Source organism: Puntigrus tetrazona, chromosome 22, assembly GCF_018831695.1.
Source record: "Puntigrus tetrazona isolate hp1 chromosome 22, ASM1883169v1, whole genome shotgun sequence".
Lineage (NCBI taxonomy): Eukaryota > Metazoa > Chordata > Actinopteri > Cypriniformes > Cyprinidae > Puntigrus > Puntigrus tetrazona.
This window is the reverse complement of record NC_056720.1, coordinates 5,970,996-6,113,742: the sequence shown is the minus strand read 5'-3', so window position 1 is coordinate 6,113,742 and position 142,747 is coordinate 5,970,996. Positions and strand designations below refer to the sequence as shown.

At 43.3% G+C, this 142,747-nt stretch overlaps 8 protein-coding genes and 1 long non-coding RNA gene across 10 annotated transcripts in view; 4 read left to right on the top strand and 5 right to left on the bottom strand.

Annotated features, from left to right (window-relative positions):
• Positions 1-15,216: 15,216 nt before the first annotated feature.
• LOC122327604 lies at positions 15,217-15,871 on the bottom strand. Its single transcript, XR_006247684.1, has 2 exons — positions 15,483-15,871; positions 15,217-15,368 (listed from the first exon to the last, which is right to left on the bottom strand). It is a non-coding gene; the product is annotated as an uncharacterized LOC122327604 (long non-coding RNA).
• Positions 15,872-15,919: 48 nt separating this feature from the next.
• LOC122328173 lies at positions 15,920-17,633 on the top strand. The gene is made up of 2 exons (XM_043223879.1): positions 15,920-16,892; positions 16,981-17,633. The coding sequence occupies exons 1-2, from the start codon at positions 15,920-15,922 to the stop codon at positions 17,631-17,633; spliced, it is 1,626 nt and encodes a 541-aa protein (XP_043079814.1).
• Positions 17,634-43,822: 26,189 nt separating this feature from the next.
• On the bottom strand, positions 43,823-91,737 carry bcor (BCL6 corepressor). Its single transcript, XM_043222542.1, is given in 15 exon segments — positions 43,823-45,181; positions 47,485-47,635; positions 48,621-48,698; positions 51,024-51,169; positions 51,895-52,061; positions 66,886-67,164; positions 68,983-69,284; positions 73,774-74,163; positions 75,255-75,545; positions 77,385-77,592; positions 78,021-78,077; positions 79,309-81,321; positions 81,323-82,315; positions 83,147-83,226; positions 90,800-91,737. Coding segments are annotated over 14 exon segments (5,373 nt in total). The 5' UTR covers positions 83,150-83,226; positions 90,800-91,737; the 3' UTR covers positions 43,823-44,886.
• Positions 91,738-96,933: 5,196 nt separating this feature from the next.
• Positions 96,934-102,308, top strand: atp6ap2 (ATPase H+ transporting accessory protein 2). The gene is made up of 9 exons (XM_043222769.1): positions 96,934-97,085; positions 97,868-97,998; positions 98,074-98,202; positions 98,434-98,529; positions 98,922-99,059; positions 99,665-99,718; positions 99,934-100,083; positions 100,621-100,731; positions 101,052-102,308. Exons 1-9 carry the CDS (start codon positions 97,034-97,036, stop codon positions 101,244-101,246), a joined length of 1,056 nt encoding a protein of 351 aa, XP_043078704.1. The 5' UTR covers positions 96,934-97,033; the 3' UTR covers positions 101,247-102,308.
• LOC122327524 lies at positions 102,187-104,261 on the bottom strand. Its single transcript, XM_043222947.1, has 5 exons — positions 104,167-104,261; positions 103,743-104,072; positions 103,484-103,615; positions 103,299-103,393; positions 102,187-103,047 (listed from the first exon to the last, which is right to left on the bottom strand). Exons 1-5 carry the CDS (start codon positions 104,192-104,194, stop codon positions 102,892-102,894), a joined length of 741 nt encoding a protein of 246 aa, XP_043078882.1. The 5' UTR covers positions 104,195-104,261; the 3' UTR covers positions 102,187-102,891.
• A 1,295-nt stretch (positions 104,262-105,556) lies between these two features.
• Positions 105,557-107,261, bottom strand: LOC122327535. Its single transcript, XM_043222967.1, has 5 exons — positions 107,183-107,261; positions 106,735-107,064; positions 106,481-106,603; positions 106,282-106,376; positions 105,557-106,206 (listed from the first exon to the last, which is right to left on the bottom strand). Exons 1-5 carry the CDS (start codon positions 107,226-107,228, stop codon positions 106,096-106,098), a joined length of 705 nt encoding a protein of 234 aa, XP_043078902.1. The 5' UTR covers positions 107,229-107,261; the 3' UTR covers positions 105,557-106,095.
• A 3,851-nt stretch (positions 107,262-111,112) lies between these two features.
• On the bottom strand, positions 111,113-119,355 carry LOC122327565. 2 transcript variants are annotated; one of them, XM_043223017.1, is made up of 3 exons: positions 119,118-119,355; positions 111,686-112,012; positions 111,113-111,424 (listed from the first exon to the last, which is right to left on the bottom strand). In XM_043223017.1, exons 1-3 carry the CDS (start codon positions 119,143-119,145, stop codon positions 111,396-111,398), a joined length of 384 nt encoding a protein of 127 aa, XP_043078952.1. In that variant the 5' UTR covers positions 119,146-119,355; the 3' UTR covers positions 111,113-111,395. The 2 variants fall into 2 exon arrangements, with proteins under 2 accessions (XP_043078952.1, XP_043078951.1); XM_043223016.1 differs by lacking the exon at positions 119,118-119,355 and adding an exon at positions 112,091-112,486.
• A 1,629-nt stretch (positions 119,356-120,984) lies between these two features.
• On the top strand, positions 120,985-124,246 carry use1 (unconventional SNARE in the ER 1 homolog (S. cerevisiae)). Its single transcript, XM_043223031.1, has 8 exons — positions 120,985-121,136; positions 121,363-121,412; positions 121,572-121,665; positions 121,747-121,884; positions 122,000-122,015; positions 122,102-122,132; positions 122,224-122,386; positions 123,260-124,246. Exons 1-8 carry the CDS (start codon positions 121,035-121,037, stop codon positions 123,440-123,442), a joined length of 777 nt encoding a protein of 258 aa, XP_043078966.1. The 5' UTR covers positions 120,985-121,034; the 3' UTR covers positions 123,443-124,246.
• Positions 124,247-129,299: 5,053 nt separating this feature from the next.
• insrb (insulin receptor b) overlaps positions 129,300-142,747 on the top strand; it is a 56,928-nt gene continuing 43,480 nt past the window's right edge. Inside the window, exon 1 of the mRNA XM_043222557.1 lies at positions 129,300-130,541. Coding sequence (XP_043078492.1) covers positions 130,463-130,541 — 79 coding nt within the window. The 5' untranslated portion in view covers positions 129,300-130,462. The remainder of the gene's footprint in view (positions 130,542-142,747) is intronic.

The following is a 142,747-nucleotide window of genomic DNA, read 5'->3' as shown; positions in this document are numbered from 1 at the left end:
ACCGTCTCATTGCTGTCTTTCTCTTCTTTGGCTTTTTTTTTTTCTTGTTTCATCTCTCTCGTCTTTACATCACATTTCTTAGATTTGCCCTAACTCTGTCTCATGACTTTGTGGTTTTACCGTATCATCTCTTTCTCATCTCCATCGTCTTTGTTTCACGTATTTCCCATCTGTCTTATCCGTTTTTAGTTTTTACCTGGTTCCTCCTTGCAGACTGCTGCCTTTCTTTTTTCCCGTTTTATCATTCTCAGTATCATTCCCGTCTCACATCTTGCTCATGACCACCTCATATATTTCTCACACTTGCTCTTTCTTCCTTCACTTTCTTTTGTTACATCTTGATCTCCTTCCTTTCATGTCTTTCCCAGTTGTATTTCTCCTCTTTGATTTCTGACTGAACTCTTTTTAATTTGCCTCGTGTCCCTTGTTCATCGCTCTCACGTCTCTTTTAACTCTGTCTTCTGTCTCATCCTTTTCTCTTCCCCGTGTCACATCTCTCTCATCACCTCGTGTCTCATTAATTTCTGTATTATGTATTTATTACCTCTTTCTTTGTCACATCTTGATCTTCTTCGCATCTTTCCCATCTGTTTCGTCCTCCTCTGCGCTGTATCTTTCTCATTCCTGTCTCCTCCTGAATCCTGCCTCTCATCTTGTTTTTCTTCAGCCAAACTTTTCTCATTTGCCTTAACTCCGTCTCTTCTTTTCTCATCACACGTCTTTTAACTTTGTCTTCCGTCTCGTTACATTCCCCTCTCAATCTCACATCACTCTCATCATTACCTCATATCTTTATCATTCGTTTCAAGTTTCTAATTTTGTCACTTCAGATTTTTACACTTTCTACACTATTAAAACTAAAGGCACTTAAAGGTTCTTTACAGTGATGCCACAGAAGAACCGTTTTTGGTTCCGCAAAGAACTATTCAGTCAAAGGTTCTTTAAGGAACCATCTCTTTCTTACCTTTTTATAATCTGAAGAACCTTCTTTCGCCACAAAGAACCATTTCATAGAGAACCATTCCATTTCAGAAAGCTTCATCGCATTTTAAAGGTTCTTTATGGAACCATTTTGGCAAAAATAAGAGTTCTTCCATGGCATTGTGAAGCACTTCTATTTTTTGCGCGAGTCAAAAATTTCTCATTTGCCTTAACCGTCTCTTCTCCTCTTTTTTCCATCACGCCTTAAATCTTATCTATTTCTCATCCCCTCCATCACATCTTGATCAATTTTGTTCCATGTTCTTTTGCACACCACCCACCCCTACAGTCTATTTATCTTCTTTGCGCTGTCTTTTTCTCACTCTGGTCTCATCTTTGATCTCTGTTCTCCGTTCTGTTTCATCTGTATTGTCTTGTTTCCCCCCCTCTCTGCTTTGTATATTACTTAATTTACATGTGTGTTTATCAAAATCAAGACAAACAGGACAGAAAGACCAACAAAAAAAAGACAGACAAGGACACGGCAGGCGCAAAAAGTTCAATAGCTTTATAGATCTGTATACAGAGAATGGTGCTTTAAAGGGTTAACCGAGAGAGCGAGAGTGCCTGAAGCTCACAATGGACAAAAAAAGTGTGTGTGTGCGCGTCTGTGTTCCAGGAAACAGGATGTCCTTTTGTGTGCTGCAGCGTTAAAGAGATGTGAAACTCTCCGACGGCTCAGGCCGCTCTCTTTAAAATGCAGGACCACTGCGTGCGTGCACATGTGTCTACGTGAGAGAGAGCGTACACGTGCATCTACCGCCGCTTAGGCATCGCAGTACAGCAGAAACCCTGCGCCGTTCGTGATCTGAAAGAGTCAGAGGACGCAAGAGAAAACACACGAGGGGAGAGACGCAGACATGGCGCTGCTGCCGGAGAATAATTTATGCACGACTCCGATCACACACAGATGTTCCGAGAGAGAGAGCGAGCGAGCGAAAGACTGCGCTGTTGGGAAAATCTGCAGCGATCAGAGGAAGTCAGCCTAGAATAAAATTCCTGGTGCATGTGTTTGCGAGCATGTGCGCTCTCGCAGCAACCATGACCCTGCCCTGACCTCTACTTCTTGCATCAAAGAGGATTATGGGACAGCTAACAGTCTGCCAAGAGTCTGACTGAAGGTCCGTGCTGAAAAAGAAAATAGAAAAGATGGATAAAAAACAGACGACTGGAAGACATGTGTATGAGCGAAATCCATACTATCTGTCAAATTCTTCCAAACAGCATCGCAGATTGCTTGCAAGAGAAGAAAGAGCATATGAAACGTTACCCAAAAAGTTAGGAAATATAGCTGTGAATATAATCGTTAATATTAGGAATAAATGCATTTATTATTGATTTTACCTCAGTTGCGGGATTCCGAAAAATACTACTACTTTCGTATACATATGTGTTCGAAGGATGATGTTCTATGTCCAAAAACAATAAATGACGGTCAGACTTTTGCAAGACATCGGTATCCTGGCTGACCCTTCAATGAACGCTCCAGAAGAAATGTGAGGCTCCTAAAAGCATCTTACGTTACTGAATTATGAAATATTGATTATACGGGAACGAAACGATCCCACGCAAATTGTTAAAGCTGTGGAAAATTACAGGGTGGAGCAGAGCAGAGAGTCGGCCGTGATGCGACAACACAAGAGCACTGCCAATAAAATCAATAAAGCTGTCTACACGGCGAGTGTGTGACGCGATGTGACAAAACTGGAATATTTCCGATACAATCAGTGAATCTGCGTACACTGCAACCAAGCAAAATGCAGCAGCAAGTCGGTTTAATTTCCAAGCGTGAGATGCGTCAAAGCCACAACTTTTGCATTATAGCCAACACATCTGTGTACACTTCAAGTCAGTCATGCAACAAATCTAGAATGCGTGCATTATAATTAATAAAACCTACACTTTAAGTAAAAAACGTAACAGCACGAATGTGATGAAACTGGAATTTTACCATCATTGCAAACAATGCAACAAACTAAAATGCTAGCAAGCGATGTCACACGACAAAAATACTACGGTTCTGTCTAATTAAAATCAGCTGTCTACACTGCAAGCGTGCAATGCAAAACATCGACATAGAAAGCGCTCGTGATAAACAGCCGATTGCAAATGCGCGGTGCTGGAGTGTTTTCCAGTCAACAAAACTACAATGGCGCAATGCGACGCGACCGGAACTTTTCGATTGTAATCAACAAAAGCCCCGACACCAAAATATTGTTCAAATCAAAGACGTGGCCTGCACTGCAAATGCGCGAGGCGGCAAAACCAGAACACGCAAGTAATAGTGCAATTCAGAAACTCTGGTTTCGGGTGTAGTTATCTTCAATTTTTTCATAAAGGGAGCGATCTAGTTTTGTCACATCGCGCAGTGGCAGTGTAGACGTGTTAGGTGTTAGAGCCAGAGCTGAGATCTGCCGTGTGCGTGCGTGTGTGTGTGTGTGTGTGTGTGTGTAGCGTGGCGTAGCTCGGTGGAGTGCGGAGATAAGCAGCAGCGTAGAGCGCCTCGGAGCCTTGGGAAATGTGTGTGCGTGTGTGTGTCTCAAAAGGATTAGCAGGGCTGGGGGCCGGCGCAGGGAGGGGGAACAAAACGCCTCGAGGACTGAAGGGCCCACATGAGACAGTCACACACTCACGCAGAGCAGCGGAGCCTCGCTGGCTGAGCGGAGCGCTGTGTCCTGCTCGCTTTTCCTCTTTTCTGTTCATCACTCGTCTCTCTCTCTCTCTCTCTATCTCTGTTTTCACAACTCACTGCCTCTGTGAAAAATCCGTCGCTCCGCCGAGCAGCGTTTGCCGCGCTTTTGAGGTGTAACGTACTTTAGCCGAAGTGTCAGCGAGGAACCAACTAAAAAGTAGCGGCGCTACTTTTTTCTGCAGCGAGGCATGATGAAACACAAATTCATCATTTAGCAAGTTCGTGCATCATTCTGGATCGAATTGAGAATGCCTCCATTTCAATTCATTCCTGACAGACAGATAGCTCCAGTTAGTCATTTCCCAACACGCTAAACCTTGAAACCACATTCACGCCAGAGTTACACACCTGTCTGGTCTAGTTAGCCAACAAAAGAACAATAAATACAGCTGTAGCTTACAGTATAAACTGTGAGAGAGAGAAATTCTCTCACGCTGAATGGATGCGGTCTTTAGGGAGCGAGAGTTCGTGGGTGAGAGAAACGAGACACAGATTAGAACCGGATAGAGAGAGAAGCTGGGGGGGGGATCAAATGTGGGTGGAGGGTGCCATGCTACTTAGGGAAACACACGCGAACACAAACACACACACACACTCAAATCCCAGTGTGTTTCCGAATGTTGTGTCAGTCAAAGCCAAAGAGCTCAACGGGAGGTCCGTGATTGGAGCCCCTGGCATTTACTACAGAAGAGAGAAAGACATTCGGCTAGATTGTTGTGATCAAGACCAGAGGACATGCTATCCAGCCATCAGGGAAAAGGATGCATGTTTATGTATGCATATAAATTGACAGGGCAACATTGCCTATTATCTTCAGCAGGAGGTTTATTATATCCCATCCATGCTGCAAGCAAGCGGAGCGAGGCGCTAAAACTAGCATGTGCCAGTTGTTATCAATGACGTAGGAACATCTCTGTTTTTCGAGTCACGTGCTTACAGTGTAGACAGCATTGTTGATTATGTGTGTTTTAGTGTGTTTCGCAAATTCCAATGCTAGTAGTACAAACAGCACGCGTTGTGGATACTGGAGCATTTTAGGTTCGGTGGGTTGCATGAAGTCGCATACGAGCAGCATGAACAGTTTTGTAGAATATAATGGTAGCATTTTAGCCTCATTTATTTTGTAAGTTTTGTAAGAAACTGCATTCCGCTACCCTAATCTCACGAGTGTGCGTATAAAACGTTGTGACAAATAAAAACGAAAAACTATGCAAAGTTTTCCAACATTTTGCATCATTTTTATGATTACTGGACTGCATTGGTTCTGATGCAGCATCACATGCTTGCGTTGCAGACGATGTTAAGCAGTATTCGCACTGGTAGTCATTTTGCTAAGTTATTTATATTTTAAAAATATTTGAGATGGAACAGGCAACCTCCAGTAAAGCGATGTAAATTTAATGGTGCAAAATACCAGGGACTACCAATGGGATAAAAGACAGTCCAGTCAGATACCAGTGGATTAAAATCCGGCATACACCAAGCTGACTTCAAAGAACTAGACAACAAAATCTGTCGGCATCGTTGAGCCAAAAAGCTGCACTTGAATACACCACACATACTACAGCCGACTGCAAACCATCACGTGCATTCTATGCCCGCTCGAGAGGAATGAACTGAATATAACAGCAGCTATCAATAGTATACATTCATCATTTAAAATGAGAACGCGAAAAAAGGATCTCACTCCTGTAGACGGCCTTGATGCCGACCGACGAGAACCATACAAACTGTCCCGACAGCCCAAAGTTGCCTGACGGCTGACCATTGGCTTGCTTTCCCCCAGGCTTTAGAATATCTACTAGCAAGCAACAACAAGACAGCATCTTGGCGACCTCCCATGATTTAATTGCTGTCAGTGTGAACACACCTCGACTACATCTCCTTGTTTGTCGCGTCGCTTGCTCGCAGTGTAAGACGTGTTGTCGGTGTGCAAGTGAAAACTGTACCCAGCTGTGGCGCTGCTGCTGTTGGTGGGGTGGCGTCGACATGTCGACACCAGCATGTCAAAAATAGCAACGCTCAGCTATCAATCTCCACACGCAGACCCTCGAATACCAGAGCGGCAGTGGGGAATATCAGAACCACCGCCAACGCTCCAGAGGAATGTCTTTGAGACGGAGAGAGAGAGAGAATCGCTCCTTCTATCTATCTTTATCAGTCTCGATCTCTCCGCAGCTGCGCTGAGACAGGGCCCCTCTAACTCATGAAGTCCCTGTCAGTCATCTCTCTCCGTCTCCCGTTTCTCCGGCAGAGGTCTGTCTGTAGCAGGTGGTATTTTGCAAGCCAGCGGGTGGATTTCCCCCCCAGTTGGCGGCAAAGGTCAGAGAAAGGTGACAAAGACGAATGGAAGAGAGCGAACGTGTACATGCGAGAAAGATCAAATGGCAAAGCCCGCATGCAAGTGTGCGCGCGTTAAAGAGGCCGGCGGAATTAAAGGACAAAATGCGCGCGTACGAAAGTACAAGTGTGCAGTGGCATACAGCTTGGATTTTAGCAGGGTTGCACATGCTGCTAGGATTCACCTGTGACTCAGATGATCTCAATTTAACCGAAGGAGGTAATGAACATTGCTGGTATGCTTCGGTTAACGCTGTACGCCAAAAAAAGACACTTCAAAATTATACGCTATATTAGTTGCTGTATGAAATGACTAGTACCGGCATGCTGATTAAAGCAAACATTCTACACCTATGACTCACAGATTTGCACATTAAAGTTAGTTTCGTACAGCAAGACCTTCAGACAGGTCTGAAATCCATGGTAGCTTTCATTGGCCAAGGCCCCCCCATGAGGCCGTTTGACATGCATGTCGAACAACCAATCACAGTTACGTTCAGTGTCATGTTTTAGGGATGTGGAAATGTCACCACAATAACAGACCAGCATGTAAAACTCTTGGACGTGTTTTAAATATTCTATGCCGCGAACGTTAAAATCCAGCGTTTATGATTTTTTGGGGGAGTTTTATTTACTCAAACTATTCATTCAAAAGCTTGGAGGATTTAAGTATTGGGTTGCTTGCAAATATTTTTGTTGGCAAATCCACTGAAAATATTAGCATAAACCGACATGTACTGTCAGTTTTCGTAAAAGGGTTGTGTCAAAGAAATTAGTAAACTAAATTAGTAGAAGTTATTTAACTGTCGACATGTTAATAGTTAACTACCTCTAGTTTCATTGGCACAGACTTTTCAAAGTAACTATTTATATCGAGTACTGAGGTTTGTTAGCTGCAAAGCGACAGACTTGCGTACTTGCATAGAGTATGTGGCCTTAACCTCTTGACCCTGAGCAAGGCCAGCATCTCTCTCCGACCCCTCGAAACATATATGGCACCGCCGAAACATTGCGAGTGCTAAACTACTGCTCCATCTTTCCGTATCTCTCTCTCTTTCTCTCCCGTGGGTTCATTCATTTTTCATTAGCTGCGCTAACGCAGGCAAAACACTGTCTGTCTCTGGCTGCTCTGACACACACACACACACACACACACACATTCCCCTCCCTCTCAATCTCACTCGCTTGCTTTGTCTCTCTGGCTTGCTTCCTTGCAATCTGTAGCGCGCGCACACACACACACACACACACACACACACACACACACTCAGACACGCTCCCTTTCCCTCTCTCGCAATCTCAGCCTCACACACGTCTCCCCGGCGCTCGTTTTCTCTGCCTCCCTCCTGCTCACAATCTTTTTCACACACACACATGCGCCCTCCCTTTTCTGCGCTCGTTGACACTCGGCTCTCTCTCCAATGCCATGCCGAGGGGAAACGCTTTCTTCTCCTCTAATTGAAGCTGTTCCGTTGCCATGACGCCGCCCAGAGAGAGAGACACGCGGAGGACTGCTGATTGTTCAGCGGCAGGGCTGTTTTTCTCTCACACACACACACATACGAACACGGGCTGTTTTTTTTCAGCGCTATGATTGCGAGTGTATGTGTATATGTCGGGGGAAACAGCCGCGGTGTTAAAATATTACCCCTGGCCATCACAGGCTTTAATGCCAGAAGGAAAAAAACTGCACTGCCTAGTTACCCATGTGACGTGATCAGGCCGCATGATTTTCTAGAGGCTTGACGTCTAAGATAGGCCCAAGGTGCTTCTGAGGCTGAAACCAGATTTCTCTGCCTTTATCCCTTAATATATGTCAAGTTCTAGATCTTTTTGGTTCCACACATTCTGGTTCTTTGGCTTTTCTGAAGGTTTCGTTTTTAAAGCATTGTTCGTCTTTTCTGCTCTCCTGCATCAACGTATTTTAAATTCTAGATCTTTCTGCTTCAGGTTCTAGATTTTTATTTATTCCGTATGTTGATGCTTCTCCAGTTCTGGATATTTGGCCTTTAACCAATCTCAGTTTACAACAATTTTTTGCTCCCTTGAATTAACATATTTCAGATTCCAGATCTACATTCTACGGTACATCTCAAGTTCAAGATTTCTTCAAGTTCAATCATTCTTTCTACATCAACAGATGTCCACTTCTGGACTTCCTACTGCAGGAAATCTCAGATGAAAGATTATTTCTGGTCTCCTGAATCAACATAATCTCAAGCTATAGATCTTTTATGCTTCAGAACAATCTCAACCTTTAGCCTTCTTGTTTTTCTGTGCAGAAGTGCTTCTCAATATCTACCTATTTGTCACTTCCATATCAACATCTTGATTGTTTGGACTTCGTGCTTCAGTAAATCAATTCAAAGATCTTTTTCTGCTCTCCTGCAACAACACCATCTCAAGTTCTAGATTTTTCTATACTTTTGCTTTAACACAATATGTTCGCAATATTTGTTTTCCGGCTTTATGCTTCCAATTTCAAGTTTTATCTTTAGTTCTATCTTAAGTTTTTGGATGCTCTGCATCACTAAACTTCTAGAACTTTTTCTGTCATTCTGCATCAATACATCTCAATTTCATGAATTGTTAGATTTCTTTCCCTTTCTGCTTCAATGTACGTTACGCTCTTCTGGATCGACACATTTCATGCTCTAGACCTTTCTGCATTAATGCAAGCTCAATCAAGCTCAGTACTAGATCAGCAGAATGAATTTATCTTCATTGTTTGTGCTCGAGTAGTCTACGTTCAGGTGGAAAGAAGCTCTAAATGCATTTCCACAGAATTCTCCGCCATATATCCATCGCCTTGTAAACACCTGACACAGAGCGCATTTGCACCTACCAAAGAAACGACCAGTTCATCCGATCTCACTGCCGCTTTCTCTCGCATGTCTATCTGTCTGCCTTCTGTCTTGTTGTCTTGCTGCCGAGCGCTCGACTGCATTTCTAATCTGATCTGTTTGGCAGCGGCGGAGGGTTTGGCTTTCACTCTGCTAACTCTTGAGGTCGAGTTCGGCCACACAGCGCACACACGGCAGTCTGTTTGTAATGAATGCTGCTCGCGGAGCGTAAATTTGTCTCTCCCTGCTCAGCGATCATTCTTTATTTCTGCCGTCTCCAGAGGGAGGCTGTAATCAGGACCGTGTGTGTTTAAAACCGGTGCAAGGAACAACAACAACAACAAAAAAACCCTCAGATATTCCTGCTTTCAAATGTCATTTGAGTGGGCATATGGGTGCAAAATGCTCTGCCTTCATCTGCGCTCTCGCTCTCTCTCTCTCATATACACACAGATATACAAGCACGCAGGCGAGAACCAGAGGAAGCGCTATTGATCTGTTGTTTTCCACGAGTCATAGGGTTTTGTGATTGGGCCATTTAGTGGTTGAGCAGCCGCCAGTGTGTCTGACCAGACACTCATGGAGAAACATCACCTCCCCTCCAACGTGACGGACTCCTGTGCATCTGTGCCGCTCGTCTGCTTAATGGAGGAGAGAGAGATCAGGCTCAGGTCATCGTTCGGATGTGTTCACTCAACTTCAGCGTACCGCTGCCGGACCTGTCCAGGGTGAAATAAATTTGAAAATGACTGTTATTTTGGAAATGACACATCTCACATGCTCTAAGGTTAAAGGTGAAGTGCGTAATTTCTGTGAAGTGCGTAATTTCGGTACACCGGTACAAGAAGCACAAATACCAAAAACAAATTCAGTCAACTGTTTTTCCCAAACATTTCTACGATCCCTTTAACCCTGCCGATGTTCGGTAAAGCCCTGGTGGACATACCCACAATTACAGCTTTCCCTTTTAAAGGAGAAGAAGTTAAAAATGACTCGGTTAACATATTCTTATAGCACGAACAGTAAAGCATGGTACTAACAAAATTAGGGTTATGGGTTCGATTCCCAGTTCAAATAGGAAATTATAAAATGCATACATTGAATGCTACGCTACTTGCTTTGGATAATCTGTAGATGTAGCTCAAAATGCATTGAAACTTAGCTTATTTAGATGTTGTAGTTACAAGTTTAAATCCATGGTGGGTTTGGATCCCATTCCCACCCGACCAATAATTTTCCATAAATGTAAATGTAAGATGCACCGTGTTAGACTGCAACAGGAATGAACTGTATTTCCACCCATTCCCTATAGTTTCTCATCATTCTTCAAAATTTCTGTTAAATTAATTGGATAAACATGCATCGAAAGTTGTAAAAACCGCAGCGTGCTGGTATTCACACTTATACAATTAATGCATATACTTTACCAGCGGCGTCTTGAGTTGCACCTCCGATTGCAACTTCCTTTTTTCACCACATGAGTTTACAGCCTTTGGCCGATGTTTCTGTTTAAGGACGTACCCAAAGCTGCAGCAGAAATGGTCAAACACTGCAGCACATTGTGGCGTAGATATTTCACCACTGGCATTTTTACCAGCCACAAGATATAGACTTTCAAAACCAGAAAAAACGATTTGACCGTTCATAGACACAACAAGAGAAAGTAGAAGAAAAATTGAGGAACTCTAGAATAGGAATACGGGCAAGAAAGAGAGGACGTAATGAGATGTGTGGAGGAGCGGAAAGCTGCTCGCTCCGCTGTCCTTGTCAGGACCCGGAGGTTTCTCTCACCGAAGTCAAGGCCAAGAGCATGTCAGGGCAGCACTGTAAGGGTCCTTTAAATGCCGCCGCCTGAGCTGAGAGGGAGGTACAATAGGAGAGATAGGCTTGAAACGGGCAGTAAGACAAGCTGGAGCGCTTCGAAAGACCACATAGCACACTGCTTTGTTTAGCAAAATCTTAAAATTAAAAAAAAAGAAATACCAGAAATGACTTTTTCCCAGTATGTGAGACACAGCAACTGTTGTGCGGACTCAGAGGCATTCCTTACTGCGCAGAGACGCAAGAGCGATCTTCATCTGAGACGTGCATCCGCGCGTGTGTCTTGAACCGTGGCAGCCTCTGGCTGTCGTCCGATCTCTTCGATCCCTCTTATACCGAAGGCTGACTCACCACAGTCTCTCTCTCTCTCTCTCTTTTCTCTCGCTCTTGACTCACACTTGTGTTCCTCTTACCCGGTTAATGTTTGAACTTCCGCGCATCAGATGCTGTTGCCTTCCCCTTGCGAGCGTTAACGCTAAATGCTACCCAGAAGAATAGATTTGTCACCGCAAATGCGGCTTTTATCATTCATTCTTTTGATTTCTGAGTTGCGTTTCATTTTTTGCCTCAAAGAATCAAAGTTTCTTTGACACAAATGAGACAATTCCTGAAATGAAGCACGAATATGGAGTTAAATTAATGGCATAGATCACGTCTTTGAAAAATTTTACGAGATTCTATTGAGATATTACACTCTTGGTATTTGAGCGCAGGCTGCTCCATAGGAAATGCATTGCAAGGTCATCATCTCAGATGAAAAATCACGACAGCGTCCATCTGATCTCCATTCAGTCTTTTTGATGAGAAACGGCTGAAATATTGAAGAGCTAGCATTTGCGATTTTCTCTCCTACGGGAAACCATTTAAACGCGTTAGCGTGCGTTTGCGTCTCAAGTAGGGAACAGAAATTCTCGCCGGGGCTTCCCTTGTGGGAAAAATCACGTGTGTGTGTGTGTGTGTTTTGGGTTTATTTTACAGATTGCTGGAGACGGGATGTTTGTGCAAGCAACCAGAGTTGTTTAGACGTGCGTTCTCCTTCGGGAAGTCGCATTTCTTGCGTTCTCTAATCATACTTAGTGTCTGGGCGGACAGGGGGATGTGATGGAGGGAAAAAATTAAGGGTCGAAGGGAAAACGATAGTCTTATCTCTGCGCCGTGCAGTCTTAGATTGGCCGTGTTTATTTAGCCGTGTTTACACACCAAGATGCTGAAACGCATCCTTTGAGTGTTACTAGGGAAAAACTGTCACCCATCAATTTAATCGAAATTGATCACACCCTCAGAAACAATTACTGCCTTGACCAGTATAATCACCGCTCTGGTATAAGTGCTGCATATATATAAAGATCAAGTGTGTGCAGTTCTCAAATGAAAACTGCTGCTGTCTCGCACACAGTGTCCAACGTCTCCCTCAAAATGCTTGCTATTGGATGTGAAAATGCAAAAAATCCAATCTGAACCAAAATTTTTCAAGACAGATGATTGTGTGAAAACACGATCGATTTTTTACAAAGTTAAGGACGAGAATTTCAGACTCAACATTTTTATATGGGTTTTTTTCGGATTCGTTATCCTAAAAATTTTGCAAAAGTGTTGCACACTTGGCTCTGAACTGTCAAAATGATTAATACGAATACGACAATTGGACCCGAATTAGTTTTTTGTTACGGACAAAGGATTCGGAGGCAGTGTGCAGCTGCGATTGACAGAGCGTAAGGACATATTCAATATCCGAAAATATCGGACTAAAATCAAGGTCATTGCACACTGAAGGTCACTGCGCATTGAGTCGAAGATTTTCGCATGCGTTTATCCAGTTATTCATCATCCTTCCTAACAAACGCCTAGAAAATTTGACCTGATCCGAATATTTTTAAGTTGGACGAAAGTTTCGGAACCGGCGTGTAAACATGGTTGACATAACACGAGGACGTATTTTTTTAACCATGCAGAAATTTCAAACGAAGGTTTCGCTCAATGGCCTTGTTTCTGAAATTTTCGTCCCAAATTTTCGCATAAATAATAAATAAATACAACATCAAGTGGTGTCAATCACGTTTAAACGCCACCTCAGAAACTTTCTTGCATCATAAAAAAAAGCATCAGGTTCGATTTTCTGCGTTTTCACGCGAAAGAATGACATGCGCACAAAATTTCTGGAATCAGTTTGCAAGGACCCTTAGCATTTTATTTTTATCCTTCCCTATCAAAACACTTGCCACGGATGCAAAAACGCAGCAAACCAAACTTGATCGGAATTTTGTTTACGACAGACGGAAAGTTTCGGCCGTGGCTTTCAGGCCCGAGACCTTTAGCGCGACCGCTCGTGGTCACGGCACCGGAGGGTTGAAGAGTACCGCCACGGAGCGCGTCTTCCCGACAGGACGGCGAGCCAAAAACACTCTCTCGCACGCACGCACGCACGCACGCACCCACACATCCACACACGCTCTCTCTCTCTCTCTCTCTCTCTCTCTCTCTCTCTCTCTCTCTCTCTCTCTCTCTCTCTCTCTCTCTCTCTCCGGCACGAACACACCCAAACGCCCACGCGCTCGCTGCCGTCTGCGGGATTAACTCTTTAAATGCCGGAAGCCGTTGTCGCGAAACAACCACGCGGTCGCGGTTACGGGCCGACGCGGAGGGGTGCCTCCGGGGCCCTGAACCGAACGAGAGCCGTTTCGCGAGCTGTGCTCGGCATTAAAGCGTTCCAGCCCCTGGAGTCTGGCACGCGGGGCGCTGGGATAAAGACCTGGTAGCCAGACATGCTGTCTCTCCCTCTTTCCTTCTCTCCCCGCTGCAGTCTGCAGGTGTGTGGGCCGCTCGCCGCAGACGCACAAAACAAACACAACCAGAAAAACTGCGGCTGCTGGAGAACACACAAATCGACTGACGTGTGTTTGAACGTGACGCTCTCGGGCGGACGGAGAAAACGTGATTCCTAGACACGAGCAAAGAAACGGGTTCGATGTGAACAGTATATATATATATATATATATATATATATATATATATATATATATATATATATATACAATACATTCATCAAAAGTGACAGTAAATACTTACTGGCGTTAACAAATGTTTTGGAGCTCATGTTGAGGATCATGTGACACTGAAGACTGGACTGATGATCATCACAGGAATAAAATTTTTTTTAGAAATATTAAAATAGAATTTTAATGTACTCATTTTTTTACTTGCATAAACGTTTTTGTTTAAAGTTGTCATCTAATAAACATAATTTACAAACACAAAAAAGTGTGCTTAAAACATTTTGACGGTATTTTTGATCAAATAAATACAGCCTTGTTGAGCATAAAAAAAATTAAATAACAATAATATATATATATGTAACCCACTAGAATATAATTCTGGAGTGTTGTGGGTTGACGTTTCTTCATTTAGAGTTTGTTTCATTCAGTCTCATTCAGAACTGAAATATTAATGAGTCTAACATTTGTTTATACTGAGTCACAAAATATGTGTGCTTGTGTCTTTAAGAATGCCAGGTTTGGTATTAACATTGATTGGGGGTGCACAGGTGAAGAAACTTGCTTTTGCCCTACATGTTAGGATGAATTTTATTTTCATTGGGTAGTATGTGTTAAGTCCCGCCCTCTCGGGTAAAATAAGGGATGTGAGTGGTTAATGAGGAGAGAAGAGATGTGCATAAAAGTATAGAACTGATCGGAGAGATTTGAGCTGAAAATACTGGAGGAAATACAGTAAATTAATTGATAAATCATCCAATTAATACGTTTAAGTGTATATAGTGCGTGTGTATACACAAGTTATTTACTTTATTGTGTTGTTTATGTTCGTATGTTCCATGTTCGTTTTTTCCGTTACGGCGGTCACGTCATTCCACTCGTTTTGAGTGCTGAGACAGACGGTGTTTAAAGTGTGTTTTTTGATAATAACTTTCAAACGAGGACAGAAGGACTGAGATTTTGGACGTTTCGTCGTGTAATTGTCCCGAAGGAAACCAGATAGCGCTCCAGATCACCGCGAGGTCTGGGGTTCCTCTGGCTGCGTTGGAGGGTGACCCACATCGGCCACCGGGGACGGCGCAGTACGAGGATCTGCAGGAGGCCTACCAGGGAGTTTCCGCGATCGTATCACAGTTCAAAAAGGAATCCAGGTACACTGGTTTTCATTTGTTTGCTGCTCAGGAGAGTGAAGAGGCCAGTTTTTTCTGTTTCCACGGCCACTACGTACCCAAGCGACGATTCAGGCCTGCTTCGGTGTGGGTTATAAGAGTGTGTGTGTGAGTGTGTGGGCCCACGGTGTTTGTATCCAATTTGAGATCATCTTGATGGTGTGAATACTACTTGATAGTATTATAGTATTACTGCTTAATTCTACTTGAAAGTTAATCTATTTCTAACTCTTTCAATTTACTGGAATTAAATTCTGTTTATTTTCTTCTACTTCAAGTGTTTTATTTATTCTAAAGGGTTTATTCTTGATCAGTCAAACTGTGAGTATATATTTTATTCTGATTAACTGTCTAAAAGAAAAGTATATGGTTCAGTGACGTCAGAGGGGCCTTTTTAATACACCATCTCTTAGGCATTAGTTTATTGAACCTGGTGCTGCTCCTTACTAAGCCATTATAAAAGGAGGTAGGGGGCGCTACATAAATTGGGGGCTCGTCCGGGATCTCCCTCTGGTAAGTCACTGAAGAATTCCTGAAAAGAAAAAGACAGGTCAGACCAGCCAAGCTCAAGCACATCTTGCCACCTCATTTTAAGTAACCGAGAAGTGAATAAACAGTCATCATGGCTCTGAGAAAAGACCCCTACCTGCAAGCAGAGTTAATCAGCTGGTGCAAAGATGTTGGTGTTGATGAGGGTCATGCTTTAATGTTGAGTAATGTACCTGTACACACAGAAGTGGCTAAGATGGAAGAGACTTTGGAAACCATAAAAGCCCTAGGAAGAGTTCGTGTCAGAGACACAAGAGAAGGACCTACCTCACGATTTGTCTTTGCGTTGTGTGAGTGCAGACAAGCCATTGACACCACACACCTACCTCCAGAAGTGTCACCTGGAGAAAATAAAGAGCCATGGACCATCACAGCAGTCCAACCAAGAGAATCCGTACCTGACACTGCCTCTGGAGATTTTACTGAGAAACTTGCTAAGTTCCTGATGAAAGAAGGTAAATCACTCAGTGACGTACAAACTTTGTTTACTCCCGCAGCACAACTGACAGTTCCCCTGAGTCCATCATACGTGCCATGGGTGAGGTTCTGGAAAAGACTGTAAAGCAACCCAGTGATGCCAATGCATACCGACGCCTGCGCACGTTTTCAGCCATAGTTCCTACCCCCCCAGGAGAGGAGAATATGGAAACCTGGATTGAACAAGCAAGGCTTATGATAACGGAGTGTGAGTGCTCTGAAAAGAAAAAACGACGACACTTAATTGTAGAAAGCCTGAAGGGACCTGCTCTGGAGATCATAAGAGCTGTCCGGTTTTCAGATCCTGAGGCGAGTGCCCTGCAGTACTTGGAAGCATTAGAGAGCACATTCGGCACCTCCGAGTCTGGTGAGGACTTGTATTTCAAGTTTCGTCTCATGCGTCAGAACACTGGAGAGACCCTCTCTGAATTCCTGCGAAGGATAGAAAAGATGCTCAACAAAGTTGTAGAACGTGATGGATTAACTCCAGGACTAGTGGATAAAGCACGAATTGAACAGTTAGTTCGAGGGGCCGTGAATTCCGACATGATGTTGCTCCAGCTACGGCTAAGAGAAAGAAAAAATCACCCACCTTCTTTTCTTAGTCTACTGAAGGAGATACGGGAGGCAGAGGAGAGTGAGGCATCTCGCCACAGGATGTCTGTTAAAGCCAAAGCTATACATTTTCATGAAGAAGAGAGAACCAGCACCTCTGTCATCCAAGAACTCAAGGCTGAGATTCAAGAGTTAAGAACACAAATATGTGGAGGTGAGTCCAAAACAGTGTCTACTTCATCCCTTGTAATTAAACCAAAAGAAAAACAGATAAAGAATGAAACAACTGACAATGCTGAAGTCCAAGAGTTAAGAAAACAGATCGAAAATTTGCAGCAGCAGTTGACCATTATGAGTGTTAGCTCTACTCACCTCTCACATCAAGTTCCCGAGAGGCAGCCAAAACCTTCCACTTCGTACATGTCCCTGAAAGGCAAAGTAACAAGAACAAGAGATGATTATTTCTGCTACAGATGTGGGAGGACGGACATATTGCGACAAAATGTCAAGCTCCACCAAATTCTGATCAAGTAATTCAAAAGCTCATTCGCTCTCTCGACAAGCAAAGAGTGAGAAGTATGAGACTAGCGACAACAGCAGAAAAGCCCAGAACCAAGCCTGTTTCTCCAAAAAGAGTCAGACAGACATCAGTGAGTCCAGCAGTCTTCCCAAAGGCCTAGTTGGACCGGCATCTACTGTGGAAGTGAAGCTTAATGGACATGTATGTCAAGCCCTGTTAGATACCGGATCACAGGTGACGATCGTGTTTGACAGCTGGTTTTCCAGGAATCTCGCTGATGTGCCCATTCACCCCCTGACTGGATTGTCAATATGGGGCCTCAGCTCATCCAATTACCCATACAAGGGGTATATAGTTGTCGATGTCACTTTCCCTGTTTCTGTAACTGGAGTGGAAGAGTCACTGTCCATTCTGGCCCTCGTATGCCCTGATCCTCAAGGTCCTCCCCAAGTGCCAGTTATAATTGGTACTAATGCCAGTTTCTTCAAACGTCTCACAGCTTTCAGTCATGATACTGAAGGATCTAGTGCTGCACATGTTTTGAGAATCCAAAGCAAACACCCTGCAATCCATCTGACTCGGAAGCAAGAGACGAAAACTCCTCTTGACAAGCCCGAAGGAAAGGTTTGTTGGACAGGACCTGGTAACTGTGTAGTTCCATCACGGGAGAAGTATGTGCTCTCTGTAAAATGGTGACTGAAAAGCCTCTGGGAAAAGAGATCTTTGTGGTAGATTCCCTGAGGAAGACAGTCTTCCAGCTGGAACATTCATAACTCCTTTAGTACTTCCATCTTCAGCAGTAGATGGTAAAAATATCCAGGTCCTGATTCATAATGAAACATCTAAGGATATTTCTATCCCTGCAGGAACTGTAGTCGCCCATGTGTATCCCACTGACACGCTCACAGTGCCTTCCGAATGCCACAACAGCTCCAAACAAATAGACCCAATGTTGTTTGATTTCGGGCAGTCATCTATTCCTGAGGCCTGGGAACATAGACTGCGTCAGAAGTTGTCTGAAAGAGGGGATGTGTTCTCCACCAGTGAGTGGGGCGTTGGGTTAGCCTGCGGTGTCGAGCATCACATCAGACTGCGAGACAACAAACCATTCAGAGAGCGCTCTAGGCGCATTGCACCTGCGGACATTGAGGATGTCCGCCGCCACATTAAAGAACTGTTAGCAGCAGGAATCATCAAGGAGTCCAGGAGTCCTTATGCATCGCCCATAGTAGTTGCACGCAAGAAGAGTGGGGCAATCAGGATGTGCATTGACTACCGCACTCTAAACACTCGTACAGTCCCTGATCAGTACACTCGCCGCGTATTGATGATGCCCTGGACTGTTTGGCGGGTAGTAAGTGGTTCTCCGTGCTGGACCTCCGCAGCGGATATTATCAAATAGCCATGGCGGACGAAGATAAAGAGAAGACAGCATTTATATGCCCTCTTGGTTTCTTTCAGTTTGAACGGATGCCGCAAGGGATTACTGGAGCTCCAGCCACATTCCAGCGGCTAATGGAGAAAGCCGTTGGTGACATGCACCTCCTCCAGGTAATAGTCTACCTCGATGACATCATCGTATTCGGACGCACACTTGAAGAGCACGAAGAGAGGCTATTAAAAGTCCTGGACCGTCTGCAGGAGTGTGGCCTGAAAGTCTCGATTGACAAGTGTCAGTTTTGCCAGTCACAAGTTCGTTATGTGGGCCACATTGTGTCAGATGCTGGAGTATCACCAGACCCAGCCAAGATTGAAGCCATAACATGCTGGAAAATGCCCACTGACCTAAAGTCACTGAGATCTTTCCTGGGGTTTTGTGGGTTTTATCGGCGCTTCATAAAGGGTTATTCAGCCATTGTGAGGCCATTGACTGAACTCACCAAAGGGTATCCACCAACATCTGGTCACAAGAAGAAGGAAAAGGATGGAACGGTACTTCAAGGAATCCAACCCTTTGGAAAGCGCTGGGATGACACGTGTACCACAGCTTTTTAACAAAATCATCCACTGCCTCACACATGCCCCTGTGCTCGCTTTACTGCAGACCCCACCAAGCCTTACGTGCTACACGTGGATGCCAGCATGAACGGTATAGGAGCTGTCCTGAATCAGGAACATCCTGAAGGGCTCAGGCCAGTAGCCTATGCAAGCAGGAAGCTGAGCGACTCAGAGGGACGTTACCCAGTTCATCAGCTGGAGTTTTTGGCGCTGAAGTGGGCGGTGGTGGACAAGTTCCACGATTATCTATCACGGAGCCCAGTTCACGGTAATGACAGACAACAATCCACTGACTTATGTGTTGTCTAGTGCTAAACTGAACGCCACGGGTCATCGCTGGTTAGCTGCTTTGGCTACCTATAATTTTAGTTTAAAGTATAAACCTGGGCGCCATAACATTGATGCAGATATCCTTTCTCGTTACCCCTGGGAACCAACCGAGTCTGAATGGAAGGAAATACCCAATTCGGCAGTAAGAGCCATCTGCCAGTTAACAGTTGTTTCAGAGAGTGACGAGTCATCATTCAGACTGGTGGATCATTTATGTGTCCCTCCTCAGAGTATTCCAGAGGCATTTGCTTGTCCCACAGCATTGAGTCTGGGTCATATGAAACAACTGACCAATGAAGAGTTAAGGAAAGCGCAAGAGGAGGATCCTGTAATCCGTGAAGTGAAGTACGAAGTAGAGTCAGGGAAAATACTTACCGTTGCTAAGAGTTCCAATGCCACCGTTACTCTGCTACAGCGTCAAGGGCCTAAGTTGATGATCCAGAACCAGCTTCTACACGCGCGTACTAAAAGTTCCTGTGGGAGAGAAAAGAAACAACTTGTCTTACCTGAAAAGTACTGGTCCCAAGTTCTGCGGTCCTTGCATGATGATTCAGGCCATTTAGGAGTAGAGAAAACAACCGAACTCCTGAGAGATCGATTCTATTGGCCCCAATGTCCACCTACATAGAGCAGTATGTTAAGAATTGTGGACGTTGTGTAACCAGAAAGACGATATCCAAGAAAGTTGCACCACTGCACCACCTGACCAGCTGTGGGCCATTCGATCTAGTATGCATTGACTTCTTGTCTATCGAGCCCGACTCAAAGGGTCTCAGTAACGTTCTCATTATAACTGATCATTTCACACGCTATGCCCAAGCATTTGTAGCTAAAGACCAAAAAGCTCTAACTGTTGCCAAGATATTGTGTGACAAATTCTTCATTCACTATGGCTTACCTTCCCGGATTCACTCCGATCAGGAAGAGATTTTGAGAGCGGTCTCATAAAAGAGCTCCTGAGTATGCTGGGAATCAGAAAATCTAGGACGTCTCCTATCATCCACAAGGGGACCCCAGCCTGAGAGATTCAACAGAACACTACTTTCCATGCTTGGTACCCTGAATCCTGTAGAGAAAAGCAGATGGAGTCAACACATTAACAGTTTAGTACACGCTTACAACTGTACTAAGAACGGAAGCAACTGGTTACTCACCGTACTATCTTATGTTCGGAGAGAAGCTCGCTTGCCGTGGATGATGTGTTTTGGGACTTCACCTGATGGAAAAGGAGCTGGTAGCCATCGACAGTATGTCGAAAAGAATGAAAACAGAGTTACAGAAAGCGTATCAATTAGCAACGGAATCTTCCCAGAAAAGTCAACAGAAAAACAAACGGTTGTACGACAAGCAAGTAAAACACCAGACCTTAGCTGTCGGAGATCGTGTGTTGATACGAAATCTGGCCTTGACAGGAAAGAACAAACTTGGTGACAAGTGGAATTCCATTCCCTACCTGGTGGTGGAAAAGTTAAAAGACTTACCTGTGTATCGCCTGAAACCTGAATCCGGTATGGGGAGTATGAGAATGTTACACCGAGACCATATCTTACCTGTTGGGGATGAAGTGAGGTTGTCCATTCCTGAAGACCCAAGAAAAGTTTCTGCGCTTACAGAGACCAGGACAGGACCTGTGGAAAGAAAACAAAAGAAAGAGTTAAGAGGGAGGAGTGTGACACAAAGAGAATATGCACCCAGAACCGAGTCTGAAAGTGACGAGGATGATCTGTGGTATTACTACTCAAACAGGGTAGAGAGACAACCCAGACCAGAGAGTGATGCACAAGATGGATCTGCGGTGGAGGACACGGTTTACCTTGGAGGTGAATTGGATGGACCTCATACAGAAGCTGCTGAGTTGATGTTCACTGAAGAGGTCCGTGGAGAACAACCAGATCAGAGTCCAGAAGAAAGAGAAGATCCTGGTTTAGAAGGGGAGATCCTGTACAGCTAATGCTGACAGAGAGGTAGCAGAGACTGTTTATTCCCGCCCCAAAAGAAACCTAAGACCTGTAATCAAATTGAACTATGAAAGCTTGGGCCGGCCAACTAACCGACCTCTAACCCTGGTTCATAGAGGAATGATTATACATGTTGAGGGTGGAAAATCAGAAAAGAAACACTGTAGCACAGTGTGGTGTCACCCTATGGCACAGTGCATTCAATGTGCTCAGTTAAGTGTTCAGATGGAGCCCAGAGCTACAGTTAAAGTGTACAGTTAAGAAGTGATCTCATGGGGACATGAGATGTTTAGAAGGGGGAGTATGTAACCCACTAGAATATAATTCTGGAGTGTTGTGGGTTGACGTTTCTTCATTTAGAGTTTGTTTCATTCAGTCTCATTCAGAACTGAAATATTAATGAGTCTAACATTTGTTTATACTGAGTCACAAAATATGTGTGCTTGTGTCTTTAAAGAATGCCAGGTTTGGTATTAACATTGATTGGGGGTGCACAGGTGAAGAAACTTGCTTTTGCCCTACATGTTAGGATGAATTTTATTTTCATTGGGTAGTATGTGTTAAGTCCCGCCTCTCTCGGGTAAAATAAGGGATGTGAGTGGTTAATGAGGAGAGAAGAGATGTGCCGCAAAGTATAGAACTGATCGGAGAGATTTGAGCTGAAAATACTGGAGGAAATACAGTAAATTAATTGATAAATCATCCAATTAATACGCTTAAGTGTATATAGTGCGTGTGTATACACAAGTTATTTACTTTATTGTGTTGTTTATGTTCGTATGTTCCATGTTCGTTTTTCCGTTACGGCGGTCACGTCATTCCACTCGCTTTGAGTGCTGAGACAGACGGTGTTTAAAGTGTGTTTTTGATAATAACTTTCAAACGAGGACAGAAGGACTGAGATTTTGGACGTTTCGTCGTGTAATTGTCCCGAAGGAAACCAGATAGCGCTCCAGATCACCGCGAGGTCTGGGGTTCCTCTGGCTGCGTTGGAGGGTGACCCACATCGCCACCGGGACGGGCGCAGTACGAGGATCTGCAGGAGGCCTACCAGGGAGTTTCCGCGATCGTATCACAGTTCAAAAAGGAATCCAGGTACACTGGTTTTCATTTGTTTGCTGCTCAGAGAGTGAAGAGGCCAGTTTTTTCTGTTTCCACGGCCACTACGCACTGCCGACGATTCAGGCCTGCTTCGTGTGGGTTATAAGAGTGTGTGTGTGAGTGTGTGGGCCCACGGTGTTTGTATCCAATTTGAGATCATCTTGATGGTGTGAATACTACTTGATAGTATTATAGTATTACTGCTTAATTCTACTTGAAAGTTAATCTATTTCTAACTCTTTCAATTTACTGGAATTAAATTCTGTTTATTTTCTTCTACTTCAAGTGTTTTATTTATTCTAAAGGGTTTATTCTTGATCAGTCAAACTGTGAGTATATATTTTATTCTGATTAACTGTCTAAAAGAAAAGTATATGGTTCAGTGACGTCAGAGGGGCCTTTTTAATACACCATCTCTTAGGCATTAGTTTATTGAACCTGGTGCTGCTCCTTACTAAGCCATTATAAAAGGAGGTAGGGGGCGCTACATATATATATATATATATATATATATGTGTGTGTGTGTGTGTGTGTGTATATATATATATATATATATATATATATATATATAAAAATATATTTTTAATTTTTAAACTTAAACATACTGTAATGACACAGGTGCACAATTTCTACTGTATTTTGAAAGTGTTTGCTGAACTACTCACAAGATTTTCCAGTTAAACGTAAGCCGTTATGAATGAGGTTTAGCTGGAATCCTAAAGCACTCCGTCAATCTTCGTCCACGCCAGAGCACAAAGATTTGGCGGTAAACGGCGGCGGTAAACGGCTGCCGCTAATACTCTCCGTGATCCTCGCGCGGATGACGCAAGCGCACCGCGGCCAGACCCGAAAGCACAATGTGCGGGAGGAGGGATTAGATTTCACGTTAAAGCCAAACAATCAAACCAGGCGCTACATGCTAAATTCTGCGTGCAAGTGTGGCGCAACCGTTTAGTGCGTTTGGGGGGTGTAAATTGTTTTGGAGGGATTACTGGCAGCGGGGACGTGGAATCAGATTATGTGGAATGAGCATGGAGAGGGAGAGAGACAGGTTCGGAGGGGGCAGCGGTATAATGCGCGTCTCTGTCTGTAATCCTCATCATTTGTTCCTCTGTTACCAGATTCCCCGTCGACTCTTCCCTCTGAGGGCCCGAGTGTGTGCGCCGGTTGATCTCACGATGAAGCGCCGCTATTGTTTCGCTAACAGACTGACAGGAATCACGAGGGAAGGAAGATCGCAGCCGAGGACGACGAACAACGAGGTTCTTTCACAAGAGCAGCAGCGGCGAACGGCCTACAAGCCGACCGGGCCTGTCCGCCACAAAAAAATGGAAGTTGTTGTTCGTCTCCGCGCTCCTTAACGGGCACGCATTTCTGTTCTCGCCGAACACGACGCCATGTTGTAAACCTGTAATGTCAGGCATGCGGTTTTGTCGGAGTTCGAATTGTATCCATCTCGCAGTTGACCTCCGCCCTACGTCTTTTTTTAAACTGTCGCGTCGCCGTTGCAGTCTTTATTTTTTGCGTCAATTGGCCAAATGAAGCTGAGTTGGCTTGCTACCGCTAATTTTTGTTAGCGAGTACCCTGACACTTATAACAAAGGTGTCTTTTGTGCGCATTATAAGAACACAAGAAAACAAACCCACGTCAAAGGGTTACTTCACCCCAAAATGAAAAGATTGTAATCAAACGCTTACCCCCATGCCCCCAATTTAAGATATTTTAGCTGAAAACCATGTGGCTTGTGACTGTCCCATTTACTGCCAAGGAAGTAACGCCGTCAAGGTCCAGAAAGGTATGAAAGTCATCGTCAGAATAGACCACTTGCCATCGGTGCTTCGAGCGTAAGGTTGTGAAGCGACAAGGATACATGTTAGCACTCAAAAGAAGAAAAAGAAGAAGAAGAAAAAGTTGGTGTTTTTTATTGTCTTTGCAAACAAAAAGCATGCTCGTGGCCTAACAAAATGCAGATTGAACCACTGATGGCAGATGCCTTTCATAGTTTCCTGCACCTTGACAGTCGTAATTGTTTGGCAGGAGGCGGGACAGTCGCAAGCCTTTCGGTTTTCATCCAAAACATTTTAAATTGTGTTTCGAAAACGAAGCTTTTACAGGTTTCGAACGGCGTGGGGGTAAGTGATTAATGTCAAAATTCTCATTTCGTGGCGGAGTAACCCTTTAATTAAAAATTTCGAAATTGTCTGTTCGAAACATAAAAAGGCTCACACACAGCCTCAGATTGCCAGCTTGCAGTGAAAAGCCAACGTGCGCGACACAAAAACGTCTAGAAGGTTTCACTCAGTTCACTCAATAAAAGTACAATGTTTAACCTGTAATATTTCGCAGGAAGCATAAATGTTATTTTCATGCCACGTTGCTGCTCATTTGTGTAAAAGTTCAGTTCTGCTCACTTTTGTCGTGTCTTTAACGAAAACGAACGACTTTCGTGCAAGCTGTCACTGCAAACTGCTGTCAATAAAGCTATAAAATGACAAGCGATTGTCATTTTCCGGGTTTTGCCATAAACAATCACAATAAACGTTGAGCAACAGGACCTTTATTTGATTGTCTGGTTTCCATTACACCTGTGTAACCCTAGGTGTCCCCTCCCACTGCGATATCTGATTGGTTGAGAATCCGAATTATTAACACCCAAATCGTTCTAATAGTCTGCAAACGCTTCGACCTCACATAGCACGGACAAACCGGCCATCGCTGGATGCTAGTTGAGTCACGTGCACGAGGCAACCATGCAGACGCACAGCGAGCGCGCTATTAGCGGCGCGAGGCAGGAAATTACCAGGAGTCGCGGCCTGTCTGCTGGTTCTCAGAGAGGGTGGGCGGAACGACAGGGAGGGAGACCGAGAGAGAGACAGGAAAGTGTGACCTTTCTTCCAAATGTCAGCAGTGCGAGCAACGATTAATGGCTGTTTATGTGCTGGGGACACATGCCAGGATTGTGTGTGTGTGTGTGTGTGTGTGCGCATGTGTAAGTCGCAGCCGGGCTGAAAAGTGAGGTCTTATTCGATGCCTTGATTTCCGAAAATGGCTCATCTGCGTGTGCGTGTGTGTGTGTGTGTGTGTATGCGAAAGCGAGAGAGAACGAGAATGTGTGTGTGTGATAAACATGCTAGATTGTGCCTGCTGGCAATGTATCAGCCCACACACACACACACACACACACACATTCATAGCACAACAGTAACAGACTTAAAAAGATCTCCGTCTCTCTGTTTTTCTCTGTTTCTCTTTGACATACATCACTGTTTCCTCTCTCCTCTGGTAGACACACGTCTTTCTGCAGTTCTCTGGAAATGAGCGTTTGTGACTCATTTCACGTTTACGCTGGCTTGTCATCTTAAAGATATGAGTGTGTGCGTGTCTCCGTGTGTCACGTGAAAGAACAGTCAGAAAGAAGAGATTTTTTAAAATTATTTGGCTTAATTCTAATTTTCTTTTAAATTATTATTAATTTACACTTTGCACAACTACTTTACACTTGGCCTTGAATGTAATAAAGGCATAATAACAATAATAATAATAATTAATTCCTTTGCAGTAATATTTATTTATTTATTTTGTGACTTAAATACAATGGAAGTGATTGAGTATAATTGCACTCACAGTGATCTCTTTCCGGTGTGCAGGCGTTGAATGAGTTTTGAGTGAGTGTGTGTGTGTGTGTGTGTGTGTGTGTGTGGTCAGGTTGCTGGCTCAAGCATTTTTGAACTGAAGCTCTCAGGGTAATGACCGTGAGTGTAGAGGCGTCATGTGTAAATGTCATGCGTAAATTAAGAGTGCAATGAAGTGTGTGTGTGTGTGTGTGTGTGTGTGACAACACCGCATACTTAGATGCATGGCTAGCCTCACTTTAACAATGTGTGTGTGTGTATGTGCATTGACAATCTAGCATTATGTGTGCGAGCCTGCAACACCTTAAATTTGTATAAAAGTAAAATTGTACTTTTGCGCAATCTATTTTAGAATATCAAAAATTGAAATAATTCGACCGCTTTGGTGCAACGGTCTTTTAAAATAGTTTTTTAAATACCATAACAAATAGAAACAATTCGCAAATACGATTTACTAATAAAATGTATACGATTCGTTCAATTACGGATTTTTCCAAAGCCCTCTGGTGATTGGTCGCTCTGAAAACTGCACCTAGTGGCCAAGAATGAATTCGCATTTTCATTCAGACCAACTCGAAAAGCCCGGGCAATATCCTAAAGTTTCATGCTGTCAACGTGAAACGGCTTGGGACTTTTTTTTAAAAAATCGACTTGTTTTCTACTTCATACAACTTAGGAATGCAGTGGCGGTCATATTAGTAATCGCTGAATTTTGTTCAGACTAAAACTTAAAAGTGCAGACTTAAAAGTAAAATTAATTTATCATACAACCTACGAGTGCTTAAACACCAGCTAGACTGACTTTGCTCATATTTTTATAATTTCCTTCATCAAAATCACGTGAAGAGTGTCATTTTTCCTGCAAAAATCACAAACGTGATATTGATGTTATACAACAGTTCAGGACTGTTTTAGACGCCGCGTTGCCTATTTTTGCACTAATTTGCAAACGGAAAAAGTCACGAACACGGCCACAGCACTGTTTGGCGTCTAAACAGTGTAGTGTTCCTGAATGAATCAACTGTTTATGATTCGGTTCGTTCAATCGCATTAATAACCTTGTGTGGTATTTAACGTCAATTTGACATTGACTTAACGTTGGATTTTGGTTACACAACCTAAAAACAACGAATATCAACATCAGCTGACATCTGTGTTGGGCATCAATTTGACGTTGAATTTACGTTCTAAATGTTTCTAAATAATTTGGCATTGATATTTAACGGCGTCTCTATCGCCCCCTTCAGTACTGCGCAGGAAGCGCCGACCACTCGCGTCAACGTACTCGGGTGAAGTATGTCAGCTGTAACTGACACCAACTCCGGCAGAAGATTTCTGAACTAGCGCATATGACGGCACACGCTAGCGTGCCACAGGTTTAAGGGCTTGCTGTCACACACACACACACACACATAGACACACATACACTCGCGGAGTCTCTAAGTGGCTGCCAGTCAGACAGCAGCTGTGAGGGCCGCCTGGTTGTCAAGGTGTCTGCTGCCACTGTGGCAACCACTACATCACATAAAAAACCAGCCGCGCATGTGTGCGCGCGCGACGGCGCAGGGGAACAAGGCAAGGTGAAGCGCCCGTGGCTCGCTCGTCTTTCCCCGTCTAACCTCGCTCTCTCCGGGTTTTTAATATTAGACATTAGGGCCTGAATGGATAATGGGAGTTGACAGCCCACCTCCACTGTCTGTTTGGCTGAACTCCCATCCGCAACCCTTTAACCTTCTCCTTTCTTGCCTCCATCCTCGTCCAGGCGCTCCGATGTCCTTGAGATTATCCCTCCATCTTTCTCCCCGCTCTCATTTGTCCAGAGCCGCTCTGCTGTTGTCACGTACGTGACGTATGACCTTGTGAACGCGTTTCCACTGCCCGCCTGCGGCTCGGTCTCGCTGCTTCATCTATTCTCAGTGAAGGAGAACAGGCCGTGAGCAGAGCAGGTGCGACTCGGGTCTGTCGCTCAGATGTCTTGGCCAGATGACACGTCAGCTTCCTCTTAACGTCAAGACCTCTACAAAGAGGGCAAGAATTAAGACCGCCTGAGTGATTACAGCCTGTGATGTTTCTGTCTTTTGATTTTGAATGTCTAAAGTTTTCTGGAGTATTATACACACTTAGATATGGTCATTTTTAATACGCATTTTATTGTAATACCATTAGTTTTGGACATGAACTATGATAATACACCATAATATATACACCACATTTTCGATAATGACCACAGATGTGTTAAGTGTTAAACCATTATATATTGAGATATATTAACAATTGGGTCTTGTCCTAAATGTGCTCTAATTAAAATAAACCATTGTAATACCATGTATTTTGGAATATCTGTCATAGTACTATGGTAAAATGCCACTGAAATTCACCTACGTTTGTTGTTTACGTGATACTCAACAATACCGAGGTCATTATAGCATGTATACATGTTTTGGTGAAGCACCACGTCTGAATATCTGTAATATTTTTGTAATTATCATGCTATTTAAACATAGTAATCATATGGTGCTGTGGTATCAAAGCGTCATGTTATGAAAAGTGCATTGAGCTCTGATTGGCCAGCTATGCAGTGCATTGTGATTGGGTGAACAGCTCAAGATTGTGACGCAAATGTTACGTCCCTTACCGTATTTGGAAACACTCAACATGAGCACAATACTACGACAACAATACCACAGCGAGAATAAAAGTTACGGGCTCTTTCTTTGCGTAAACGTTATGTTATGCAAATCTTGTGAAGTGGATACGTGGAGGTGTGTTTAAATAAAGCATATTGGGAAGGAATAACGGTATGTACCTTAAAACAATCATAAAAGTGCAATATAAATAAACACGTAAAGTCCTCTATTCGTTACAGTTGCTTTCTTCTGTAGATCACAAAAATAGATGTTTAGCAGAATGTCTGAGCTGCACAAAAATGTTGTCATAAAGGTATTCATGAATGTGTTTCATATTCCACTGGAAGTTTTTGTCTATAAGTCTGTAATTTAATTGGTGCAAACAGACCAAAATGTAAGTTGCTATTCACTGAAAAACTGCTTCTCAACAGCTCTCAAACGTCATTTGATCATTTCGCGTAATAATTACATCACTGATGTCATCACGTACCTCCTGACCGATGCGTTTGAATAATCAGTCGCGATGACACCTGAGAGCCATTCCTTTAACATTCCTCAGCCCTGAGGCGTTTCAAAAACTTACACAGTTATTGGAAGGTCTAATTGTGTTAAAATAGGTGGAGGTCAGAGGTCGCTGACCTTTAGAGACACGTCTGACGCAGGCCGCCGTGTTTCAAAGCATCGGACCATAATGAGTTCTTCCTCTCTGTCAATCAAGAGTGTAACACTAGTACACGGCACGCATCATTACACACACACACACACACACACACTCACACAGGCTGCTTGTGTGTTTCAGCGTGAGCGTGCAGGGGACGTTTTTCACGCAGTTATAAGGAGCGTCTCTCGTGTGCGGAATAATCGAATCGCGCTGTCATACGGAAAGAATTATTCCCCTCGTATCGCCGTGCGGGCAGTAATTGGATACAATTTAACATTTGCAGCTGCTTGCCTGTCTGTTCCCCCCTCACACACACACACACACACAGACATTAAAACACACACACACACACACTGTCGTGCGTGGAGCATCGCGCAGGGAAAAGGAGAGGAATAATTTCTCAGCTCTCAGGAAGCACGCTCACCGTGACAAACGGATTAACGTGAGCACTCTGTGTGTGTGTGTGTGTGTGTGTGTGTGTGTGTGTGTGTGTGCGGCAGACAGATAGAGAGCTATATAAATTATTATTTCTATAAATGTTGAAAAATGTCACCAGAATTTAGCTAAATGTGAAAAGATCTTTTTGGGGACGCCCTCAAAATAAAAAAGGTAATACATTATTCAATCATTTTTATACATTATTAAGAAGTTTACCTTTTTTGTAAGTCGCATGGATATATTTGTAGCAATAGCCAACAATACATTGTATGGGTCAAGTAAAGACTAAGGACAACTCTAAAGGTAGTTTTCTCAATATTTCAATTTTTTTTGCATCCTTCGAGAGAGATGTATATATAGTGCCCTCCACTTTGTTTTGGATTATTGTCCCAGTGGAAGATCCAACCATGGTCCATTATAAGATTTCTAACAAGAGCTTTAGATTTTTTAAAGGAGAGTATCAATGACACCATGTTTCTGAATAAGATAAGTAAAAAAAGGCCAATGGTGTGGTTAAAAAAAATGTAAAGATGAATGGGAATATACATTAGAGATATTTTACTCAAGGGGTGAATTTCAAGGGGTGCCAATAATTGGAGTCAACATGCATTGGAGAAAAACAGTTATTTATCATGAGATTTTCTCCCCACTTTCAAATGCTGGTCCGAAAACCAGTCAGTATTTGGTGAGACCATTTGCCTCACGCAGTGCATCTCCTTCGCATAGAGTTGATCAGGTTGATTGTGGCCTCCTCAATGGCTGTGCGAAGTTGGATATTGGCAGGAACCAGAACATGCTGTCATGCGCGCCAATCCAGAGCATCCCATACACCCTCGGTGGGTGACGTGTCCAGTGAGTACGCTGGCCATGCAAGACCTGGGATGTTTTCAGCTTCCAGGAATCCTTGCAACGTGAGGTGACGGTCGTGGATCAATGACGCAACAATGGGCCTCACGGTATCTCCGCGCATTCGAAACGCCATCAATAAAATGGACCCGTGTTCGTTGTCCGTAACATATGCCACCATGTGCCACAATTGCGTGATTCACAACATTGACATCAGCAAACCACTCACCCACACGACGCCACACACGCCGTCTGCCATCTGCCACGTAGTGAAAACCGGGATTCATCCATGAAGAGAACACCTCTCCAAAGTGCCAGACGCCATCGAACGTGAGCATTTGCCCACTCGCGTCGGTTACGACGACTTGCAGCGAAGTTGAGACCCCGATGAGGACGACGACCACGAAGATCAGCTTCACTGAGACGGTTTCTGACACTTTGTGCAGAAATCTTTGGTAATTGGTAACGCAAACCAATCTGGTTATCACACAAACTGACTTTGTATGTCCGGGGTGGCTGGTCTCAGACGGTCTTGGAGGTGAAGATGCTGGATGTGGAGGTCCTGGGCCGGTCTGGTTTTGCCGTTGTGTACCACAAAATCTGTGAAACGCTTTTGGAGACAGCTTATGGTAGGGAAATGAACATTCAGTCGGCGCGCCAATTGCACGCTCCCTCAAAACTTGCGACACCTGTGGCATTGCGCTGCGTGATAAAACTGCATTTAAGAGTGGCCTTTCATTGCGGCCAGCCCGAGGCACACCTGTGCAGTAATCATGCTGTCCAATCAGCATCCTGATACGACACACCTGTGAGGTGGATGGATTGTCTCGGCAAAAGAGAAGTGCTCGCTAACACAGATTTAGACAGATTTATGAACGATATTTGAGAGAAATACGCAGAATAAAGTCTTAGATCTTTGAGTTCAGCTCATGAAAAGCGTATATTAGATAGTCGGACTTGTAACCCAAAGGTTGTAGGTTTGAGTCTCAGTTCTGTGTGTGTGTGTGTGTTCACTGTGTGTGTGTGTGTGTGTGTGCACTTGGATGGCTCAAACCATACACCATACTTAGCCACAAGTCTTCTACAGTTTTAGATTTATTAATATATTTTAGAAATAAAACATCACGATTATTTTACATAAATCCTGGTACTTATGTAATATTTTCATATCCCTTTTAAAAACGATGCTGTTAGCAGTACTTCGGAAATGCCATGGTACAATTCCAGGTTGGTAATGTTACAGTGTTGGCTTGCTAGTAGTCTACTGCGATTTTTCCATCTTTATAACGTAGCTTGGAATAAATAACATAGCATGGTATGAAAATAATATCGTTCGGAATTATGTAGGCCAATCAATATAAAAAGTACCACAGTATTTTTAACTTCAATTAAACACAGTTTTCATGTTTGGGCATTGTTGGATGAGTCTCAAGTAGCTATAGACACAAGTATGAGTGTGTGTGTGTCTCTGTGTGTGTGTGTGTGTGTGTGTGTGTGTGTGTGTGTGTGTGTGTGTGTGTGTGTGTGTGTGTGTGCGTGTGTGAATACATGAATTTGTATGACACAGGTATGACAAGGCATAGGTGACTTTTCAGGACATTGCCCTATGTCTCCACTTTTAAAAACACTTATAAATCATGCACAGTGAGTTTCTTTGAAAATCTAAAATATATCCGTCGTTTCCTGTAGGGCTAGGTTTAGGTGTAGGGCAATAGCACATACAGTTTTTACCGCGTGTGGGATGTCCCCACTTTTCACAAAAACGAACGTGTGTGTGTGTGTGTGTGTGTGTGTGTGTGTGTGTGTGTGTGTGTGTGTGTGTGTGCGTGCGCTGTATTCTCACCTCAGGTTTGAAAACATTCGGTCGCCGAAGGCACCGGCGAGTTAAAGCGCTGAAGAAAGAAAAGAGAGATAGCGCGCGAGCGAGCGTGAGGGGGAAATTGAAAGCAGCAGCTGGCGGTGGGAGTGAGATCAGCTCGGGCAGGAAGCATTAAATCTGAGTCTTTAGGGGTTCTGCAGTCTGTGTGCCGCTCGCGTATATGCGTGTGAGTGGGACGATAAAGGAGCCTCGTAAACCGGCGCTTTAACGACACGCTGCGCTCGTTAAACCCGACAGCAGCCAGAGCGACGATCTGCAATCAGCTCACGTGCGCGCTCTAGAATCAAACCGGAGCCGCTTCTAGAACGCCGTGCTTTTAAACACGGCCGTACGATCACGCCGAGGTTTTAGAGTAATTTAACGTGTCGGCTAAAATATTACTGTAATGCAAAGCTGATTTTTTTAGCACGTTTTTTTTCCCGTCCTACAGAATCGTTCTGGCGCGCCGATTCGCAGCTCGCGAAAATTTTCCAATTATCATCAGCGTTCAAAACAGTTGTGCTACTTAGTATCTTTGTGGAAACTGCACTTTTTTCATGAGCAGAAAGTTCAAAGGAACGGTTTATTTGGAAATAAAGATCTTTTTAACATTATAAAAGACTTTACCGTCGCTTTTGAACAAATTTTAACGTGCTGCTGAATAAAAAAAAGGTGCATTTCTTTTAAAAATGACAGTTGTGTGTGTGTGTGTGTGTGTGTGTGTGTGTGTGTGTGTGTGTGTGTGTGTGTGTGTGTGTGTTCGCGCGAGCGTTTTCTGTTGTTAGACAAGTTACTAAGTAAACTAAGCCATGCATTAGCATAGAATTAAAATCATTTTTTATTTTCATAAACACTGTGGATAAACCATAAAACCTCCTTTATACATATACATACACATATATATATATATATATATATATATATATATATATATATATATATATATATATATATATATATATATATATATATATCAGGCAAAACTCAGCAAGTTTTTGTCACTGGAAGCGTAGCTGGGTCAGAAGCACACACAATACGACAAAGGTTTCTCGGCTTCAGTCAAGCACTCTTATTGTTTATAGGGGCTGGCCGAGAAAAGCGCAGATTTTCAGAGGCGCGGGCTGCGTGCGCGCGCGTGTGCGCGTGCAATAACACAGAGAGGCCTCTAATGCCGTCACAGGGGAGTTTCCAGAGGGACCGGCCCCTCGCGAAATTCATGTCAGTGCTCGAATTTACTGCCAAGCACGCGGTCCGCCCCTCCTCCTCCTCCTCCTCCTCTTCATCCCCCTGAGCGCTTTTCTTCTTCTCTTTGCTCTCGCCGCTCAAGTAGCCTGTAACGCAAACATGCTGTGGGCGAGAGGCGTCAGGGATTTCGAAACGGTTGGGAAAAGCTCTGGTACCGGTTTTGCGCACACAATGTCAAGGCAATTAACAATTAATGGGCCTCGGTTATGAACCAGGTGTTGCTGGATACACAACGCTGGCTTCGCTGTGAAATATCGTGGTGACAGTTTATCACGAGACGCCATTAACTAACACTTTATCGATCTGAGCCAATCAGTACTTGATATTAAATCAGATTTATTCATTAATTTATTCATCGAAATGTCGTGACATTTGAATACAACAAATATCGGACATTTTAAACGCTTCCGGTTCTTGCATCTGATTGGTTAATACCGCACTCCAGCTGTACGATACATTTAGTGAAAATGCTGTATACTAAAAACAAATTTGAGCTTTTTGCAGCCAATTCGAACAACACAATATTTTTAATTGCACAAAAAATGTTTTTTTAAATCCAAGAATGCATTATATAGTCTATCTATAGCGATATATAGTCTTTCTAATACCTGTGCATTTCAGGTAAGGGAAACGCTTCATCCGAATGTTCCTGCTATATAACAAACTACATGAAAAAATTAGTTTGCCCGAATTTGCTGCATTTATAAAAAAATTTATTAAATAGACATAATCTGCCAAGACGATCTACTATTTCTCACATAGTACTAAAGTTCCAATAAAAACTTTAAAACTTACTATAAATGATGACATTTACTACAATAAATGCTAAGTTCCCTTCATAGAAACACTAAGCATGCAACTCACGCTTTCCAGCTTATTTTGCTCATTTACTACCGACGTCTAAACCGCTGAAGACGCAAAGGATTAACGTTGCTTTATTTTTGAATGGAATTTTTATTAATCTTTGCAAACCGACGTTTAATAATAATGTGATACTTTGAGTTTCGCGGCGGAAGTTTACAGTCTGGTCGTCACCCCCCACGGAGGAGGGGGCGGGGTCAGTAGAGATCATTAGCATTTAAAGCAACTTGCACTAGAATGGCTTGCTGAAAACAGGCAATATATATATATATTATACATAAAATATAACTAAAGTATGTTATAGACTTTTCATTAAGACGCTAAAGAATCATATCAACTTGTGAAAAATGTTAAAATGACATTTTGAACACACAAAGAACATTAACATTTATTAAATTAATGGGAACGTCAGCAAATTGTACTTAAGAGTGCATAGGGTGTGTCACAAGCTTAAATCTTTCTGCACTCAATAAATAACTAGAAAGGCATAACATGCAGCCTATATTGACAACATGTTTGTACCAATTATCATCGTTTTAATTATTCAAACATTGAAGAGCGCTACCCATATTTGATCTGTCAATTAAAATCCAGTCCTTGTTTTTAATACTTCACATTGCCGCACGTCTGCACAGTTGCGACTCGCTATGCGGGGTTCGAATACACACTTGGTCACTTGCTTAGTAACCATCCTTCGTCGTAAACTCAAACTGCACATCAAGGCACGCACACAGCAGGGATAAACCTTGTGCTGTTGACTCTGAAGCCGCAGAACGGCGTATTTGCTCGCCGGAGTAGGGGTGGAGTGATGAATGTGTGTGCGCACGGGGCCCCGGTCAGGCTGCGCTACTCGGGCAAGACCAAGAAAAATAGTCTCCTGGGATCGCAGAGAGAGAGAGAGAGAGAGAGAGAGAGAGAGGAGCGAAGCACAGGAAAGCAGAAAAATGGTTTATGATTTGAGGGGATCTTTCTAACAGCTGGACCTTTAACATTAGCCGCGTGTTTTGAAGATGTGGATGCCCCACAAATGCCCCAGATTCTGTGTTTTTGAGGCTTCGGACGATAATGCATCAGGTCCGCCTATAATCCTGCGTTAACCTCTGGAAGAGCACTGGAGGAGGACTGGAGGTAGAGAAAACATCTCTCCAGAAATGGCCCTCTAAGGCTGATTGTGCAGATAAAAACTACTGAACAAAGGATCTGAGTGTTAAAAAAAAAAGTAAGAAAAAGTGTTATTTCAAACGTCATTCAGGTTTTAAATCCCTTCTTAGAGTAAGTGAACACCCCGTGGAGAGCCAAACATGATGGAGCTTTCTGGAACCTGGAGGCCCTGACAGGTCAAAGTGTCAGCCTGCGTTCAGCATTCAAACAAAGAGAGCTTTTATTTCTCTTTTCCTCTTTATCCCAACAGCCCTGAGGCTGTTGGAATAGAGCCGGGATTAAGGCTGCGGACATGATAGTGTTCCGAATGTTTACAAGCTCTGCAGTGACTATTAAGCATGATAAACAGGTCCAGTGCTCTTAAAAATAAAGGTTCTTAAAAGGTCCTTTGCAGCGCTTGAACGTTTTATATACAAGAGTAGAAAGTTCTTGATGTCACGTTACAGGTTGGTCAGATACAGGCTTTTTAAAGCGCCGTATAACCGGAACGGTTTTCAAAAACCTAGACAATGCAAAGTTCTTTGAGGAAACTCTGAGGAGCCTTTGCAATGAAATCGAGCCACAAAACCATTTATCTCCGAAACCTTTACTGAAGACAGTTTGAGCTGTTTCTAGAGGGGTTAGCAGTTGAGAAGTGTTTCTGGAGACTTATTAAGTGGCTGTTAGGAACGCTCCGAATGGTTTTTAGGGCATTGCTACGTAGTTTCTAGCGCATTCTGGTTGGTTACTAGGATATTGCTAGGTAAGGTGGCCAGATGCGCCACTTCCCGGGAACCCGTTCTGCCCAAAATAACCAGGTTTTGGTTGTTTGCACTGAGCAGATCGATCGTTGCGTGACATCTAAGTACCATGAGAGCTGTAGAGAGCAGACGGCTCCTTATGCTTTCGTAACGCTCTCGTGGCACTTTGATGTCATAACGATCGGTCTGGGCAGCAGCCAAAACCTGGCTATTTTAAGCAAGCTAGAAATCCTGAGCAGAACGTGTCCCCGGGAAGTGGCACGTCTCGTCACCTCATTGTTAGGGTGGTTCTAGGCTATTTTAGTTCGTTTTTAGGGTGTTGTCAGGTGAGGGTGTCCCCTGCGGTTTCTAGCCGTCGGAATCATGCTTCGATTTCGGCCTCCATCGATTACGAACATGCAGTAATCTAAATAAAATGATTATTGCGCTCGGCAGAGCCCTCTTTAAAGTGAGTGCTCCTCCTTAAAAGGACGATTTTAGGCGCAAACCTGTAAAATCATGTAACTTGACTTGAAAAATGGGACAAGCTGGATTTAATCAAATTGATTAGATGGTTTTTTTGGTGAAATTTCTCTGGTCTCTGTATGGTCTCAAATATAGAGCAAACATAATATATAGATAATATGTATTTGATATATATATATATATATAGCTATCTTTAAATCACTCCAAGTTTCTGTGTCTCTAGATAAGCCTCAGGCCTTTTCCTTAGCGTCCACAAAATTTCTTGAAGGTTTTTATCCACCAAGTGAAAGTGAACACTTTAAAAAGTAACAGCACTTCTCCCTTGAAGAGGCCTCAAAATCGATGGTATCATTGAAACTGAACACTTTATTTTATACGCCGTGCGTCGCAGAGAATTGTTTGAACGCAACAACCGTGAGTTTTCTCTGTGAAGCTAGCGCGGCAATCCAAGGCAAGCGAGGCCGGAGAAACAAGAGGATGTTGTGTATTTGTCGTCCTCCCGCTATCACATCTGCTACCCCCTCCTCCTCCTTTCTGGCTTGTATTCATCTGAGAGCAGTGGAGATTGCGCCAGTGGCTTCTTCGGGCGGCCCACATGACCGTGTTTATAGACGCGGTCTCAAGGTTGCTGCCCCTGACGCACATTCGCACACATACTAGTCGTAAACGCGCCTGTGCACACACAAAACCACTCGGGGAGCGAGGATAAAACGGCACAGGCAAAAACAGGAACGAGATTTTCTTTCCCTCGCGGGATGAAAGTAGGGACGACACAAATCTTTTTAAACAGACGCGGCCAAGAAAGGTCGGGTAACATTCCAGTGGGGTAATTAGTCAGCGTGTGTGCGCGCGAGAGCATGAAATTGGAGTGTGCGCTCAGATTTGTCGATAGCCAAATGTGCTTGGACTGTACGGTCTTAAAAACATCTGACCGTCTCGTGCGCGCAATTTTTATGCTTCAAAGATGACCGGGAATCAGAGTCTACAGTAGATACTTAAAGCGCCCCTATTATGGGTTATGAAACGTTCATATTTTGGTTTTGGGAGGCCCCAACAACATGCTGACATGCGAGCAAACACTTTCGTTTTCTTTCATATGCATTATTTTTTTTTTACCTTATTTGCTCAGTTTCTTCCAAAGATTCATTTTTTCAAAGCCTTCATTTCTGATGCTAATCTGCGGCGACTTGTCCAACCGGTCACCTTCGTTCTCCATTTTATTGTGCCTGTAACGTCTAATAAAGTGCAGGGCTGCTTCCTGTACAGCGTTACCAGTGACACAGCTATTTTTACCGCTCTAAAAGCAGCGCCTCGTGGCAAAGGATGAGTATGCATTTTCATTCAGACCAATTGGAAAATCCAGTTTTTCCAGATCTGGGAGAGCAACAAGTGGGCGTGCAATATGCTAATGTTTAGAGGTCAACGTGCAACAGCTTGGGATTTGTTTTCAAGAGAGAGATAACTTTATACGTGGCGCACTTTTAGATGTGGAAAATTTTCATTGTTTTCGTTCAATTGAAGCTATGTTACACACTGCATGAAAGGTCATTTTCTAAAATCTCTAATGGGGCACCTTTTTTTACTGTAAACTTTTCGTTGATTTTTATGCTATTTAAATAAAACAGCTTGCAGCTCGTATCTATCAGCGTTAAGGCTAGTGTACTCCTTCACGTATGCACATCAAATTCATATTGTTCAAGAAAATTAAGCAAGGGCACTGATGACATCATCCTGCACTTAGCGGATTTTCATCCAATCAAACGCTCCCTAATATTAGACCCTCCCTTTCTATATAAGATACTGAAACTGACTACCAAATCATTCTTTGTGGCTGTAATGCAACTAAATGTTCCCGGCCATTCAAAAATTTAAGATGAGCGTTTTGATGAGCCCAAACAAAGGAAGCACAAACGACACAAAGCTGCATTTACCGAGCTATGTCGTACAGCCTCTAATCAAAAGGACATTTTAGCACAGAGGACGCCTTTTCTAAACACATGCGCGGACGTGTATATTATAGAGACTGTTGTGAGTGAGCTGTAACGACGTACAGGTGGATCTGGCCGAGCGTGCGTGCGTGTTTGCGCGCTAGACCTGATTTATAACTGCTGCTGGAGGCGTCGCAGCGTGCAGAGAGTTTCCTGCAACCCGAGACCCGAATAGCGTGCGTTCTCTCTCCCTCTCTCGCGCGCGCGCTTTGGCCGCGTGCCCGCGTCCTTGTTCCAGCTCGCCACCGCTCACGCCTTCAAGCCACGGCCGCTGCCAGCGTCTGACTGCACGGACAGATGGCAAGATCACAGTTACCTACTGGAGAGCACAACTCCTACACGATCTGCGAGTGTGTGTGTGTGTGTGTGTGTGTGTGTGTGTGTGTGTGTGTGTGTGTGAACGCGAACACTAAAAGAGCGTCTCCTGACGGAGTTAGGGGCCGTTCACTCGTGACACACTCTTTCGCTGTCTGTTTGCTGGTGTATCCGAGATGTCGATGCGAAAAGTTTGGCCTCACATTTATATCATATGACAAGGGATATCACAAGACAGGCGAAAGCAATACGCCGCTGAAAAAAAAAAACAGCATATGCTGGTTAGGTGTGTTTTGAAGCTGGGAGGCCGGTTTGAGCTGGTTTAAGCCGGTCGGACCAATTTAGGACCAGCCCATTAATAGAATGTTCATAAACAGAGCCGTTTAGTTCATTCCTGAACGAATCAGCGGTTCGAACGAATCGAATGAATGAATGACTCATAAAGATATTTAGATTTAGTTTGCTGTTTATCTTTCATTTAAAAAAAGAAGACCAAGTAACTAAGCTGTTTTGGACTTTCATCTCAAGCTTTTTGGACTATTTTGTTTGTGCTTCATATTTTATGTTGGGCCATTGTAGCCTAAATGTCTGTGTGCGATAAATTCTGTTAAATCAAATTATATATATATATATATATATATATATATATATATATATATATATATATATATATATATATATATATATATTAATTGAAATGTTTATTTTATGAAATGTTTAAGACATTTTATATTATAGTTTGTTTAAATGACTGCATGATATTACATTAAATATTTGGACTATAAATAAAACTGTCGTTACTAAAAAAGTGTGGAAAAACATAGAGGAATCAATTCACTGATACTCGGACACCGCTGGTCGCGCAACACGCTACGGAAAGCTGTTCGCTATTTATTGTCTTTCTCTTATCACATTCGATTCAGACCGAGAGCCAAAACGTCGTTTTATTTGCCGTCGCGCTGTGGATAACCGCTGGGGGGGGGGGCGTAGGCGTTCGAGAGCCGTTAACAGAACCGAATGTCATGAAAATCGTTCGGTTCCGCTATGTTTTCTCCAATTCCGATCCCCAGCCCCGCGCGCACGACCAAACGCGTCCAAAAATGTCAACCGTGTCTCATTCGTCGCGTATTCTCTCATCCTCGCGCGCGTGTCCTTTGTGCATTCCCTAAAAATATCGGCGCACACACACACACGCTCACCAGCCCCCACTTGCCGGCACGCACACACACACACACTCGAGGGCAGCAATATCCTAGCAGAGATCGCGCTGAGCTATTAGAGCGCGCCGCCGAGGCCCCGAGAGACCGGCGCTCTCTGATTTCCTTTCGCAGCGCAGAATAATGCAATCCTTTCAGCCTGCCTCCCTCGCTCGCTCGCTCGCTCTCTCTTCCTCTCTCTCTCTCTCTCTCTCTCTCTCTCTCTCTCTGAGCTGCATGCGGCGCTCTGAAAGGCCCTTCGCAGAATTAATTAGTGTAGAGGTTACCTAATCCGCCAGAGAGCGTTTTTCCTGCCTGCCCTCCAACCAGAAATGTGCGTGTCCACGCCAAACCCCTCTCAGAGATGGGCACAGCGTTGACCCTTGGAACACACACACACACACACACACACACACACACACACAAAAACTTTCCGACAGCTGCAATAAAGTGGATGCCCGGTCTGCCCCTGAATATAACACGCCCTACCGAAAGCTCTGCTCGTCGGCGACACCGTTTGCATTGCAGTGAGCGCGCCTTCTTTCCGGTATGCAAAAATGAACGTTACGTGGGCTATAAACAAGTCGCTTTTTTTTAAGATTGTGAAGCAGTCATGATATAGCCCAGGCTATTCCTCGAGGCCACTGGAGAGGAACCAAAATATAGGGCGAAATGTGTAATTTACGTGTAAATGTAGTGTATTGAGACTTCTGCGGTGCTTGGTCGCAATAAGAGAAGACAGCGAAACAACAGCGGCAGGAAGTAAACTCTTAATTCGATTTCCGCTATAGGGAAACTGGTTTTTAAAGAGAGCTGTAATTGTTTTTAACGAGAACCATATAAAGGCGTGAGCTCCGATGGCGTCGGTCGGCGCTTTACCTGAATCCATTCGTTTTATAATATTTTGTTTGAGCAAACTTTGCGTTGAAAACCGCTTTACCCATGATGCTGTGCGACAACGCTGCCTTACAGGTCACGCGCCCCAACGAGTCGCAAGCGAATGCCCGCGAAATATATTTTTTTAATAATTAAAAAAAAAAACCTATCATCTTAAAGTTGTCCCATTGCGTTAGAAATGAATTGTGCGTATGTTTTATGAGAATAGAAGCCAGACTTTATTTTATTTTATTTTATTATATTGTTACGTGCATTCTCGGCGTTTCCACAAGAGGCGCTGTAACTGTAATAAATTAATTATATATATATATATGTCTAGTGAAATTAAATATATGACCATCACTGTTAGTAATAATTAATTATTTAATTAAAATATAATATATGTGTATAAAATCATTGTATGCCCAAAAAAGGGTGGAATAAAGCGTCGCGTCAGTGTCGACGCGTCTGTCTCCCTCTGCGCGCGCTCTGATAGTCGAGTCCCGTCAATGTCACAGCTCTGACTAATAGATAAAGAGCGGATTAACCGTCGTAACACGGAACCAGGGGAAGGGGGAGGGTGTAATTACCAAGCCTAATGTAATTTAATTGTTTTTTAATTAGATGGCCACATTTCTTCCCTGCAGTCCAGCTTCCGCAGCGCCCGGCCGTACGCGGCTTTGTCCGCGGTCCCGATATCCGAGCCACGTTTGACACAGCTAGAAATGGCCAATAAGTCATGTTCATCTCCGTATTTCTTTAAAAACAACTGTCATCAGCGCTCAAAGACGTCGATTAAAATCCATTTAAACGACTCCTTTTCTTACATTTATAGATTTCATATATTTTGTACCGTTTTAATATTAGATTGGGGCGTAGATATTAACACATTTACAATGCTTTAACTGTTTCACATTTTTTTGTAAAGTCTGTTGCCGAGTCACTGCGGGTCGTGGTGAAATCGCTGCACATTTCGTGGTTTATCGCGGGTTTCCACTGAATTCACACGTCCCGTGTAAACGAGCTGTATGTTTTTAATCGCTTATTTAAAAAAAAAAAAAGATGTAATAATAATCGTGAGCACTCAGAAACGGACAGTAAAAAAACAAAAGTCCTTTGTGCGTGATTAACTAGAGTAATTAAGACCCACACCTCTTCAGTTCAAACAGTTGAACGATTGCATCTGAAAATAGACCACCAGCAGTCCATTATTGTGCCTCGGATACAAAAACAATGAATGCACCCAAACATTTAAAGGGTCATACTCTCTTGTTGAGTTATATATATATATAGCAATATTAGGACAAGAGTTTTGACGAAAACATTGTGGCCCACAGAAGAGCGCATACAGATACAGATTTGAATAGTGACATGAAGGTTTTCACTTTTGGCCTAGGCGTTCAAGGTGTATGATGTATATTAATTACTGACCAAAACCATCTTTATTATTTATTACATATTCGCAACATCATGTCTCTGCGGCTATATAGGCTGGTCTTAGCCGGTCGTTCCATCTGGCCTACCAGCCGGACAAGCTGGAAATGTGGCCAAAACCCTTCTAAAACCAGCCTGCTCACCAGCGTAAACCAGCTAAGACCAGCCAACCAGCCTGTGCTCAATATATATATATTGATATCTTAATAAACAACGCCGCCTGAAGTCTCTCGGGTCGCTACATTTGTCAATTTAAACCAACAGCGGAAACTTTGGGACATCACGTTAGGCTACCATGACAACATGAATGCGGAGAGCCCGATTTCGCTAAATATCTACTCAACCCAGCATAGATGGGAAACTTGGATCGTATTCATTCGAATTTCAGCCACGTCTGGGGTATTTTTTTTCTTCAACTGTTCAAGATTTGACGCCGTTTAAGCACACTGAAAGCAGACTGGCTTACTTTGGTTATCTTTGATAGCGATTGGTAATATATGCAGACAAATATATATATATAGTTTTTTTGGGTGGTGGGGGGTTTCGCCCACATTTAGGGCAAACAAGTGGCTCAACTAGAACGCCTGTATCTAGATGTATGCGCCTGTGTAAACTTATGTTGAAAGCACATTTGGGCCTTTGGGTAAACCATTCCATTACAATCAAGCAGGGGATTTAAGTTTATAGGGCTTAGTAGAAATGAGCGTGGAAATTACATAAAGGAACGCCAAGGAACGTAAACCAAGCCTATAAGGTCCGTATTGCTATCAGACCAACAAAAACCTCCCTCACTCCAGCCTAAGGCCTCTAATTTCCGGTGAACTCTTCATTTCCTGTTTTGTCCAGCAGCGCAGGATGTGGCCGTCTCTCTCTTCTGTTGTATAGGGCTGATCCGACGGCAGAAATGTCGCTATGGAATTTAGACCTTAATCTCCGATTACGGTGATAAACATGGAGGTTTAATAATCTGTTTGTGCATTAATTAATCGGAGAAGTCCTATAACCTTACGCACCATTCGGTCTATCAACATACAATTATATTCCCAAAATATTTTTCAGAGTTTTAACTCATTTTTTTTTTCCCCAAACCCAGTGAGTAAACACGGCCAATCTAGTACATCTGGCTGAGGTAAGAAGGACACAAGATGCACACAATCTTTTATTGCCATTTATTTAAAGGAACTTTTTTTTTTTTTGTAAAATATAAATACAAATGATAGCGTATGTAATTACAAAGTCCGAACACTTCTCCAAAAAACAATAATAACACACGTCAGAAACAAGTTACTGAAATAGTCAACCCATTATTTACAAGTTCAAGCATGTCTTTGCCTAACAAAGCGTCAGATTAGTATTTTACAATTACTTTAATATTTTACAAAGAAAAGCCACGTTAAAATATCTTAATTTCTACTCATAAATAAGTGACTCGGTCAAAGCAACGGCTTGCGTACGGAGTACGAAACGGCTTTGTAGATTAGAGTTTAACACGGGAGACCGAAAAAATCCCACACTGGTTACTGGTCAACACCATAAAAACGTCTACTCCAGGCGAGGAAAATCGCTGACGAAGTGCGCTAATTAACTCTTGATAAACCGAAGGGGTTTCCGGCCTCTGTAAGTCCTCTAACGTTGACATCGCGATTAAAACCCCTTTTCAACCCGATTATGTATTTACAACATCGTAACTCCAATTATAAAATAAAGACCTGACTAAACAAGACAAAAAGGCAGCGCATATATATATATATATATATATATTTTTATTTATATTTATATATATATCTATTTATAATACACACAAATAAAATACAGTGACTGTATATATACTTATATTCCTATTTAGAAAACGCCTCTTTTAAACGAAAGAGTTCTTCGTTGCAAGCACGGCTTCATATCTCAGGGTTGGCCAGAGATAGTCTTCCAAATCTTCAGGTACGTTCTCTTTTCATATCTGCAGAATGTACACTATGTACAGGTTTGCATCGTCACCAGGAGAATTAGCATGCGAGAGGAGCGCGAGAGATGTTCTGAAACCTTCTCGAAGCCAAACAGAAAGATCAGCTGCACTGGGACCCAATTTCGCCTTTGGCTACCAGTCCAGAAGTTCCTTGAAATGTCAAGAACTGCCTCGGAATATCCTTTTTCTTTTGCTTCTAGTTCTCCACAGGTCTCCAAGGGTCTGTCCAAGAGTCAGTACGAGTACGAGTTTAGAAGCTCATGAGCGAGGTCTGGATACCGGCTCCCAGCGGTCGTCCAGGCATTCGAGCGACGACCCCAGCAGCGCCACCAGCTCGGCGCTGATTTCCACCAGATCCAAGAGTTCCTTGCTGTCGGGCATGAATCCCTCGAGCTCCTCCGGACACGAGAACAGCTGACTCAGAGACGCTTGCTTGTAGAACTCCGCCTCGGCTATAGTCACTACTTCAATGTGCGTGAACGTAGCGCGGAACGTCCTGGCGGACATCTTCAGGCGCTTGAGAACGTCTGAGAGCAGCAACCAGTTTCTAGGTCTGAGAAAGAAAAATTAGAGAAAGATGTTAATTGGCTGAAAAAGAGAGCGAGGTTTTCTTTTTTTATGCTAGTTTGCATCACTATGCAGTAAAAAAAATATTATTATATACGGTTATTTGATGCTTTTATTCATGGCGTAATAAAAAATAAGGCGGGCAGGTTGGTGTGAAGTTGCAGCATCCACTTAAGCTCCAAGGCTAAATGTGTCAGAGCTCTTACCCGAACTCATGGAAGTGCTTATAAATAGTACACCGAATAAAGATGACAATTCGTGGTATTGATGCATAAAAATGGACTTAGGCGCGTATGCTAAACGATGGCTAGGATGGTATCATATGCACGCCAAACTAATTTAGCATCACATGCATGCGCGGACTGCGTATTATATGCACGTCCTGTCATATATATAAGTCAAAGTACCGAAAGAGATTTCGTTTTACTTGGCGTACTATATATACTCGTTTTCAGCGGGCTCGTCAGAACGCGCGCGCAAAGTTAGAAACGCCGAAACTAGAAATGCACCGCGCGCATACGCCGCGTCAAAAGCTTGCCCCTGAACAGACGCGCATTCGGATAATTAGACAAAATTACACAATGATTCTCAAGGCCTTCGCTCGCCCAGGAACACAATGGGCTACACACACACACAAAGACCGTAGACTGAGCCTGTCAGACGCGCGCACACACATACGCAGCGGGGAAAGCAGTAACAGGCAGCGCTCAATCGATGGCACTTGAGGCGGTCTGTGGCTCTTGCGGAGCGCGGAACGCTGAATGGAGTGGGAGAGGGAAAGAGAGAGAGAGAGAGAGAGCGAAGGAGAGAGGGCGAGCGAGAGGGGGGAGGAAATGTGAGGAGAGCAGAAAGCCATTAATACTGCATCAGCCAGCCGCGCCGAGCAAGAGAGCGAGCGAGCGAGCGAGCGAACGAGGGCGAATGAGAACGGGGGAGGGGAAGGCCAGAGACAAGCGCAGACTGAAGATTATACACAACAGTGAGCGCGGCAGCTGAGCCTGGGAGCGAGACAGCGAGCGGGTGAGCGAGGGAGGGGCGCGCGAGAGAGCGGAGCGCGGTAACGGCGGAGCGAGAGCCTGTGTGGGAGGTAATTAGCTGTGTCTGTTTAGCAGCGTGTCACTAGACCGTCTCTCTCTCTCTCTCTCGCCGTCCTCGCTCTGTTTAAGCGCGACGGGCCTCGCGTCTTCGCGAACGCCGAACCAGCGTCGGCCCTGTCCGTCGGTCGACGCGCTCCGCTGCCGCGCGGTTCTTAAAGGGAACTACCTGTCGCGCGGGCCGAAGCTAACTCGCGTTAGTGTAAACCAACTACTCGTCTGGTCGCGTACAAATTTTGAATCGGCTTAAAAGGGACGGTCTTCGTAACAAAATGAATAATACATTTTGAGGAAATCCGAGAGCTTTTTGATCCTGCTTAGGCAACAGAGAGGAAACGGTACATAGGGCATCAGGGGTTCAAACTTAATTTGATAAAGCTATGACAAAGAAAACTTAGATGAGGCTGGTGTTCTGACGGAGAACCCGGATGCGCTGCGCCTTGTTTACAAAAAGAGGAATAGGCGTACATTGTGGTACTCTTGTGACTGGCAGAGTCGACTGATTCGGAGGACAATGAATCAAGTCCTTGCTTTGGTTTTGTTTTCATTGCGCACTGAATGCATTCTCGTAGATTTATAAAGTTAAGTTTGAACCACTGATGTGGGACTTTTATTGACGTCCCTGATATCAATCTGGGCCTTTGCTGTCTATGCGGAGTCAGAAAGTGCTTGGATTAATAAAAAAAAAAAATCTTCATTTGTATTCTGAAAATGAATGGAAGTCGTACAGATTTGAAAAAAAAACCAAACTATTTTTATGTTTGACTGAACTGTCCCTTTAATCTCTATTCATGAGTTCTAAGTTCAAATGGCTTCCTTCCTTTAACGATCATCTACCAGCATCGTATACAACTAGCTAACGAGCGGCAACTGTATATCAGAATTTACACACGATACTTTGAAGTGTGCATTACTTCATAAGGCACATTTCTATGCAATACTGTAATGTGCAGTTCTCTAATAAAGATCAAAATTTCGACCAACGATGATCAATGTCCTACTTGCACATAGAACCTTACATAGAATCTTATGCATCGTCCAACTTTGCGCAATCAACAGTAATCCGAACTGACGGGTGAACAATTAGAGGAATTCGGCACTTTAACGGTTCCATTTTTTCAATTACGAAAATTCTACTAAGATCAAAAAAAATAGTGTGCGAGTCTAACGACGGACTACAGATTTGGATTCTCACCCCTGCGAGAGAGACACCTGGATGTTGTAGCACGGCAGCAGTGGCCGGTCGGAAAATTCGAACTCGAAAACTTCTCTCTGTTCGTCGTCGTCTTCTCCGGGTCCGGGCGGGTTGGCTAGGATGTCATAACCAGACGAGTCGTCGGCAGGCTCTGTTAGTCAGACAGAAAGATATCGATTAGAAATAAGAGATAAAGTGTGAATTATGGAATCACACACACACACACACGCTCTCTCTGAGAGCTAGCAATGGATTCCGCTCCCATGATATCCTTTCAAAAATCCTTCCCGCCCTCCCTCTCCCTGTCGGATTCACGCCGAGACATGCTTTCGCGGCGCTGCTCTCACGTCGCTCTCTGAACGCGCTCTCCTATTTGCACTCTCTTCCATTAAGCGGCACCGCGGGAAGAGCTGCGTGTGAAGCCACTTCACTCGTTCGTGCGCGCTAGCGGCAAAACGTACGCCTCGGAGCGAAACAGGCGCCTCTACCTCTTTCTGTTGCGCTCCGGGTTTTTCCAAGGCGGCGCAAAGCTCCCAAAAATAGCCGCGCGGCTCCCTTCCACACCTCCCCTTCTCTCCCGGCTTTGTTATTCCAGGAATCCAAGGGAAAATGTGCAGTAGCAGTGGGTTTGTTTTCGGCCAGCTGGAGACGGGCCCGCTCACACACACACACACACCGAGCGATCTGCTGATATATGGCAGCCAGGGGAACTCTCGCTACGCAGCTAGAATTCGTTTAAAAAAAGAGCAATAAAAAAATGCTGCCATCTATTTTTGCCCCCACGGTGCCGACCCCACCACCCAGAGGATGGGGGATTTTTATATAAATACTTTCAAGAGAACATCAGAGAGGCAGAGGCACACATGGATGCTATTTTTCTGTTTTTTCAATTCTAGATCAATGACCGTCTACAAACACTGATGATTCACACAGAGATTTACCTTCAGGTGTTTACCTGTCTGTCTGTCTGTCTGTGTGTCTGTGTGCTTGATTCTTTTCTCGCTTCCATTGTTTCTTACGTCTGTTACTGTGGGTGATCTTTAGAATGTGTGTGTGTGTGTGTCTGATTCGTAGAACGTGTGTGTGTGTGAGATTCGGAGAATGTGTGTGTGATCGAGTGTGAAAGTGGTACTCACCGCACACCGCGCTGCCGTAAAACTCCCAGTACACACCGGGGTCATCGTCCGCTCTGCCCTGCAGGTCGGCAAAGTAATCTAGAGTGAGAAAAAGAGAGAGGAGACCATTAGTGATGTAAACAGGAAGCAACTACAGATGCACGGAATATTTGGCAGAGCCCCCTCTGTAATAGCCGAAATCCCTTACGTTCGCCAAAAAAAAATCTTCAAGCTAATATTATCATAAGATCGTGTTTGTCCTTTCAAGAAAATACATGTAAAAAATAATAATAACAAATCAATACACTAATAATGATTCTAAACAAAAAAAGTGCTAATTGATGGATATTGCTCCAAAGCTAGAATAAGATAAGACTAGGAGAATAACAACAAGTATCAATAAAAGAGAAAGAAGCGCTAATGTTTGGCCGACACCGATACGATGACCGATATATTGCGTAAAGGCTAAACGGACCACATTCTGCAAGCGGCAATGAGAAAATGGTCTTCTATAGACAGCAGAGGCTCTGCGAGAGTTATGTGGTTGCGCGCTCAGATGCCACTTGGCGCTGCGAAGCACAGCCAGCGGCGACGGGAGACGCGTTTGCCAGCGCAGCCATTAACAATTCCACCCAGAGAGAGAGAGAGAGAGAGAGAGAGAGAGAGAGAGAGAGAGAGAGAGAGAGAGAGAGAGAGAGAGAGAGAGAGAGAGAGACAGAGAGAGAGAGAGAGAGAGAGAGAGAGAGAGAGGGCGGTTGATTAGAAGGCTCCCACAGAGGGAAAACAAATTTGGGGAGGGTCTTTAAATCAGCGCAGCAGACAGCAGAACGGGACAAGCCTGCTGATTTACACACACACACACACACACACACACACACACACACACACAATATGCTGCCCTGCGCTTCCAGGCCGAGCTCTTTCCTGCCTCACGAACTCATGCATAATCAAACACACACGCAGCCAGTCAGTGTGAACCTCCACCATGTGACTGAGCTGCCCTTTAACTGGCAGCCCTGAAGCTAATCTACACACACACACACACACACACACACGTATACGTATTAAGACGGCTTTGTAGGAGAAAGAACTTGCGACTGCCGTCAAGAACAAACGCAGGCTGTGTACAAATTGTTTCGCGATGCCCTCTAGTTCAGCTCACAACTTTCAGACCATTAATCAAGCCGTGCCTCGAAAAACACGACTACTGTCAGTGAAAGAGAGAGAGAGCGTCTCCTCCGGACAGTCGCGGCGAGGCTACGCTCGGGCGAGAGGGGTCAGTGTTAACGCAAACACAGGAAAGGCCGTCTCGGTAAATGCCACGTCTCCTGCGATGCCATCTTCACATGCACCCGGAGCACAGCTTGTCTTTTTCCATGCGAACGTCTAACCTTGAGCGTTGAAACTTTACTTCTGCGCACAATGGGTGGCGAACAGCGCAAGTGACAAGGTCAGCGCTCCGCTAACGATAAACGGCGATGGTATTAACGACTCTTGAATGAAAATTCTGGGTTATTTTCAACACAAAAATGAACGGTCGAGATAATGACAGTTAGAAAACCGTCTTTGGTCTGGCAAGGTTGAGCATTACTTTGCACAGAAAGAAAAACAAACAAAAACTCCATCTGAAGCTATTTTTTTTTCATTTAAGATTGAAAATAATTCTGATGGAACGCCGACTCTTTAACTAGAACGCCTTCGGTTTCTTTCTCAAGCTTCACCTGAAGTCTATTTTAGCAGTATTCGGGTTTAGTAAGTGTACGGAGCGCCGCAAAAAGTGTGGATCGATTTAAGAAAAGCATAAATGCGAGTCGACCGCTAATCACTTTAACTACATCATCGATATATTTATCGATTGTTTGGGCTCCAAAGTGGCAAGAACGCACAAAAACTACATACAGCTGCTTTAAATATTCAGCGCGTCATTTTTAGACCACTAGTGGATTTGCAGTCTTTTGGGAATTCGCCATTTGTCAAATTCTCGAACCCAAAAAAATGATAAAATCGTACTACAGCAGGGAGAAAAAACACAGCAAGCTGTTTAAAATGGGGTCAGAATTATGTCAAAAGCTTCTAAAACCTAAAAAAAAACCCCACCCCATTTTACCTTAGTTGGCTCCAGATTAGACCCAGATTACCGATTCGATAATACGACCCAGCTTTTCCAAATATTGTCATGCGCGACAAACCCGCACACCCTTCAAAACAGACACGCCGCGCAAGACCGAATAAAGACACACATACGGACGAACACACACACATAATCTCCTTTCAGGGAAAGCTGATTTGCCGGTGCTAAAGGCTTCTCCTCCGCTCCAGCTGTTGCTTAGTAACCAGATAGCCAAGCGGAGCCGAACCTTCCACACTGCTACTGGAGGGAAATTCTGGGAATAGAGGTGGAAGAGAGGAACAGAGCGCTCTTACCAGACAGAAAACACTCCATTATGTCGCTGTGGGTCATCTTCAGCAAACTGCGGCCTGAATAGGTGGCTAAAGTTGGATCGGCGCCGTATGACAGCAACAGTCGGACCACGTCTAGATGATCGTTTTCCACAGCATCATGGAGAGGTCTGTTGGAAGCGGCAAAAAAAACTACAATTTAGACCGCAGCTTACATTTATTTTATCCATCGGATATTTGTTAGATTATGAAAAATATTCTTTTAATTTCCAATCCCAGAGTCTCTGACTACTGTTACAATGCAACAAAATTACCCTAACCTTAGAGAAAGTAGTACATTTTTACTATATATTATGTAAAAAAACACACACAAAAAAAACATGATCCATCCAACTGCCAATGTTTTAAAAAAAAAATTTAAATTTAACTTTCTTTGTTAATTTCGAGATTTTCTTTTTGCTCAAACAGTTCAATTACTTCACTTGTCCATAATTACCTTAATTTTATCCGCTGGCATCGGCCAATAAAACAGTCATTAAAACCCGTCACTGTCATTCATCTTTCCGACAGGAATCGTAACGCTAAACGAAATTGGATTTTTAAGTGTATGGCGAAGACAGGGATCTCACACGCCTAATCTGCTCTTCTTGCGGTAATTATCCGAGCTAAGATTCTCGGCCTCTTCTGTTGTTGTAAAGCCATTATTAGCAAACATATAATTACTGACATTGAGTGTGCGCGCGTCAGCACGTGCGCGCACGTGTAATTATCCGCGCCGCGCCGGCAAGCACATGCTCTCCAACGCAGTGTGACGAAAGCGCGGGAAGTCACGGAAACCCGTCCTGCATGCGAGGCTTTGCCGTTGAGGTGATGTTACGAATGCTTGTGTGCTTACCTGGTGCCGTCCTGTGCACTGCAGTTGATATCGGCCCCGTGCTCCAGTAAGTGCTGTACTATGGAAAGCCAGCCGCGGGAACAGGCCTCGTGGAGCGCGCAGTAACCCGCATTATCCCGATGATTCACGTCACACACTTTATTCTCCAGACAGTACAAAACCACCTCCTACAGCGAGCGGGAGAGAGACAAGACGAGCGGTTACTATGGTGCAGCGAGGAATGAAATTCATTAAACACCATTAAAGAGCGCGGAGAAAGAGAGAGACAGGCAGAGAGCAGACAGACAGTTCCGCCCAGAGCTGATTATTGATGTGTGAGGTATCAGGGGCTTTACAGACGAATCCTGCCCCAAGCCTGCTGTTCACTTTCTATACGAGACGCCTGAGACGGCACTGTGCGTGCGTGTGTGTGTGTGTGTGTGAGTGAGTCTGCAAGAAGCAGCAGAGTAGGAGCGACTTGAAAGGCGGGGGAAAAGTGAACGATGTTTGCCCGTGCGAAACCGGCTGCCACAGTGATGGTGTTGGCTACAAATTTCCATATTTTGCTGCTTAGATGCATGTCTAAGTCTCACCAGAAAAGCCTTTTAGCATCATCCCAAGCCCCCCCCAAAAAAACAGTAAAATGCTAAGGACATTGTTATACGGTTGCTAGGGTGTTTTCCGAATGGTAATATCGCTTTGTTGTTTGGAAGGGTTTTTTGAGCAGTCATTAGAACTTTGCTGTGTGGAGGAGGATCTCAAATGAGAATTTGAGGTTGTTTTGAATTGTGCCAATCTAGAACACCCTAGCAACCAAAAAGGAACGTCCAAACAACTGCTCAGAACACCCTAGCGACCACAAAGGAACATCTCTGCAATTGCTTAGAACGTTGCTTTGTGGTCACTAGAATGTTCTGTGAAACCATTCAAAAGACCCTAGAATGCTATCATTTGAGAACATCCCTTAATTTCGCCAATTTTTGTCATCCATCCGGCAAACCGAGCAAGTCTGTCAACACCGTAGGTTTACTCAGATTTCTGCGAATCATAGTAATCAAAGCACATAAAAAGTTGTCAGTATGTATTGTCTCATTCGCACTTCCCGCCAGTCCCGTCTGCTGGTTAAGAACAATGTCTGGAAGCGGCTGGAATTACAGAGAGCCCTTGCCGAATTAATTGGAGAGTTCTTCTGCAAGCTCGGGTTTAAAGGAACTCCCACATCCATCACCGAGAGCCGATTCCTCATGCAAGACGGCAACCAAAAAAAACAAGCGAGCGCGCGCACACACACACACACACACACACACACAGATGGGCTGGAGAGGGGAGGGCCGGTGTCCGCTCAGCGCTCAGACGAATGAGGGCATTAGGATTCAGGAGGCGTAGCACTCGCACTTCAACCCTGGCAGCATCTCAGAGAGCGCATTCAACCCTTCCCCCGACGGAGTCGCACAGTGGTACGACCTGCCCCACGCTGCTGCCAGCAGCTCTGCCTCGCGCTTCCCGCCGGCTCCGTATCCAGGATACGGCATGCCGCCGGCACGACTGAAAAAACCCCCAAGCCGTTAGCAGGGGCACCGAGCCATTAACGAGCCCAAACGGGAAACTCTCGCTCCAGTGCGGATGTTCGCTCCCGTCAGCCTGGAGAGGTGGACCAAAACACACGGAAGGTAAAACATACACACACACACACACACACACACCTACCACGCTCAATTACCGAAAGCGAGCCGCGGTTCAAGGGAGAATTTCTCTATTTCCGTTTATGTTTCCATCGCCTCATTCCCTTTCCAGCGAGGTCTCTCTCTTTCTCTCCTGCCTCAGGGAGTTCCTCAGTGGGGATGTTTGCAGGCAGGAGAGCTGAGTGTTACATTAAACAGACAATAAAGGCGAGTTACACAGCCTAGCGAGAAAAAAGATTTGTCGTGATTTTCTCCTCAGAACTGCTCTTTGCTGTAGCGTTTCCTCCCCCGCTGTCCCCTGCTAAAACGACTCCCAGCTAACAACTGCAATCAATGCATCATTCAAGACACTTAACCCCTTCACAACAGCAATCCCACAAAACAAGATGCAGGCCGGCTCAAGACTGAACCCGACGTGCAACCATTTTACCACAACCTCAAAGCCTAGTCAACCCAACCCACATCATAAAAAATAAAAGAGCAAGAACTACAGCTCGCTTGGGGAGAAAGACGCTCAGACAGGAAAAAGAAGGGGAAGCTTTACAAGGCAGACCTGAACTGAAACCAGTCTGGGTCACTGCTAGTTTGGAGTCAAATTCGGATGCTGGCAGCCCCCCCTTAAAACCTGTGATTCAAGTTCAAGCTCAAGTCTAGAATTTCAAAGCTTCAAACCTTCAGACTCTAAGGTTCCATAACTCTAAGACATCTGATAAAACACTCTAGAACTCAGAGGCAGTTACAGAACTTTCAGGTAGTTCTGAAAAAAAAAATCTAAAGTAGAGCCCTTTTGATCAATTCGTAAAGTGCGAAGCAGTCGGAAAGGGGCTTTCGATTGCAGTATGAAAAAGATTCTCATTCGGAGGTAGATGAGAAACCTTTGCAGAATGGGTTATATAAGAATTCCAGAATTCTAAGACAGCTACGATTTCTAGAGTTCACGGGCAGTTTGCTCAATGTTTGCGTCACAGAATTCTAAGACCGTTCACATGCAGTTTAGTCACATTCTTATGTAGCTATCGAATTCGAAAGGAAATGACTCATGTTCGAAAATGGAGGCAGTTATCGAAGAACTTTAATGCAGTTTTAATTCTGATCGACCATTCTAGAATGGCATCCAGCATTCTAGAACTGCATACTTTGAGTTCTGGAATTCTCAAGCGGTTTACAGAGAGTCCAAGAGTTTTGGATTTCTCCAGAATTAGTTCATTCTGAAATCAATTATAAAGCTGTTTCAAATCCGAGAACTGCTATAGTATTAAAGCAGTTTTGTGTGAATTTTTTTTTAATGTGTTGCGGCTGTTTAATGATCCTCTGGCTACGCACAGTGCTGACGAATGTTCTAATTTTACACGCAACTCAGGAAAAAACAGCCTTCAGACTGAGCAGACATCACGTTGCATCGGAAAGTGAGCGGCTAGGGAGAGAGGCAAACAAAAAAAAAAAAGCGCGACACAAGAAAGAAAGAGCAGGATATGCGGAGGGGGAAGAAGGAGCGCCGCAACTCCCTCAGCGTGGTTTTAATTGAGAGAGCGATGGCTGGAGTGGGAGTTCTGATAACAGAGGGAAAAGGGTTGAGGTGGCCTCCACAGAAGAAGTGCATCATTAACGGATCAGGAATTTCCCTGACAGCCGGCCAGGACAGCGCCGAACGCTCAGGCGAGTGCGAACGCGTACATGCGCAAACGTGACATGTCTCACCGAGCCAGGCCTCGCAAACCAGTTCGCTTTTACGTTACGTTACACCTAAATGGTAGGCAACTCAATTACAATCCGGTCAGAGAACTTTGGTAAATCTAGTTACTAGAAGAGCAATATTTGCATTAACCCGGTATCTGTAAAAAAACAACGACGACGACGACGAAAATAACTATGCGCCCTTTGTACCGGAAGTTGCGTGTAGTCAGCCAATCAGTTTTGTCCTTGCCAAGTTGAGAAAATGCGTTCCAGTTTTATGCACGATACGCATCCGACAGTCGGCGAGCGGACTTTGGGCGGTCTGGAGGCGTCTGTGGCCGAGACTGTGAGATATAACTGCCGTTGCTCTGAGAGTTGAAGGTCTGTATCCTGCTATTTGCTCAGGCTTGGCAGACAGTGACAAAACAGGGCGCGACACACACACACACACGCCTCACTGACCCTCTGTATACACACGCGCGCGCACGCACACACACTTTCTGGTGGTTACTAAACTGCAAACATTCACACGTGAACACTATTGCTTTTAAAGAGATAGATCACCCAAAAAAAGATAATTCTCCATACTACGACTTCGTGTTCCAGAGGACGTTTCTGCTTTTGACCAGGCAACGCTGAACTAAAACGTTTCTCTAAATATCTTCTTTCGTGGTAATAAAGGTGAGCTTTCGTTTGGGGTTGGACTACGCCTTAACTCAGCCTCAAGCTTTGGCTGTTTTCCCCAACTAAATTAATCAGAGAAAGAGTTTAGATCAGATTAGGTTGCAGTCAATGCATGCGACCGGGGTTATTTCAGGTCACAGACTGTTTTGCGGTCGTCGTTTAGATCAAAAGATCCGCTTGCACGGAATCCTTAGTACGCGGCCTTGAACGGACAGCCTGACCGGCGGACACGCTCATGCAGTCAACTGTGGAAAACACGCAGGTTTTTCCACTTGCGCTCGGTTATTGCCTGAAATGCAAGCCAAAATGACTCAATCACACACGCGCACGCATACAGAGAGAGAGAGAGAGAGGGGGAGAGAGAGAGAGAGAGAGCTCAAAGGCGCCCGGGCGTTTCAGCGAGCCAAGAACGGTTTGTTTTGAAGGTGCGAGCCCATGAGAAAATGGAAACGAGAGCGCGCGCAAAACTACGTGCCGTTTGCATGTTTACTGCAGTTGCGCTGGGACCGAAATGGAGTGCCACGTTTAAGTGTGTGAACTCTCGTTCTCTAGCGCTCTGAGACACACACACACACACACACACAAACGGAGCAGCTGCCGCGGTCTGTGTTGAAAGGCTCGGCCGCGCAGTCATGTCATATTTCCGAGCTCTGGCAGCGCCGCGGAGCTGCTCGTGGCTTAACACACACACGCGCGCACGCACACACACACACACAGAGAGAGAGAGAGAGAGAGAGAGAGAGAGAGAGAGAGAGAGAGAGAGAGAGAGAGAGAGAGAGAGAGAGAGAGAGAGAGAGAGAGAGCGCTGGCAGCTCAGCGCGTTGCTCGCGGCTTATCTCTCACACACACACAGCGAGAGAGCGGCTTCCTGTCTGAGGCAGGAGCGCAGGAGGGGAAAGGAGGGGGACGGAACGAACGAAGACTAGAAAAACAAGCCGCTGTCGACTGACAGAAAAAACACACACGCGGACGGAAGGTCTGTCCCCACCTGCTAAGGGCCGTCGTGAGGGTGTAGAGAGGGAGGGGAACGAGCGATCGAGAAAGAGAGAGAGAGAGAGAGAGAGAGAGAGAGAGAGAGAGAGAGAGAGAGAGAGAGAGAGAGAGAAATGAGGAATACAGGGTGGGAAGGATTACATTTTATCTCGCTTCCTCTGACACACACACACACACACGCGCCGCACGGATCGGCGCCGAGTGCCCTCCGCTGCGCGCTCCGCCGCTCCCCCACCGTATCTGTGGCGCACGCACAGCCCCGCGAGAACAGCCGCCTTTAACCGATGTCACCAAGCGCATTTATAAAGCCATTAGAGCAGAATTAGACCCCGAGCGCCAGCGGGGAAAATCACAAAGCCCTGAGACTCAGCGGTAACGAGAGCCCACGCTCTCGACAAGCGTTCGAGAAAATCCACCGCGAGCGGAACACTCCAGCTCTCCGCGATCCGGGAGAAAAGCTCATTAGGGGGAAAAAAAAGCTGTTTAGCTATTAGTAAAAAAAAAAAATAGTTTGGGTATTATTAAAATACAGTTCGGCTATCCGTGAACGGTTAAGCTATTAGTAAAAAAATATTTTCGGTGTTGGTTCGACGTTAGTTTATCTATTAGCGAAGAACAGGTTAACGTTCGCACGCGGCCTGTTTTTAAACAGTTTAGCTATTCTCACACACGGTTTAGCTGTTTCCAAACGCTTCAGATGCTCCTAAATTGTTGGTGTTTATGCGCGGGTTTAAGATTCGCTATAAGCGAAACTATTTGGGTTGCAGATGCGTAACACGTGCTCGAAAACCGCGTATTTCGTGTACGCCAAAAGTCCATTTTTGCGTATCAGTACCACGACTTTTTTATCTTGCGTACTATTTATACGCATTTTTTTATATACGCATTCGTAAGAAAAATTTAGCTACACTGTAAAAAATGATCGTCATTTTAACGACAAAAACTGATTTACTGTAAATTACTGTAAAATGTACAGGAAAACTGTAAAAAATGTGCATTTCAGATTTACTTTGAATTTTATGTTTTTTTCTTTCTTTTCTTATCAGTTATGTTTATTAGGGTTGTGTGTTGTTAAATTAATGTTTATTGCATGTTCCAGTTTAGTGTTTGTGTGAACGGCACTGTTCATATTTATGTTTGGTTCATGCGACTTTTGGTGGATATCAGTGCATTTCAAAACGAATAAAACTGATTTCAGTACTTTGATTAATCTTACGGCAGTTAATGAAATTACGGTATTTAGCTGTAAATTTATTGTAAAACCATAAAACCTAAAATGCTATCATATTTTCAAGGTAAAAACCACAGCTACCGTTTTTTACCGTAAATTTTACGGTATTTTTTATTTTTATTTTTTAAAGTGCAGGCTAGTAGACAAAAACGAAGTTAAACAGTTAAAGAAAACTCTGGGTTCAAATCTAAATTTCATTTTTAACAACAAATTCAAAACGTGCAAAATGCCAGTTCTTACTGTTTTTGTGGGAACTGTCTGCCTTTTTTGTGGTTAGATAGAAAAACCACCCCCCGTTTCTGTGAGCCGTTAATGGCGGGCGTTAGTTTGGGCGAGGAGAGATCGGGAGGTGCGCGGAACGGGCGGCTAATGGCTTAAAACAGCACGTGTTTAGCACCTTCAGCCGAATGATTAATTAACGTGGAGATTACGGAGAGCACTTGTCAGATCGCTGATTGGACCTTAATGGCAAAGAGCCATTCTGCCTGAGAGCAGAATTACCGACAGAGTCTAGCAACCGCAGCAGAATGAGAGAGAGAGAGAGAGAGAGAGAGAAAGAGAGAGAGACAGAGAGAGAGAGAGAGAAAGAGAGAGAGAGAGAGACAGAGAGAGGGAGAGAAAGAGAGAGAGAGAGAGAGAGAGAGAGAGAGAGAGAGAGAGAGAGAGAGAGAGAGAGAGAGAGAGAGAGAGAGAGAGAGAGAGAGAGAGAGAGAGAGAGACAGAGAGAGAGAGAGAGAGAGAGAGAGAGAGAGAGAGAGAGAGAGAGAAAGAGAGAGAGAGAGAGAGAGAGAGAGAGAGAGAGAGAGAGAGAGAAAGAGAGAGAGAGAGACAGAGAGAGGGAGAGAAAGAGAGAGAGAGAGAAAGAGAGAGAGACAGAGAGAGAGAGAGACAGAGAGAGAGAGAGAGAGACAGAGAGAGAGACAGAGAGAGAGAGAGAGAGAGAGAGAGAGAGAGAGAGAGAGAGAGAGAGAGAGAGAGAGAGAGAGAGAGAGAGAGACAGAGAGAGAGAGAGAGAGAGAGAGAGAGAGAGAGAGAGAGAGAGAGAGAGAGAGAGAGAGAGAGAGAGAGATTTGATTTTGCAAAAATTTTTATTACAAACCACAATAACAATTACCAAGACAAAAACAGTACACAACAAACCTACAAACAAAACACTAGAGCATCTTCAGACAAAGTGCACAAAGCCCCATGAATGCACCAGATTTGTTCAAAAGTCACCAGATCGAGACATAGCTTTATAAAAGTGAAAATCAACCAATACCCTGGACTTAACAAAAGCCAGGAAACACACGAGAACGTCAGACTAGAGCTTTGTTCAATTCTGTTTTTCCGAATGTAAACAGCCAACTTTGCTTGTCCTAAAATAAAATTTAACAAGTGACAGATAGCACGCTTTCTTCCTGGAATATTTAAAACCCAAAATAAAATTTTCACTTAAGAAGGTTTCGTTAAACCTACAAAAGAGCTCATTTAGCTTCACAAACAGGGTTTTAGCCTAAAACAGTCCATGAAAGCATGAAAAACAGTTTCTCTTTGGAGACAGAAAGGGCATTCAGGACCCACTCCTGGGTTCATCACTGAAATAAAAGAATTAACGGCAATGGCACCATGCAAAACCCTCCATTGTATGTCACCTACTCTCTTTGACAATGGTGGTTTATACAAAGATCTCCATTCGGGTTTTACATCACTGCTCAACTTTAAAACAGAACGCCATGGTGTGTCAATTCTGCTACCAATAACTTTCTTGTTAAAAACCAGCACACAAGCTTTGTACAAATTTTTGCTTTCGCTTGACAAGAAATCTAATAATAGGGAATCACGTGAAAATAAAAACTCTTTGTACTCTCATCAAGCATGGGTTGTACAAACAAACAGGGAAAGAATCCCAGGATCAGGGCATTAACCCTGCAAAAAGTCCTTTAACATGTGTTCTTCTTCAGCAGTAAAACATGTTCTTAATTTGGTCAAAAGAAAAGGCAACAGATCTGATGCCCAAAAACTTGGAAGCTGTCTCCACCTGTCCAAAAAAAGATCCAGTTAGTGTTAATAAATGTCCCAAAGTAAAAACCTTGGCTTTCAGAAGGGAAGTGCTGAAACCGAGTAGACTGCATCGTGAAGCAACGTCCAGACGGGCTCCATGTATCAAAGGCTCCTGCAACAACCAGTAGAGTGAGGAGAAGTTCTCAGTCTTATAAATATGAAAAAAACTCCATACTTTGAAGAGGTTACGATAAAAAACAGGCAGTTCTGATACATCCAGTTTAGCAGGATCCATTAAAAAGTGCTTTATCGAGCCCAAGGCCTCCAAGTGTTCGTAAAATAACGCAACTAACTGTGCGCCAGCTGCAGTCCGTTGAGCCATCTAAAAAGCTTTGTAGAAACCGTAAACGGAAAGCAGCCATTCTACTTTGCAGGTGAATAACACCTTGCCCACTTCATTTTTGGGAGATATAAAATACTCTGTGGGATCCAATGTAGTTTGTCCCAAAAAAAATTAACAAGAAAGGCTTGAATTTTAGCTAAAAACTGTGGAGAGGGATCTACACAGGCCAGCCTATGCCAAAGCGAAGAAGCAACAAGATTGTTAATGATGAGAGTCCTCCCTCTATAGGACATATTTGGCAACAACCAATTCCATTTATCTAATCGGCCTTTGACCTTTTCCTGCACCCCTTCCCAATTTTTCTGTAAAAACTCATCATCCCCAAGTAAACTCCCAAATATTTTATACCTCCCTTCTCCAACACAACCCATCAGGAAGACGAGGTGGCCCATCAGACCACTGACCCAGTAAAACCGCATCACTTTTTTGCCAGTTAACTTGAGCAGAAGACAGTGTTCTAAAATCTTCAAATAAGTTAAGCAAAGACTGTGCATCGCTTTCCTTTGCTTATGAACACTACAATGTCATCAGCGTATGCTGACAAACAAACTTATTATTAAAACTGGGAAAATACAAGCCACATAACTTGTTTCTTATTTGTTGAAGTAGAGGCTCTATGGCCAAAGAGTACAACATTCCAGAGAGGAACAACCTTGTCTAACACCCCTCAGAACCCAAATGGAGCGCATAAACCACCATTAATTTTCAGTGCACTCAACGTCACAATAGAGCACTTTAATCATGTCCACAAACTCTTTGCAGAAACCAAAAGCTGCCAAAGTATTCCAGAGATAAGAGTGCTCAACTCGATCAAAAGCCTTCTCTTTGATCTAAGGATAACAAACCACAACTCAGATTTAAAAATTTAGAAATATGAAAAATGTCTCGAATTAAGGAAATATTATCAACTATAGATCTACCGGTACACAATATGTTTGGTCCGGATGGATGACCTGCTCCAACACTCCAGCCAGTCTAGTAGCCAAAACTTTGGAAAGCAGTTTGTAATCGCTGCAAAGAAGTGAGACAGGGCGCCAGTTTTTGACATCAGTGAGGTCCCCTTTTTTGGGATCAGAGTGATAACCGCTTCTCCGACAACTCAAAGGCAACCTGCCCTCTGTCAAGCTATCGCTGAGTACCTCAAGCAGATCATCTCCAGCTCTGACCAGAAAGCCTTATAAAAGTCGACTCGGGAGGCCATCCACTCCTGGTGCCCTCCCAGACTCCATGCTTTGCAAGGCCTTGAAGAGCTCTTCCAGGGTCAACACTCCTGAGAGGTCAAAGTTAGCCTCTTCTGAGACTTTCGGCAAATTATCAAAAAAGACACTTTCCGCGCCATGCCCTGAATTAATCTCACTTCTGTACAGGTTCTGATAAAACATAACTGCTCTCATACGGATATCGGCAGGATCAGACAACAACACTCCATCCTCAGAGCGAAGTGCATAAATAAAACGTTTCTGCCCATTCTTTTTCCATGCTGAAAAAGTATTTAGAAGGTACATCCATCTGATCGATACTTTGGAAACGTGAACGGACTAAAGCCCCTGTGCTCTACTCCCAGTAGATCTGTTAGTTGTGCTTTCTTCTTAGAGCAGGCTTCAAATGCCTAGCTTCACCACTAGACTGGGCTAGATTATGACACTCAATAATTTCTTTTTCTAACGATTCTAAGGACAGAAGTAGCTCTTTAGTAACGTTGTGAGTGTACTGTTGCGAAACTGCTTAATTTGAATTTTACCAAGTCCCACCACTGTTGTACTGAATGAAAAGAGCCTTTTGTTGCTCTGAAGCTTTCCCAGAAAAAACTAAAAGATTCTTTAAAAAAATTGTCATTTAACAGTTTAGTGTTAAAGTGCCAATATGCACTCTTATGTTTTACTGAACACAAAAAAATTACAATGCACCATGCTGTGGTCCTAAAAACCAACCGTGTGATGTAACACTTATTAAAAATGTTAAGATGATGATTAAAACTGTAAAACCTATCCAATCTTGCCAAGAGATAATATTATCCGTGTATGAACCCAAGTATACTGTCTCTCCTTGCCATTTAAAGATCTCCAAATATCACATAATTCATATTTTTTATATAAAATGGATAAGACGATTAAAGTGAGAACATGATTCCTGAAATTTAGCTCTGTGCAATTAAAATCACCACCTAAGAACAGAAATTCTTCAGAACAACAATTTTGTAAGGTGGAAGATAGTAAATCTAAAAAAACTAACCTTTCAACCGGTACAGTTGGAACATACACACAAATAAAAACAAAAACATAATTCTAAAACAGCTCTGACTTTTAAAAGCCTACCTTTAACAATTTCATCAATCACATATGATACAGACTAAAATTCTTTGCGAATAAAATAGCCACTCCTCCACTAACTGAAGTGTTGTGACTTAACACAGAAGTGCCATCAAATTCCCTCATCCAATCAACAGCATTGTTCAGGTCACTGTGAGTTTCTTGTAAAAAGTGACATCAATGTTTTTCTGTTTTATTGTTTCATATATTAATGCTCTTTTCTAACATTCCTTGCGCTCATTGATATTAAAAGTGGCTAAATGTACTACACTCATAAATAAAAAGAAAAAAAAGAGCAAAGACCAGTCCTGCTCCTAAGATTAACCCGTGTCATTGTCTAAAGCAATGTTAAGACTCCTCACAATTTTCTTTAAACGATACACTTTTTTATTTGTGAATGAACCTTCTACCATTAGACTTCTTGCTTTATCAACAAACTGTTTTAAGTCAGGAAAATATTCCTGCACTCAGTTTTTGGTTGATCTGAGAAATAATTTGATATCTTCAAGCTCATAGCTCCGTCCAATAACCTCATTCTGAGAAAGTGTCACACTGGAGTCAGAAGACTCTGCATCGCTCTCAGAGATCCTCATCGTCATGCATTTCTATTTTTTTGCTTACTTTAGCATCTGGTACTTCATTACTTTTCTTTCTTTTTGGGGCATTTTAAAAATGGCTTGTTCTTCTTCCATTCCACAGCACTTAGCTATTTCACACACATTTTCTGAAAATGCTCTGAAACCCTGTCAGCTTGTCCATCTCCAGTTTTGCCCCATGTCACATTATCTGCGTCCTTACGACCCTCATCCCGAACGTATCTCGGCGTGTGTCGGCGCTGAGCTCCTCCACCGTCTCACTGGAAGAGGCCGGAGGAGACGCTGCCGCTGCCGGCGTCACCGAGCCCTCTCCCCGGGCTCCCTCAGCCTCACCGCTAACCCCCGCAGAAGATCACCACTCCCGGAGCGCCCTCCTACATTCCTTTCCTTTTCTGCAGTTATTTCTGGACAATTTCGCATTAGATGACCAAAGTCCCGCAGAAAACACTTCATCTTAGCGGTGGTCACAAAAACAACATAATCAAAATCACCAATTCGAAAATTTAAAGACACATCCAGATCAGCATCATCATTAATGATCATGAATCCGCCTAAAAGAAACAATATGTTTCAACAGAGGAGAACTACAGAGATCGATCTTTTAATGGGTGAAACCAGCTTCCCGTGCAGATAAAGCTTGGGTTAAAATAAGATCACTCACAAAAGGTGGCAGATATGGTGACTTTCTTAGCAGAGAGAGAGGAAGAACGATGAGTTCTCCTTTAACGATTATACCATGCTCAACAACCTCGTTAGCTTTGTCTATGCTGTCTAAAAAATAACGATAGATTCGAGAGGCTGAGAGCACACTCCGAGCCCCACTACCTCACCCACTGCCAGGCAAGTTCTCCTCCACACTCACCGCTGACGACCTTCACAGCGTGGCGTCGCGTGAGAGAGACATGCCTCCTCAGAGAAGAGCACGCGGCCCGAAAACCAGCAGACTACCGCTAACTATACAGACAGAGATAGACAGAAAAGGAAAAAAGAAAAGAGTTTCAGAGCACTCCGCTCACACTCGTACACCGAGTGAGAGAGAGAGAGAGAGAGAGAGAGAGAGAGAGAGAGAGAGAGAGAGACAGAGAGAGAGACAGAGAGAGAGAGAGAGACAGAGAGAGAGAGAGAGAGAAAGAGAGAGAGAGAGAGACAGAGAGAGAGACAGAGAGAGAGAGAGAGAGAGAGAGAGAGAGAGAGAGAGAGAGAGAGAGAGACAGAGAGAGAGAGAGAGAGAGACAGAGAGAGAATGAGAGAGAGACAGAGAGAGAATGAGAGAGAGACAGAGAGAGAGACAGAGAGAGACAGAGAGAGAGAGAGAGAGAGAGAAAGAGAGAGAGAGAGAGAGAGAGAGAGAGAGAGAGAGAGAGAGAGAGAGAGAGAGAAAGAGAGAGAGAGAGGAAGAGAGAGAGAGAGACAGAGAGAGAATGAGAGAGAGACAGAGAGAGAGAGAGAGAGACAGAGAGAGACCGAGACAGAGAGAGAGAGAGAGAGAGAGAGAGAGAGAGAGAGAGAGACAGAGAGAGAGAGAGAGAGAGAGAGAGACAGAGAGAGAGAGAGAGAGAGAGAGAGAGAGAGAGAGACAGAGAGAGAGAGAGAGACAGAGAGAGAGAGAGAGAGAGAGAGAGACAGAGAGAGACAGAGAGAGAGACAGAGAGAGAGAGAGAGAGAGAGAGAGAGAGAGAGAGAGATGGATAGTGCTCTTTCACACACACACATAACGATAGGTTTCAATCAGCACACAAAGGCCAGTTTTGTCTGAGTCATAAAAGAGGGAGGCAACAACCAAACAAAGTGTAAATAAGCAGCATCGTAACGCAAGAAAGACGTCAGCGCTGGCGGAATGTAATGAAAGAGTGTGTGTTGCAGTAAAACTCTTGACTTGAGAGCTAAAGGGAGGTGAAAAGACGCAAACAAGCGAACAAGAGACGCTGGGGGAAGGGAACTACAAACGTGTGTGTGCGCGCGTGCGTGCGTGTGTGTGTGTGTCAAAGCACGCAGTGGTGATGGAACTGCTGGCCACTTCAAGCACAAAACTTAACACACACAAACACACAGCGAGGAGCGAAGCGCAGTGGAACATCCCTAGCTGCAAGAAAACGAACCCACAGACACATGTGGATGCACGTAATAGACGGAACGAGAGAAAAGCGGAAAACGGCAGATGGGGGTGAACGGATGAGGGGGCGTAAAACTAGCTCGATTCCGACGCCACAAAAGGGTGTTCTATTCTGGAACGGCACCACTGGCTCAATGCAAAAAAAAAAACGCTCCGTAAAACGCAATAAGAAACTTTCCCTTTCGGTGGAATTCAAGGCACCACTGCGGAGCAGGAGAGGAAAGGGGGGAGGGCCGGGGAAGGAGAGAAATCATGCGCTCGCAGCAGTAATCGCTCATTTCCTGTTCTCCGTGCCAGTCCTTTCAGACGCACTGCCGGAACTAATCCAGCTCCCCATTAATCTGCCCAAATTGGACACGGAACGCTGCGCCATTCCAGAACCCACGGAACCACCGTATTCCAGAACTGTGGAACACCGTCAGATTCCAGAACAGCGACGGAGTCTGCTAAATGAGATTAGTGCAAGTATTGTTGCGTTACAAAAATTGCGAAAATACTTCATATTTGTACATGATACACGTACTTAACTGAATACATGAAATAGGTGTTTTAATAATTAATAAAAGTCTTATTACTCGTGATTCATCAATGCGCATTATTTCGCAAGTATAGTTTGTTTTCGTGAACTTATAGAAAAAAATTAAAATATAATTGCATGCTTTGCTTCTAAAACACTCAATTTTGCAGCTACGAGTGAAGATAGCGTTGCTAGAACGTTCTTAAAACGTTGCTAAAACGTTGCTGAAGCAATTTTTTCCAAAATCCAATCAACAGAGTAACCCAGTCAAATTGTGACGGGTATATGCAGCAATATTTACTATTAAATTTTCAGCTGTGTTGATAAACCACGCGCAAAAAAAGATAAGTGCGCTGCACTTGCCATTTCAAGTTGCCTTCAGGAACACCGCAGCGTTGCAAAAACCACCAAAACACTCAGAAAAGACCGAATGCATGATCAGAGGCGGCGCGCGAAGGGTTAAGGTTTTCAGGTTCGACTGAGAGAAAGTGCAAGGACGCGACGGAGAAAGCGTGAAAAACAGCGCGCCTGCGAAAGCAAGGGAATCAATGCGAGCGAGAAAGGTTTGAGTGGGAGTGCAAAAGCCGAAAGGAGAAAGGGATGAGACGGCGCGTATGTGTGTGCATGTGCGAGCGAGAGGGAGAGGAAAAAACCGTGTGTGTGCGCGCGTGTGTGTGCATGCGCGCGCCAAGCGATCGCTCTGTGCCTGTCAGGGGCTCTCGCATGTCAGACTCAGTCTCACGCAGAAATAATGAGATGCGAAGAGAGCAGGAGAGGGCAGCCGGAGAGAGACGGTCGCGCGCGCACACGCGCAAACGCGGGCTTACCTCGTATCCCAGCCGCGCGGCGCGCTGCAGCAGAGTCTCGCCCGCGTTCTTGTTGACGATGAGTCGGCGCGCTTCTGGCGGCATGGGCCTGCTCACCGGCGGCTCCGCTGGCGCTGGAGGTGCGGGGGCGACCGGAGGTACGGGCACGTCTGGAACGGCGCACGGAGGGGTCGGGGGCGCCGCGGGCTGGAAGGCGGGGGACGGGGGGCGAGGTTTGACCAGTGAAATCTCGTAATCGGAAAGAGTCGCTGGCTGCTTCTGGACGGAACGTTTCAGCACCTGACGGGGGAATAAAAACGAGTTACTTTACAAGATCTCTGGATTTCGCGCAGGCATTATTTTTTTTAAACAGGCAAAGGGCGGACGTTCTTCGCAAAGACAAAAGAGTGACAGAGACGCGCTCGCTCGGTGCCGGGAGACAGGCGGGATGGAGCACTAATTAATCACAGCGACGGGTTCATTGTCAGTGCTGCGCCGCGGCATCATCAGAGAGGCCGAAATTTGAAACGTGTGAACGCGAAAATGCGCGATTTTTGTGTGTGTGTGTGGAAAACCCAGCCCCGAACAGCAGCGCAGGAAACGCCGTTTCCCACCGTAAACCAAGAACAAAAGTGTGGCTGTCAACGGCGATTCCTCGCGAACACGCCCCGCGCGGTCAGCGAGGTTATTTCTGGCCTGCAGTTAAACGCGGGGAAACAAACGGAGACTATGTGCAAACGCAAACGTCTTTCCCGCATCCCGCGCTCCGCTGTTTTTGGGGCTCTAGGCTGCGCGCGCGCGCGCTTGATCGCGAGGCTGGACGGGGAGCCTGCGGACGCCGATCCATCAGCGAGCGTGTTCCCCGGCAGGGAAAGTTAAACAGGAAACAACGGAAGACTTTGGCTCTCTCCCACTCGCTTTATCTCTCCCGCCTTCCGTGTGCGAGTTCTCTATCTGTGGAGCGCAGTAGGGCGGGCGGATAAGAGCCTGTGTGTGTGTGTGTGTGTGTGTAGGTCGCGAGTTCATGCGAGCAGACTGAAGGTCGGGAAGGGGGATCGGGGCGGGAACTCCACCCACCCCAGAGGAGTTCCACAGCGCAGCAGCTGTCAGAGTAAACACACACACACACACACACACACACACACACACAGCGCGCACATACACGCTCTGCCTGGTCCGTAACAATGCAAAAGAAAACAAGTCTCTTAAAATCTGACCAATAAAATATATTATATATATATATATAGATATTAATAATGACAAGTATTAGAGAATGTGTATATATTTATATTCACGATATTAATAATAGGAAGAATTAGAAGTGTAATATTGTTAAAAATGGTAATTCTCATTTTTCCAATATTTTGGATTTTGTCCTTAACTGAAAGGACAAAACGCGCAAAAAAAGGTAAAAGGAAAAACATACACCTTTTCAGCAAACCACTAGACACGCAAACTGTTACGAATCATTCCTCCTAACTGAGGACGTCCCGTACGTCCCCGGAGGCAGGTGTCGGAAAAAAGTAGTTCGCTTTGCAAACCGAGTAAACCCGCACACACTGTATTGTGTAAACATCTACATGATGTTTTCACAGGAGTGCGTTTGTCTGCTGTAAACGCCGCGGACTCAAGGTGTGTGTGTGTGTGTGTGTGTGTGTGTGTGGCGCGCGCGCTCCATCTGCGCGCGGGGAGAACGCGGACGCTGTTATTTAAAGAATGCGCAGCCAGTTCGCTGGGGAATCGTTTTTCCTTGACGGAGAGAGAAAGAGAGCAGATCCTGACCCGGCCTTCACGTCTCCCCTCCCCCTCGCTCGCGTCTCTCCGCCGGGAGTCTGCCTTTCAGCGCGAGAGGAGGTCAAAGCAACCGCGCTCGAAACGCACGCGCTCTGACCCCCCGTCCCGCGTCCGCCGAGCCGTCCCGGAGAGCCGCGGCGCTTCCCTAATTGGGATGATTAACATTGTTGTGATTGGAGACACGTTTTTTAAACGGTTCCTCGCTGAGCCCGGGGAGAACGCTCGGGTTGCGAGCCAAAGCAAAGAGCGCCGCGGACAAAGAAAGGACGTTCTCGAGCGGATAAACGCGCGCTTCGACCTTCTGTCGCGCGCCTCCGCGCTTACCTTGTGTTGGTGGGCGGGGCTGAGCTCGGGACACTCCTCATTGGCCGACTGCAGCAGCATCCTGCGCTCCTGTTGGCCGAGGTGTTTGGTCTTGCACTGCCGCTTGCCCTTCGGCTTTTCCGGGTCCCCGTGTCGGCGCAAGCGAGACGGAAAGGTGCCGTCGGGGTCCGGAGAGGGCGAGGAGGAGCCCAGCGACCTGCGGTGCTCCTTTAATCGCTGCCGCTTTTCGGAGAAGTGGGACGAAATGGAGGAGGAAAACTTCCTTACGGCATCGACACAAAAGCCGTCAGAGAGAACAGGAACTGCTGGAGAGAGAGAAAGAGAGAGAGAGAGAGAGAGAGAGAGAGAGATTAAAAGAGGCGGCTAACATTGCGCTCATGTTAATGGAAATGGTTGAAAATGTGAATAAACACACAGCTGAATTGAAAGTTGAACAATTTTGTTGCGCTTAAAAGCAATGCACTTCAACTAAATTTGAAAATTTGGTAAAATGCATTAATACTAGCTGAGAATGTTACTGTGGGTTAAAAAAAAGCAACCAAAAAGATCAATTAAATTCAGTTGAACGTTTTTGTTTGTGCCTTTTTCTACACCGATGGCTGAAAAAGCAACGCAATTTTACAAAATTAAAGTTTTGTAAAATGTATTAAAATTGGCCGAACATCTTGCAGTAAAATTTAAGGAAGAATTTAGCTCAATTCAGGTAATAAAAATAAAAACAAACAATATTTGATATTTAATTTATGCAACAATTGTGGATGAAAATCTATGCAATTATACACAAAAAAATAGTAAAATGCGTTTAAAATAGCCGAGAATGCTGCAGTACGATAAAAAAAAATCAGTTAAAAGAGTTAAAAGTTAAGTTTTCGTATCTTTTCTGTCGTGGTTGCGCTGAAAGGCCTAACGAAAGAATTGCGTAATGTGTTAAAACTCGCTGAAAATATAATTAAGCTGAATGTGACAAATGGACAAAATATTTCAAGAACATTCAAAGGGTGGGAGATGCAAAAAAGTGTTAGTGCAAATTAATAAAATGCATGAAATGAATTACTATAAAACACTACAGAATTATTGACTTCGCAGCAAACGGGGCTGCGAGGAAACCGCGCGAAAAATAAACGGCAAGAACGCAACTGTGGGATTCACGGTGAATGCGCTCGCGAGAGATTTCATCGCGGGACACACACGCGCGAATATCAAACCGACAGAAGCTTCCTTAAAGTCTCGTTAACTGAATCAGACTGACAGCGGCGGGCTGACCGCCTTATGAGGGACAGACAAAGGACGAAAAGATTTACGAAAACCGATGCATCCTTTCCCCTCGTCTGCTTTCTATTTTGCGTCACGTGAGCAGAGCCCGAGAGAGGAACGCTTAAGCGATAACATCAACCGGAGGAGAGGGACGGAAGGGAAAAGAGGGAAGACATGAAAGGAAGAGCGAGATAAGAGAGGGGAATCAAATGAAAAGGGAAGCAACGGCGAACAGAAAAGGAGAGATGACGGACGGACGTAAAAGTGGAAGAATAGAGAGAGAGAGACGCAGCGGCGAGGGAAAGAGACGATGAAAGGGTGAGCGCAAGGCCGAGGGAGGGAGAGAGAGAGAAACTGAGCACGCTCCACATCTGTTCCATTATTCATCATATTCCCCGTTCAGTCACACACACACACACACACACACACATAAAGACAGCGAGAGCCCCACCACACAGAGGAAATTTCTCTCACGCATGCGAGCAAGAACAGAGGACGCCAAAGACAGAAGACCACATAGCCAACAAAAACACCAGTATATGAGCCAGGGCGAATGTCAAAGGATCGATCTCGTGCGATAACCAGAGGATGGCTAACAAATGCTCTCACGGGCCTGTTAACAGAAAAATATAAAAGCGAGGTGTTCGCTTTAACGTTACACCTTTACGCGTTTCAGCCGTTTGGTGCGCTGTTCCAAATTTGGTACTTTTTTCAGATTTTTAGTGCATTTTTTTTTATCTTTAATTTATATACAAAACTGACGAATTGGAGTAAACACTGCATGCATTTTTTTAGTTCGCTACGCAAACAAAAAAACATCAATTATGTGTCTTTGCATTCTTGTTGAATTCAGTAAGCGCTTTTAAAGATTTTAAATAAAAAAAACAACTACATTTCTCATTTGCAAACACAGATTTCATCCATCTAGATACTGTCTAACATACTAATAATAATACCACCAATATTCACACAAACACGCACAAAATTCGCAAATCTTATCAAATCTACTGCAAAATCAGATCCGCCGCGCATCAGCGTTCTCTGCAGTGATCGGTTTGGGTAGATGTGATCGTGTCAGATCTAACAGATCGTCAAGACAAAAGCACCTTGGAGAACTTTCAGCAAGCGGGCCACCAACTGTGCGACTGTTCGCGTTTGCGCGAACGAACCCATCCTCTCGGGCAAAGCGTTCCGGCCTGCGTAAAGCGCTCCTCTCCTTCAACAGGCTAATTAAAGTCCTACCCCGAGAACCCTTGAGACCGGATTCAGCGCACCTACCCCGCGCGCACACACATACGCGCGCAGAAGCGTGCGTGCTCTGCAACCTAAGTGAATCACTCAATTAGCAAAAGGGGAGCAAAGACCTTAATGCCTTTAAAAATCAACAGAACAAAAGCAGCGCGCTAAAAAAAAAAAAAAAAAACGCGCGCGCGCGCACCCTGGGGCTTACAGCGGAGAGTCGTGCATCACCGGCATGCGTGTCTTGTCTCTCACACCTCGTCACAGACAACACAAATTAGCCTGCGTGTGCGTACGAATTCCCTCGGCTGAAGAGCGAGTGTGTGTATGTGTGTGTGTGCGGTGGGAGACGGATTTTGACAGGGACATCTGGGGGATATTAGCCTCCCATTAGCACGCAACTGGGCGCGCGCGCACGCACTCTCTCTCTCACTCACACACACACACGCGCGCGCACACACACACACACACACACACACACACACACAATAATGCATTAACTAGCAAACCATCTCTCAGCTTGAGTAAAACCAAGATGCATATGTATAGGACATATTACTCACACGCACAGAGTGAGGGATAGAATGAGATAAAGAGTCTCGTCTCTCGTCTTGCTGCTCTCTAATCCTCCTGACAGAACGCCAGCACAATATCCAGCAGCCAAGATACTGACGGGCAGCCTCACACACACACACACGCACGCACGCACGCGCGCGCACACACACACACACGCACGCACGTTGTTATTTGCACAGTTGTGGAATCTCATGGCTCATTACTCTGCGGCATGCGCTTTCTCGGCGATGCTTTTATACCAACAAGGAAGCGAGCGCCTGAGAGAGTGTGTGTGTGTGCGTGCGAGCGTGCGAGCAAGCGCGAGCGAGGCTTGTCAATCAACAAGAATCATTATTGCTATCCCAAAGCCGCAGACACAGGGCGACGTGCTCTGCTTTCCTCTAATCTGCCTCTCCCTACTGCCTCGCTCTCGTCTTTCACCTCAGTTCTCCCCTCAGCGCTCCGTATCCTCTTTTCATCTCTTTCACTCCTTCTCTTCCACCCTTTCCCTCTGCTTTCTAACAGCCGCTCGTTCCCTTTCTCGTCGTGTCTCATTTGTTAACTCCGCTTGTGTCTCCCCGCTCCGCTCTCTCCTTCTGGGTCCTTCTCTGACCTGCATAACTTAATGAGACTTAGCTTTGAGCACCATTTACAGACCTGCCAATCGAAGGAAACAGGGTGTAGTATGTAGGGCGTAGCATGTAGAATTTAGTATGTGAAAGGAGAGTTTCTATAGTGTAAAAATAGTACACAGTGTGCAGAATGCGGTATAAATGTATATATGAGGCACATATGTGAAAGGACGTAGTTTCTATAGTATACAAATAGTATGTAGTATGCAGTATACATGCATATGTAGTGAACATTAAATAATAAGTAGTGGGTTGTGTACCATATAAACCATATAAAGTGTAGTGTGTACTATACTAGATGTGAGAAGGTTGTGTGCAATAGTATGTAGTTTAAAGGATACAGACTGTAGTATGCATTGTGTAAGAGAGATAGATAGATAGATAGATAGATAGATAGATAGATAGATAGGGTGTAGTATGTTGACTAGTATGTAGTTTAAAAGATGTAGGGTATTGACTGTTGCATACTGGAGGCGTTAATTAGTAAGTAGGGTTTATTGTATACCATGTAAAGTGTAGCATTTAGGCATGGTATGCAATGAAATGTAGTTTTAAGGATACATGTTGTAGTATGCATTGTGCAAAACACAATATATAGAAACGAGTGTGTAATATGTATGGCATATGCAAGTAGGGTGATAATATTTAGGATGCAGGGAACTGTTTGCGGGAAAAAGGTACACATAGATTGTAGTATATAGGGTGTAGGATGTAGTCTGTACCCTACAAAGATAAATACTACATAGACGACTTATGTAAAGTGCAATGCTTATGTAGATGTAGATACAGTATGTAGGGCACATAGTGTCATATGTAAGCCATCTGTGGGGCGTAGTGTGTAGTTTCATAAGTGCATAAGAGATCTCTCTGTATCTTCATTCCTGTCCTGAATGGTTCGTGGCTAAATGAGGAAACTGTTTAGTCATGCAAATAAAACAGGATAACAGACGACAAAACCAATTTACACCGTTGTCCCCTGCCATCCCGAATCTGAGGTCCTCTTGACACAAAAGTCCTCTAAAGATCGTCACAGACAGGCTCCTCCGTCCTACCCAGAATGCTCTGCTTTTCGCTTACAACCGTTGCATTTAAACTAAACAGGAAGACATACCTGCATCGGACTCTATGTATTCCAGCTGGTCTTTCGTCCAGCCTTTCTCCACTTCTGCTTTCCTCTTCACCCCCTTCTCTTCGAATCCGTTTGCTTTGAGCTTTCGATCCAAGGCAGGGACGCCGTGGGCGACTCTCGGGATCTCCGAGGGGCAATGGTCAAGCTTTTCCCTCCTGGCGGTTTGGAGTTGCGGAAGACAGGCTTTGGTCGCGGGAGACAATCCCATGTTGGGAGCTCCGAATTGTGGCCTGTCATGGTTGAGCTGGCCCTGTCTATCCCACAGTTCCTGGAGATTATGGAGGTGGCGGGGTTTACTGAGCCGAAGACCGGTCAACTCGATACACACTTTCAGATTCTTCACCTCCTGCTCGGAGGGCTGCGGCCACACATCTGCGGACGGAGATAGAAGCGATCCGTTTATACCTTTATTAACATTCAGCTCGGGTGATAAGATCTTAAGTGGTCACCCGGGACAATTTTCTGGATGCAACAGGATTTAAGGCCACTGCGCAATGGCTGTGAATTTTTTTGCCTGAAACGTTCACGCATTTTAACACCTCTTTTTACCATTCTGAGGTAAAACACAGAATTAAAATCAGAAGATTAAATTAAATCGTGGCTTAGCTGGGAAACACCGGCATCTAGCAATGCTTTGGAAAAAAATAGATGATCTTAAAAAACTAAAACACATACACGGACCCAAATAGAAAGAACAAAGCATGTGTCCTATTCCTATTACCTTTATTTTGTAATTATTTACTTAGTTTGGTTGCATGTAACTAGTTACTCCCCTACGCTAAGTTTGGGACTACATATCTTCTCCAAAGGTTCACAATGCACCCCCGTAATTGGATCGTAACGCATCCCCCACAATGCACTGCATCCCATTCGCATCTCAATTTAGCAATGTTCACTTGTGTCAGTGCAAAGTATAAACAAAGAATTGCGCACTTAGAGCAGGAATTGTTTTCCGATTGTTAACGGAGTTGTTTCCTTCTAGAGCACAAACACCCACCAGTTTGATAGCTTTTAAATGAAAGCACGGAGCCGAACAGACACCCACGTTTTGCTGACGAAAAAAAAAAGAAAACCCCAACAACTGCATTCTGGGACAAGTTTAAGCGGCGCGAGTTTATACAAAGGTTGTTTTGATGTCTGAAAACGCCCTTTAGACTGAGCACAAAGAGAGAGTGGGGCAGAGAACGCCCGGCAGTTGTGTTTATTTGGACCATGTGACGGCAATAAACACAAATCAAGATGAATCGAAAAGGCCAGCGGAAGGATCAAAGCCGGAGCAAGCAGAGGGAAAGGGAAAAGAGCGGCCAGGGAGTGAGACGTGTCACGAGGTCGGCGATAAGATGAAAGACGGAGCGGACCATCCGCTACTTGGAGCTGGCAGAAAGAACGGGATGAAAAGATGGAAAAAGAGGGGACGGATGCGCTGAAGGACACCGGAGAGACAGACAGCCCCGGACGTCTACCTGAAATCAGTCTCGCTCTCTTCACCGCGATGCCATTATCGTCCTCTCCTCTCGTCCGTCTCTCTCCGTCTCTCTCTTCTGCGGTGTGCGTGCAATCAGGGTGGCCTTGGCTCTGTTCCAAACCCAATGCACGTTTCCTGCCCGTCGCCGTGCCAACAGTCCCCTCCTCCTCTCCTTTCCCGTCCCTCGCTCTCTTCTCCTCCGCTCGGCGGGACTGCGGGACGTCGGCTGGCGGTGGGCCGCACCGCTGGAGCACGGGAACTCTGTTGTTTGCACATGTCGGCGCTGCACCTGCGAAGCCACACAAACACAACTGCATTAGTCTGGCGCGTCGTGACGCGGCAAGCGGAGAACGACCTTATTTCCGAGTTCGAAAGAAGGCCAAGAGTAGACCGAGAAGGGATAGAAATGAAAGAGAGTACAGAAAAACGACGCCGTCCCCCCCTACCCTGGACACTTGTGTGTTTTCGCTTAACTGCGCCACACCCATCCCACACGGGGAGCTAGACGGCAAACAGGGACGCACTTGCTCGCTCTCTCTGCGAGCTTAAATTAGCCCGAACATCCGTGCCAAGAGCGCAAGCGGCAACCCAGCTCGAGTCTCCTCACCCTCCCCCTTCCTCTCTCTCTCCTCCCCCTCTCCTGCTTTCTCCCATTCTGTGTGTGGCAGTGAAAAGCGCTCCTTGAGAATGTCTCCCGGCAGCTAAGAGCAGCAGCGCAGATCAAAGACAGGCGCTAGGGGCTCACGCTCCATACCGCCCGCTTCTCTCTTTCACACACACACACACACGCTCACACCATATATAGCATCACATGCACGTCCTAAAATCATGCACTTGCACATTGCGCAGCTAGCTGACACCTATAAGTCACGCGTAAACCAGATCCATCGAATTTACCGAAAATGACGCATTCGACGAAAATAATAAAAACGGTGCGGAATCGCACGTACAAAATGACTTGATTAACGCGCTTTCGATGCAGAACAAAACTACCTTTATGCTGGCCTGGGTAAGAATGCAGCCCACCCTGCCCCAGGCTCTCGCAGACACACACAAAGCATGTGACTAACACCACATGCATCCCATAATTCATGGCAATGTGTGCACCATAGCAACTCTGAACCAAAACAGATCACCATGGTAACATCATTCGCGTCACCCGGAGAGAGTTAATGTGGCCATTCTGAGAGAGCTAGAGAGAGAGAGAGAGAGAGAGAGAGAGAGATGTTGAAGGACAGACGGGGCGTAAAAAAAAAAAAAATCAAAAGAGGAACGAAGGACATGAAACATCCTGAAAGGACGCACCGAGTCAAATAATCAATTACTAGAACGGTATTGACTGTTAAACAGAACGGCATACGACGACTTAAAACTACAGTAGAAGGTTTTTGCTAGCGTTTTCACCTTCAAAGCTTCACAGGAACTGCCGGTCTGCCGAGCACACTCTGTTTATGTAATCCAGAGCACTGTTAATTGTCCGTGTGGCTGACACACATGCGAGTGTTCGCTCGCGCACACACACACACACACACACACACTCTGACCCACATGCACAGGAAACGCCTCGCCTCTGTGAAAGCCACCAGGGAGAGCGAGGTCACATAGCAGCAAAGTGTTGATTTGGAAATCTGATGGCATTAGGCCATTACCAAAACTCAAGTGGAAAAAACAAGAGCCAAAACAGCAGAAAGAGAGAGAGAGAGAGAGAGAGAGAGAGAGAGAGAGGAGAGAGAGAGAGAGAGAGAGAAAGAGAGTCAGAGCATGTTTATGTGAGCGCTTCCTGTTTGAGGGTGGCGGTGGCGGAAGCCATGTTTACCACGTCGTTTCCGCTGGTTTAACGCTGTTGCATGGAGCGCCACAGCACAGGGACCGTCCCTAGTGACAAGGGAAGGAAATGTAAGGGGGTTGGGGGGAGCGAGCAAACGCCTGTGAATCTGGGATGGATTCCGAAGATAGCAGGAGATTGGACAAAAGGAGAGCGGATGGGGAAAAAAACGCAGCCTGAGAGCAAGACGAAAGTTAGAGACGTTTCACGAAAGACAGATAGTGTGAGAAAGAAAGAAAGAGAAAGAAAAGGGAGTGCAGGAGAGGGATTGCGCTTGTGTGTGTGTGCGTGCAAGCATCTTACCGTTGTGCTGCTCGGTGTGATCGGAGAGGGCCGAAAGGGCTGCGGAGGGCCTGGAGCTTGGCTGGCTTCGTTCCCAGTCTCCCGCTCCGTGCTGGCTCTCTGCCAGCTCCCTCTCTCTCTCCCGCTCTCTCCCCAGGCCGGGCGCTGCAGACGACACACACCCCTCCTTTTCCTTCAGCTCCAGCTCCGAGAAACGCATCATCGCACACAGACACACACACACACACACACACACACACACACACACACACAGCACAATCGTGAAACCAGATCCAGTGTTACGAGCACCAGCTGTAAAGCCTGTCTCTCGTGTGCTCCAGTACAACAAAAATAGAGGGGAAAAACAGAATAAAACTTGCATAAAATAAATCTGCAGTGAGAGTAGAACAGGAGCTAAAGTAAAGCGCATTAGAGTAAAATGCAGCAAATGCACATCAATAACTTATAACAAAAGCTAACTGATATAGGTGAAATCAGGGGATTTATTTTACTCATATTTGACCATGCAATTTTCAGGGCCCCTCAGAAAGGGGGAGAAGGAAGGAAATAAAGTCTAACTTCACAACCGCCTGTGGGCACAAAACCAAGTGTTACTCATTTCAACTGATTAGTAATTTAAAAATAAAATGAACTGACCTCCCAAAACGCAGCTGGTTGACTTAAATTACTGTCCTCTTGTGATAATCCTTCCATCTAAGCAATCAGAATGGGGCTCAATGTCTTTTTCAATGATTTGAATTGAATATTTACAAAAATTTAACACATCTGCAAACAAACATTAACTTACCCTCATACACCAAAAAAGATGGGGAAATTCATGATATAGTTAAGAATGCTAAGGCTTTTTTGAATGATAGAAACTTCAATGTAAAATATGTGGAAATGTGTGGAAGATACTGGGCTTATTTATAAAGGACTTTCCGAAATGTGTGGGCTATCTGAAATTAGGGCATTGTCTTCCATCAGCCTCTCCCTTGCTCTCCCTCCGTTGCGCGACTATGTGTGTGTGCGCTAATGACTCTGCCAGTCGGCGAGCGCTCTGCTCGCTGCTGCTGGTAAGAACTCTAATCTTCCCCATCAGGAAAGAATGGGCCGGATTTCACTTAAGCTGGGAGGGCTGCCACCACGCACATGGCTAGTGGGGGCCTAGGGGTGTGCGTGTGTGAAGAGAGGAACGGAGTGCGAGACGGAAGCGTGTAGGAAATGGTGTGCGTTTATATTTTGGTATGCCCCGCACACACACGCACACACCGGTCTCCAGGGCTCACCTGCAGGTTAACAGTTGCCTGCAGCATTATGTGCTAGCAAGGCCATGGCATGAACGCACACACACAAACACTCAGCAGCTGAGCTTCCGCACGACTGGGCAAAGCAGCCACAGACGGCACTTTGTGTTAACCCTTTCAGCTGTTGACTGAACCACACACTCAAGTGTGTGTGTGTGTGTGCTCTTGTACAAACACCTAGGTTCTCTCACGCTAACTGTAGAACTGCTGCCATTAAAGCCTGTTTGACAGATTCACAGCAGGGGCCCAAAAACTGCTAGAAAGAAAGAGCAGGAGAGGGAGTGTGGGTTACGGAGATCTGTAATTAGCAAGGCGTTCAATATAACCGAGTGTGGAAGTTAGATATGAGTGCCCGTTCAAAGCTGGAACTAAGGTCACTGAGCTATTTTTAAAGAGAAGCTGTAAATCTTAGGGTGGCTGGGAACTTTATCTAATTCAGTGACGGCTATTGGTACATGAAGAGTTGACCAGGGAACAAAAAAAATATGAGATGTTCTGACATTATAGCACTCTTACTTGACCTTAAGGGATCTGAATGCGTCTCGAACTGAAAGTGTGACAATGACATGTGACATGCTCCAAAACTGCACAAACTTCCCTATTCATCCCAACCGACATACAAGAATTGCAGAACTCACCTGCAAGGCTCGCTGTTCCCGGCTCAGTTTGCTGGAGTCCGCATACAGCTCAGTGGTGACGCACTTGAAGCGGTCGCCAACATAGCCTGAGGAGTTGGCTATTCTCTTGGCCAAGCTGGATCTCTTGCTTTTAGACAAGCCATGTCCTTCCTCCTCGTCCTCATGGGACTCTGCATCTTCTGGTACATCCTTGCCCAGGTCCGCATATTGCCGATTAGCGTGGTGCCGATCAACTTTGAATTCAGCACCATCAGCTCGAGCCCTTTCGCCGGAGGTTCTGGCACAGCGCAGTGTCTGCTCTTCCAACATGTCAGGTAGTGGGCTATGCTCAGAGGAGCTTTCCTCACTCTGGCTGTGCACAGGAGAGTCAGACTGCTTCTGTGGCCGAGGCGGACTGCATACCTCTGCCCGCCGCTCTGAATCAGTTGGCCAGGATACAGCAGGCTGGCCGGAGCGCAAAATCTGCATGAGCTCTGGCTCTTTCCCCTCAGAATTACTGCCACTCTCATTCCCCATCCCTGTCCCACTGCCGACTGGCTTAGCTGGCTCTTTGCATTTGGCATTGATGGCACTATGTTTGTCTGGCTCTGGACTGCCATCTGTGTCATCTTGGACCAGGTCGATACAGACAATCTCCTCTTTATTCACTGTGTGAGGCTTGCTCTGAGACTTTGAGCCCAAAACTTCTTGCCTCTCTGACTCCCTCTCAGATTTGTAGCCTGGGTCTGTGTCAGTGATACTTTGGCGCTTGTACGGAGCCTCGTCGTGATGCCAAGGCTTGTCCAGGGGTCTGTGCCTCAGTTCCAGACGTTCGGTAACTTTATGGTCCAGGGGCAGGTGGGGAGACATTAGTGGATGAACCATCTCCTGTGAGTCGTGGTAGGTCAGATATTCTCCATGACTGGGTGGGATTCCATATGGGATGCCGGGTTTGGGAGTTAAACGTGCTGAATACAAACTGTTAGTGCTAAGCAGAACTGGATGAGGGTACACTGGCCCTTTTCCTGACAACTGCAAGTGGGAAAGGGAAAGACTTTCGGGGACTGGGTATGAGAGATATCTGTTAGAATATGCTAAGCTAGGAGGAAGATAAGTTTCACCCTGAGGCAAGTAGAGGTGGCTTGGTGCATGTCCATTCTCCAAATGTGATTGCTGAGGCTTAAACCCAATTTCAGGGGTCTCAGGTTTTTTGAGTGTCTTTGGGGGCTTTGCAGCTGTTGGGGTCTTTTCTGATGGGGTGGGAAGTGACTTTGGCCATTCTCCATTAATTTTGGGAGAAGGTGAAACAGATGATGGCCGAGATGCTGTTGTCATGACAGTAGGGGCAGAACTTGGGATTGAGCCATTGTTTTGGTCATCAATTCTGGGACAAGAGGAACTTCTTGACTGTGGTACCACATGTTCAAGATTCTTATTCTTGATGATGCTGGAGCCTTTGTTTTGACTTGCCTCAGAGCTGATTGTCTGGGTAGGACTTGGCACCACCCAGGAAGATGGTAAAGTGCTAATTATCTCAGGCCTTTCTGGAGTTTTAGAAGAAGTGCTTACTGTGGAGGAAGATGGAGAAAGGGTTTCTTTTAAAAGTTCCCTGTTTGGGGGAAGTCCATAACGGGCAGTAGGGGAATAGCCAAGCTTGGCTAAGGCCTCTAATTTTGGGGGGTACCCATTGGTAGGTCCTTCAAAGTCCATGATTTTGGCAGACAGGTCTAAAGGCTTGTCTGCTGGGTCTTTGGTAATAGGCCCCTGTTGAGGTGGTTTCTCAGAAGAGGTCTTAACAGGTGAGCTGCTGCTTTTTCTTTCATTCCCCATACCTCTGCTGGACTCCATGTTTGCCTCTTTGGCTTTAGGCTTCTGGCTAGTAGGCCGAATCGGAGAGCGAAGCTCTTTGGACATGCTGCTAATGTAGATAGGGTGAGCAACCGATGGTGAAGATGATGAGGATGAGGAAGGACTTCTGTACAGAGGCTTCTGGAAATCCATAGTGCTATCCACAAGAGGTGGGGAGGGGAGAGGGGGCTGCAGGGGGCTGAGACGGGCGTGGTGTAGGGCGGGGCGGCTGCATTACAAGTGAAGGACATGAGTCTACTGAGACTATGGAACTGGAGCTGCTGCTAACACCAACGCTGCTACTGTTGCTAACATTACTGCTAGTGCTGCTTGTATTTTTGCTGGATGGTGTCCGGATGGACTTGCTGTTGCTGGCACTGTTTCCACTGCTGCTGTGCTGCCTATCACTGGGTGACTGGTGGTGGGACTGGGTTTGCTGATGTATGGTCTGCTGCCCAAATGCTGAGGGCTCATGGTGAATCCTTGGACCAATACTCTGTATCGTTTTGTCCTGGTGGTGCATCATAGATGACAGTGTAGTAGGGGCAACAGTCGCAGTGGGGATCCTGAGAGGAGGAGCAAGGGGTGAAGATATAGGTGCAGGGGGATAGGGGGGCATGTAAAACAAGCGCTCTGTGCCAGCTGCACTGCCTCCTGCTCCTGCACATAGAGACTGGTAGGCCAGATGCTGAGGAAGGTAAGGTGGTGGTTGTGACAGGATTGATGCTTTATACATGTTTAAAGTAGTGTATTTACTGGAGTCTAAGAAGGAGTACATTCCAGGTTCATGGTAGGGATTCATCCAGGGAACCCGCAGATAGCCGCTACCACCATTGAGACTCAGTTCTGGGGGCTTATCTGCTGCTAAGACGCGTCTGTCCAACCCTAAAGCATCTGCACCGGTCCCAGGCACAACCAGGGGCTTTTGAATCCCAGGAGGGGAACTTTTATAAAGTCCAACGTAACTGTTTGCGGTCTTTCGGCTATCAAGAGAGACATCTGGTTTGTAGAGCAAGTCGGGGATCCTGTCACCAACATAGCCCTTTTCTGTTGGCAGGGTCCGAATTCCTGGTGGATAAACCATCCCTCCGTGAACATGGAGGCTCTCTCGCATCAGGCTGGCCCGATCGATGCCAAGTGCACTGAGAGGGTTCATTCTGCAGGTTGTACTCGCATCCACCTGGGACAAAAGAGCAGAGAGTGGTAAGGGTGGGGGGAGAGAGAGTGCAGAAGAAGACAACAAACAAAGAGCAATAAGATTCAGACAACGAACAGACAAGTGAACAAAAGGCCAATACAGATTAACAGCACATTTAATCCATCCAATCTTTATCACCCTTCACTAAATGAGAGGGTAGATTTATCACTGAAATAAGAGACTGCATGTGATAAGAACCTCAAAAATGAATCACAGCACACGACAGACACCACAAGTGGTCATTTATATAAACATCAGACTTTCTTATTAAAAGGTCAAAAAGAAAGCATCTCACTTTCTAATCACAAACTGATTCATACAAAGTAATCTGATGATTTTCACACTAACTTAAAAAAGCTAATAGGAAATTACAAGGACGTCACAACACATTGCACTAGTCAAGGTCAGAACAGGCGAATGCAGAAAACGTTTTTTAAATGTCAGCTGCGGCGAGGTTATAGTGTGGGAAATGCAGCAGCCATGATGTATGCTTTCCGGCCAGTCTGGCAGACAGCACAGATCGGTCTTCCCATCATACCTGAGAGCGACCTGGGAGTCAAATTATGCCAGTCCTGGCTTGTGCATTCTGAGAGAACGCATCAGTCAACAATGGAAAATTCTAATGCAGGAAAACAGGTGATTACGCTCTTTGCAAGCGTGACAGGTTGATATATTTCAATGTGGGAGGGGATAGTCTGAAATCTGTCTCTCTATGAAAAAACGAAATGACACAAAGCTGTTCTCACACATGACTAACTGAAAGAGAGTATCTGTTGTTTACATGCGAGACTATGTGTTAAATGAAATGCTTACCATGCTTTGAATGAGGACTCTATTTCTCTGTTAGTTCTCAACAGATTCCCTAGTCTTCACCATCCCATAAGGATAATTTTCTGTTGGAGAAAGAGAAACAACAAAGATCTTACACATCAGGCAGAATATTCACCACATTCTATTATTTATTCATATATCATTTTCAGTTCGCTGTAAACACAATGAACCACAGTGAAAATTACCCTTGATCACTGAGTGGAGAAATTGGCATACTACAGCTAACATGAGAGGGAAAATGAGGAATGACCTCTTCGAGAGGCCTTGGCCTGCTTTTCCGCATCCACATGCCTTCCTCTCCGCGAACGGTCACCGGGCCACGTGCCTTGTTATCTCAGAGCAAGTGGTCTGATAAGGAATCCCTCAGCGTTCTCTACTCATACAGACCAACGGCAAGGGAGAGAGAGGAAGGGGGGGTCATCATTACAGCGTAGAAAGCGGCAATCAAAAGCCGCCCCCTCCCCCAAAAAATACTGCCGCCCAGCCCCACGGCTTGGCAAGACATTACAGCGGAGCTTTGTTGAGTAGGCGAGCTGCGCCTCTGTTATTGATGGCTCTACAGACCCCAGATTTCAATAACGCAGACCCAGAGCTTATCTAGAGACGTGGCCACAGTCGCTGCTATTGAAGGAGCGAGACAGTTTGCCCTCTGTCATCAATCAAACCAAGCTCCACACATACGCGCGCAGATGTGCGCGCATCACTTCCATAGCAACCTGTGCCGCACAACGGCTTTAACGCGCAAGCGGGACGTATTAACGCAATTACAATCCGTCACTAAAAGCAGCCGCGTTTATGCAAAACAGTAAAAGATGCATTGCCATTCAGGCCGAGCGCGCGCGCGCGAGAAGCCCTCTTGCGTTTACGCGCGAAGTTGAATTATTGTTCTATAACTACACCGGCATTAAGCCGCCATTAAACTTAATAAACGTAAATTCTGCCCCTGTTCCCGGAGCGTGCGCCTCCCTTCCCCCCACGCTCTTCTGCTCGCAAAGCCTAATCCGACCCTGCCGTGGGGAGCGCAGCAGAAACCCACTCGCCTCGGCCATTCAGTCACGTTCTCCGCGCTCTCATTTTCCGTCCCCTCTGTGACCCGCTCTTTCATTGCGCCAGCGGGGGCGAGGACATTATGCATTTGAGGGGCGCTTCGGTAAGAGGGGTACTCACCCCCCGCGGAGGAAAGAAACCTCCGCTCTCAAAGACATCAATCACACGCCAAGCTCGCCGGGCGCTTTGTCTGCCATTTAATGCAGGTGAGCCAACACCGAATCGAAGCGCGCGGGCTGTTTTAACTTTGTTTCCAATCGCCTCGGCTTTCGAACTAAACAAAAGGATACTATAGGAAAGTTCGCCACGTATTTTACGTCCCTTTAGACCCGCCGTTATTAGACGCTCGGAGCAGAAACGGAATCGGTCAGTCGTTCCCGTCGTCGCGCGGCGCTGCTCAAATTTTATATATATATATATATATATATATATATATATATATATATATATATATATATATATATATATATATATATATATATTTTTTTTTTAATTAATTTATTTCAAAAAATGAAAATAATGAATTACTAACAAAAGAAAATATACCAATATGCAGATTAACAAAAAAAATCTTTTAATTTGCCATTTTGCATACAAAAATAAAGAACACCAAAGCAGGCCTAACGCTAATATATTTTACAAGTGAAAAAAAAAAAAAAAAGATTTTCAATGCCTACCCAAAGACGTTCGCGTGACAGTGTGGCACGGATAAGCCAAAGGCATTAGCAGGCGTGAAAGCAGTTGCGTCGGGTCGGTGTTGTTGATAGAAGAACGCGAGATGATGTTATAAAGTGTGCGGAGCATGAAAGAGAGTGTTAAATGTTTAGCTCCCGAGGTGTGAGTTTTTGCAGCGAGGCCCCGAGCGCGGAGAAAGGAAGGCCGCTGAGATCTCCACCTAGGCGCCCCGGAGGCCCCGCCACCGGCTCTCCGGCTGTGGCAGATCGCCAAGTCTATCGTCCGCCGCGCCGACGCTCTCCGCTGCTCTTAAAGCGGCAGTAAAATGTTTTATAATACCCGTAAGCGGGAGGCGAAGACGAAGGGCGAAAGCTTTTCGAGACACGCAGGTCCGTAGCCTACTAACATGTATCGCATGCCTACGTCAATTCTGAAAAGAGGCCGTCACGCGGATGAGATATTTCATTAAAGCGCGCCATTTCAAAGAGAACTGGTTTGCTGTGAAAGGTACGAGCTTATCTTTATTACCTTAAGCGCAAAGCGTCCAATGTCTAACTGAAAATGAACGTGTCATACGCCGCAGGGTGCTCGGGGTGAAATATCCGTCACTCGTGAATACATTATCCTGGATTATCACACTTTAGCGCAGGCCAATCCCGGACCGATCATTAGAAATAAAGCAGAATATTTATTATTTTTTCTTTCGAAGGGCTCTAAACTTCTCAAACTAGGCTACCTTTAGGAAATGACTGGTTAAACTTTTTAAAACTGTCTTGAATGCACACATTTAGATAACCTAATATTTTCACGCTTGACACACCTGACTAAAAATTACACTTTATACACTGCATAGGCTGAATATATATATATATATATATATATATATATATATATATATATATATATATATATATATATATATATATATATATATATATGATGTGCGGGTAGCCTAACTTTGTTCAAAAACAATCTAGCTCTCGGAGAAATATTAATTTTTATAAAATAATCGACTGACAAGTTTCGAAATAAACAACGAGGGCATGGTAAACCGTTTCTAGGACAGTATTAACCTGGCTTTCATATGAAAAGAAAAAGCAAATCAGTCGCATGGGACATCACTTCCCCCTACGAAGCACACTTTCATAGCGAATCTGTATCTTTTGGTCAAAGGGTCAGTCGACACGCATCCCATTAGCCCACAACGCAAGACCAAACTTTTCATTTTTCTCTCCGAGCGTGCATTGGCTGGCCCATTATATATCTAAAAAAAAAAAAAAGAAGACAAAAACAAAACATTCCGCGGGCAGGGCTCGGATATTTAAGACGCGACGTGTACAAAAGTGATTATTTGCCCGGAGACATTCAGCTGCGAGAAGCGATACGAATTGCTGCGAGCCCCACGCGCTGGCAGCGCACGCATTCCGCGCGCGGCCCCCGCAGCCATTCCTTTCTCGCGCTCACCTCCCTGTCTGCCGCGTGTGCGCTCCGCTCCGCGCCGCTCTGAAATGGTGGGTTGCGTGCGTGTACTCTAGAGACTACAGCGCTGGCTCTAGCCAACCCTCTCTCTCTCTCTCTCTCTCTCTCTCTCTCTCTCTGTCTGTCTCTCTCTCTCTCTCTCCGTGCATGCGAATACAAATCTATAAAAATCGGGTTCTCTGAGACTTCGACTTTTTTTCTTTTATATAAATCCGAATCTTGAACTTCCTTTCCTTCCGCGTAGACCGAACCTAGCCCTCTAACTGTGTTTTTTTTTATTTTTTTTATTTTTTTTGCGCTAATACTCCACGGCGGCCTTCCAGAATTTCGCTTTACTGAACTTGTGATTCTTTCGACAACCGAATCTTTTTTTAGCGAGTCGAATGCAGTCGAATCCGATTCGGTTAATCGGTCGCGTTCGAACCAGAGCTCCGAGAAACGTTCTCCGAAAAAACATTAATAAACTTTTGTCCTTTCTAAACGTTTAAAAAAAGTCAGAGTTAATGACAGAAAACAAGTGCGTTTCTAAGCATTTCCGTATCCTGTTTAATTCCGGACACCCAAACCGAGGCCGTTTTTAGCTCGTGCGCAAGATAACGAGCGGATTACGTGCCTCGTCCCCACTTTACGCGTTAATATAGATCTTGCTATCAGACGTGTTAGGTGACACATTTTGTTCTGCTAATATTAAAAGAGACCACATGATAAAATATTTAAACAGCTTAATGCGTGGATGAAGCCGCAAAGGATTTAATATATATTTTTATTACTTCTAAAGCATTACCTCTTCAGGGCGCGTGGTTCTGTTTTAATCGAGAGCGGTTTTATCATGTCTATGTGTGATGACTTCGCAGCTCATCGCTGGCTATTAATCGTTTTAACTCATATAGCGTTCTCCACTATAATAAGGAGACTGGTAGATGTTTATTAAAGCACCGGTTGGTTACCTAGACGGTTTGCTGAGAGAAAAATAACATCCTCGTAAAAGTTTCGCTTCTCTCTTTTGGTTCCGACTAGAATCTAAAGTGACTGGCATTTTCAAGCCACGTCTTTATAACGTGCACGGTGCATCTGTAGCAAAAGCCCAGCTTTCAAAGTGAGAGGAGGAAAAAAAAAGCAGCGCAAAGAAAAGAAAACAATGTATCCGCGGGTAGGCGTCGCTCCGGGAGCGCGCAGCGATCCGTGCACGCCGGGGCTCCTGCTGCGGCACAAAAGCTCGGCGAAGCGGAGAGGAGAGCTCTCCCGTTTCAGCGCGCGCCGTCCCGCGGGACCGCTCGGACCGAGAAGAAGCTTCAATCAAACCGTGACGTCTCCAGCGGGAGCCAAGCTCCGAAATCCGATCCGCGCGCGTCCCTCCGCCCTCACGCGAACCAAAACGCCGGCGAACGAAGCCAAACGGGGCCGCCAAGACACACACACACACACACACACACAAAAGCAAACTCTGGCAACGCGATTCGGTAAAGAAACCGACTCCGAGAGGACGTCTGCTCGCGGGCGCCCGGGTGTTAAACGCTAAATATTTAATATTCGGCGCAAATGTTTTGCAAATTGTTTTTTTCGCGGGATGACGGATCGATCCGCTTCGACGGGCGCGCGCTATCGATTCACTTCGGAAGCGCAAGCTAAAATTCCAACCAAGAGCAAAAGTCGTTATAAACGCACCGCAAATAAACTTCTTTTGTCCCAAAGAACTTCGCTTTTCATTCCCGCCGTAATACACCTCGAGGCCGAGGCACAGATTAAATGGGAATTCTTAATATAGCGTCGTGTTTATATATTTGACTCAATCACGGGATGTCTCCGTAACCTCCGACGCCGCCAAACTCTTGCAATGCGGCTCGTCTTGATTTCTGCCAGATTCAAGGCCAACATCAATCACTTTAAATACCCCGTGAACTGTGGCACCGGTTTAACTCAGGCCACGACTTGTCGGCCTGAATTCCACCCGCGGGTGTATATGTATAGGGCATTACAATACGGGCCAGACATGTCACACTTTCTCTCTCGCACATCTGACGCTGACATCGGAATATAGGCTGGTCTGTCTCCAGCAGACGGGCTCCGCGGGTGAGGGGACCGTGCGGGCGCGAGCTCGCTATAAATAAACAACCCCGGAGAGCCCGGGGGTCCCGGCGGGGCGAGTCGGGGGACCGGGCGAAGCGAGCGGTTCATGCACGACCGCCACTGCAAAAAATACACGCATGCGTAGAACATAGCAGGTGTCGGGACTAAAAATACTGAACATCGTATCGAAGAGATCGGAACAAATAATGAGCAGGTTGTAGGCTTTTATACAACATTAAACCTGTGGTTGGTTCCACTCTGTAAAGTTTGCGATGTTTGATTTGCGACTAAGTAAAAAGTCTTTTTCAGTTGAACGCTTCAGTGTGTGTGTGTGTGTGTGTGTGTGTGTGTGTGTGTGTGTGTGTGTTAAGGTTCCCATTAGAAGCAGAAAGGGGTTTTCGCATTTAAGGGCGACAGAGAACCTTCCACTGTGTAGCTCTTCAGAAGAACATCCAGGCCTAACCCCCAAAAAAAGCTACAGCCTGCGTGATCCAAAGAGCTCTTTTAATCTAGAAAGAGCTAATGAACCGACTCGAGAACTTCTACAGCCAAACCGGTCTTATTGGGAATCCTTAACGAGAGCCATTGAGGAACGACTTAAGGGCGCGCGCGGCAATAAGGCGTCGGATTGAAAGGCGCTTTTAAAAAACGGACGGTGTGATTGAGTCGGGCTGACGCTCCGATGCCCGAAAAAATCTGCAGTAGCCGTTTAGGCAAGCCTGCGAAAACACGGATGGATCCAGGGCTTTCTTTCTGCCGGGATTCGTACGGATGCGCTCTGGCATGTTTGATTAATAGCGTCCACGGCGCTTTAATTATGCAGAATAGCACGTCGCAAGCATTTAGAAACGAGACTCCCGTGAAAAATTAACCCGCGGGTTTGGCTACGGAAAGCAGGCCAGCAACCAGGGGCCTGCGTTTGCCTCGGCCTAACCAAAAACAACCTTTAGCGAAGCTGTTTTTATCTGTTTCGATTTAAACAGCAACTCGTCGAGCCGACCCTGGGAGCGCGCGTCTGGTTCAAGAGGAGGCGATAATGGTTCGTCGATCGGCCCTCGTGGGAATTAAACCTAGAAACTTTCGGGTCGGCTTGGAATCGACCCCGAGGTTTCCCCACAAAGCAGGCACCCGCCCGCGCGCGACAGCCCCAGCGACGTCCGCTCTTGGACCGCGCGACACACGCCGTGAAGCGGAGAAACGTCGCGTCGGTACGGATCCCAAAAGCGCCTGTCGGGGACAAAGAGCTTCCTCAAACTTCAAAGCGCCCGTGATAGATCACACGCCAAGCCGTCGGCGACTTCAGTCGGTAGGAAGCGGCCAAGCCGATTTCCTCCGGTCCCGGACAGCGAATAACTTTGAGCGCGAGAAGGTCGCGAAGTCTCTTCGTCAACATTCGCGTCCGACAACAAAAGACTTACGGCGTCTCCACAAAGAACGGAGCGCCGTCGGTCCAGCTGGGGCTCAGCCGATAACATTTCATTCATTTTACGTGAATTTTCAAGCTCGTTCCGTCCGCGACGTTTCCTTTAAGTCCTCTCACAAAGCGCGCTGGAGGAAAAAAAAAGAGAGAAAGAAATGGAGGTGACCTCCAAACGCGCGTATATACTTGTTTGGAGGTCACGTCCAGTTCTTGTTTTCTAGGAGACACGAAAGGGACCGAGCTTTGCGATTTTCGCGAGGTTAGCAAGCGTCACATAAAAGGGCGAGGCTCGCGAAATCAATAGCCTGCGCGGCGTATCCCGATCGGAAAAAAGAAAGTCCGCGAGCTTCGGCGAGCGCGCGCCGCCGTCTCGTTACTCAACGCGCGAAAGAAAAAAAAAAACAACGCACGTGAATTTCACAGAAACCAACAGTTCCACAAATCTACGATTTGATTTCGCTATGAACAGGCTGCGACGCGCGCTGAAAAGGTCAGCTACTGAAAAGGAAAGTCCCGTAACGTGGGAAATGATTCGTTAGGCAGCCCCTCGGACTGACAGAAAAAGTAGGTTATACAGATCCGCGAGACGAAAAAAAAAAGAAGCGACGTCTGATGTCCGTACGCAAACACGAACCGCCGGCGAGTCGTGTCAACAGCAGCGTCGCCCGCGATCGCGGCACCGGCCGGCCCGGAGACCAAACGTTAAAAACTTATCCGCGAACGCGAGTTTTAACGTCGAATGCGTCAAAAGCAGCGGGGGCGAAATGCGCGAAACTTCGCGGCTTCAGATAGTTGCGGGCAGGAAAAACAAACCCCCCCTCCGGCTATGCCGAAGGTCCGCGCGAAACCGATCGGACGCGTTTGCCTAGACCGGACAGTGTAACGGAACAAACACGAGCAGATAAAACGTGGAAAACACCAACAACAAAGCGTTAAAGCGTCGTTACCTGAATGCAGTGGTGCGTGTCGTTCATCGAGTCGCGCGGAAAGTGTGGGGTTTCCTCTTTAAATGCAAGTTTGCACTCTTTTAGTTTTTAAGATATGCAAAGATTCCCGTTAAAACAAAGAGGATCCGACGCTCCCGTTGAAAGCTGCATTACTATATAGCCTATATATATGTATAGAACTCAGGTCAGTCTGCTAACCCTAGTTTTCTCTTTGTTTTCAAATGAAGTCCTTCAGAAGTTCAAAGTATCTCCGGACTTGCCGAATACGGATATCCACTCCGGGAGAACGGCGAAGGCGAGCTCCACGTACATCCATGCACCGGCGGTCGAGCGTAATTCCTTCGAGCTGGGGGGGGGGACGGCTCCGGCGCGAATCGCGCGAACGCACAGGTGGCGAAAAATCCCCGGGGCTCCGGCTGAACTGAAAGTCTGCTACACGACGCCTCGCAGCGCCATGTTGGGCTCAGGCGAGACGACGAGCGATCGAGAGCCACGCCGCGAGAACGGCGGCGGCGTGTTCGCTCGTGTGCGCACGGGCCGGTCGTCGCGCGCGCGCGCTGGCGGACCGCTGGCCGACGGAACCGTCACGCGGGCTCCCCTCTGTCTCTTTAATCTGGCGGGCCGATCGCGGAAAAAAAAATTTCCGTCTCTTTGTCCCGGTTCCGATACGCGATATCCCTGGCGCGCTGAGTGCTTTGCGCGACTGCTGCTTGTGTGTGTGTGTGTGTGTGTGTGTGTGCGTCTTTCCGTAAGCGCGTGCAGCGGGGAATGAAAGCTGAGCGCGAGACGCCTGTCTCTCCCTCGCTCGCTCGCTCGCTCTCTCTCTCTCTCTCTCTCTCTCTCTCTTACCCAGAAGGCCAGTCGGGGGAACAACCGCAATTACCATAAACCCAGTAGGCTGCGCTCCCTCTGTACGACTCGATGCGCCCGTGTAGAATACAGCGAGAGGGGGGTGTTTCGCGCCGCGCACGGGCTCCGTAAACAAAATTAATCGGCAGTGCCGCCGAGAGGCTTCTGAAAAACCACAAAACGGTATTTTTGGCTTATATTATAAAGAGAGAAGAGGGGGTAGGCGGATTTATAGGGTGTTTTAAACCTTATAGATGGCTTATGCGGACATAAATATGACACTTTTTTTTTTAAAGAAGAGGAAAGTGTATTTTAAGTGTTCTTAGATTGGTCCAGCGTTAAAATGCTATCCAACGGAACGCTTTAAAAACATTAAACCCTCGTTCGACTTTGTCGGGAACGCGAAGACGCGCTCGAAGTGAAACGGACTTTATTGTGTAACGGGTGTAATTGCGGTATATTGTTGCCAAAATAGAGATCATTAATTGGTTACGGGGACGTTATCGGAAACAAAAAAAAGTAGGCTCGCTGGGGCCTACGGAGACACGAAGCCGGAGCCAAAAAAAAGTCGACGCTGTCAAAAACTTTAGGCTAAAATGAGACGTCAATAGCGCCGACGACGAACGTTATTAAAATGTTAAATGAAATGTTTTCACATGAAAACGTTCTCGGCGCAACGCTGTTTAAAGGTGGTGAGATTCTAAGGAACGTTCTTGTAAACCCGGGAACACGCGATTAATATGTATCCCATTCAAAACTACTGAACTGATTAGCCTAGCAATCGTATCAAAATTCTCAGAACCCCAATTCGGACGTTTGAAATACGTTCCATTTTTCGAGCGTTTGGAACGTTTTAGAACTTTACACGTGCGTCGCGTTCCAATAAGAGCTGGCTCAAGCGGGCTCTGATATGTCGGTGAATACGGCTGGTGTTGTCGTGGCCGCTCTGCGCGAGAGGCTGTTTTCGTCGCGCTCGAAGAGCGGCAGGATAATCGCGCGAGCTGCGTGTGTAACAGGATTGCTCGGGGCTTTGACGGAGGACGTATTGGCCACCGCCTGACGGGCAAACCCTTCCCCCCACACGCGAGCGTCATCCCCGGGGGAGGCGACCCGGAGGTCACGGCGCTGGGGAACGCGCTTAAAGAGCTCGGGAACGTGCTGCATTCGCGTCCGAACGGAACCGGGGAAGGGGAACGAGCGCAGCGTAAATGTTCAACATTAACCATAAGCGTATTCATCAGTTATGCGTCTAGAAAGATGAACGTTTAAAGCCTGCTGCCGTTCAAGTTCTGTGTAGTATGTTGTTTCGTCGAATAAAAGCAATACATGTCCATCTGCGGTGGTTTGTTTTTATTATTGCTGTAAATAAAGCGCGTTTATGACTTCAAATGTGAGGCAAAATATGTCTGGGCAAAATGTCGTAGCGTGAAATCCTGCCTAGAGTCCAGCTAGAATTAACCAGTAGCAAATAAGACCCGAATCAAACGAAAACAGACACCGTTTGAACGCTATAAAATGCACAGTTCTGAAAAGATAATAAAAAAAAAAAGCGATAACGTTATCTAGTGATAACAGACGATGCCTCTTCGAGATATGCGAGAGTGTATGGAACTATGAATTTTTTTCAGACGTGCATGTTTAAACGAATCCCGAAATAAACAACCCATTGGGCCTGATCTAACGCGGTGAGGGCCTTATAGGATATTAGGATTCTTCAGCTCGCACAAACGCTCCCCATTCATTAAAATCTAAATAAATAAGAGGCGAGCGTGGTGGGCTTTTGTATTGTTGTTTAATCTGATCTCTTCAAGGCCGCCCCTACCTTCCCCCCATGCGGCCTTCATTTATACATGCATGGGGTCTCTCTCTCCCCCCGTCCCGCCCTCTCCAGCTCTCCATTGTGTTCGGTGCCCGAGGCGCTCTGCTGCGCGTTTTCTCGCGGAATAAAGAGACAGAGGAAGAAGAAGAGACGAGTGAGTGGCCATCAGCGCCGGTGTTAATGTCCGCTCATCGAGACTTTGTCACTTACAGGCGTGATCTGTCATTCAGACCCGTCAGACCAGCAGACATCTATCTATCTATCTGACTGTCTGTCTGTCTATCTATCTATCTATCTATCTATCTATCTATCTATCTATCTATCTATCTATCTATCTATCTATCTATCTATCTATCTATCTATCTATCTATCTATCTATCTATCCACTGTACATATCTGTCTGATACAGATCGCCATGCAGATCTAAGCTTCATTGACATGATAAATAAAATACAAAATTAAAAAATATTAAATAAAATATTTCAAAATAAAGATAAAAAAGTAAGGCCTATCCAAAGCACTTTCAATAACAATAAACGTTCATGATAAACGTATATATATATATATATATATATATATATATATATATATATATATATATATATATATATATATATATATAAAAAAACAATTACACAAACGTTATTATTATTATTGACATACATGACTTGCAAGACGTGCAATATTTTATTAGGCTACTATAAATAAATAAAATGTTATTATTTTAATAATAATAACAAAAAATATATATAAAAAAACTAATTCAAATAAAGGAATTGTCAAAAGCAAGCGCTGGCATACATAGTTCGGTGCAGTGCTTTATTATCCTAACTTTAAAATAAACAATAAAATATTTTCGCTTATTTTAAATGTGAAAAACATTATTATTATGTAAAAAAAAAAAAATTAAACAAAAATAATTAAAACGTTCTCTCTTCTATGCAGGCTCCTGTTTTATTTTTAACTTTTTTTTTTTTTTTTTAATATATCATATATTTATTAAAATGCACATCTTCACATAATAACCCTGAAGCAATATTTAAAATATTTACGATTCATAAATACCTTTTAAACAACAATATATATATATATATATATATATATATATATATATATATATATATATATATATATATATATATATATATATATATATCTTAAAAATCTTACACGTCTGTAACTGTTATTAATAATTTACACGCTCAGATGGCTGACGCGGATCTTCCGCAGCGTTAGCCTGATATCAGGGTCATTGTGTCGGCGGTGTCCCGTTGGGTGGGCCGATGGCCGGGTCAGTCTAATTGTCTGCTATTGAATTACCTAATGGAATGTGAAAATCAGAGGAGGCGTGTCACGGGGTCGCGCTCGGCGCGCTCCAGTCCCACTGCTCAGGGCGAGGACGGACCTCAAGCGAGGCACTGCGCGGGACAGAGACGGGACACGGGGCTCTCGAAACGATCGCGTTAAACGGATTATGCCGTGCGTGATTCTTTGGACGTTTGGTATTGACCGAAAAAACGAGCTGTGCAGCCCATGTGCGTGCCTGAACGTCGAGGAATGAGTGCAGTGTAACTGTATTTTACACCAGCATTTTGCTAATTCGTTTACTGTTACAGTAAATTATATGTTTATGTGGTTTATATATATTATTAACTGAAATAGCAAGCAGAAAATGTGTAAAAAAAAAAAAAAAGTCCTACAATGTGGGTCGAAAGACCTAAAATAGACAGTTTTCAATGCCATTCTCAGTGTTTCTGATGTTGGATGGGTTAAATAAAACCATAATGTGCATCAACTCTCTATCGCCTGTTTTTGAAAAGTAAGATACCATGATTTTGTCATATAGTTTTAATATCAAACGCGTTTTTCAACGTCTTGTTCATCACCAGTATAGATTCTGATGATCAGCCTACAGCTCACCGAGATTATATATATATATATATATATATATATATATATATATATATATATATATATATATATATATATATATATATATATATAAAACTACTGAACTGATTAGCCTTCCCTATATATATATATATATATATATATATATATATATATATATATATATATATATATATATATATACATTTTTATATAAATAACTAATGCATGCAGCATTTTTAGTTCTATTTCAACCCAGACTTTGCTTTCAATATATTATGCTTTGACTTATTGACTTGGTTTGAAATATCGTGAGTCATATAAGGCTTCTCGACCGAACATATGGGGCATCTGCGTTAGAAGACACGTGAAAATAATCTCAGAGGCGCGGGGAAGTGATCGGAGATGAACGCGGGCGACGCGGGCGCTTAGCGACGGAGCGAGAGCTCCTCCAAGCGGATAACGAGGGTATTACAAGAAAACCGGCGAGCTTTGGAGAGAAAGATCAACGGTACAAGGCTCGGGAACGCACGAGCATGTTCTTCAGATTGAATTCAAATAGATAAATGTATATAATGTACGTGTACATCAATTATTTGACCTATGAACTGCTAGTTTAACTCAAGTGGTGTTGAGTCAAATCAATAAGCTCTAATTATACAGAATTATTAAAGCTAGAAGTTTTTGTGTGGGCTAGCCTACTTTTCAGCTGAACTATCAGTATGTTGTTGTTGTAGCATGATCCGTCGAACAGTTTTTATTTTTAAGTCGAAATCACAAAACTCTTTATAAAAACATTAATCAAGTTCAGTGTTAAACGAGGCATGAAAAAGAAACCGTGCAGACTGAATGCTTACTAACCGGTGGCTCATGATGACCAGAATCATCACAGACATGTCACGTGTCCTAGATAGATAGATAGATAGATAGATAGATAGATAGACAGACAGACAGACAGACAGACAGACAGACAGATAGATAGATAGATAGATAGATAGATAGATAGATAGATAGATAGATAGATAGATAGATAGATAGATAGATAGATAGATGAGACAGACAGATAGAACAGATATATAGATAGATAGATAGAAAGAAAGAAAGAAAATAGATAGATAGATAGATAGATAGATAGATAGATAGATAGATAGATAGATAGATAGATAGATAGATAGATAGATAGATAGATAGATAGATAGATGAAGACAATGACAGATAGAACTACAGACAGGTATATAAAGGCAGGAATAGGATAGAAAGAAAGAAAGAAAATAAACTTAAAGATAGACAAAGAGAGAGAGAGAGAGAGACAGAGAGTCAGTGTGATAGATAGATAGATAGATAGATAGATAGATAGATAGATAGATAGATAGATAGATAGATAGATAGATAGATAGATAGAGAGGGTCACTTTACTGTTTTTTTTTTTTTTTAGGTGATAATTGTTTAACTGGCTTTACAAAACTACGTTAGCCGGTAGATTCTCATGATCGAACGTTTATGTTCATTATGAGCGAATTAGTGAAGTTTAGTTTAGTTTAGTTTAGTTCAGTCCCGCGGAAGCCGACGCGCTACAGGAGCGGCAGTGACGTCATGACGCACGACGTCACGCGGCAGGCCCGTGTCATGTGACCGGTTCTGCGAGGAAGCCAGTCCGTCAGAAATACCCTGGCGAGATGAGTCCAACGATTATTAGCACGGCGTTCGCGCTTTTGGGCCTTTTATCAGGTAAATTGACGTTATACCTTATCTCTTAGGTGTGCGTGACTTTGGTTCGCCGGGTCGGTGTGTTTGTAGCGTTTGTTTAATGTAATAATGGCGACTGCAGTGAGATGCTGTAATCCGCGGTCGTGTCAATCGATCCGGTTTCTCTCGGTTATACGGTTAAATTAATTGAATCAAATTAATGTATGCGTATTTGCTGCGTTGCTGTGCTTGTATGTTGTATGTTGTGAAACGCGAACGTTTTTGTCACGAAATGTTGACAGTGAATAAGGAAGCCCCGTCAAGTCATGTGACAGTCATGGTTCATTAAAAAAATCCTACATTGTTGAGCAGTATTATGGCTATGATAGTATTACGATTTTTTTAAAAAATGGTTATTGTGCTAGGAACGAGCTTTTTAGTCTGTTAAATTGGAAATGTTCTCGTACGACTTCAAATTAAGACAGTTATGTATTTTTATGTACTCAGAAATCCCCATTTTATGCAGTGGACGTATTCATGTTATCAATATGCGACATTATTTGGAAAATATTTAGTTTGTGTTACATTATTTAGCTGTTTTTACTGCTCTACTATGATACGGTACTGCAAGATGTGTTCATAATAATTTTCATATCTCATTCGCACTCACTTAGCTAAATCCTGTACTCATTTTTTTGCAAACCTTTCGGATGACCTCCAAAAGTCACTACGTTACACTTCGAAATGTCAAAGCAAGTGTCGTTCGTTTCCAAGAAAGATTGCTGTAATGTATCGGCGTTGTCTTCTGTGCTGTTTCCCATCAGGTGTTTTGGGGGACAGCCTGACCGTCCTGCGCAGCCCACCGTACGTGACTTTCCAGGATGGACAGTGGGCCATATCCGGAGAAAAGGTGCCCGATCTGGTCGCCCTGACCATGGGCTTCTCCATCCGTGAGGTATAACCTCCATCTGTTTATGACTTGTGCCGTCTTCGCGTAAAAGCTGTAGTAAGCTTGCGGTGTTGTTCGCAGGATCTCGACTGGCCAGGCCTCGCCGCCGGCTCTCTTTTTCAACGCCCGCGTGCAAACGCTCTGATCGTCGTGCGCGGCTTGGACACCCTCGACTTTCCGAAAAACATTTCCTCTTACCCTCTGGAAAATGTGAGTGACGCATTCTCACGCGCACGAGCTATTTTAGCCGGGCTTTGCCTCTCTTGTTCTGGGTTTACGCCTTCGGTTCGACGCGTGGGTTGTGACTTTAAACCTTTAGTTTTGTGAAAATGAGGATGTTTCAGGATTGTGAAGCCGTGTAGTTTCCCTGCCGGACTTCTCTTATTGCGTATCACGAGAGTGATGGCACTGCTTTGTCTGTCTGTCTCTGTCCGGTTTCAGCCGGTTCCGTTCACTCTGGACAGCGTGGCCAACAAGGTGCACACCCTGTTCGCTGGCAGCACTCCTGTGGTCTTGCAGCTCGCCCCCAGCGAGGAGGTAGGACCTCAGTGAATTTCTGACACTTTGTGACACACACAAAAAAAACACGCAAAGGTGCAAACGAGATGCTTAAAATCTGATTGAGGGGAAAAAAAAAAAAAAATGCAAAGTTAAATCGACTGGTTTTTAATTCTAGAAAATTAGCCTTTTTACGCAGTGGTACGTTTTTATATAAAAATAACGTTTTTAATTATTGTTCTTTTATCTCATTGTCGCTGATACGGCATTTAAAATGCTGTTAATTAAAAAAAAAAAAAAAAAAAAAAATTGGGGTTTTTTTGGTTTGGGGAGATTCTTACGAAGTCATAGAGGATGTCGATGCAACGACGAACCCGGAACGTTATTAACAAGCATCTGATATTAAGACGTGCCCTGATTGTGTGTTTCAGAGGCTGTATATGATGGGAATGGCCAACACCGTGTTTGAGGACCTGCCCGTGACTCTGCAGCAGATCCGTGGACGTCTGTCCCAGGACGGCTCCGTCCTCACGTCCCTTCCCCTCATCTCTCTCAGCCGTAATAACGAGGTGAAGGCTCGTGGCGTTGAGATCTGCTTTGTCCGTAGATGTCAAATGGCGAATTAAAAATGTATTTATATGTCATTGCTGATAGCCTCGTGGGCGGCGCACCAACATCGGAGGATCTTTCCAGATCCTGCCCTTCTCTAGCTGTCTATCTTTCTATCAGGGCTGCACTTAAATATGATCAATATTTTTCATTTTAAAAGGTGTGTTCCCTCCTGTGGCCACAAGGGGCGCTAAATATTAAGCACGTTTCTTCAGGACTATCTTTGCAAAAAGGACATAAACGGTATAATGTTTTTATAGTTAATGCAAAAGACGGAAAAATAAAAAAAGCACTTTCTTTAGCGCAAGATGCAGTTGACGAGCACATTTTTTTGCATCCAATTTGTATTTTCATTTTAACATTTTTAAAATGAATATTTGCCTACGATCTATCACTTGTCAGTGTTTTAAACTGAAGCGGTTTTTCATTCGTAGCGGGAAGTAGCTTCTAAAAATATAGACATGTGAAAGTAGTTGCTGCCGATAGAAACCATCGTTCGGTGGATGCATGTTGTTTTTTTTGCATGTGGTTTTAATGTGTTCGTGCGGTGGTCTGTGTGTTTCAGGCTGATCTTCTCTTTCTGTCTGAGGTTCAGGTGCTGTATGACATTTCAGCTCTGGTGAGTTTGTCAGTACCCGTGCGCTTCATGACCGTTTGCTCCACATCAGCCGTGCCTGATTTTTTAACGTAAAATTTTACATAAAATTTTTGTCCCGTTCGGGTTCATAAATCTATATTAAAACGCTTATGATAATCTGTGCAACCAATTAAATTGCATTAAAAAAAAATCCAATTTACTCCACGGACTGAAGCGTATCTTTCTGTTTGCTGCAGTTGCAGAAACACAAGCATCTGGCTAAAGACCCGGCTCCTGACCTGTACTCTCTAGAGCTGGCGGGGCTGGAGGAGATCGTCCGGCGTTACGGCACAGACTCTCCTCAGTACGCCGACGCTACCAGGATCCTGACCTCCGCTCTGCAGAAGGTATGGGAGACTGCGCCGCGTTGTGGCGCTTCACTAACACATTAACTTTCTATTATTTCATTTAAATAATGACTATTAAAAACTAAGTAGTATTAAAAATGACAGTTAGAAAAAAATCTAACTAATTCTAAGTATTAGTAAATTATTTGATCATGTATTAATATCTCGGTATCTACTAAGACAGAGCATTTTACGCAAAGTATGTTAATTTTACTGTACTTTTATTTTTACTGTACTTTTAGTGTCCCATATTGTACGTTTTTGGCGTTTTATTTGTCCTTTTCTTTACTTTTAAGCAGGAAAAACTGTGTCAAACTGTTAATATAACAAGTTTAAAGCCAAAGCATTTAAAAGACCTGTAACCCCCAATAAGCCAACTTTTAGGTTATTTATAATTATCGTTCCTTTAACGTATCTATCATGCATTTTTAAATGCATTTCTCTCCTTGTGTACGAATATAAAATGGTGGTACTGAACAATACGTATAAAAAGTATCGCTTTTTCGTTAAAACCTGTTTGTTCGCGCATGTGCAAAGTTTGCAGACGACGTCAGCAGCGTCTACGCAAACAACGCGGTCGTAGAAGTGGTGACGGTGAAGACGTTTGAAGCCCCTCTGACCAGAAAGTCGCGCTCCATCCTTCAGATCGTAAGTATAACCGCGACGCGCTTTTCTGCAAGCAAACATTTCTACGTAGAAAAATGCTTTTGGATCAGCTCCGCGTTCTCAGCGTTGTTCTCATTCGTCAGGGTGCGAGGAGAAAAAATCGCTTCAAGACCACTTCCGTAAGACGCCTAACGTAAATGGCATAGACGGTAGTTCGTTTTATAGAAATGCTAGCGTGTGCTTTCGACTTAGCGACCCTCAGCCCGTGGTTGTTCCGAAACTAAAAGACGCTTGCAGTACAGTAGAAACCCCATCCGCTGACTCGCTTTTAAACATGTAACGCTAGCTTGTGGTTGTTTCAGAGTAACCAAGGCAGCCTCTACAACCTGGCCTACAAGTACGACTACGATTACGCCGTGGTCTTTAACATTGTCCTGTGGCTGATGATCGTGCTGGCTTTATCCGTCGTCGTGATCTCGTACAACCTCTGGAACATGGATCCCGGGTACGACAGCATCATCTACAGGATGACCAATCAGAAGATCCGGATGGACTGATGACCCGCCCCTCGCACCCGTTCCTCTTTTGTGTTGTGCATTCCAGTTTGTTTTTATTTTTGATGTTCGCGCACCACTTGTACAAACGCTTCGCCTTTACGGGCGCAATCAAACGCAGATTATTTATTGATGCCCGTCGATAGATGGAGAAACACGATTGTTTTTGCGATCTTTAATTGCTGTATCTTGTAGATTTGTGAATCTACCGAAGAGGAACGCCCGATGTTAGGATGTAAAGAATCGAAATTTCACTCTATTTATTGTTCGTTGTGCTGTTTTTTTCCTCCCGGATACTGGATGTGGTGTAATCGCTCCATTCCGTGTACATTTTGTGTAATTAAATGGGATATTCATTGAATAGAATTATATAGTAGAAAGTATGGCGTTGAAGTGTGGATGTTTGTTGTGTAACTCACAGGCCGTGACCGTTTATTAAACCGTTTATTATAAAGGCGATATCGAAGTAAAACAGTGACGACAGCTAAATAAAACTAAGACAGCTGTGTAATATATTAGTGTGACTAATATAGCAAAAACTTTCTTGTCCCTTCAGGTCGACTTAAATGATACCAAACGGTCATATTTGAAGGGGAAAAGTCTTAGTTTGCATCGCTGTCAGCAGTGTAATATTTATATCATAAACGGCTGTTAAGTATTGAATGTTTTGCTAGTTTCATCTTAGCTTGACGTCTTTTACCTCTGGAAAGACTAAACCCCGCCCACTTTGATTTGATTGGCCAATAGTCAGCGGGTATTTCGACGAGGGCGGTTGAACGCCAAGAACAAGAAAAAACGTAACTTAAAACGTAATTAAAAGCTATAATGGTGCAGATATGTAATATCCTCACCCTAACAGTGTCTATAGCGGTTACGGCCTCGGTTGTGTGTAGATGTTATTGTGTTGTAATGTGTAACCGAATTAAAAAAAAAAATCCATCCGTCTCTTAAAACAAGTTTTAATTTCTTGATGAGTCACAAGTGCATGTCGCCACACTTTGCTGAGGAAAACAGTGTTACTTTTCTGAAAAATAAATAAATAAATAATTGCACTGTATTCAACGATATTGAACCCTAGGCATTGCTTTTTACTAGTTTAAAACTTTAATGCGGACATTTCACTGCCGTTTGTTTTTGTTGTTGTTTTTTCTTCTAGCAGAAACAGGAAGTAGAACATTTTACCAGTTCATGATAAGCATAACAAAACTCCAGTCAGTGTTGCACAACAGACAGCTCATCTCTAGACCGTCATCTTGTGCTTTGTTCAAATCTGTCTCATGAATAGCGTTTCTGCCCTTTTGTTAGGGACCTACCACTAGTAAAAAGTGTTTTTCTGATCTACTTTATTAATTGCAATCAATAAAATCAAACAAATAACATACTTAATAATAAACTAGTTGTGTTTAACACACATTAGCATTAGCCGGGATTAATAAACGTTGTTTACTGTAATTTAACGGCAATGCATTGAACCTTTTAAACTCTACCAACATCTATCAAGATGGACATGAGGTATAGCACGCATCCAAAATTTAGTATTTTATAAATTTAAGTAAATGACGTGGTTGTATTCAAACAGCGACAGAACCACACATTGACCTTTATAAAGACTGATCCTATACCGAAAAGGATACATCCACAAGAGATATCAGACTATTGAAGAACTTTGCAAGATGCGAGATGCATTGATTTCCGCTCGCGTCGATCCGGGATGCAGCGTCGGCTTCTGGAGAAGGACGTAAGTGCTGCTCATCTGAACGGGATTTTCCCTTCTCGAATATGTGGGCAACTCGATTTCAGAATACTGCGAGGGCAAAAACAGTGAAATTAGCCGCTTTATCAAGCTCTTTGCCAATCTGTACAACGTCCAGCTAACTACGTGTTTCGCAATTGCTTGAGATGTTTCGCAAAAACATCTTCAGTTGCGAAACGACCAATGGGTGCCTTCAGATCGACCCTGGAATGACTTCAGGCACTTTAACCGTTGCCTTGAAATTTAGGACTTGTATTATGAACTTCAATGGCAGTTAAATCCTATAGCTAAATCATTCTTACCTGTGCGTTGTTTAAGTCCTCGATCTGCTCTAATGGGACGTTCTGGAGCCGCTGTCGACTTTGTCTCGACTTCTTAAGTTTAGGAATAAACAGACCTACAGAATAGCACGTCACGTTTTGGTTACGTGGCCAAGAAATCAATCAATAAAATACTCGAATGCGTTAAACCCAAACACTAAACCCACCTATTATTGCAATAATCAGCGCAAAGTTCAGTAGGATGGACGCGACGGTCAAAATCTTGTGAAACTCAAACGCTGTCTCGTATTGTTGTTCCTGGTCTTTGTTTTCTGTTTGCTTTTGATCTTGGGGGGATTCTGTTCAGGTAGAATTGTTATTTTTGCAATGAGTTAGACGTAGAGCGTCAAATAGATCATTTTCAGATCATTCATAGTTATAAAAGTAGCCGTGCTTCAATTATAAATGTGATTAAGACATGCTTACCAGTGCTGTGAAGTCTGGTGCCGTCGCTGATCTGTAGTGTTTGGTTTGGTTTTGCACAATAATATATTCCTAATTCATTAATAGTCAGGTTTCGAATAAATAAACGGCTTAAAGTCAGTGATGAGTATTTGTCTTTCAGTCTTTGGTCTTTTATAAAAGATGATGTAAATTCTGATGAGAAAGTTCTCAGTATGATCACCGGAGAGTCTGTGGGTCTCTGGAAGAGCCAGTAAATTTCTTTCACATCAAGAGGACAGTCTAAAGTAATGTTTCCCCCTAAATTCACCCGTTTATCGGTCAAACTCTCCATAGTGTGACACACCAGCAGACCTGTGAAGACAAACACGCGGCAGAAAGCTAATCCTTAAACCTGAAATGCTGTCCATGTTAAAACGGCACAGAAAACGCACAGGAAGTAACTTACAGAAGAGCAAAAGTTGCGCTGTCCTCATTCTGTGGTCGCTTTGCTCGTATGCAGTAAGATGGTTAGCTTAACTGAGAGTCAGGGAGGAAGTGCTACCACAGAAAAAATTAGATGGAAACCACCAGACACCCTTGAAAAGAGGATGTATGTTGAACTTGCACTGACCAGACTGTTTACCGTCATTAAAGCGTTCAAGAAGTTGCTGAGATAAAGCGCTTGTGTTGCCAAAGCGATTTCAGCCGCCTATAGGTTTTATTTTTCATTCATTCAATTACTGTATATATCGCCTAAACGATAAATCAATGGATTAAAACCCTCCGACCAAAATCCTAAGCTTGTTTGTCTGGATGTGGTGTTTTTTTTGGATGTGGTTTTGCTGACCTAGTTTCGCGTTAGCAAATACGGGTTTTATGTATGTTCTGTACAAGTAGGACGCTGCGCAAGTTTCTGACGATGCTCTTCAAAGTCTTTCAAAGTTAACCCAGAGAACATCAAGCGAATCCCTCAACGCTTGTATAACCAAGGGAGTAAAACGCCGCACATTGTCTGAAAGGCCACATTAAATGAAGAAACAACGTTTTCGTGATGTTAGCGAAACACAGTGAGATGCGAGACTGATTTCTCAGAACCTTCTGACTGTACGAAGCACACGAAAGTAAATGATTGAGTTCGTTGTGTGTTACGTTTGCAAAAGTTGAACTTTCTGGTCTTTTCCTACATTCGTAGGTGATCAGTTGGCGCCAGCTCAAAATAGACTGCACTGAATTACATTAAAACACGTATCTTGAAGAAAAATGTATATTTTGGGACAAAAAATGGAAGCAAAAATAGCCTGAGAGGGTTAGCCCCAGAATAGTGTTTGAAATAAAACTTGGTGTATTATATGTTAAACACGTTTATATAATGTAGTCTAAATGTACTCTTTTTAACATCAGCTGGTAGAGGGCGCTGTATTTCAAGGCCATTTTTGATGACTATAGCCAGGTTAAGAGATGAAACTTTGCTCTGTTTGTATACACACAACCATGTAGAAGAGGACTTGTGTTCTTGACAACGGATGCTTACATTATTTTTGAAGCGTTCGGTCGGAGAAAGTAAAACACAAGGTTGAATAGATGTACTGAATGTGTTTTTGGGGTGAGCTAATCTTAGCCTAGTAATAAATTATTATCGTTCACACACACACACACACACACACACACACACACACACACACACACACACACACACACACACACACTTTCTTATTTAGCAGAATGGGTTCAGAGCTCTACTTCAGAAAACTACAGAACAGTGGCTAAAGTCATATATCCGCCAGTTCATTGCTTTAACACTCTGCAGTTTGCCACTACACCAGTGTAAAGAAACACGAAGATTATTCAGTTCTCTTTAGACAAACTTGAGCCAGTTCAAGCAAGCTGATCCAGAGCTGTGAGAAAACAGAGCGTAGCAAGACGATAAAGACATTAAATACAAACAGGAACCAAAAGACTCACGGCAACAGCATTACATAAGCTTTACAGGTCAAGTACAGTAAGCCTGTTTATTGGCATTGAAACATGGTACTAAACAATCAAAACATAAATGTACAATTTGATGATTAACAAAACACATAAACAGCTCATTTTTTATCATATACATGTTCGTAACACCAAGCTTGCATTAAAAAAAAATCGCATATAAAGCAGGTAAATATAGTAGTACGTATTTCTTTTTTCTGCTTTTTAATTTTACGTCACGCGTCCGAAAGCCTGAATTAAATAATGAAGCCACTCAATATAAACATGGATTTTTTTAAATGATCAAAACAAAAAAAAAAGCAAAGTCTTCCTGAAAACACTGACATTTTTGCGTTATAAATGTCTGACAAAACATCAACAGTCAAGCTAATATCATCTTTACTCATTATTCAGCACAATATACATATCATTAAACCCTACGAGGCGTTTTAATCTCGATTATATATTGTGTAAATTTTGTCGTGGGCTTTTGAAAACTTCTGTCGGTCGGGTGAAAGAGAGAAAACTGCACTTCAGAAAACTGCAAGATAAAAGATCATTTAGCTTCTAATAATCATATTTACTGGACACGTTGAACTGAAAAAGACTGTCGTACCTCTTCATCATTTATACTGTAAAGCCGCTCCGGTTCCTCGTCTTGTTTTTGTCGGTGTCTTTTCTTACACACTTGAAGTTTGATCTGCAATAGGCCTGAAACCACACCAACGTTTACGCTCAAGCGTTGTTCAGTAGTTTTAAGCATTAAAAAGAAAGGTATCATATCCTATTGCGCGCGTAGAGACCTGAAATCTCACCTATTATTGCCAAAAGCATGGCAATATTTGGTACGAGGCACAAAACCGCGAGCGATTGCTGTTTATTCGTGCACTGCGAGTTATTTTTTGATTCCGTCTGATTGCGATCTCGAACAGCTTCCTCTGAACAGAAAATAAAAGGGTTTGGTGTTTGGTAATACCTAGCATGCATCGATGTCGCGTAGACCTCTGGTAGAAACTAAGCTTTTAGATCATTCCCAGGTATAACAGCAGATCATTTTAGAAACACTTACCAGTGCTGTGAAGTCTGGTGCCGTCGCTGATCTGTAGTGGTTTGTTTGGTTTTGCACAATAATATATTCCTAATTCATTAATAGTCAGGTTGCTAATAAATAAACGGCTTAAAGTCAGTGATGAGTATTTGTCTTTCAGTCTTCGGTCTTGTATAAAAGACGATGTAGATTGTGATGAGAAAGTTCTCAGTATGATCACCGGAGAGTCTGTGGGTCTCTGGAAGAGCCAGTAAATGTCTTTCACATCGAGAGGACAGTCTAAAGTAATGTTCATCCCTAAATTCACCCGTTTATAGGTCAAACTCTCCATAGTGTGACACACCAGCAGACCTGTGAAGAAACGCACAGATCAGATTGCTCTGTATGATCTAACATTGTGAGCAAATACACTTTTTAAACGATTTGAACCTTACAAAACCAATCAAATCATAAAAACCGAGTAGCTTACCGAAGGCTAAAAGCTGCACCGTCCTCATTATGTGGCTACAGTACATAGCTCAGGACCATCTGAGCAAAAACTGCTTCTGCAAACTAAAAGGGGAAACCTGTACGTAACACAGTAATATGAAAAAAAAAGACACCAGAGAAGCGTGCGCTCATATTTACCACAATGTGTCCCATTGTACGCAAACTTAACATATCACCTAGACCAGAGTTGAAGCCAGCTAACCCCTAAAACAGACGTTAAAAACCAGAAGACTGACTACAGCGTTCACCAGTCCGGTTTTATTCATCAAATACTCAACACAGCCTGTTGATTGACAACGAAATGCATGAATCATTTACACAGTTCATAAACATACAATCTGCATATTAATAGCACAGCACGAAACATTTAATCAGCTAACTAACTGTGAACATTGCATAGAATTTTATTGTTTTATATATATATATATATATATATATATATATATATATATATATATATATATATATATATATATATATATATAGTCATAGATAAACCACACCCTACCAGAAAAGGTATTTTTTTGCAGTTGTTAAAATACGTCATTAGCCTACTACTTTGTTCTTACGTTAAAATAAGATTTATAACATTTTAAAACATTGGTTAAGTGGTAAGACATTTCACGAATGAGTTTGCGTTTGTTCACTTTATTTTTACGGGCCATTTGTGAGTTGAACGCGCAAAAGCCTTCGGATTGCGATTCGCTTTCAGTTATTTTTAACGCAAAGCAGCCCTCGCACATCCTGCAGGCGTGAAGCCAAAATCTATCTCTATCTGGTGACCGAACCCAACATGCACATGTAAAAGAAACTAAAAATATCAAATCACACTTTAATTAGTTTTTCCTGAACACAACCAGCCCAGAAAATATACATACATGTAGTATATATATATAATATATATATATATATATATATATATATATATATATATATATAATTTTTTGTTGCTTTTTTTATTATTTATCAAACTATACTTCTGTATGATTTACTCTTGATTATATTTGTCTATATCTTCGGCCTTCGAAAAGGAACAAAAGTGTTGGTCGGGTGAAACAGACGAAACTCCACTTCAGAAAACTACAAAACAAAACACAAATTAGCTTCCAATATCCCTTTAGAAGGACCATATGCGCTAAACGCATGAATAAATGCCGAATGAGCGTCGTACCTCTTCATCTTTCGTGTCGTAAAGCTGCTCCGGATCCTCATCTCGACTTTGTTGGTGTCTTTTTTTACACCCTTTAAGTCCAATCTGGAACAGGCCTAAAATAGCACCGGTGTTTATGAAAATCCGGCCACCTATCATCGTTTTATATGACATGTAGTGCCCTGAATTCTCACCTATTACTGCAGAAAAAAACACAATGCTTGATATAACATATAACGCAATCAGGGCCTGCTGGGTTTGATCGTTCGGTTCCGTCTCGTTCTGATCTTGAGCAAAAAAAATACAAGGGTCTGTGTTTAGAAATTGCAAATAAGCATCGATGATAGATAATGTACACTCACCTGTGACGTCAAATCTGATACCGTCGCTTAGCTGTAGAGTGTCGCCGATTTTTGCACAATAATATAATCCTAGTTCATCGGCAGTTATATTACTGATAAATAACCGGCTCATAGTTAACGCTGAATATTTATCTTTCAGGCTTTCGTGGTACGAAAGAGAGGACATAGATTCAGACGAGAAAGTGCGCAGAATCACAAATACGGAGTCTGGCGGTTTCAGGAAAACCCAGTAAACGTCTTCTACGCCGATCGGACAGCCTAAAGTCACATTCTGCCCCGATCGAACCAGTTTGCGGATGAAACCCCCGGTGGTTTGACACACCAGCAGCAGGCCTGCACGGAAACAGCGCGTTTCGTTCGGGTTACATCGGTCAGAGAGCGATCGGACGCATGTTAAAATCAGACGTTAACTCACAGAAGAGTAAAAGCTGCTCCATCCTCGCTCTCTGGTGGTTTAATACTCAGGCGGCGAGGTGGTTGCCTTTACTACCAACCTGAGTGGAAGTGCTGCACTACTAAAAAGGAAACGGGTCTCTTAAAAAAGAAGATATGGTTGAACCTGAACTGACCGGACGACTTGCTGTCTGTGTAGCATTTAAGGGGTTGTGGAGAGACTTTTTTTAGCATTAGTACTGAAACATGAACATGAGATGTCTGCCTGAAACTTCTAACAAGGATGCACCATTTAATGAGCTGAGGTAACCGGTAACCAGGTAGAAGGGGTCTTTGATTTGACACATGAGGTCAACCGGTCAGGTCAGAGGTTAATGGTTACGTGTTTACGTGCATGTGACTTTCTTCTTATATTAAAAATGACAAAAAAAGCTGTGAAAATGCTATGGTAAATGGTAAACGATTTCCAGAATTCCCCGCATTTTGTATGAATTTGATGATTTTTCTTTGAAATAACCGTTTCTTCTTAGTTTTTTCTTATCAGTTATGTTTATTAGGAGTTAACCCCAGTTTATTGGTGTGTTACATGTAAATTAATGTTTAATGAGCCTCGCCGTGATGGCGTTTGGTCTATAAACGTTAATATTTAAAAGCTGTGCGATGAGCTTCGGCCGATCATGTGACTTTCTCATAAACACCTGCATCATCAGTGTATTTCAAAGGTGCAAAACAGATTAAAGCACTTTAATGGGTTGGCATATCAACATTATATCAGTTAATGAAATTGCGTTTTTTTACCGTAAATTCACAGTTAAAACGGTAAAACCTAAAATGCTGTTACCGTATTTTTTAATGGTCGAATTCGAACCATTCGAAAATGTTTACACAGTTCGTTTTACAGTGTAAGATAAAATGTCCATATATCAAACATAATGAACACTTTTCTATCATGTGCGGAAAAAGTCACGAAAGTACAAACAAGAATTTGTAAAGATTTTTTTTATATATACAGTATATATATATATAAGCTAAGAGGAGACCGGGTTTAACTTTGCTTCCTTTCCCTATCTCGTGAGACTAAACCTTCGGTCAAGTGTTTATTACGTTCGTTATACGGATATTTATCTTACGAAAATGCATGGATTTGCTATAGGAGGCCTTTATTCGTGCCTCGAAGCAGAGTGAGGGACGTTTTATTATGGATGTGTGCGCTTTTTTAACAACTTGTGGACAGTTGAACAGAAACACCCATCGACAACGACGGAGCACAGAATAGCCAGGACAGCTTTTAATACAACTCCGATGAGATTCCTCTGAAGGTCACGTACACCTAGAAGACCTCGAGGGTGAGCGAAACACAGGCCGATTCTCATTTTTGTGTGAAATATTGAGAGGCATTGTCAGGAGTCTTGGAAGCTGTAACTCTCAACTTAATTGTCTTAGGCCGGCTTCTCCAGTGGTTTGGGGTCACGAAGGTCACCTTGAACTTAAAAACAGAATACAGGCCCTATGGGTGATTTCCACAGGTGTTGATATGCTAACGCTAGAGGTCATTCTATCAGCTAGTGATACAAATTAACTAGTAATACAGTGATATAACAGCTAGTAATATAAATGTTGGACAGATGTTGGTGATCTCAATGGTCTTAAAGGCATGTAATGTTTGATTATGTAACGATTCATCAACAAACAGCGGGTTGCTGTTGAGTATACACTGTTCTCTCAGATAACAAATTCAGACATCGCCCTAACATTAAGACAACTATGATCGTGTATGATGTAGTAAAAGAGCAGGAATTAAAGGAAGTGGCGATGCATCAATCGGCTATAGTTAATGTACACTAACCAATTAGCACAGCAATTTCTGATGAAAAGTTACCAGTAAGTTATCAGTTTTGTTTGTTACATGCAGACATGGCTTTCACCGCCAGATGATCGGTTTAGGAAAGTGGATGTTTGCTGTCACCAATTAATGGGTCTGATTTGAACTAGAATCCCAACACCATTTAAAACACGTCGAAGTCGATTTATTTGACAAGAATAAAGAAGCTCACATGACATTTTTAATTTCAGACAGTTTTAGTCATTTTTATTACTACGAAAGCAAATCGTGTTTTACAGACCTCGAAAATCGCACATTTATTTAAACAAGCGGTTCTGATCCTTTGAAGCCAACGGTAATAAATCAACACAATCTCTTCAGTACGAAACTGTGTCATAGTTTGTCTGAACTTGTAGATATTGAGGGTCTTTCATTGGGTCTGGTCTGAATGGGTGTTTTTCCTCGCTCACGCTCGCTGAACTTCACCTCGGGCTTCTAAACAATAATGAGAGAAAAAAACTGAAATGAAGTATTCTATACAATTTAATTTACAAACCAAACCGTTTTCTTGAAGATGTTAAGAAACGTAATGAAGATGATATCCTAATAATAATCAGATGTATTTTATGATCCCCACATCACATAGAAAAACAGGTAAAGTAACATATTTTAATATTGGCATTACGTTTAAGATTAAAACAATTTTGACTAAATTATAATAATATTTGTGTAGATGTATTTGAGTGTCTCACTCACCAGCGGTGTGCAGTCTGATGCCGCCGCTGATCTTCAGAGAAAAGCCTGGTTTTATACAGTAATAAATTCCCAAATCATCTTCACTGATGTTATTGATTACTAAGCGGCTTCTGCCTCCTTCTGAATATTTCTCACGGTATTTTTCATCATAATATTCAGCCTTTTCTGATCCAAAGGTTCTCATTATCATCTCCGGACGAGCTGGAAGTTTCATCACAAACCAAACGACGGCTTTTAATCGGTACTCGCAGGATAGAGTCACGCTCTGTCCTAAAACCACCTCCTGATCGGTCAAGGCTTCTGTGGACTGACTCCACACGAACAGACCTGAAGAAACAGAAAACACATCCTTCAGACCATCTGATCGTGACGGAGTCTCTCTCAGTCACGCAGAAATAAACTTACAGAGCAGGGAAAGCAGCGGCGTCTTCATTCTGGAGCTCGATGGACGTGTTCCTGTTCAGTTTGGGTTCGGGTTGAAGTTTATATTGTCTTTTCGAGGAAGCGCTTCTGCTGAGCTGCAGAAAAAATAAAATGAACCGAATGACTCACCGAAATGAAGCAAGTTCAACCTGATGCTTTTACTGGAAGCGATGCCTCATTTAGAAAAAAATCAGGATGAATCAATAACAGATATTGACTGACAGGAACTTTTCACATCAGTAAGTCAAACTGGGAATGTTCAAATATGAGAAATAGTGCTGTCGGATGATTAATTGTTTCACAGCACTAATTGTAAAATGTAAGACTTCTTGATGCACTTCATAAATAAAACAGGAGTTAAACAAGCAGGTGATGTTTTGTTGCTGTCATAGGAGGTTTTAGGCCATGAGGAAGTGATGTAATTTCCACTGAGTAGTGGATCGGAGTGATTCATTTACCCTAAACAGTTGTGTAACCTCCAGATGTCGTCACTTCTTGTTTGGCGTCCAGACCAAAATAAGCGTGCCAGCACATTTCGTCTTCCTTAATTTAGAGCTGGTGACAGATTTGATGACTAAAGTAATCCGTCTTCGTTTCTACAGGATGATATTGCAAGCATTGAGACCTGTGTTGGCAAACGTTACTTTAAAAGTGATGCATTACGTTGTGTTACTCTGTAAAAAAGGTAAGAGTTAAATTTTTGGCAACTGTAAACCACCGAAAGTGAAATGAATAAGCTAAAGAGAGTGATTTTGGTCAGGCAATAAATGGGAAAATAAAGTAACTGGTGTTACTCAATAAAAAAAAAAAGAAACTCAGATATTTTCCTGTAAATAAAAAAATGCATTACTGGTTACTTTACGATTACATAAGTTGCATTATTTATGATTTATGAGTTTATTTCATGTTTAATGCCTGCTACAAGTCTCAAAAAAATCTGGCACGCTGGAAACAAAAGGGCTGAGAAAGCAAGACATTTTGAAAAAAATTCAGCTGGGGGAACATCTAGCAACTAATTAAGTTAACTGACATCAGGTCTGTAACGCGGTAAGCTATAAAAGGGATTTCTTCAAGAGGCGGAGAAGATGGGCAGAGAAACTAGAGAAATGTTAGGGTTAAGGTTAGGGTTAGGATTGAATCAGAGTTAGGGTTAGGGATAAGGTTAAGGTTAGAGTTAGGATTGAATCAGAGTTAGGGTTAGAGTTAGAGTTAGGGTTAGGTTAGGGACGAGGCCGAAGATCTCTGTTGGGTGGGCCTAGGAGATCTTCCCGAAAACCCTCTGTAAAAATTTTTTTTTAAATATAGCAAGATTTTTAGTCTTAAATGTCAGATCCTTCAGAAGTCATTCTGTAGTCATGTGAACCAAAAAGAGCATATATTGTTTGGTAATTGAAATACACTTAATATTTCGAATTTAACGACGCAAAAAGGAAGTGAAAATGAAGTCTAGATTTCAAATCAAGCTCATCTGGAGGTCGTGAATCATCCAGATCCTTTATTTTCAGACATACCTAATGGAGCTGAATTGCGTAACCCTTCCTAAAAGGACATTTGTCTAATTAAAAATAAATGTATCTTAATAAATGTGCTTTTTTAAGCTCCTGGTTCATTTTCGAAGTGCATTAAAAAGGGGTTAATTACATTTTCCATAATAATAATGAAAAAAAAAAAAACGAATAAAATTTACAAAACATTGGTAACATTGGTCAAAAGTTTTCGTCAGTCAATATAATTTATCTGTAGTCTATAAATGATGCTGATCGGTTTGATCTCTCATGTGTCTGTTCATTATTCTGGAATTAATAAAAACAGCTGCCATTATCAAAAAAAGGTATTTAGATTCATTTGCATATGACATGACAAGACAGCTTATATTTTAGAAAAAAAAAAATAGATTTATAAATAAACTTGCAGGCATGTTTCATCCTGATTTTTTTCTAAATGAGGCATCGCTTCCAGTAAAAGCATCAGGTTGAACTTGCTTCATTTCGGTGAGTCATTCGGTTCATTTTAATTTCTCTGCAGCTCAGCAGAAGCGCTTCCTCGAAAAGACAATATAAACTTCAACCCGAACCCAAACTGAACAGGAACACGTCCATCGAGCTCCAGAATGAAGACGCCGCTGCTTTCCCTGCTCTGTAAGTTTATTTCTGTGTGACTGAGAGAGGCTCCGTCACGATCAGATGGTCTGAAGGATGTGTTTTCTGTTTCTTCAGGTCTGTTCGTGTGGAGTCAGTCCACAGAAGCCTTGACCGATCAGGAGGTGGTTTTAGGACAGAACGTGACTCTATCCTGCGAGTTCAAATGCAAAGCGGCGATATGGTTTTTGCTGAAGCTACCAGCTCGTCCCGAGATGATGCTGAGAACCTTTGCCTCCAACGATGACACCGAGACTGATTATTACGACGAAAAATTCCGCAACAAGTATTTAGTGGGAAAGAGGAGCGAAGTAGTCATCAACAATATCGCTGCTGATGATTTGGGAATTTATTACTGTATAAAAGCAGGCTTTGCTCTGAAGATCAGCGACGGCATCAGACTGCACACCGCTGGTGAGTGAGACACTCAAATATACTTTACGGATATTACTTCTGAATGTGAACAAGCAGCTAAGGTGTGTATTTTCAATCGTTGGTTTAGAAGCCCGAGGTGAACTTCAGCGAGCGCGAGCGAGGAATAGCATCCATTCAGACCAGACCCAATGAAAGACCCTCAATATCTACAAGTTCAGACAAACACAGTTTCGTACTGAAGAGATTGTGTTGATTACTCTTTTCATCAGATGATCAGAATTCTGTGCTGAATTTTTTTTTAAGACTTCAAATGATTTGATTTGCTCCAATAAATCTGCGCGCAGTTAAAATGTCAATCAGATTTTCGATTTATCCTTCTTCTTCTTTTTGACTGTTCGTGTCTCTTATTAAGCAGTTGATTTGAGGTTTTGTGCATTCGTGGCTCCGTTTTCCAAACGCCTTCACCTTCACTGATCTCAAAGGGATAGTTCGCTGTTTCATGTCTGATTTGTGTGTTTTGTAGTTTTCTGAAGTGAAGTTTCATCTGCTCGGCCTCAATGTGACACTCTTGTTCCTTTTCAAAATCCAAAACCTCGATAGATCGAATATATCATCAAGAGTATCACCTCATGGAGTCTACAGAAGCATATCCTGTAGCATGAGCATAAGCTTGACTGTTGATTTAAGTCACACCAGCAGATAGATAGCGCTCTTCCCTTGTAGAGGTGAACATACTTTCTACTTTGCAGTGTCATTAAGTCATGTGTATCTTAATACACAAAATGTATTAATGGTAGGTTGCATGCTATCATTGAAAATCACCTTCATATGTGACCCTGCAGCACTTAAGCCTTAAGTCGCTGAGGTATATTTGTAGCAATAGTCTAAAATACATTTTTCATTTCGACATTAAGTAAAGATCATGCTCCATGAGCGATTTCCTTACCGTAAATATACCAAAGCTTCGGTTTGGTTTAGTGCTAAGGATTCATTTGTAGTTTCTCAATTATTTTGATTCGTCAGCAGATCCTATCCTAACAAACAAAGAAAGCTCATGCATTGCGTTTTCAGGTTACGCACAAATCTCAGTTTGGGGTATGGATTATTGGTTCTCTCGTCTATCTAGAATCTGTTTTTAACTCATTTAAGAAGCACGGGGTCATTGTTCCACCGTTTCGTCGTTAGAGAGGAACCACTTCCGTCCACAGCCTACGAAAGTCCTCTGTTTGCAAAGGGAGTTCCTTTCGGCTTGGAATGAATAATTTCTTTCTTTCGAGGAACGCAGAAGCAGATTTTCGTCCTCAGTGACCGCCCGGTTCTTCTTTTGTGTTTGACAAAAGAAAGTCATGCGGGTTTTGCATCAACAAAAGCTCGATTTATTGGTTTTTTCCCATTTCACACCTCCTTGCATGAGCCGTGTAGGCTCTTTTAGATCACAAGACCTAGCAGAAAAGAGCGTTTTCGCATTTCATACATCGAGCTAGTCGAGCTAGCAATGTTTTACTCCGATTACGTAACGAAATATATTTCTATCAGGCTGTATAAATGCGGCTGATAAAAATAATGCATAATCCACGCCACTCCAGTCCATAAATTGTGAAATGAGACATGAAAGAGAAACAATACTAAGTTTATTTATTCTAAAAGCAAACCTCGTTGATAAAACCCGATGGACATCTTCATTGCAGACACAATTTAGTCATTTAAATACGTGAATAATTTCATGTTCAAGCGGCGCGGACTTCTGAAAACGGCAATAGATCAACACTGTTTGTTTCCTCTAGATATTTGGCAGCACCTCTAGATAGTCATGATTTGTTTTTCCTCTGTTACTCTCAAGAAACTTCATAGTAGAAATCTAAACAGAGGGGGGAAAAACCATACATTAGATGCTTATTCTTATTAATCGAGACAGCTCTTCGTGTTCACGCGTTCATCTTTATTAAACATTCTGCTGTTTTGTTTCCTGGAATATAAAATATAAAAAACATTACGGCAATAAGAGACATCTTACCTGATGAGCATTGGCATATTTGGGACCTTCCTTAGACAGTTTGTGGTTCATCATTAATAAGCCTAAAACAGCAGTTATATTTGATTAAAAGCTGCTAAACTCATTGAAAAAATGTAATACAAACAAAACTGTACTGATTTTCTTGTATAACTAATTATTCTTTAGCTATAATCTATCATGTGAATATTATTCAAATGTTGTAATCATTTAATATAGTCTATAATATCTACAATAAATGTCAAAAAAAGTGGTCTTAGTGATGATTCTCATGATATGGTTTAAATATATGATGGTCTTGACTGTTTTAGTCACCTATAACCGCAGCAAAGAGCCCAACAGTCAACAGGCTGATCAGGACGACGGAAATCTGAAGAGATGTACGATCTTGACCTGGATTTTTTGGCTCTGGTTCATCGTGAGGAGATTCTGCGTTTTTGAGAAACAATGCCAAGTTTTATCTTCCACACCCGGGTCAATTAACTTACACTGCGTATCCATCATTATTAGAAAATGCATTTTTGCCACACAGATATTTATTTTGAATAAAATTACCGCCGGTGACCTACCAGTGCTGTGCAGACTGGTGCGGCCGCTGTCGCCTTGACACATTTCTTCTAGAAAAGCAATGTAATTCATTTATTGTTTGCATAGTTAGTAAACCTTTTAAATAATCAACAAATCTTCATGCCGCAATTTAAGAAATAAAATGACAAATTCAGCGATTAAGGGGCCAAGCAGAACAGAGGCAAGATGAGGAGCTAAGTATGGAATCAGACCAACTGCTACAAAGAGCAAATAAAGTGACTTTTGAATGATTTCAAAACTTTGCAGAGATACAGCCCCAGAGTCTGATTGGACTCGAATTTGCTGAAAACTTTTAAGATCTAGGAGGAGTTAGGAGGAAAAAAAACAATGGCGGACAGGAAGTTTGTTCCCTTTAAAGCAGGCTATTAGCAATTCTTGAAATGTCATTATTATTGGTTAATTAACGGTTTGCTGAATACTCACATGGAGTTTGTGTCTTGGTAAAATATAGCTTTTTACAACCAAAAGCAAAATGGCCGACATCCAAAATCGAGTATGGTTGAATTTTTGGCCATATCGTAGATCTAAAAGCCATTTTTCATATCTTCTGACCCTAAGTGGTGCTGAGCTGAGTTTGGTTTGACCTAAATGTAATAAAGCATTGGTCTGAATATGATAAACACCAACCGTGATAACTATAAAGATAAACAATAAAGATTTATTGTTTTAAATATTAATGAATAGCAGAGTCCACACCACAGCAACAATAATAAAAGCACAGAGAAACAATGAATGAATTTTTGAACAGTTTCTTTCAACTGATGAACGATAAAAACACAAACAGCCAATCAGAATCTGTCCTGTTCTCAGGAGCTTGAGGAATCGAATGCAGACATGCTTGCGCTCAGACTAAAGCAAACTTTTATACTGGTGTGGACTCTAACATCTCATCTTTATAGTTATATGTATAGTTATCGTGCTTGGTGTGAATGGGCCTGTTTTCACGAGCACTTCTAAAACTTTACGGTTTTTTTTTTTAGCAAATGGTTAGAGAATAACAATGTCAACTTTTGTGCCATGGTCTGAAGATGATCTGGTTTCATCTTTCGTGAAAATCAGAGCAGCAGTCGAAAGTGTTTATCACAAACAAAGACATCGGCTATAATATATATATATATATATATATATATATATATATAGTAATAGGTCCTCCTGATGCTTGGTCAAGTAATTACATGATATACTAATACTGCTTCTACTAATAATTATAACATAGGAACCAGATGTATAATGCATACACTCATAGTACAATGCTGATAGAGAAACCTAGACTCAAGGTCTAGGCCCAATGAACTTCTCAAAACATAGGTATTCTGACGCACATCTGTCTTAGCTTCTGCTAATAATTACTGTAGATCCAACCGCATTTTTCCTTTCTGAAAATGGTTTACAGAACTAACCAGTTTGGATCACTGTAATGCGAAATCATAAATATGCAACATAAATAATGACAGCGATGTAGATTGTAGTTGTGTAGATGCATTTGAGTGTCTCACTCACCAGCGGTGTGCAGTCTGATGCCGTCGCTGATCTTCAGAGAAAAGCCTGGTTTTATACAGTAATAAATTCCCAAATCATCTTCACTGACGTTATTGATTACTAAGCGGCTTCTGCCTCCTTCTGAATATTTCTCACGGTATTTTTCATCGTAATATTCAGCCTTTTCTGATCCAAAGGTTCTCAGTATCATCTCCGGACGAGCTGGAAGTTTCATCACAAACCAAATGACTTTTTTTCGGTTAGGATTGGAGTCACGCTCTGTCCTAAAACCACCTCCTGATCGGTCAAGGCTTCTCGGACTGACTCTACACGAACAGACCTGAAGAAACAGAAAACACATCCTTCAGACCATCTGATCGTGACGGAGTCTCTCTCAGTCACGCAGAAATAAACTTACAGAGCAGGGAAAGCAGCGGCGTCTTCATTCTGGAGCTCGATGGACGTGTTCAGGCTAAACTTGTGTTTAAGGTTGTAGGTGACTTTTATGTTTTCATAGAGGAAGCGCAACCTCTGAGCCAAATGAATCAGATGAAGTGATGCAAGCTCAACGTATACCGGCCCCCAGCTGCCACTCGTTCTTCATTTACTGACACCGGATGAAATGCAAACAGCGATTCATTTAGAAAAAGTCAAGCCCAAATTCGCTAAATAAATCAAATGCTGTTTTAGTTTTAATGAATCCGATACAGAATAAAGGCAGTCGCCAAAATACTTGTTTTTCTTTAGGATTGGGTGCACATCATGTAGGTTTGCATCATATCCTGAGGACTCATCGAGTTCTAGTTTCGGATGTTAAAAATAACTTTCCGGTCATGGTTGCTGTCTTTACGTCTTTCAGACGGAAAAAAACATTACACGCTACACACCCTTTTTGAAAATGAATCTAGCGCGAATCGGGTCAGATTTATTCTGTGCGTTTATGAGAAAGAAGTCCATCACCAAGCAATGTAATGCTAAATGTCTCAGAATCTGTTTTAAATAACACCTCGGATGCTCTGAGGGTGAGTTGGTTTTTAGCTGATATTCACTTTTGGTTGAAGTATTCCTTTAAAACAACCTGATTTCCTAACTGCGCGCAACTCTCAACTAATATCTGATTGAAAAACCTTTTAATACAGCAATATTACGAAAAAGTCAGACAGCCTAGATCTTTTTTTAATTATATATTATTTATTTTTTTAACTCTTCCTTGCAAAAAGACCCGAAGACCCACTCCACCAGTTTTTTCTCATCAGAGCAGCACTGGACCTCTACTTGGCCAGACTTGAGCATCCACTTCTGTGTCCAAGAAGGACCTTCATTTGTCACTTTATTGATGAAAAACTGAAAATTGCAGATCCATTGTCTAGAGGACGACCAATAAGGAGCCGCTGTCACTACATCCCATCCCTGTTCATTTTCAAAGCCCAATTTGATCCAGAAGCTCGGAAAGAGACGTAAATGAAGGCATTACATTTAAGACATTCAGCTACAGGGTTTTTATTACAATTGGCCAAACGCAAATTCCTTACGTATTCAAGCATCATTTGGTTAATTGTTCGAGAATCAAGCAGCGCACTGTTCAAATCATTTGAAGCAAACGGCAATGAATCAAAACAGTCTTTTTGTTTTATACAGGGCTTGGTGAACTTCTTCATGTTCAGGATCTGCCAGGCGCCGCTGGTCTTAATGGATGCTCTTCTGCTGTCACACATCCTAAGAATAAAAAAGAAATATGCACATTATGTATCTTCACTGCAATCTTGGGTGACTTCTGAATAGACGTGTGAATTTAATGCGGTGCATAAACACTTGCCGGTCTAGTACAGTCTGGTAAAACACAAAGCAATGATTAACGTTGTCACTCACCAGGCCTGTCTTATACAGTATTAAGTTCCTAAATCATCATCATTGACATTATTGATTACTAATTGGGTCCAGCATCCCTCTCAATACTTGTTGTATGATTTTTGATAATAATAATAAGCGTCTTTGTTGACTGCCACAGTTTTACCGCAAATGCCATTGTGCCACCATTTCAAAACCTCGCTTAATTAGTGGTTACCATGTTTTTTTTGTTTTATTTGAAGTAAAACCACGGTTAACTTTTGCAAGGGATGAGATATTACACCATCAAAGGGGACATTTATTGCGAGATTGCACCACCTACGCTTAAGTTATGGCTTTTAACGTAAATTAAAAGCGCGCGCGTTTTGTTTGTTTTTAAATTTTCTTTCGCGCTCTCGTCGGCAACCGCCCCCCGCGCGCCCGGCGAGGGGACTCTTCTTTTGCCCTCCTCCGCGCGCGGCTTCCGCTTCCGCTTCGAGCGTCAAACATGGCCACGTCCAGGCTCGAGATCAATTTCATCCGGTTGCTGTCGCGCTGCGAATCTCTGGCTTCGGAGAAGAGAAACGAGACGGAATGGAGGCTGGAGAAGGTAATCCGCGACGCGTCAATGCGCTTTTGAAGTAAATGCTGTGTTTTCTGCGCGATGCAACGACGAAGCGATATCGCCGACGTCACTTCTATGTGAAATACGTGTCAAAAACACAAAACGCGTGCATAATAATGCGCTAGGATCAATTGGTTAATGTCTTATTCGCTCGTTTTTCAATGTAGTATCATTTTTAGCCTATTTATTAATTTACTTTTGCCTTTTCAAGTACGTCGGCGCTCTCGAGGAGATGCTTGTTGCCCTTAAAAAGAGTCCCAGGTAAGTATATATAAGATTACGCTCAATAATAAATCGGATATTAGATATACTAACGCCATATTGGCGTCAAGATCAAAAGAAACCGCTAGTAGTGTTTCTCCTGCATCTCTGACGTGAACTTATTGATGAGTTGTGATGCACATCTGATTTATCCCTCAGCAAACCCACACCAGAAATGCTGACAGACTACAACCGCAAGGTGGACTTCCTCAAGGGTCTCCTGGAGGCGGACAAACTGGTCAGCACTTGCTCGGCGGCGGTGAAGCGGCTCGTCCTTCCGTGCCCGTGACCTGAAACGCTTTGTGTTTGTTTGTTTCTAGCCGTCCCCGCGGAGAAGTCTTTAGCCAATCAGTTTCTGGCTCCCGGACGGACGCCCACGATGTCCAGCGAGAGAACGCCGACCAGCAAGACGGTGCACATTCAGAGCAAAGCGCGGTGTGCTGGAGAAATGAGGAAGGAGCTGATGAGCACCGTACGGCTCCGTCCCCCTCCTACTTATCTGCTTTTTATGTTTCAGATCTTAGCATCTTCAAAAACATTTTTACGGACTCTTTCACTGAGCCTTTGTTTTTGTTTTTCCCCACCAGGCCGCGTCACGTTCTGGTAAGCTTCCTGTTCTATTTCGATTCGAATGCTGCGTTTTGAGAAATGGAAATGCACCTGTGTTCACCTGTGTTCTCCGTGGTTAGGCTCGCTGGATACGGACCTCAGACACAGAAAGTAGGTGCCACCGTCTCATTGATTTATTTATTTTTTTGTGTCACTGGTGTCTGCGGCGTTCGGATGCTTCTGCTGTTTTTTTCCCGTTCAGGAGCATTCCTGTAGACGAGCGGCAGTCGGCGGCGGAGCTGGACTCGATCCTACAGCATCATCACAACCTGCAGGAGAAGCTGGCCGATGACATGCTGAATCTCGCTCGCAACCTGAAGAACAACACGCTCGCGGCCCAGAACATCATTAAGCAGGACAACCAGGTCAGGTGTCTTCCTCTCTGCGCGGCTGTGCTTAATTCGGCGTTTAAGACCGTAACGTCGTCCTCCGTCTGCACTGGGAGCTGAAGAATATGTAAATTTGGCCACTTTCGTATCGGCCAACCAATCAGTGTAGAGGAGGGGCGGGGCTACCGACAGTACTGCTTTTTTAACATTTATAATAAGAATAATAAATTATTATTACGTTGTTGCTGCTTATGATTAGATTTAATATATTCTATTAATATTATTAGATATTTATTATGACCATTGTTATTACGATTATAATTATTTATTTTTACATGCTTATATTAAAGTAATATAGGATTTCGCTCCCTGCCTCAAATTAATTATCGCCAGCTCAAAACAATCAAACATAGTTGGTAATAATAATTTTAAGTTAAAAGAGGCTACTTAAATTAACAACATAAATATTGACTTTGTATTAATATTTTAATAAAATATTAATAATATAAAATATTTAATAAATATTTTATTTGTACCTGCTTCATGTCTTTTTAATCAGCATATTCAATATAATAATGAAAATGTTATCGTTGTTTTTTTGTTTTTTTGACTGAAAGTCAGCACAATAATAATTTTAAAAGTGGGGGCTTAAAAAAAAGTGGTTTATTATAATGAACTTGTGATTTATTCTGTTTGTGACCACGAGAGGGCAGCAGCACGTTAGTGTTCACGATTTATAATTTTTTTCAAACCTAAATATGGCTTTACGAAGCAGTATATGAACTTTTATTTATTTATTTTTTGAATGGCCTTTTTACCAAATTAGAACTCAACCCTCTGGCCACGCTCTGAATAACTGTGTTCAACTGAATGACCGTGAACGCTCTTCCTCCTCCTCCTCCTCCTCAGACTCTCACTCAGTCTATGCGTCAGGCCGACATGAACTTCGAGAAACTGAAGACTGAATCGGAGCGTCTGGAGCAGCACGCCAAGAAGTCCGTCAACTGGTTCCTGTGGCTGATGCTGATCGTGGTCTCCTTCACGTTCATCAGCATGATCCTCTTCATAAGACTGTTCCCGCGACTCCGATGATGTTAGAACCGCTAGGATTGATTTATCCGTTAAGACGCTAGCTATAAGCGGTCCTCTGCTCGACGGCCTCAAATCATTCAGTCAGCTTTCATTCCCGCCGAAATGGACGCTGTTGTCGACGCCAAAACGTTTTTTTTCCGGAAAATCAGCGGTAAGTGTTTGATAACTACAAACTCGGTCAATTAAACGCTTAATCTGACCACAGATGTTATAAATACTAACTCTGACTTGTCTTTTTAAAGATGCGGTCAGTTTTCCCCCCCGAAGTCTTTTCATTTCCAACAGTTTCGTGTAATCTAGCTATATTTTGACACTATATACGAGCGTTTTGAGACAGTTCCATTCCATCCGGCTTCATCGGGCTTTCTTTTTCACTTTCTCACGTACGGGCCGAGCTGTTTTAAGGTCCGGTCGGCTTGTCCAGACTCGCCGCGTCGATCAGGAAATGCTCTGGCAAACAGCAGGAAGCATTTTTGCCGTCGGAAGCACAGATGGCTGCCGTCTTCTTCTCCACCCGGAGAGTGAATGGCTCAAATCTAGCTGCTAACGTTCCCTATACAGCACGTGGACAGAGTATTACGTGGTTTGTTCCCCTGCGGTTCTATCGGTGGATCTTAATGTTCGTCTGAAGCGCTCCGTCGATGATCGGTTGTTTCTCCGTGTGATTATTTTCGCCTGTGTAATCCATTCACGTGAACGCAGACGCTCATTGGCTAGTCCTTGTTTTCTATCAGGTCTGTTCGAAGTTACCTTAAGAAAAAAAAAAAAAGTGTTATTTTAATAAAATTATTTGCAATCCGCCTACACGCGTCTGTTTTATTGTAATCTTTTTCATAAATAAGTTGAGCAGTCATCTCACATTTAGAACGTGTTCTCTAAATTATGTTTGCATTTCAAAATTCGAATTTTTTTTGAACCTTTTAAACATGTTGGGATTAAAAACTCAAATTTCCGAGAAAGAATTTAGAATTTTAGAATTAGAATCTGTCATTTTTGAGCGATTCCATCATGAAATCTCAGGATTTTGCAAGATATAAACTCAAAATTCTACTTTCTAAAATTTTGACAGTTTGCTCGTTATAAAAATTCATTATTTCTTTGGCCTTTTCGTTTGCTTAATAGCATTGTGGTCAGGCCCCAATGTGGTAAACGGGGTTCCTATATGGAATTAGTTTTTTTTTTTTGAAAAGTATGGAATAAAAATATTTGCGTTTACAGATTTAGTTTATTTTTTAAATGAAAGAAGGGAGGTTTCGCGGCAGCTCTTTAGTGATTCGTTACAGTGGTGGTGGTCCTATGTGACCGAATGAATTCATGGTGCACTTTTCCAAAATGTAGGTTATAAGCATTTTGGGTTTCTACTCAGTGTTTTTCTTAGCGGAGTAAAACATAACCTCGAGGACCTTTGCAAAGGTTCACAAATTAAATGCAGACTACGCACGCGCAAGAACCTATTACACCTAGCATATAGGACGATGCGCGTTGAGCTACCTGTGCCATCATTTATTGTGTGGTTTCTCAGTTGACGCAGACTTAAAGAGACATTAAAGAGACCTCAGGCCTTGAAATATGGCGCACTGCCCCAGTGAGAGCCAAATTTTATAGACCCTTGAATTTGGCAAATTGTATGCCATCAACCCATTTTGTGTCACTATTTCTTCACCATAACAGAGGCCTTGACATTAGAGGCGCTACCATAAGAAAAGCTCCATTTTGAGCGGGTACGAATAGGAAAGGAAGCAGGTTATATGAAGCTAGAACTTTATTATTATTTCGGGTACTCTGTTGTCTCTTCGAGAAAACCGATGACGAAATAAAAATGTTTACAGACGACTACTATATACCCCATATAAAGCTGAAAATGCTCCATGACCCACTGATGCCCAACACGGATTGAAAATTGACTGAGAGGGTTGGAAATTCGAGTCTGCGCTTTTTCCGTTTTCCGTGGAAACGCTAGGTTTTTGGAAAAGGATAATGTGCAGGAACCCCCCGGGTGAACGCGCTGTATCTCGTGCCCTCAAGAACCTGACCTGAGAAGCGTTCGCGTGGTGGGAACGACCCAACTGCGCTTCATGAGGCGACGTTACGTCGTTCACTAAATATTTTATGTTCGGAAAAAATGCTGATGCACGTGGAAATTTATGTACTTTGGAATAATGTTCTTTATGACCCCTGTCGCTGTTAGCTTAGCGGTCCCCCTAATGCACCATAAATCATGGTTGCTCCGACACAAGACTCCCGCGGACCCAAAGGCCTAATTTTCCAAACCAGGTCGACCCACCTTTGAAGTAAAGCGAGCAGATAAAGCAGCTGTGGGTTTTAATTTCGCGGTCGCCGACCGGGAGAGCTGTGATCCGGCTGGAAGGTGGCAGGTTAGCCGGGGTGAAGGGATTGAAGCGACACCTCCACCCGGCCGCGGGCCTCCGCTCGACCCCGGGGAACCCAGCAGGTGCGCCAGAGTTCCTGGAAACCGCTCGAGTTCACCGAGATTAAGACACAATAAACCCGCCTTCTCAGGAGATCTTTAACCCCAAACTGGAAAAGCTTTTGCTTGATTAACACACAAAAAAACAACCGGCGGTCATGATTGAGAACCTGCCGGCTTCTATCTTCTCAAGGTCGATTCTAACGTCAAAGGTTTGAAAAAACAAAAAGCGAAGGTCGGATGTGTCCGACGAATGGAAACGGACGAGTTCGTGCGGGTGTTTCGCAACCCTGCATGATTTTTGGCCTGCTTGTGAGTCACGTACTACTTGTGAGTCGAGACATTTTTTTTTCATGTGAAGTCGGCGAATGAGTAAAGACAGCGCTGTGGTGTTCGGCGGAGGGCTTGTTTTAAACAAAGCTGTCGCGACATGCCCCGGCAGGAAGAGCAGTGTGGGAAACGCTCTTCTGCTTTGATCCTCGGCGGCTCCTCGCAGAAGGAGCCAGTATAATTACGCCGTCGGTCCTCCAGGACGGGTGGTGTGGGGGATCTGCCCTCCCGTAAACGCTAATGGCGAGCAACACGCAGGAAGTCGTCCAGGAAGCCGTTGGGTTACCTGGTTTCTCAGCCTTCCCTCCCTGGCGTCTTCAGGTGGCCGAGCGGAGTCGGGCTAGATAGATCGAGAAAACTGAAATGAGTTGCTGGCACGTGCTGCCGACGTGTTTGTATTCATATACGCGGCTCCTCGCGAATCAAGCCACGAAAAAACAGCAGCTGTGTTTCTATATTGGCAACAGCTGCTTGCTAATCTTTTAAAATCATCACGGCTTCTAAATGTGTTCAAACATCTTTGTTGTTCCCACGTAGACCGCGAAACAGATCGGAGGCCGTCTTGTAGGAGCAGTTCACCCGAACGAAAACGACAGATCTGATCTGGATGCGTTCGGCATTATATCGCCAGTGGACGGGTGCCGTCACAAGGAGGTCCAACCGGCTGATAAAAACATCACGATAACCCGCGATAAATAGGTTAACATCTTGCGAAGCGACAAGCTGCGTTGTTGTAACAAATCCGTCATCGAGATGCTTAAAACTTCAAACGTTGCTTCCAGCTAAAACGCAGGACCTCCATCCGTAATATTGCTTTCTGAACAAGTTAAAAAAATCAGGGGAGAAGAAATACGCACCAAAAAAGCTCATAAGCCAGTATGTCAATGGATTTTGATGTTACAGGACGAAAGGAGATTACTGGAGGAAGCAGTATTATGGTTTATGGGGTTCATATTTTAGGCAAGTATTACGTATTACTTGACTAGACATTAATTGATGCACTGGAGTGGTGTGGATTAATTATGGATCGTTGTGATGTTTTTATCAGCTGTTCGGGCTCTCATTCCGACGGCACCCATCCGCTGCAATGAATCCATTGGTGAAGAGCTGATATAGTGCTAAATTTCTCCACATCTGTTCTCCTCTCGTCTTGAACGGCCAGAGGAGGCGTACATTTCCCTTTAGCTTTGGGCGAATCCTTCCTTTAAGGCGGTTCATCAAAGCCAAGAATCGATAAAAAGAATAATCGGCTCGATGCGTTCATAACTCGACGCGTTTTTTAGATGCACTTCACCGGGAGCGTCCAAACAGACCTCGCTGTAGCAAGTGGACACCGGATCCGTTCATTCTTCTAATACTAAGTCAATACCCCACCGGCGGAAATCTCTGCTTATTGACAAAGGGGTGTTAGTGATGAAATGGCAAATCGATATTTGCTCCATCAACGTTTATTAATAGCCGTCTGACATTTGCTCGCGTGCGTTTCCTTCGGTTAAATTAGGGCTTAAATGTCCCTGCGCAGGTGTGGTCGTGTAAATCAATAGCGGTTTTCCTCCTCACCTTATCTACACGCACACACATTTATTTAAATGCATTTACATTTCGCACAGGAAGTGACACGTGCGTTCAGCAGGTGCGTACGTGGCTGGCTTGATAAAAGAGGGTAATCTGATCACAGAAATCATTTTGGATTACTGACGCTGTGTCTGTGTATGAGCTCTTGTATAACAGATAGATTAATCACAGCTTTAAAGCGGGCGAGATGTCCCGCTCCTGCGTGCTTTCACCGATTAAACCGTCCAATTACATCACGGTTGTGTTTTAAAGAGACTTCGGTGGGGATCAATGGCAGATCACCGACTTCAGTGCACACTTGTTAGTACGTTAGTGATCATCACCTGTGCAAGCAATTCACGTTTAAGACAAATCGCCATCATACCACGAAGACATTTTTAGAATAATGCAAGCAATGTAGTATACTAATGTGCTTTTTGAAACGATACATATTTAAAAGGTCGTCTGTGTTATCGGTCTGCAAAAAAATAAATGCATACAGAATTTTCTATTTTCTTTATAATAAGTTGGGCTGGGAAGGGATTATTTGTATAAGAGTATACCTTTTTTTTGTTGTTGTTGTGGTTGTTCAAAAAAAAAAAATTACATGTGTGTATGTATACATATATTTCAGTAATAAAAATAAATAATAATAATAAATGCATATTTTCCATTTAAATTACAGTTGTTATTATTATTATTATTATTATTATTATTATTAATTACAAATTCTAGTTGCATTAAATATTACAAATTCTCAAATGATAAAATACTAGTTTTAATGACTTTAAATATAAAATATTATAGTTATAATATATATATATATAAATATAGTTATATATATATATATATATATATATTTAAATCAGACATCTTTAGAAGTTTTATTTGTCAACTGATTAAAAGCACAAAGTAAATGACATACATTTACATAAAAAATTATCGTTTTTACGCAATAATAAGTCAAATATTGCATGGATTCAGATTCTGAGCATGAAAACGGATATAATGTCTTAAATGCATATATTATTAATATAATATAATAAATGTACTTTTAAAAGCAAAAGTTTATTAAAAGGTGTCCATGTCATTCATCAGCTACCATTAAATAGCATATCTTTTAATTCATAATTACATTAACATGATTAATTATGGCATGGGATTAAATTCCTAAATACTAATAATAGAATAGAATAGAATAGAATAGAATAGAATAGAATGTGCTATATGTTAAAGCAAATCTTGTAAAATACTTTTGATCAACTAATAATAAATAGTCACTTAGCAGACTAATAGTGACTAATAAGGACAAGAGAAACAACTATATATTTTATCTAATGTTTAATAATTAAGCTCGCGTAATGAAAGAAAAACACCGGATATTCACCATTAAATACAGTTGAAAATTGCACAAGTCAATTATTGGACGGGTTCAGACTCCAACCCCCGAGATCCCCCCGAGTTTTGACGTTAACCCTTGAGTGCAGCGAAACGGCGCGGTTACACTCGACGCCCCCGAGCGCTGTCTCTTTATGTGGGCGTCGCTCGCTCCGCGCCGGACTCCGCTCCGCGGCCCCGCTCCGCGTTTTGCGGCGCGCCGCCGCTCTGCCCCAGCTGACTGGCAGTACTTGTTTACTGGTGGAGGTACACAGGGAGAGACGAGAGGGGGAAAACCATACCGCCGACAACACGAGAGAAGTTTTTTTTCCCCACTTTCAGCCCGTTCCCACGCCGACGAGTTCGTCGAAGCCGCGCGCCGGGGTCTCGCGGACGGATCCGGGCGGTTTCGTGGTCAGGCCGGACACGCGTTGGACGCCGCTCTTGTTGATTAACGTGGAAGATTAAAACGCGACGCGGCCGCGACGCGCGCACGCTCACACACTTCTGGAGCATTGTGCTGGAAGCGAAGGCTTTTAGGGGAACATCCAGGTTTTTTATTGGGCTCTGGACGCTTTGTGTTTACCCAGACGCGTGCGGATGTTTGATACCAGGGCACGGTGGATTTTTTTTGGTCAGTAGAGGAGCAAAAAATTATTTTTTGGTGCGTGTGCGTGCGGAGATGAGGAGATGCCCGTTTTTTACAGGAACATTTGGCAGTGCGTGAAACGACCTGTGGAATAACGCCTATTTATTTAATTGTTTTGCTTCTTCCTTAAAGAGGCGTTAAAAAGATTTTTTCGACTGTTGGGAAGCGTTCGTTGTAAGCATTCGGGATATTTTTTTTTACTGCGTGCTGTTATTTTCCTAACACGTTTTTCGAGCCCAAAACGGGGGTATGAAAAAGTTGCGATGCGCTGTACCCTTAAGGGTACCTCATTCCTAGAAGTGTGGGATTGATTCCGTGGAAGAAATGCATGGACGTTTTTCATGCTTGATCTACTGAACGCAAAGATGAATCCGAGAAACCGTTCAAAATGATGCTCGTCCACTTATTTTTCACGAGGGTGCAAGATCATGTTATTTAACGCTCGTGCTGTGCAGGCGACGACTACTTAAACTGAACGTTATCTTCGACCGAAGCACGCCGGACCCCTGGGTCCCCTTCTTGGGGGGTCTCGTTTAAGTCGTCCCTGACTTTTTTTTGGGCCTGGATATAAGATAATTAAGGTTTTGTTTTTGTCCCCTCGCTCCACGGCCGTTTTTTTTATTTGGACGCACCAGAGGTGGATTTAATTTCCCAAGAAAACTAAAACGTGTCGCGGAGCATAATGCGGCTGGACACATCTGTGGTTGTTTTGGTCACTTTCGCCTACATCTCGTGTTTCTGCGGATCGCTACGTGGAGAAAGTAAGTGGTGACACTCTCTTTAGTGCTTTAATTCACGAATTACCGACGCGTTGTTGTGCTATTTGTGCGCACTGTTATAGTTTACAACTGAAGGGACTTGTGGAATTCACTCTATGTAGACTTCGGGCTGCTCCGACATGTGTTGGCGAGGGATGCGTCGCGCTTTTAACCGTTTTAAAATGGCGCGTCTGTTGACGTGTGATCGATCGGAAGCGTTTTTGCGCGTCCCGCGTGCCGGGAAGCTCCCGTTTAGGTTATCTGCCGGAACGAAAGCGTGCCGTTTTGCAGTTAAATGCGTGTTTTCGCGTGTCGTCGTCCCCCCCCGCTTCGTGTCGAAATGGGCCGTTCCTCGGGCCTGGCGTTCTAGGCCAGATTAGCGCGCGTGACCGGACTCGGCGGGATTCGCGAGCGCGCACGCACGCACGCACTCACTCTCGGATTCCGGTCGCGGTGGCGCACGCGCACGTTCCTCACGTTCGATCTGGAAGCTTGTAAACAAGTCGAGGCCCTAAGAAGATTCCCGGATCCCATAAGTGTGGGATTAGCCTACATTAGGTCTCTTTCTGTATTCGGGTCGACTTCGGTGCCATATCAATTATGGAATTCCCAAATGTTGCGCGTGCAGTTAAGATACTCGAAGCTAGGCGTTTGTGTAGCGTTTTATAATAAAGTGTTCAAGAAAATTAAGCGTGGTTTAACCAAAAAGACATGGTTACTGTAATTAAACCATGGTGACCACAGATTAACCAGTGTTTTGTTGCACTAATCATGGTTTAATCATGGTATTTGTAATAAAATTGTGGCTACACAAATGATAAAAGGTATTATTAAGGTAAAATGCATTATTTATATATATATATATATATATATATATATATATATATATATATATATATATATATATATATATATGTATATATATGTGTGTGTGTGTATATATATATATATACACATATATATATATACATACATATACATATATATGTGTATGTATATATAATGTGTACATATGTATGTTTTTGTGTGTGTATAGTGTCTAAATTGAATGCTTCCAGGTTTGTGCTTAGGTTTATTCATTCATTATATTCATTCATTACATGTTAAATGGAGAAGCATTAGCACACGTTCAGATCTTTTATTGCCGTGAAATTTATAGCTACTGTATCTAAACCCCTTCACCCTTTCCATTTCTGAACATCATTTTAATTTTAGGATAGGCACTTTTATGGGCACACTTAGAATAGTGGGCCGTTAATGTTTTTTTAGAGCTCCCTTCTCAAGAAAGCGCTGGACCGACGCTCGCAATAGCAACACGGTGTTATAAATAATGGTCTGGAGATAATTAGATCTTCCTTATTATAGGTAACCGTTGCGTCCCAGCGAGCCGTTTGAAATGCAGATCGGGAAAACGCGAGGCGTTCGCAGGTGGTGTGATTTCACTATCAGAAACTTGACGAACGCTCATGCAACGTTTTAAGTAAAAATTAAAAAAAAAACTTGGCGAAACGAGCAGTGCTTTCTCATAAAAGCTTTCCCAAGATTGGTTCCAAATATGAGTTCATCTTTTTTTTTTTTTTTTTTTTTAATGTTTGGAATGAATCTATGTTTGTGCTCTCAAATATTGGGACGTCAAAATATGCTGGAGTAGCTTTAACATTACCGCGCTGGCCTCCCTGACTCCGTGGACCTGTTTGGGATCTTCTGACACTCTGTAGTTTGCCTTGGTATGTCTCCCAGAATTCCTAGCGCGTGGAATGTCTTTGAAGTGGCCCACCCTGTAGGTGCTCTTGCCGTTGAGGGTTTCGGGACTCATTTCGGCGTCTGCTGCCTGCTGACCTCTTGTCTTCCAGGTCATGTATCTGAACATTTGCCATGTAGCATGTGAGCTCTATGTTCAGCTCTCCGAATCTCCAGGGTGGGCTTTTCCCGGGAAACCGGAGCATTTTTGCTGGCTTCCGTTCAGTGGTGTGTGGCCATTTTCTCGGAGGGTCCCATTTCAAAAACGATTTGTCGTTCAAGAGACAAAAAAAAATCATTAAATGCATTAATTTTAACTTAAGACGAACGATTTTTTTTACATTGGTTGCCAGCGGAAATGAGTTCAGACGCGGAAAGTTATGTTTTGATGGCCGAATATGAAAGTAAACATCGTTTAATATAATATAAATTGATGATTTGAACATAGTAAGACCAGTGATGTGTTAACAAACTACTAAATTGTTAAAATATACTTCAAATATTTGTCATATATGTATGTTCATATAAAAGATTTATGCATTATATTTTGTAGCATTATTAAAATTCAATGGAGTCATTTAATATAAAAATAATACACAGATGCTGCTTTTTTTTACATTGAAAATTAGTGCTTAACCCAGTTGTTTAATGAAAGAGAAACAGCAATTGCAACATTGTTTTTGCAAAAGGTATCATTTTTAAGCCTTAAGTTGGTGAGAAATCAAGGAAAATGGTTTCATGATGCAGATTTGAATCCACTCTTTCTGTTTGCGATCTTATTATGCATACATCAGTTTTAACTCTTTGACGTATTGGACGGACGCGGTCACTCTTAACACAGTCCCGCCTCTGCTCGATATTCATTGACTAAAGATTCACGGCGGCTTGTTTCTTTTATTGACGCCGTTCTCCATGTTGGGTCGTGGGCCACAAACGAGGTCGATGCCTCTTACGACGTGCCTGAAAAATCTGATGAGCCGGTTGCCGTTTGCACCCGTCCGGCTTTATCCGTCAGTGATCTCATGCCATAATGTCTCTGTCAAACCACGCTAGTAATGCGGGGATCATCGAGCGCTGAGTTGGGGCCCTTTCAGCGCGTACGAGAGGGGTGGAAAGACAGCTCGTCTCCAGCATTTGTGGGCTTTGGAGAATTTTGGCAGCTCGGTTACACTACCTGACGGCTTGCGTGTATTTCGAGAGTCGTCGTATGGCTGGGAGCGGGTTCTTTCGACCTTGCTTTTTAAGGGAGAAATCAGAAATCTGTGGGGGTTTTGCCGCAGCTTTCCGTTGTTGCGTTTCATAAAACTTGGTTGTTCACTGACGGCACCCATTCACTCCATTGGTAAGATGGAGAAACATTTTTCAGAAAGTTTAACCCTTCTTTTAGGAAATGAAAGCCAATATTAATTTAATAATGTCTTTTAAACGGTAATACAGGAACTGAAATGAGTTAAATATCGAAGCTAAATGATGTATTTTGAAAGTTGAGGTGCAGAAACCTTGTTTTTCTTCAGTGGTTAGTGCTGTTTTCAGAGGAAGTATTGTATGAAATAATTTAATAGGTGAAGACAGGCTCCTTTTTCTGCACTGAACGGCGTATCTCGACGCGTGCGGTGAAACGCGCGGCTGTTCCCTCAATTACAGAGCCGTAAATGTGAGCGATACTCATCTTTATTCTGCCAGTAAACCTTTCAACAAGGTTAAGGGGGTGACGTTAATTTGTTTTACTTTTGCGGGTAAATGAAATTAGGATTTTCTCGCTTCGCGCGCGGCAAGCAAATGCTATCAGATAGCTCGAGAGGAAAACGTTCTGAAGCAATGAACGAAAACGAGCTTTAGGGGAATAGTTCACCAAAATAAACATTCGCTGAAAATGTACTCGCCCTCGGGCTGTTCAAGCTGCGGATGAGGTTGATTCCTTCATGGGAACGGATGTGGAAAATGTAGCATCGGATCAGTTGCTCGCCAATGGGTCCGTTGAAGTGAATGGGTGCCGTCAGAATGAGACCGTAGTCCACATGATTCCAGTTGACGTCTTGCAATGTGGAAAAATTCTCGTCTGAATCAGGAGAGAAATATGCGCAGATCAATCACCGTTTACAAAATGCTTCAAAACGGTTTAAAAAATGTTTTTTTTTAGTGAGCGTTATGGATCATGGACTCCTATTTTGGCCAGAAGCAGCAGTTTAAAGTTAAAAATGTATTAATGATGGATGTTTATTACGAACATGAAGCTTTCGGGCTTTCTTTGATCCGGTTGTCCTTGAGAAAACCCTCCGTTTTTTGGTTATTTTTTTCTAGTGTGAGCAAAAAAAGCTGTCTAAATTCAGAAATTTCTCAATTTGGATTTATAACCATGCGCTTGTTAAATATGCCTAATTGCGTCAACTGTATGCGCAACAAACCAAAAGTTAAAAGTCATAGTTCGTCTTAAGAGTTCCTCGCGTCTCTGCGTCTTCGTAGAAATACGGCGTCTTACGGAAAAGTTTGCGACCGTTTAATTTTCCCTTCAATGACGTCTTGCATGCCCCCACCTGTTTTTATTTTCCTCGTACAGGCGCGAAACGAGAAATCAAAGGCTATCTGCTTTTGTTTTTAGTCCTGTTCTGCCTCTAATTCCGTAGAGCACTTTACAAAAAGTGAACATTCCCGTCGCTGGGCCGCGTTCCCCAGCCAAGGCCGTCTTTGTGAGTTTATGGCCCGGTGCCCGAGCGCTGCTGTCAGGCGGCACGTCGTCCCGGAGTTTTTCTCATTTAAAGGGAGGTGAGAGAGTTCACTGTCATTCACCGTTTTGTTTTTCCCCTCATACAACACGTATTTGCAGCTGTCCTGCCTGGATAACACGTACAAACAATGAGCGGCTACAATAATCCGGCCCTGGACCGTTTGTAAGTGTGAACACAAACTCATTCACCTACAACGGCTGCTTGTTTTCCACCAGCCCAGTTATGCATAAATAACGTTTGGTCGGTGAACTGGCTTTGGCAAGCTCGGTTTTTGATTGCATTGAGACGACCGTTTCAAAATTGAACGGTCAAATGTCTGAAAATATTTTTGTAAGAGCTGAAATACAGTAAAAGAGCAGCATTGCGAAATATGCAAATATGTTTAAATGAATTCTTTTGTAATCGAATGCATTTTAAAACGCGATTTGCGGTGCGAAGCTGAAAGTTCAGCATCATTTGTTCAGGCTTTAGTGTCACCTGATTTTTCAGAAATCGTTTTAAATATGATGATTTGCTGCTTTTGAAACATTTATTATTATTTATTATAATCTATTTTAAAGAAAATAGTTGTGCTGCTTATTTTTCCCTCGGAAACCATGATACAGTATAATTAAGTTTTATGGTTTTTGACCAGTATTTTTATTTATTTATTTTTTTAATCGTGCGTCATAATTTCCTCTAATGGTGAGATAACCTTTGTTGTCATCAAATTCTTAAAAATAATATTTACAAGCACAAATCATTTATTCAATATAATTTTTAGCCAATTAAAAACTGATTTTTTTTTTTTTACTTTTTCAAATTTTGTTATAAATTGGTAGATTAAAAAATATTAGATTTAAAATTGCCAGTAAAATTGGCACATAATTACCAATAAACATTACTTTTAAATGAAACTTTTAATTACTTACTTTTAATTACTTTTAAATGAAATTTTGAAGTAGAAAAACTGAAAGTGTACTCTAATAATGGCTTCATTCACATTTGAATAAAAAAAAAAATCAATTCGAAAATGTTTTTACAATGTGCGAAGGTTTGAACAGAAATTGGAAAAGTTTCTTAAAAATAAAGTCTTGTATCGAAGACATCTAAAATACATCAACGTTTGTTAATCCACCATTTAAAAACCAAAAAGATGCAAAAAAATGACCGGTTTAATTTTTTAGTAAAAATTTAGTAATCGCGGATTTTTGGCGCGAACCATTGTGGTTAGTGTAAATGCATTAATTGATTATCGTATCAGTTAGCGTAGCAAAACCGTGGTTTAGCTCTCGTTCAGCTGTCTTTTTGTTTGTTGTATTTGTAGTAAAGCCATAGTTAAATTTCGTAAAGTTTGTATTTTTACATTCAGCCGCTCATCACCTGTTCGCCATTCGCAGTGCGTCATTTTAGTGCGTCTTTACCCCCAATGTTTTAGTCCTTCATTGTGTCGGATGCTTCAACGTGAGAGGAAAACTTCAGAAATGTGTCCAAACACTAGCGCGAGCCAAGCGCCGAGGCGACGGCTCATACTGCACTTGGCAGCCAACCAGGGCGAGAAATTAACCGCGGTTTACTACAGCGGCGAAGGAAACAGAGTATCTATTGTTAATAAAGTAAAGCACACTCAACCCAGCTTTATTTATTTGCTTTGCTTAGCCCCTTTCTCCCTTTTCGTTCGCCGTGGCGTACGTAGAAGATGCTTCGAAGTCGGCGTCGCGTACGAAGCGGCCATTTTTTTTTTTTTTAGCCGTTCTACAAATTGGCCGCTTTGTGTGCAGCGGATGCTACTTTGTTGGTAAATAAATCCAAATTCATTTCATTCGTGTCGATTTTTCGTGCGTTTTCAGGTTCTGTACGTGTCCCACCTTGCTCGGGTTGAGGATAGCCAGAATGGAAAAACCAACGTGCTCTCGTGCGTTTTGAAAATCGAAAACCGTTTAGCGTCCAGGGCAGTCTAACGGAAAAACAAATAGTGGAAATATTAGCCGAGCTGCTAGACGTGGTGTAATGAATTGATATTTCAGTGCTGTGTGATGCTGCAGGTACGTGCTCAGATATTCACAAACGCATGAATATTGAATGTTGTTGATGAAGGGGCTCCTCTATGCTGTGAAACAGTCTTCAGTGGAGAGGTTGGTGCTCGGGGATTATGCCACAAAATAAATAACATTTGACATTTACACTTGAGACCAGCTGTTTCTTTCTATTTATTTTAAATTGATAAAATGTTGTTGTTGTGTTTTTTTGGGGGGCTCTATAATATACGTTTTGTTCTGTTTGACTCCATTTATTTTAATTTTATTTAAATTGATTTATTTTAAATTTCTATTTAATGCAAGGCAGGTCTTTTGGTTCAGTTCGGTTCAGTTCTATTTGTCTATTGGATTCTATTCTTTCATTTCTTTTCTCAATTTGATTTATTTCCATTATTATTCTGTTCTGTTCAGTTCTAAATTTGTTTATTGAAAGTACTTTCCGGTTCTGTTTGGTTCTACCTGATTTTATTCAGTTGGTTTCTGTTTGGATCTATTTGTTTGAATCAATTTATTTTCAGGCAATTTTTTTTTTTAAAGTTTACGTTCCGTTCCGTTTCTATTCGGTTCATTCTCATTCCTTAGATTCTGTTCTTCCAATGTCTTTTTTGTTCTATTTTGTCTTTATTTCTGTTCTGTTTTCTTTCTTCTTTCCATTGGCTTTGCTCTAGTCGGTCCTGTTAGTTAAGTCTGTATACAATGATTCAAATATGGCTCTTTATTCGGTTCATTTACTTGGATATATTTTGGAAACAATTTTATTTGGTTCTTTCAGGTTCTGTTTGCGCCTGTTGGATTCTGCTTATTTTATTCCATTTGGTTCTGTTTTTCTACTTTATTGTGTCTGTCTGTTTCTGTTTGGTTCACTTCCTTTTGCGTTTGGTTCTAAGTGTGTGTGTGTGTGTGTGTGTGTGTGTGTTTTATAATCCAAATCTTTAACATTTCTTTGGTTCTGTATGATTCTCTTGACTTCCCCCCCAAATCTTTTAGTCACTCCCCTCCTAGTTTCTTTTATTTAATCCGTTTAGTTCCTTTTGGTCTTGTTTGTCTCGTGTAACTTCTATTCCGTTCAAGTTTGCCCATGCTCTGCTGAATCCTTTTTATCTTCAAACGTTGTTTCGTCCGACTCGGGGCTTCACTGGAGTCCTCGCTCGCCCCCCTGATAAACGCGCGCGCGCTTCGCGACGAGCCACGGAGCCCGACAGAGCGTGTGGGTTTATGGGTAGACGTGGTCTTTACCCGGCAGCAGTCAGTCCGAGCCGGTGGTCTCCAGAACAGACAAGCAGCCCATTAAAGTGACCTGCGTTCCCCTGCAGCCGGCGGGCCGCTCCTCTCCCTGCGGTGGCTGCGTGGACCGCTTCCAGGGGAGGGGCGCCACTGCAATGGCCGTATTCATCTGGCGCTGCTCTCACCCAAACACGCTCTCAGCCCGAGGGACCCGTCAATATCGGCTTTTGTCTCTCCGCGGCTGCTTTGCTCTCCGCGCTGATAGGGTCGCGCGGGCGAGGAGCTTAGCTTTGTGACGTAGCAAAACATCGCGATAATCCTCCGTACTCCCTCGCTCCGCGACGCACAGCTACGCCTTTTATAGCACGAGTTGCATTTGTCCCCGGTAAGAGGTTAACGCGCAGCAGCTTGTAGAGACGCGCGTCTCTTTTGGGCGACTGACGCCAAACAGGTTTGCGCGTTCAAACGCAGCGCAACGCGCTTAATTAATGCAACGCGCATGGTTGGATGTGACGCAACGGGCAAAGCCATCATTCCTGATGAAGCGTTGAAATATTTCTAAAGCCTGACAGTAATTGCCTTGAAAATTTGTTGAAAGCCTTGGATTTGCTACCAAAGGTTTGAGTTAAGAGACGCAGCGTTTAGCATGCTAACAGCAGCTAATTGCTCAGACGTGTTTTACGACGTCACGCGGTTACCAGGGCTGCCAGAAATGTTTTTTTGATTTACTAAATTACATTTTAGTGATCAAAAAGCATTAATAGAAACCACTAGGACCACTAGAGTTAACAACCATTTATTAAATGGCATTTTTAGGACACTATGAAGTCATTTTTTTTTGACTGTTTTGTTTTCTGTTTTTGTTTTGTTTTCCCCCGAATTCCTGGTTGCTAAAATTAAACGGTATAGTTAAATATAAATATTTAGAGAGAATGGTTAAAGTAATAGAACTTTGAATAGTTTAATAATTTATTAATTATAAAAAAAAACGTTAAGAAATTCTGGGTTGCCCTTTCATTTTTATTTTATTCGAATCAAAACGCATAACTTATTATTCAAATCAAGTTATTATTTTAGTTTACCAAACATTTATTTTATTTTAAATAAAATTATGGATTCATTTCTAATGGTATAATTGTTATATGAAGCAATTTAGTACGTCTTTAACTTTTATTATTATTGTTGTTGTTGTTGTTGTTGTTGAAATAATTATTTGCTTTAATTGTTCTGGATTAGTTTGAATACGAATTAGTTTGAATTATTAAATTCTATAACATTTCACTTTATGCAGCAAGTATGAATGTGATTCCACATTTTCTGCATTGCTTCAATCATAAGGCCACACGTGTCAAACATTTATTTGAGTCTTTTAACTACGATGTCTTTACGGACTCTTTTCAAATCTTTGGAGTCCGAATGTAATTTTCACTCAATTTATTGCCGGAGGCGACAACTATAATGTAGAAAAAATGCATTTGTACGTACGTTTTGCGTTCTGAAACGCTCCGGGGCGACTCATAAAGCGGCCCGTTCGTTTCGGCTTCTCACATTTTAGACATTTTCTCGAAGAAGTTTAAAAGAAACCCCGATCTAGACCTCGCCGACGGACTCCGAGTCCTTGTCGGCGGTTGTTAGCGGAAAGCGCTGCTCTCGTTAGAAACGTGGCTCTGGCCGGGCTTCGTGTTCGAAAAGAAACGGCCAAATAGTGAGCATGCCAGATCCCATCTGGTGCCGGAGCGGCCCGCTCTGCTGTCGGATGCCGCGTCCTCGATGACCCCCACGGGCCTCACCGCCGCTTTTTAGAAGCACGAGGAGACGTGTTCGAGCCTCTCTCTCAGCGCTAACGGGGAAGCCGTTACCCCACAGCTATCGATTATTTGACGCTCCTGTTATTTCGCCGTACGTTTCTTGCTCCCAAAGCTTTTTTTTTTCCGCTCCCCTCTTGGTTGTAGCGGCTCGGCCTCCTGACGAACGAATCCTTCGGCTTTTTTAGACCTAGACTGTTGTGTTTAGGCTAAAAGCATTTTCTGCTGGCCAAAAGCTAGCCTAAATAAAAAGCCGCCGCTGCTGACGACACGTTCGCGCGATGGAGGAAATTAGGAGGCCGAGGGCATCTTCTTCTAGTCGTATGCGTTTTCTGTGTCTTGTTGGGAAGGGGCGATTTGGTTTGGGGTTGATTTTGAATTATTTGGATATTTCGGTGATTTCTGCGGAAGGACGACTTGACGAGATTTCAGTCTGTCACGAAGAAACAGACCGTTCTCTGTAAAAGCTTGTGTAAACTGAAGGAGGTGTTTGGAAACAGAGGCAGGAAACTGTGACAACTGTCAGTCGGGCTCATATTTCAATACTAATAAACTAATAAATCAGGCTTGTTTTAGTAACACAAATATTTTAGTTTTGCTTTGGTGTTCTTCGCTGTGTAAATGTAGCGCATTTGTCTCCCGGTTTGCTGAGTTTTGGTCACTATAAGGTTACTACAGTATTATAAGGCGTGCTGCAGTTATGCTACTGTACGTTAAGCCTGTCAGAATAAACCATTTTTAATTTTTTACTTCTTCTGTGGACTAGAGTTTATTCCTGGTAATATTTCAATATTTCAAACTATTTCATTTTGTTTCATCACTCTGTTGCAGTATTGAGAGCATCTATTTATTTAAAAAACCGATAAAGTATATTTTACACAATAATTAAGCATTTTTTTTGACAATTTAATACATATTATCGACGACTTCTGCGCTTAAAAATGGTAAACGTTGTAATAAAGTTATAATTAACAAGAATATTAGGCCTCTTTTAGGACCCGTATGTATTTATTAATTATATTTGTGGCATTTTATGACTATTTAGCATGACCGATCTTTCTTTGTTTTTATTTTCCAAGAAAATGAAGCCTATATTTTTTTGATATTTTCATGACATTTTAGCTAATTTCGTCCATTTTTTTTCCACTTAAAAAAAATTTAACTAATAGAAATCAGTGCCTGCTTGACCATTATATATTAATTTGTGATTTTTATTTTATGACAATTTATCTTATTTGGTCCTTTAGTTTACATTTTGTTTTGTTAACAATTTAATTGATTTTCATTCATTCCCATTAATAGTTAAAACTTTAAAACTTACTGAAATTGTTAGTTTTTTTTGTTGTTGTTGTTGACTGCAATTAGTACACATTACAGTAGTATTGTTATAGGATTTATTTTTGCATTAAAGGAACACAACACTTTTTTTTTTTTTTTTCAACTCCTCTAACGTTAAAAACGGTTGGATTTTAACGTTTTTGAGTCCATTCAGCCGTTCTCCGGGTCTGACGGTAACACTTTTAGCCGTAGCTTAGCATAGATCATTGAATCTGATTAGACCGTTAGCATCGTTCTCAAAAATGGCCGAAGAGTTTAGATATTTTCCCTATTTAAAACTCTTTCTGTAGTTACGTCATGTACTGAGATCAACGTAAAACGTTACGATTTTTTACGAGGGAATGGATTAGCGCTTTAAAGTTTTTCTTCCATTGGTTTCTTTTTTTTTAGGTATTTGTTTGATTTAAACGATAAAACCCGCAGTGTTAGACTTCGTAAAAATTTTCTTCGTTGAGACCATTTGCGAGTGAAGTTTGGCGTCTTCAGCGATGGCTTCTCCGAGCGGCCATGACCTTCCCGACACATGGCGTAAGAACCAAGCGCTAGTTACGATATTAGCTTCTCCTTTGGGAATGCGAGGCTAAAAATAAGAAAGCGTCTCCTCGCTCCTCGACGTCTGCTTGATTGTGATCGTCCCGCGGCTGCCGGGGTGGTGTTTTTGTAGCTGGAGTGAGGCCGGAGCGCGACCGTTTGGTCCTGGAGTGGCCCGTTTCCAGGCCCGTTATGGAAGTCACTTTCCAGCTGCATTGTCCGTCGTGTGTTTGTGGAAGAGGCTATTGGCACATCCGCTCAAGCGTGTGATCGCTAACCGTCCCGCTCGCCTTACGTCATGGACAGCGCGGCTCATGTTACAGCTTAAGTGTCCCTCTTTTATCCGGCCCGATGTGTGCCGACGGGGAATGGCTTTAACCTGCAGCCCCCCTTCAGCGGGCCCCTCGTCTCTCTGGTGTGGCCCTCGGCCCTTATGTAAACTCGCTAACGGCCCTGCTCGGCTGGCCCAGATCTGTTGAGAGCTTTTGGAAAGATGACCTTTGGTTTGAACTAAAGAAGCTTCATGGAATGAATCAAACATCGGAGATGTGGTTATAAAACCGTCCTGGATGACGATTGGCCAAAAATATTTATATAGAGTTTTTCTTTGGGCTAGTAACTTTTTCATGTGTTTTTGTTAAAAAGCGTTTTATGTTTTTTCCACTTAATTTTATTCTCCTGTATTTGGGATTTTTTTAATTTAGTTTGTGTATATACAGTTTTATGGCATGACCGATAAAAGAAAATATATTCATATGAACCAATACAAAAACATTTTAAAAACGTTGACGCAATTTTTAGTGTGGACCGCTTATTTTTATTAAAAA

What these genes read in the sequence shown, in the direction of transcription:
- LOC122328173 (XM_043223879.1), top strand. Translation starts at nt 15,920, where the DNA reads ATGGGTGAGGTTCTGGAAAAGACTGTAAAGCAACCCAGTGATGCCAAT. An exon ending in TGATTATTTCTGCTACAGAT is followed by an intron (nt 16,893 to 16,980) that starts GTGGGAGGACGG and finishes TCTCTCGACAAG; the next exon opens with CAAAGAGTGAGAAGTATGAG.
- atp6ap2 (XM_043222769.1), top strand. Translation starts at nt 97,034, where the DNA reads ATGAGTCCAACGATTATTAGCACGGCGTTCGCGCTTTTGGGCCTTTTA. An exon ending in GCTTTTGGGCCTTTTATCAG is followed by an intron (nt 97,086 to 97,867) that starts GTAAATTGACGT and finishes GTTTCCCATCAG; the next exon opens with GTGTTTTGGGGGACAGCCTG. An exon ending in AGCTCGCCCCCAGCGAGGAG is followed by an intron (nt 98,530 to 98,921) that starts GTAGGACCTCAG and finishes TGTGTGTTTCAG; the next exon opens with AGGCTGTATATGATGGGAAT.
- LOC122327524 (XM_043222947.1), bottom strand. Translation starts at nt 104,194, where the DNA reads ATGAGGACAGCGCAACTTTTGCTCTTCT. An exon ending in AGCGCAACTTTTGCTCTTCT is followed by an intron (nt 104,073 to 104,166) that starts GTAAGTTACTTC and finishes TTGTCTTCACAG; the next exon opens with GTCTGCTGGTGTGTCACACT. An exon ending in GCTGATTATTGCAATAATAG is followed by an intron (nt 103,394 to 103,483) that starts GTGGGTTTAGTG and finishes GCTATTCTGTAG; the next exon opens with GTCTGTTTATTCCTAAACTT.
- LOC122327535 (XM_043222967.1), bottom strand. Translation starts at nt 107,228, where the DNA reads ATGTACTGTAGCCACATAATGAGGACGGTGCAGCTTTTAGCCTTCG. An exon ending in CACCAGACTTCACAGCACTG is followed by an intron (nt 106,604 to 106,734) that starts GTAAGTGTTTCT and finishes TTTTCTGTTCAG; the next exon opens with AGGAAGCTGTTCGAGATCGC. An exon ending in ACAGTATAAATGATGAAGAG is followed by an intron (nt 106,207 to 106,281) that starts GTACGACAGTCT and finishes TTTATCTTGCAG; the next exon opens with TTTTCTGAAGTGCAGTTTTC.
- LOC122327565 (XM_043223017.1), bottom strand. Translation starts at nt 119,145, where the DNA reads ATGAAGACGCCGCTGCTTTCCCTGCTCT. An exon ending in GCCGCTGCTTTCCCTGCTCT is followed by an intron (nt 112,013 to 119,117) that starts GTAAGTTTATTT and finishes CTGTTTCTTCAG; the next exon opens with GTCTGTTCGTGTGGAGTCAG. An exon ending in CATCAGACTGCACACCGCTG is followed by an intron (nt 111,425 to 111,685) that starts GTGAGTGAGACA and finishes ATTATTGTTTAG; the next exon opens with AAGCCCGAGGTGAAGTTCAG.
- use1 (XM_043223031.1), top strand. Translation starts at nt 121,035, where the DNA reads ATGGCCACGTCCAGGCTCGAGATCAATTTCATCCGGTTGCTGTCGCGC. An exon ending in CGGAATGGAGGCTGGAGAAG is followed by an intron (nt 121,137 to 121,362) that starts GTAATCCGCGAC and finishes TGCCTTTTCAAG; the next exon opens with TACGTCGGCGCTCTCGAGGA. An exon ending in ACGGACCTCAGACACAGAAA is followed by an intron (nt 122,133 to 122,223) that starts GTAGGTGCCACC and finishes TTTCCCGTTCAG; the next exon opens with GAGCATTCCTGTAGACGAGC.